The sequence below is a fragment of the Haemorhous mexicanus genome, chromosome 3 (genome assembly GCF_027477595.1).
Source record: "Haemorhous mexicanus isolate bHaeMex1 chromosome 3, bHaeMex1.pri, whole genome shotgun sequence".
Taxonomy (NCBI): domain Eukaryota; kingdom Metazoa; phylum Chordata; class Aves; order Passeriformes; family Fringillidae; genus Haemorhous; species Haemorhous mexicanus.
In genome coordinates this window covers 9,869,769-10,013,947 of record NC_082343.1, presented here as the reverse complement: position 1 = coordinate 10,013,947, position 144,179 = coordinate 9,869,769, and the positions used below count along the sequence as shown (strand labels likewise).

Here is a 144,179-nt window from a genome sequence, read left to right as displayed (position 1 = left end):
CTGAGGGACAGGATTTGGTCAGACTTGCCTGGGTGAAATAAGAAAATGGTCTGCAGCCTCTCAGGTGGCATTGGCTAAAGACACACTTGGTGAGAATTCAGCAGTCTGAGATGGGGACATGGATTATGACACTGAGAAGAAGCAGAATGCAAAGGACAGACCCTCTTGGGGATGCAGGATGCTCCAGCAAAAAGGCAGAGCTGGTTTGGAGCAGTGAAAATGGGAGTGCAGCTTGAAAGACAGTGCTTTTGCTCTGGTCACCTCAGGGATGGGAGGCTCTTGCATCAAGTGTCCTGCCTGATGGTGAAGCTGTGATCCAAGAATGATGCAGGGGCACTGCCAAAATGCCAGTGCAGAGAAAGGAGCAAGAGCAAGACAGAGGGGTCATCTGTGACACAGAGTATGAGAGGAAAGAACTGGTTATCTGAGAAAATAACAGACTGAGCAGAGACTTCCAATTATTTTTGGCAAAAGGTGGTAGTGAAGAGATAAGAGGCTAATTTCTCTCTTTGTTGGGCCTAGGAGAGGTAAAATGGAAAAAAACAGCAGGAGCTCCTAATTTTCATAAGAACTTTCTGTACTTTCATCCTAACCAGCTGACCTTAAAGAGGGGTGCTGATCCCACCAGAGTGGGTTACCTGTATTAATCTGCAGCAATGCAGTTCTGGTTTCTGCCCAGTTCCCATTCCTGTCGGGTTGCTGTTAGAGCTGAGTGTGTTTGAGAGTGCCAGATTGCCTGGAGGTGACAAGTTTGGCCTGGTCTGCCAGGAGTCTCTGCAAAGGTGTGCACCAGCTCTCCCCTGAAGCAGGGAGCTGCTGCCATGTGTGAGGGTGGCAAGGACACCTCAGAGGTCTCAGTCCTTGTGGAATTCCGTGTTTGCTGTTGTAAGAGGTGGTGGAACAGCCTTGGAGAGAGGCTGCCTACACAGCTCCCAGAGTGGGCATTCTTTTCTCAATGCCAGATGCAAATACATCTCACTGTGTAACACTGTGGGGAGCCTTAATTTGAGCTGTGTAGCTCTGGGGAGCCCAAATTTGTCCTTGGTGCTGGAGAAGGGGAATGATGTGAACCGGCACCGTCTTGGTTGGCATTTCTCGGTATGACACCAATTAGTTTTCAATTAGAGGATTTATTCCAACTTCCATGGCATGCTTTGGTGGGAACGGGGCTTTGATTGTCATTTCCTAATGCATCCATGCTAACTCATCTGTGTGGAGCTCAGATCCACCATGATTCAGACAATTCCCCACAGTCAAAGGCAAATTTTCCAAGATACATAATAACTGTGAGAGGTATTTTTAACACGGAACATTGCATCAATTCCAGGTATTCAGAAGCATATCAGATTCTCTTGTCTGACACACTTCCCTTTGAGATGAGCATCTAATGAATTGTCCACAGCTTCAATCTTCCCTCAAATTACCTGCTTTTTTGGAGAGGCATAATGAATACAAATTGCATTATAGCTCTGATGCCTCTGACCAGTCCCTTAACTAACACGTGGTGGCAGTCCAGGTAGAGCCTGCCAGTCCTTCTCCCGCAAGAGCAGATAGAGAAATGGGAAAGTGAGGAAAAAAAAAACCCCAAAAGTGGAAAGAATAAGATAATTCACAGTTGTTGGAAGATTACTTTGAATTACAGCAAGACCACCGGTGCACCAGGACAGTGGAAGAAAGGAGAGTTTCTGGCTTTCAGCTGGAGTTCAACACCATCTTTTTCCACTTCAAAAGATGCTTTTTGGGTGGGGAGACAAAAAAAGGAGGAACACCAAGAAAGCCTACTTCTGCTGCCTTCTCACAGAGCATGTGGCTGCACTGTGGAGCTCCATGCCACTGTCAGCTGTGGGACTGAAAACATCAGGGCATTACAGAGAGAAAGCTCTCAATTAGAAAGCTGACAATTAGAGCATCTGCCTAAAGATTGTAATCCATATTGCCAAAGAAAGGTTGGTGTGCTCACATTAGGCACTGTTTCTTTCCAGCTAAAATTACTGTTTCCCTTCGAGTTAAAACACTTTATTTTCTGCCAGACATAATGTGTGATGTACAGCCCTGTGAATTAATAAAGAACTGCCTCCCTTCAGCTTAGCTTTTCCTGCTGAGTCTGATAATGAAATTTAGTCTTCTTTTATATACTCAATTAAAGTAAGTTAAGAACTGAGAGTGTGACTTCATTTATTCTTTGGACAGCATGGATTTTCTTTGGGCTACATCAGTGGTGAAGTGCATAGCCCTGTTTCACCCTGATCTTTTCAACCTCTCTTATTTTCTGAGAATAGGGAAGGGAAGTGAATTGGCACGAGCCAAAGCTTGCTGGAAACAGCAAGGACCTTCCCATGGGAGCCAATGTGCTTTCACTCCACTCTTTTCATAGCAGATTTTCTGCTAGAGCTGAGTTTCCCTGCAGAGGCCAGAGTTACAAAAGAGCTGAGCAGGTGGGACACCACCTGGGAAAGTCTGCTGGTAAACGTGGAGCAGAGGCAGCAGGAAGCAGAGGTCTCTGGAGGGGCTGAGAGGAGATTTTTCTGAGATCCCCTTTCAGGGATCCCACCTCTTTTCCTGCTGCCAGGTTGCAGTGGCCCCCCTGAGAGATGCCCTGCAGACTGATTTGGAGGAGGAGTCCAGCACAGAATTGTCTAATCTCAGCTCTGCTGAAAGAGTGCAACTTTATTAATTACCTCATCTCTAAACAAAACAAGGTCTACATTTATCTTCTGGCTTTACTTATTGCTCATGCCTAGTCCCAAGTTCAGGGCGGAAGTCCTAAAGTGTTGGATGCTGAGGGTGACTGTCACAGAACTCCTTTTCTGCTCCTCACCACTGCAGTGATGATGTGGTCCTGACCTTCTCCAGGGTGATTTATCCCCAGCTGCAAGTAGGTGCAAGGCCCTGAGACACAGGAGTTAGGGTGCACCTTCCTCCAGGGGAGGGTCAGTTCATCCCCTGCACATCCCAGAGCCATTACAACGCCCTGGTTCACTCCTCACCACAGCTGTACTGAGCAAGGCTGAAAAACTCATCAGCCTGAAGATTTGTTGCTAATTGCCTGCTTGGAGGATATGTATTTCATCATTTGTCCAGGCTCCCCTCCAGGTTTTTTTTCTCTGCCCTTCTCCAGGATCCTTTACTCCTATTCATTTCCACATCTCTCCCTGCTCTCTGATTCCCCTTTTTTCCCCTTTGCCAGCCCCCTCTGAGGGCAGTGACCTTGTGGCTCCTGACCTATACCTGTAGTTTAGGATGTGACCTGTCTCACACAGATCACCAGGTCACCACTTCTTCTCTCCCAGGAGAAGGAAAATCACATTTATCCAGCACTGCCCTGCTTGCAGACACCAAGTTTGGACCCTCCTGTCCCTGCTCTGGGTGCGGCAGCTCTTGGGACCAATTTGTGCAGAACTGCACATGGAAGGGGCTGCTTTCCCTGACTTGTGGGGGCTACTAACCACCTGTCTCTGCGGGAGTCCAGCCCAACAGTGTAATTATCAAAGTTATTAATAATTAGAGAATATCCCAGAGGATGAAAAACCACGCATACTGTTGCGGGAAATTCCCCTTCTGTGGAAAAAGCTGGAATGTTTTGAGGAAGGAGGCAGTTATCTGTTTTTAATCATGGATTTCTTTGTCTGCAGCAGCATCTTGGGTCTCTCCTGGCCCATGAAAATTCCCAAACCAGTTAATTTAAGGAAAAAAAAACTAAAAAAAAACCCAAAACAACCTGAAAACCAACAAGGCTCATAATTGAATGGAAAGAATTAGCAATAATACCAGTGCTGCTGCCAGTGACAGCAGAGTAGGGAAGGTTCAGCAGCTCAGGGCTTGCTCTAGTGCCCTTCACTGGTTTTTCCTGCTGGCTCATTAGGTAGAACTCTCACAAAACAGTCAAAAATGGTTTCTCCCTAGAAAATCCGTTCAGCAAAATTATCCATCCACGAATAAATGTCAAGACAAATCTTTTCACCTTGCCCAGGTCGTTCTGATAATGTCAAGCCAGTGCGTTTCAGTCCTCCCAATGATTTGTTCCAGTGACAAAATATCCAGCTTCACAGCTTTCTCTGTTAAATTCCATTTTGGCTTTACACAAACATATTAACATTCATTTTCATTTAAATGGACCTTGCAATTGGCAGCATTAGTGTTTTGGCTTCAACACTTTTAGAGCCAAATGTGTGCTGCCTACTTTGCTGTGGGTTACTTTGGCATTATTGTTTGCAAACAACCATCAGTATTATCAACAAGTTTGTGAAACGTCTGTGTCCAGCACTGGCCTGTACTGAGAGTTTGTAAAAGAGGGATTTTGCAATAAAATCTCAGCCTTTTTGACTGTTTGTTCCATTTATGAATTACAGAGATCTTGGAAACAACAGAACCTGCAGTGTGAAGGAAGATCCTTCTTTCACATCCCTACAGCTGCAGACACTGACAAGTGGTTTGGCATTCAAAAGTCTTCAACAAATTAGCATACTGGTGTTAATTTAGCAAAGATTTTTAGCATGTCCCAGTTCTGCTGTCCAAGCCTTCCTTTGCTTCCTTCAGCCTGATCCCCTCCTGAGCTCACTGCTGAGGTGAGTACTGCTCCCAGAGCCATGTTTCATTCCTCAGCTCCTTCAGTCTGGTGAAGCCACCTCCCTTCTTCCCAGCTCCCTGGACCCTGCTCTCTTATATCTGTCTCCTGCCCAGCTGCAATGTGGCACATGGAGACACATGGCCCATCTTGCTCCATGACCACAGCATCCAGCTCAGTGAGTCATTTAGGGGAGAGCATTTTCCCTTTCTTCCTTTTCTTCCCTTTGCCAAGCCCTGAGCTGAGTCTCCATCTCCACACTCTCAGAAAGGTCCTCACAACCAAAGCATCAGATGCAAAGCTCTCCTGAAACACCACCCAGGGAGGTGTCACACAGTGGCTACAGAAGGAAATGTGCACAGGAAAGCATCTCTGGTCCTTGTGAACTAGCTGGATGAGAGGATTTCATCCCATGTAGGCATGAGTTAAATGGAAAAATGGTCCTGGAAAAAGACCCCTATCTTCCCTTTCCAACACTCCCATGAAATCTCCACTCTCAGATGGGGAGGGGGGGCATCTGAATGCCTACAAATAGCACCACTAGAGGGGTATTCCTCCAAAAAGGAGATGTACAGAGGCACAGCCCTTCACACTAATAAAGGGCCCTTTCCTCAAAACCAATGCTCTGGGGAAGCAGAGGAAGTTAATGCCTGTGCTTCAGACAGGCTGAGACATCCATTTCTGGTAAGTACATGTGGGAAATATTAGATATCAATGCAAATTCTGTCTAGCAAGCAGCCATGTGGTCTTAATTAGCAAGATTTAACTCTGTAAAAATGAAGAAATTTATCTTCCCTGCTCAGTGCTTACTGCACAGCTGGCTGTGATAAGTTGCCTGCATTTTAAGACCAGCAAATTAACTTTTTTATGCAAGCCCCTCTTGTAAAATGCCTGTGCTGATGGCAGTGAGACACTTATTTCTCATAAAAGCACCTGCTCCACTCCTTTGAAGGGACGGGCGCAGAGATCCAAATAATTAAATTATTTCTTCACTTTTCTGGGGGAAAAAATAAGGGTATTTTTGAACTTGAAGAGGTTCTCAGAAGGCAAAACTATCTTTTGCCAACCCAAACCCCAGAGGCACGTGCTGAAAATGCAACCTGAACTATCTGCACTCTTGGCCAGCCCATTGGATTTGCCTCCTTTCTGGCCAGAGCAGGGACCATTTCTTCTGCTTCTTGGCCAGCTGGCACAGTAATAGGTGGAGATGGAAATATTTTGGCCATCACCCAGGTGCAAGGTGTGGGGTGAGGAGGGGAGCCATGTGAATCACATCCTTCCAGGAGCAGCAAATTTCCTCCTGGCCCCTTAAAAACGAGGGAAAGTAGGGATTTCATTTCCATCAAAATTTATCCCTGTGACTTGCAGCTTGGTGGGGACAGCCTTGGAGGTGAGTCAATCCCTGATTTGCTCCAGGCTATGATGAAAATTGCTTTGCAAGCCCCAGGGCTTGCAGCTATTGCATGTTCCTCCCTGGAGAGAGCTGCTGGGTTTGTCTCTGGAGCACTCAGGGTTTGTCTTACACAAACCTTTCCTGCAGAGGTTAATGCAGAGTGGGGCTGACCTGGTAATGCCACTTCTGATCTGATGCTTTGATAAGGCTTTCCTGAAGGTAAAAGGTTGGGTTAGGGAATGTTTGAATATGCAAGCTGGGAGGTTTTAATTGAGAAACAATTTTCTTCTGCTTTCACTTAAATAAATATGTTTTCCCACATGGGTTCCTATTCATGTACCAACACATTTCCCCCTGGGAAAAGCCAGTGCTGGCTTTATGAGACATGTCCTTTTGCTAAGCCAGCTCATTTCCCTCAATAGTTAACTGGGTGGGCTTTTTAATGCAGATACCCACTTAGAGTTTTCAGCCTGCTCTGTATGTTTGTTTTAAGAAATCTCGAATGAGCGAATTTGTTGTGACATTCCCTACACTCACAATAAGCAGCACACCCACTGAACCAGAACTAAGTGAGCTGGCAGAGGAGCTTTTGTTTTGTTTTCCAAAAAAAACCAGTTTGAACAAAAAAATGGAGTTTTGAGGAGATAAAAAATATCTGCTTATGAATTTACTTCAGCAGAAAATGTGGGAAAATATTTTAAGACGTGAAATCACTTTCATTTCACAGTATCATTTCAGCTGTATCAAATGCTGATCATTTCTGAATTGCAATTGTAGTTTAGAATTGTCTTTGAGGAAGGAAGAAAAAAGAACAGAGGAGAAATGAGCTGGGCTGAAAAGCTGTTAAGTAAGCCCCTCCATCTGAGATCAAGCAAAAAAATTCAAGATAAGCTTAATTATTTTGTGCATCTTTTGTTTCAGCCACTTAGCTGAATGTCTCTTATTCGTACAGGACAGCTTCTTTCTTCAATTAATTGTAAGAAATCGGTCTGTACACAAGTTAGGGAGTTTGTGTTTGCCTTTCACCTGATGCTCCCTGCAGGTGTGTGTTGGACTTGGACAGCAAGAGCGAGACTCAGAGGTACAGGGATCCTAAAAATCAGCTCTGGACATGTGGACAAGTGTCTCCTGTGGCCCTCAGGCAGGATGAGCTCTGTGCTGTGTCCAGCTGGGTACAGAGGCGCTTCAGGCCATCTGCTGATACTGCCCTGCTCTATCTGTGCAGGCATGGTGGAGCTGCTGGTGGAAGCACTCAGCCCCACATCCCAAATCCTCCCCAGACAATCCACGTGTGCCATCCCACATGGGGCTGGCAGTGCCAGAAGCAGGAGGGCTCCAACGGTGTTGTATTGCACTAAATAGTTTATTTAGTTGTTGCCTTGTCCTGGGTTTGGTATTTTGCACTGAATAGTACGTTTGTATCCTCATGGGATTCCCCTCTCTTATCACACGGCCTTCCCCTCTCCCCCAAAGCCCCATGGTGGTGGTCTGTCCCCATGTTATTCCTCCCCTCACTTTTATCCCATTGGCTGTGGCCCCTCTCCTCTGCCCCCCCTTCCCCTGGGCTTAAAATCTCCCCGGAGGAGAACCCCAACCTCTTCTTTGGGAGGAGACCCCTAACCTCTTCTTCTCCTTTCCTCCTGCTCTCTTGGAACACCTGGAGTGGTACCACAATAAAGTGGGATGCCTGTCCCCAGGAGAGGGATGCTTCCAGTCTTTTACTTTTGTCCTTGTAAGATTGAGAAAGGGGCCAGAGGTTCAGAGCAGGCAGGATCAGACCTCAAAGGCCCCAGAGATCAGCCTGGCAGCTGGCGCCCAACGTGAGGCTCCAGCCCACAGCCCGGGGATGAAGAGTCTCGGGCTCTACTGACTGAGCTAGGATGTGTTGGGTGCTCATCTAGGGACATGACACGAAGGGCTCTGACTCCATCAGGCCATCCCTGGAGCCATATCCCAGAAATGCTAAGAGGCTCAGGCAGGGGGGAAAAGCAGCAGGAAGAGGCCACAGGGCGTGTCAAGCCTGCCCTGTGCATTATGGTTCTGGGGGCTTCTGCTGCTCCAGCTCTGGCAGCTCTTGATGAGCTCAGTGGGAATGGGAAGACTGGTGAGGATAGATCCGTGGGATGCAGAATGGCACCCTCAGAAGGTTTTGGACATGCAGGGAGAGCTTAGTGCTGGACCCAGGAGGTGAAGGAAGGGCTGCCACAGTGCTAGGGCTGTCTTACTGCATGGGCACGGAGGTGAGGGAAGATTCACAGTGAAAATTACACAGAGGGATGCAGGGTACAGAGCCCTGTCAAGAGCTGTCCATCTCCTTGTCTCCAGATGTTGCCCCAATTTTTTAACATTTTCTAAGCCTTCTGATGTTTCCATTCTTGCAATGAACTTTCTCACACAATTGATGTAAATAACTTATTGTTTCGCATTCCTTTACAGGGGAAGAGAAATTTAATAGACTGTTGGTTTGTCCAGTGTCATTGGAGAGGTGGCACTGTCACTCTCCAATCCACTGTCACTTTTAGGAATCTATAAATGTTAGAGTCAGAAATTAAAAATTCTCTTTCCACCTTAGAAGAGCTGCGTGTCCACGTTGTGTTATTTCCTGTCCTATAGAGACATCCATATTCACACCTTCCAGAAGAAAGCTTTTCCTGATGGATGCAACCACATTTGGGAATAAACCCTTGGGTCTTCTAGTAAGGTTTCCCAAAGTGAGACCCCCCCTCAGAGCAGGGATTTCCCAGTGCAGGGGTATCCCTCAGATACAATGCCTTTGATCCCACACCTTGTGGCCTCTGCTTTGTCTCTCTGTGATTATTGCTTCCCTCATGTACATATTCCATGTAAGACACATTGGGGGGACAGTGGCAGCAGGATACACAGGGATTTGAAGAATCCATTAACACTGATAACATTAATTACACTGCAAAACAAAGCATCCATGAAAACATATCCCACGGGATCTAAAGCAAAGATTCATTAGTTGAAGCCAAATAACTCTTCTCCAAGCTGCCTGCCAGGGAGAGCACTCTGTGAGTGGCAGCTGAAGAAAAATTAATTTATTCTGGCCATGAGGAGCCTCTGCTCCTCTCAGAGTTTGTCACCAAAGAGGGACAGAGAGACTGGAACTGCTCAAGTCACCAGCAGCACTGAAAGAATTAAGAAACAGAAATGATTTTTGGTATTGTATAAGGTACCTGCTTGATCCAATAGGGCCTTTAGCATAATGCCAAGTGATTAAGCAGCATGAGTCCCCAGGACACAGGTGATTGCAGCTGGAAATCAGTGCAGAGCATGAAATGCTAATGAAAGCAGAATTACTAGACAGGATTGAATAACTGCTCATAACTGTTTTGCTACTGGGAAGGCATAAAACCCCCCTAGGAAACAGCAATCTGTCCAAAACAAATTTATTTCCTAACTTTCACCAACGAGTAGATGCTGCAAGGCTGGGAGCTGTGGATTTCTAACCCTCACAAAGAGTTGTTATCTAAATTTTCTTTGCTGAAAGTCAGCACTTTCTCCTTAGCAATAAAAACAGCTAATGTGGGCTTGTCTCCTAATTACATTCTTGGCATTAACAGTATCTCCAAATGGCCAGTTTCAAAGGCTTTTTTGATGGGGAAGGGAGAGGGATGAGGATAAAATTTCTAGTTTTTGTAAATTTGGGGCTGTTCTGCTTTGTCTTAGTTTGTCCAGTGAGCAAAAAGCTGAAAGTCTGGCAGGAGCTTTTATTAAAAAATCTCCTAGAGCTCCAGAAAAGACCTGGCTCTGAACTCTCCTGGCATTGAAGAGGTGTCTGCAGAAATCCGTCCCACAGGCAGGAGAAGATCTCTGGGTCATACCCCAGTCACACCTGGGTCACAATTCAGCTGTAGGGGGAGCATGCAGGGAAGAGGAAATCCAGGCTGCAGGTGTTTTCTCTGAGAGAAAAGCAAAAATCTCTGTGGCAAAGTCCAGTGACAGCAAAGACAGGGATCAGCCTGGGGTTCGAGCAAACAATTCTGGACATCTTTTTCTACAGTGCTCAGGATTAGGTTGCAGAAGTTAGTTTTCTTTCCATGGCTCTGTGGGTGACAGAACCAATGCAGGAACTCTATTTTTCCAAAGAAAGGAAGAACTTCCTTCTCCCAAAAGAAGCTTGGAATTAGATAACACAGGTTTTCTTTGACCCAGATACAGAAGGGAGCAAAGCTGAAGGTGAAAAATGAAGTAAAGCTTGGGTGGTGTGGAGTGGGCAGGAAGAGCTCTTCCAAGGCTATTTTTACCCTTTTGGCACCCACCTTTTCTTGCTGTGAGTGTGGTTCTCTGTTCTTCTTCCTTAGAGAAGGAAGCAGCATGAGGATGCTGGACATTCACAAAGGTCTTGGAACAGCATCTCACACCAAAAATACCCAGGAAGGGCCAGCTGGACAGCAGCCAGAGTGACAAAATCCTTGGAAAGTGAAGTAATGGGGAGGAAAATTGTTTGGTAATGCTATTTCTTTTTAAACAATTCTATTTTCCAGTCACCTGCTGGGATGGCTGGGGCTGAAGATCCTCAGATATGTGAAAAACAGAACAGAAAGAGGGGGTAAGTGAGCAGGTGGATGGATAGGGGGATGGGCAAAGCCATGCTAGTCTCCAACTAGTGCAGGTGTTTTATCCATGGAAACTTGTCCTCAGAGTGCCCAAAAGCACAGGGTGGGAGTGTTAATGCAAAGTGCATAAATAGACATGAGCCATGGAACAGGGCATGGGCAGATTGGAGACATTTCTTCATCACGTCTGAGTGGGTTTAGTAGAAAAGAAATAACTTTATTCTACAAGCCCAAACAGCAGCAGCAGCAGCAAACCCAGGGTGTGCTGTACCTCTGGCTGGGCAAAGCAGGAGGTCAGAGTTTCCTGTTCTAGCAGGGAGAGGGGTGCCAGGCTGAGGATGAAGAGGATCTGTCAACCCCTGGATTTCATCATGTTGTTGAAATGGATGGCAACTGGCCATCTTCCATCTGGATATCAGTCCAATTCCTTGCTCTGCCACTTGTGCAAAGCAGGCTCAGAAGTCACCTGGCAGCCTGGACATGAAGGGTATAAACCCTGGGCATGAGATGGGCCATGATTAAGGGCTGAAGGGACCAGAAAACCCAAAATCCACCCAAGCCCTTGTGCTTCTCATTACCTTGTGGTGTCCTGGAAATAGCCAGGAGGAAACAAAACACCTGGCATACTGATGGAAATTTGATAGCCTAAGTCTGGGCCATCCATAAGTGTAAGCTGCTTATGCTACTCCTTGAAAGGATTTCTGAGAGGAGATTTATAGGAAGTTGGGAGCTTCTCTGGCACTTGGGGAAGATGTATAAATGCATGAGATTGCCAAAAATAGCCCAGAGGCTTTCCAAAACATAAACAAGCAGACTTCACTCAAGCTCACCAGGAAAACAGAATGGATTTTTCTGCAGATGGGTTTGCAGTTTATGAACTCCTTGGAAAGACAATGACTTCTGGCCCATCCATCCAAGTCAGAGCCCCTCAAGACAGCTGAAAACACACCTAAACTGGCTTATTTCCAGAGGCATTCACAGGGAAAAGAGAGACTGCCTTCTCTCAGACAAGAGTCAATTGCCTTGCAGTTTGGGTCTTAAGACTTGTGGAAATTTGCCAAGATGCTGTAGCATAAGTGCTGATGGGACTGGCAGATGATCTGGGGAAATACTCAGCAAACTGAGCCTCAGTTTCCCCACTCTGAAGAGTTTCAAGCCTCACTGGAGGCACTGTGGAAAGCAAAGTTGCACCTGTCCTTTCTGTCAGCAATTTACCACGTCTGAACAAAGGTGCAGAGAAACTTATCAGTGCAGAAAGCCTGAGCTGCTGTGACAACAACTTACACAAATCAAGTTCTCTGACGCAATTCTGAACAAGCACTTGGGGTAGATTATTCCAGCTTCCCTTACTCTGCAACAATGACTAATGCAAGGTTTAGGTCATCTTTAAAACAAGGCTTTCATACTGCTGTCCGTGGCACTGAAACCACTGAGATTGATTGCAGATGCAGCAAGCAGCCTTGACAAATGAATGTTCCAAGTATAAACATTTGGAAAGTCAACAAAGGTAATAAATCTGTGCAGCGTATGGGGAAAAAATAGCTGAATAAAGGGTTTTTGGGGATGTTTGGCCTGGACACTGCAGAGCTCTGACAGTTCTGGAAACAGCTATCATTATTATACATTGCTTTTGATTGCTTTATTTCATCACACAGACCCACAGGCAAGGCACGATGTGCTGCAGTGGGCATTTAACCAGGAGATGGAAAAAAGTGTGGGATTTTTTTTGCTTTTCTCCTGCCTGGTTTGCCTAGGAGAGCAAGGTTTTTGAAAGGGGATATTAGTGTCCAAGTCTCATTTTTGAACTGATCTATGAACAAAGCTGAAAAGATTTTGCAAATACCTAAAGGTGCATCCTTAGGCTTTTGGGGAGCCCAGAAGGATCAGATGAACCAATTGGCATCTAATCCATGGGTGCTTTTAAGATATCTCAAAAGCTTTCCTGCATCTTACAGCATTCTTAAAGATCCAAACTCCAGCTGACCAGAGCCTTAGCTAATTCCTGAAATAGAAGTTTGGCCATTTTCAGATCTGATGGTAAAGCTGCTCTGCAAACCAGGATTTCTACACAAGATGCAGAGGTTCAAAAATGCATGCTTACAGTTCCAGATCCTTGCATCATTTCTCAGAAGAGCTCAGCCACAAAGATCTCCCCAGCAGAGCCAAGGAAAAGTGAAGTTGCACTTGGTAGCAGACTCCATCCCAGAAATTTAATAACATTTATTCTTCTGGGCATGTCAGAAATTATAGGCTCCAATCTGGTGCTCCTGAAGTCACTGGAGAGAGGACAATTAGCACTAAGCTGTCTCTGTGAGTCCAGTATTGCATTATTAAAATCTTCATTGCCTCTGGATTTAGGGACACTGCCTTGCAGTCATCCCAGCGATACAAAAATCTTCAATGACAAATGTCAACAAACGGCACAGAATTAGAGTACTTTGTTAGCAACTTGTTCTAGTTTTTATTTTGCTTCTCCCCGCTCCTCCCCTGCCGTCCCGCAGCCCCCACCCCCCCGCAGGAGTTTCCATGGAAACAGGATGAACGGGTTCCTCTGCATCCTCTACTGGGATTCAGGCAGCAGCAGCACAGATTCTCAGAGCCTTCGTTGTAAACAAAAAGAACACCTTTGCCAAAATCAGTGTTTCACCTGAGAATAACACGAGCAAGCCGCCACCCTGCCCAGGAAGGAGTTGGTGCTTTCTGCCCCAGCTCCAGAGGTGCTTTCTCCAGCAGGAGCAGGGGATGTGGGCACACACAGCCACTGACCCACAGCCACGCGTGCCAGGATGCACAGAGCAGTGGCAAACTGCTGTGCCTGGCACTGAGCACAGACATGCCCTGCAGAAGCCAGGACAAGACAAACTCTGGCAGGGCTGTCCTGGAAAAACTCAGCAGAGCTGGAGAGGAAGCGGCCCCGTTTCCCTAAAAATCCACGCAGGGACACAAGGGGAGTGGCAGTGCCTTCAAGATTTCACCTCCCATCTGTTCATACAGCTCTTAACTGGCACATTTCTGGGTATTTTGAGACAAAGCCTCGGCTTGTGTTTTTATTAAATCACGATAATTGCATTTGAGCTGGTGTCTTAACCGAGGAACTTGTATTAAGTTTCTGTGTAGCACTTAAAGAAATAATTTAGTTGTAAGATCTATTTTTTATTTATGGATGACTCTTGTCAAGAATAAACTTTACTTTTAATGTCCACATGGTCAAAAATTTGAGGTCAATGGCTACTCTTACTCTTTGCTGCCACTTTTCAAAGCCAACAGCTACAGTGATTTTTAAAAGGTGTCTTGACCAAGTTCAATAAATTCTGCTGGTTTATGATAAGTATCCTAAGTAACTCACACTTCCACTTCTTCCACCTCCACTTCCATTTTCTTTAAATGGAAGTTCCTTCCTTTTAAAAACATCAGTAAAGTGCAGTGCACTATGACATCAGCCTCTGCAGACTTGAAGGCACCAGTTCATACACTGCAATACCTACAAAGCACAAAGGATTCCACTAAACAAAATTAATAGTGACATTCTGCCAATTATGGTCCCTTCAAAGCTAAAAACTCCAGTTTTCTGAGCAATGCCAGGAATGCTTACAGGGATTGGACTCTTCACAACTTATTAGCTGCTACAATTTTCATCTTTTTCAATGGGTGCAGAAGTAAGCCTTGTGTCTTAACAGAAGATTTACATACATGATAAATGGAAAGGAAAGGAGGAAACAAATTAATTCTGATTTGTGACTCTACCTGGAGGTCATGAGCTTGCCCAAGACATCTAACAGCATCACAAAAAATAGCCAACTCTTAAAATGCAGTCTGCCCAGAGTCCTGACCCCACCTTTTGATTTTATTTTCTGAAATCCAATATATCCATTTGCTACTGTCAGTCATTCCCTCAGAGAATGACCCTGTTATTCCAGGGAAGCCCCAGACACAGGAAATTCAAGCAGACAGAGCCCGGTTACCCACTAGAACTCTATGGTTTCTTTGCACAAGGATGAATAGTTTTCTCCCAGAGCTGCATTTCCTACTCTCTCTCTTTGCTGGTACCTCCAGCTGCCTCCAGCTACCTCCAGGTTTCTCCACAGCACCCTGCCCAACCAACTGTAAAAATCTCATGCCACACTGCTGGAATGCTGCACCTGCCTTCAGCCATGGCTCCATGACAGCAGCAGCTCCCTCTGCTCTAAGGGTGGAAACCCAAACCCTCTGGATTACTCGGAATCCAGGCACGGCTGCTGCCCAGAATTTTTTTTCCATTTTCCCCCAGTTCTGTGTCTGGATGCAGACTGCTGCTCCTTCCCTAGACAATCTGCTATGTGGAGATCTCAGTTCTGCCAACCACTTGTGCTGTGTTTGTAAGCTGCAGGTAATTTCTGTTCCTCTCTCTGGGAAGGTTTTAATATTAAGATGCCAACATTTTGGTCTGGAAATGACTGCTAAAAACCATTTTGCTCTGTTTTGCTAAAAAACCATCTGCAGATGAGAGCTCTGTTCTACATTTCCACCTTCTGTGTGCCTGCCAGGTGACCTCTTTTGTTTGACAAATGGTTCATCATGGCTCCAAGACACGCAGAACATCCCTTTTGCTCACAGATCCTGTTCTGTCTGTGAACCTTCAGCCTCTGTGCCTTGCTTCCCACAATTCTTTCTCTCGTTAAGGTTTTATCTCTTGATTATCCAGTCTAATTTCAAACTTAACCTGCTGCAAATTTTCCAGGACAGCTCATCCCCTCATAATGATCTGGTAAAGCTGTGACAGGCATATTTATCCAGAAGAAGCATCTGATTCCCAGGAAAGTTAATGAGCACTTCTGCTTTGCCACAACAGTGTAATGCAAAGTACACATCCCACTGCTAAATGAACTGACATATCACCTTCCTGATAAGAGAACACTACAATGGTGTTCAGCTTCCCTCAGTAATATCACAGCTAATGATCCAGTTCTTTATAAGGCTGCATTGGTATGGGAACATCCAAGACATCACCATTTTTATTTACTGGGACCTGGACTCTCCTCCATCCTCTGCCGAGGGGTTTGCATTTCAGTGACAGCTCTAAGATCAAGCACATCCTTTATTCCCTAAAACTGCCCCTGCTGGCCAGTGAATACCATGATTAAAGACCACCAATCCCTTGCTACAGTGCTTTATAGATGGAAAGCCACAAGCTTTTCTTTCACTGAGAAAACAGAATGCCAAACTTCTTTTCCCAACTAAGTTACCTGCTCTCATTTCCTGTTCAAATGACAAAAACCAGCACAGCCTTTGCAGAGCTCCCAGCTTTCCCTTTTCCTTCTCCATGCTGGAGGGACTGCTGTGATCTTCCCTGCTCATATCCAAGGCCATTTTCACAAATGCCTCCATCACCAGACCTCAGGCACATTCCACACTCTGTTCTCTGTGGTTGCCCCATTCCAGGTGCCTCACATCATTTTCACTGCCTTGGATACCTGTTGGTCCTGGCAGATTTTTAACGTTCCAAGTCATGATTTTGCACCTGTAATTGCACTTTTTGTTCCCATACCATCTCTTCCCCTGGATTTCCTTTAAGGGTGATTGCTCTGCAAGAAAGTTCAGCATCATCATCCAGCCAGCATTTCCTCCCCATACTGAGGTTGTTCTCTATCTCATCAATAACAGACAAAATTTTTCTTTATTTTTTTTTTAGTAAAATCTGTTTATATTGTGGGCAGATTCAGTTGGTTCTGGTTGGGGGGTTTTTTTTTTAGTAGGTACTACTTTTTTTTTAGTAGGTACTACTTTCTGCCCCAAATCAAGAACTTTGGGCAGGAAGCTGCTGCTTGCAGTCCTCTGGAGAATGGATGCCAGAATTTGTCTGTGTGTCCTGTGAAACAAAGACTTCAAGACATACCTTGGCACCAGCAAATCCATATCAATTTTCACACTTTAAGTAATGCCCAAGGCTAAAATACCGTGCTGGACTACAGCTTGCAGAAGGCCTTTGGTTTGAAGCATCCTGTCACACTCACTCACCACTTTTAAAACACTCACCAAACTATTCTGCTTCCTGGGCTAGCACAACAGCCTGCTCACAGCACTTTGGGGTTTAATGTCAATCAAGATCCCTTGAAATTAATTCAAGAAAATTTCATTATTCATGCTGCTCTTCGGGTTGTCACTACTGGTAGTTTATACTGTGTTCATGAGCAATAAAATACAGCTTTCTACTCCAGCAGTTTAGGCAGTCCCCACTCCTATCTATTTACTCTATACCATGATCACCATTTCTTGTCATTTCATTAAAGTACAGGAGGTTTGTAGGGCTGCTTTATTTTCTGTTATGATGCTGTTAAAATTCCAGAAACACAGTGTCAGAAAAGTGTTGGGTTTTTTTTTTTTTTTCTGGTGATTTAGTTGATGGATTTTTTTTTCTTGCTTACTTGTTTTCTCTTTTTTTTTATCCCTTTATCTTTAATCTGCTATAGAAGTTCTCCCAGCTCCAGGTGAAATTTCTTAACTCTCTACCAGCAGTGCTGCTGGCACACAATTAAATCTTCCTTAGCCGATGTACTCCAAGGCTTTTAGAGGTCAGATATAAAAAAGATCTTCTGTCATTCTCTTCTTAACTGATTGCATTTCCTCTCTCAGATAACAGAAAACTTTTTTTTTTTTTTAAACAAAATCCCTCTTTGCTTTCATTGCTTGCTGACAGCTTTCCTGGAACTGTAGTGTCTACTCTAAGTTAATTTCTTGGACAGCTGAAATCACAGAAGTTCACTCCTCTCCCCCACTACTCTTTCACACTGTTGGATCTTTGCTGTGGCCTAACAGCCACAAAAGGCTGGAATAAAAGTGCTGGAATATCTTCCAGGAAGCCCCATTTTCCTGCAGACTTTTTCTCTCTCCTGGGAGGTGAGCCCAGTACCAGCAGAAAACACCCAAAGATTTCATCACATTCCAAACTGCTGTAGTTTTCCTGGGGCTCTGTCTCAGGCCCCCTCAAGCCTGGCTCCTTGCCCATGAATGGTTTCTGCATGTTTACTTACCTTGAAAGGATTTCTCCTCCATCCATTCCCTTCTTCCCTTGAAAACCATCCAAGCCCATGGCTTTCGCAATATCCTGCACCTGGAGCCTCACCAGCCATGCTGGATGGTGTTTATGTCCTGACAGTTTTTACATCCACCTCCTTTTGGTTTCATGTGTTGCTTCTTTTGCAATTTGAAAGTTAAGGGAAATCCAGCCAATCCCTACCCACATTTCCATGACCTGTCAGTCATCTCTCACTCTCTGCCCTCCTCCCCAGCCACCAAATCTCACAGTCTGCTCCCAAACCTCCAGAGCCTGCAGTGTTATTGCTATTTCAGGTGAAAAAGTGGAGGAGCAAGCCCCTGATGCACAGATAAACTCCCCTTCAGTGGATGAGCCAGTGGAAAACCATTAGTGTGTGCCCTGTTTAATAGAGATGGGAGATGCCAAGGCTTGGGGACAGTCCAAAAAGTGAGGTCAGATGTGAATCACAGTGGGTCTGCCCAGTTATGGGGAGAAAGTGATGCCTAGGGGCCAGGGAGAAGGAGGAGGGAACACTGATGAGCAGAAAAAGGTCTGTGATGTGTGGGACAGAGAAAGAGAAGGAACAAACAGCAGACAAAACAGCAAATGGGATGGAAAGCTAGAGAACTGGAGGAAATTCCTGGTGCCAGCACCACTTTCTCTCTTACAAAAGAACCTGAACAAAAGAGAAAAGGAACTTTTACCTTGGACTGACTTCCAGCATTTGTGGCACTTAATAGACTGCAGATGGACTTAGTTTCAATTGTACCAAGTGCCTTCAACTCACAGCCTGCCAACTCTCTCAGCTATCAAGCTGTCCTCTTTAGGATGAATATAAGGGCAGAGATTTCCACTCCTCTGGGAAAAAGCTATTAGATGCTCTTTATTGAGGAGAATTTGACAGCTGGATAAAACCATTTCAGCAATGACCTTTCCCACTTGACTCCTCCTGGGACTTTCTTTGTGAATTCCCACTCACATCAGTAACACACCAGGGTCTCATCCTGCTGAACTTGCCAGAATCCTCAGCAGCTTTCTGACTTTCCATTCGTGGTCCCTCCTGCAGGTTTCCTCAGGACACAAAGACAACCTCTCCATCCAAGCTGTGCAAGCCCAACCCTGCCAGGGAAGGTGGGGTGTCCTCCCTCTGTCCGTGGGAGTGTCCTGTCACCCTCTGCAGCATCACAGAGCCCAGGGGTGTGCAAGGAAGGACGGTGTGACCTGGAAACCTCCTCAGATTGCATTTATCTGCTGACAGGGAACCAGAGTGGTGGCATCATTCACATTGCTGCCATGTCTATTTCTCATTCTGGGAAGCAGAGCAAACAAATTAATCGAATTTCACTGCACCACTGGCATGTAATAAACTCATCTGATTGTTAGTCTCTCTCAAAAAGACCCAGTCCCTAGAGTCAAGATAGGACAGAGCTAAACCTTGGGAATCGGGCAGGAAAAGGAGGTTCCTTGGATGCCACAAATCCAGAAGATACAGAAAAGACCTCACCTTTTCTAGATATTTGTTTTTCAATTCATAACTGGCTAAACCAATACCTTAATTAACAACTGATTTATAAATAACCAGTATATAATAAATAAATAAATAATTTATTATAATAAATTAACCTCTTGAATCAAGACCACCTGAGTCAGGATGTCAGGAAACATCCCAGAAAGTACTGTGTACTTCAACTCTGTCCTACTCATTAGTCTCTCTCCCAAAAGACAGACTGATAAATGTATGCAGGGAATTCCTCTCAGGAAAAGAAAAAAAAAAACAACACCAAAAAAACCCAACCAACCAACAACAACAACCAAAAAAAAAAAGAAAACTAACCAAAAAAAAAAAAAAGGAAGTGTCATAAGGTCAAATTGCAGTGTGTAGTGGTCACCACAGATCCCACAGTCCTAGCACTGGAAAAATAATCTGGATTTTTTTTTTTCTGGAAAATAATAACCCAGAAAAAATAATCTGGATTTTTTTCACTTAATGACATGATTTTCACTAGCTATTTTGAAAGAGAACAGATATTCTTTCAGAAAATGTAAAAGAATAAAAAAAGGGGCAGTAGGAGCAGATTACAGCTCCTGGGAGGCTGTTGGGACCCCCAAGTCATAAACTGTGCTGAGCCAAGCTCTGAGGAACAAGGAGGCAGATTCAGATCTGGGACTTCACATCCAGGACTGTAAAGATGGGCTGAGGCTGGAGCAAGAGTCAGGGATTTCCTCCCCAGCATCAAAGGGAGGAGGGTAGCAAAAACAAAAAAAAAAACAGAAAGAAACCCCAAAATAGCAAACTGAATCTGATGTCTCATATTATTAGCATCACTATATTTGGGTGTTAAATAAAAGAGGGAATTGCTGCAAGAACACAATTTTACTGTTTCTAAGCAGTCTTAACGGAGAGCCAGAAGTAATAGAGGAGATGTGGTTCCATTTTCAACCAGACCCTTCAGAAAATCAGCAGTTCTCAAAATAAAGGAAATCATTCTCAGCATGGCTGATTTACATTAGTACAAGATGGAGCAAAGTTTAGTTTTTAAAATCAAACTTGACAGCTGAAGTTGTAACCCCACTTCAGCAAAGGGAGGGGCTGAAGAACAAGATCTGCTCCCATCCAAAATTTAAGTTTGGAAGGATATGAGAGTTCACAGCAGGACCTGAATTGTCCCTCTGTTTGCTTATCCCCTGGCCTGCTGGAGGGACTGGGCCAGAAAGTGAATCTCTCTGTTTACTCAGGGGTATCAGCAGAGAAACTGAAATTATTTATCTAGCTTATGGAGGTCTGCAGAGATCAGAGCTGAACCTGAAATTGTCTGTCAGCCCATCTGTGCCTCAGCAGCACAAAGGCCCAGAGGGATCAGTACCAGATTCAGAATTATTTGTCTATTCACTTCCCAGCCTGTTTACTTTCCCAGCTCTGAGATGGGAAGCAGACCAGCAGAACCATGAAGTGCATCTCAGGCTGGGTCAGCCTGCTCCTGAGTGCTGCAAAATGCTACCAATTGTCACAGCTGCAGTTGTGGGAGCCTTCAAAATTTACAGTGAAATTGCTAAAATAAGCTCCTTTAATGATGTGCAGGACCACTGCACATTTATAAAGAGGTACCACATGGGCCCATTTGTGCATTTATTCCCAGCCTCTCACTCCACCTGATCCCATCAGCATTTCCTCAAGTGCCTCCCTGCCCCGAGGGAGTGGGGAGGAAAGGCTGTGGGGTCTGGTGGTGATGTTTTTTATTGTGAATAAGAGATCCTCTTTCCCTATGGGATATTTATTAGTGGCCTGTTTCTGGGGCTCCTCAAATAAAACCAACAAGCACCTCATGTTTGGTTTTTTCCGGAAAGGAAAGCAGGAGCGTGGGGCCAAATCCCTGCAAGGGATGCAATGAACCACTGCAAGTCTGTGGGTTTTTTGTCACCTCTTGTGTGAGAGGGGGGCTACAGGTGCTCAGTGTCACAAAATGCCATTTTTGCCTGACAATTGCAACTTGTCTGGCAGGTGAAAAGGATGGATCAGGAGGATTAGAGAGCTGCTCACACAGGACACCCAGCTCTGTCTGTCATTCTGTTACCTCTGTTTCACTGCATTTCTCTCGTGGAGGGACATCTCTCTTTGAGGAGAGCCAAGGCTTATTGTAGCCACCCTCTATCAATCATGTCCAGAAAATAAAGTGGCATTCTTCTTGCCAAGTACTTATCAATGCCCATTTTCAACCACCTCAAGGAAAAGATGCAATTCCTGCTCCTGTAAGTGTTAAAGGAGCAGAAGTACCTGGCAGTAAGCAGGGAATTTGCTCTCCTGCCAAGGTTCCACAGGCACTGAGGGGTGTAAGCAGCTGGTGATGCTCTTTCAGGCCACCCAAAGAGATTTGGCTAGCCAATGCTGAAAACAAAAGCCATAATAATGTTTTTCTTTCCATGACAGTTCTCTGCTCTCTCTCAGCTCTCTGTGACAACAGAGCTCCTCTGGATCCAGTCACTAAAAAAGTAGAATTGTGCACATGCAGGACTATCACTGAGACTGGGGCCAGAAGGGAGTGCTGGACTTAAAGACACTTTTCTGTTTGAAAAAACTCCAGTGGTGAGAAATGGTCAATCATTGAGCAGCTGCTTCAGGGGAAATTCAAATGCTATATAAGGAGAGCAGAAATGGTTCCAAATGGTTCAGCTTTTGTAAGAGTCACAGTGAATCACATCTTTGACAGCAGACAGCTGCAACACCTATTGATCAAAAAAAAAATAGAAAGCCATACCTGTATTGATTGGCCATTTGTTATTTGAGATGTGTTTTAAAGCCAGTGGAGGAGGCAAGCAGAGCTTTAGCATTCCTGCATGAGAGAAGGACTCTTATTTCCCTGGGGAGCCCCAGTGCAGGCCAAACAATGGGAGCACAGCCAGATGTGCCAACAGCTGGGCAGAGCTCTTCCATCTGCATTTCCTGAATTTTGACTCCTTCTGCCATCCCCAAAAAGCTTCCAGAGAACTTCCCTGATCCAGGCACCCCTGCTCCCATCCCAGGTATGTTGATTTTCTGGGACCCCTGTCAAAGGGAGGAATGATGAATCTGACTCCATGTTCTCAGAAGGTTAATTTATTATTTTATGTTACTATATTATATAAAAGAATGCTGTACTAAAGCTACACTAAACCATACCAAAGAACAGAGAAAGGATACGGACAAAAGGCTAAAATGATACCAAAGAAAACTCATGACTCCTTCCAGAGTCCTGACACAGCCTGACCTTGATTGGTCACTAAGTCAAAAACAATTCCCATGAAACCAATGAAACAACCACCTGTTGGTAAACAATGTCCAACCACATTCCAAAGCAGCAAAACACAGGAGAAGCAAATCAGATAATATTGTTTTCCTTTTCCTCTGAGGCTTCTCAGCTTCCCAGGAGAAAACTCCTGGGCAAAGGGATTTTTCAGAAAATGTGACAGTGACACAGGTGTGCTTTGTGAAAAAACAAAGTGTGTGCACATCTCTGTGTGCTGCACATCCCTGAGAGATTCCCTCCTGTCCCTTTGGCACAGGACAGGAGGCTGCAGCAGAGGACCTGTGACCAAGGCAGGGGAAAGAGCAGCACAGGGCACCTTTCCGAGGAGAATCACTTCTGTTATTAACCAAAACATTGCAATTTTCAGCTGAACTGTTACCAGTATTCAAATCTGCACCCTTCATTTCCCTGTCTCTTGTTCCAGACTCCCAGGCAGGCCAACAGCAATGAAACATTTACGAATGAGGGCAAGAGGTGTGGAAAACCACAGGGTGAGGGTGGAAAAGCAGTGCAATCATTTTTGTTTAATATTAATATACTACTGAAAGCTGGCTAGTAGGCATGGGACAGACAAAATGTAAATGACTTTAATGTCATGAAGCAGCTCCCAGCAGGATGCAGAAGCCTTACCCTAGTGGAAGGGAATACATGCATATTCAAAGCCTTTTACCAAAGTGGTGAAGAAAAGAGAAGCAATACTTTCTTTTGACTTGGAATTTCCACTTCTGTTCAGCTGGGAATAGAGGCATAATTAATCAAAGTATTCAAATAAGTATCTTTCTGCCTTACTCAGAGCTGTGCAAAAAATAATTTTTCCAGTTCAGCAGCTAAAACAAAATAACAATAGTAGAAACATTTTTAAGATTTCTGAAATGAAACTTCAGGCTCCCTCAAGTATTTTCAGTGAGCAGAGATATTTGATTTAACTGAAATAAGGTGGTGACTCCTCACGCTAAGTGCTCTTTATTTATTTTAAACACACAGAGCTAAATTTGTCCCCAAAAGGTTCTTCTGAAGGAAAAAAAAAATAAAAATCAAAACAGATCTCCTGAAGGAAGTATCCAAATTAACAGTTCTGGCCTAATGAAGAGAAACAGATCCTTCCAGACAGGGTGGGTCAAACCTGAGCCTCCCTCTGCCATTGCCAGGCTCATCTGTGGAAGAGCCAAGGGATGCTCTGCACTTCATTCACCTGTGCCCAGTGATGAAGCCCCTGAAGAGACAGTGGGGTGGATCCAGTGGGGGGTGTTAAAATTTCTGGTAAAAAGTGACCACGTTTGGAAATGAGACCCTCTGCACATGTTGCTGGCAGTGCAGGATTAACTCACAGCTCCCCCAGGGGCTGATCACCTCACCAAAACTCCACAGACCCAAAAATCATAGAGCAGCTCTGCATGCCAGGAAAAGTTCCAAGTGTGGCTGCCAGTTCTCCATCACCATGGGAATTCTGCCTGCTTTATTTGGGTGGCACAAAGTCAATGTAAGCATAGTACATTTTATTAAAGCAATTGATGTATTCAGTGTGAAACAAGCTGATTTTCAGGCACACACACCTCCCTGTCTTTGGGTCTAGGTTATAAATGCAAGCTGCAGCACTAAGAACAAACTGAGAATAACTGCTCAATTTAATTTTAGGCTTTAATTTGATTCATTAACTTGGTGACACCTTGGGCCAGGAAAGGTATTTGGTACCCAGGAAGTGGAGGAGGAACATTTTTAGCATGAGGAGAAGTAAAAAAGTCATTCAGTCCTCTGGGAAAGAGAGGGAGAGAGAAAATGAGAGCAGCAGGTAATTTATTGCTGGTTTAACAAGAAGCTATAAGCTGAGAGGAGGGGATAAGAATTATAAAGTGCTGTAAAAACAACATCTCTATCGAGGCCCTGATGTTCAGTGTCCAGAGTTATGAGTTGCACTTCCCTGGCTTGTTTCTTGCTGCTCCTATTTCAGACATGAAGAAGGACCTGGGAGCTCTAAAAGCTTGTCCCTTTTACTCACCTCTGCGAATTGCTCCCATAAAAAATATTACCTTTCCTGACAAGTCTTGCCTCCAGAACATCCTCAGAGCCTGGCTACTCCCAGCAGAGCAGAGCAGAGCTCAGGGCTTGGTCCTGGAGCCTGCCACAGGTAGGATCAGGGAGGTGGTGGCTTTGCACATATTTATTTACTTATTTATTTGCACACATATTTAGAAAGGAAGTGGCAAATCCCATGGAGATGCTGCTTTACACTGCACAAAAGTTCATTTTTTCCTGGAAGCTGCAACTTCCCACAGACCTTGTCTTAGGGATCTACTAAAGGCAGATGGGCATGGGGCAGGCATCCTGGAGATCCTGCCTCCTAAAAGTCACTGCCTCCTATTCCCTGAAAGAGCCTTAGAGCTCCAGACACCCCCACTCCTCTTCCCAGTCACCGATTTGAAGTGTTCTGGGGCTCTTTTGTCCAGCTCCAGATCTGACAAGAACACCCCCACACATCCTTAAGAAAATGAAGATGTTAGTGAATTAAATTCTTAGCTCTCACAAATGTCCTCTGATACCTTTGGGGACACAATGGTCCTGATTCTCATTCACACAAGGGGCTGTTTTTGCTTCTGCACTAAAAGAAATTGCTATCTAGGCTTTGCTGTAAATCCAAATTAGGCCCCTAATGCTGCTGCTGGGGAGAGGATTAAATTTATCACAAGCAATTGGTATGTAATATTTTGTATTCCCCAAGCAAATCCTTTCAGAGCAGAATGAAAGCCCATACATTGTGTATGTAATCCAAATGGAAGGACCCTTTTTCTTCATGTTAGACAAAATATTTAAAAAAAAAAAATAAATTGACTCCTTTACAACTTTCCTATATTGATAGATGTTTTATAATTTATTTTCATGCCAAAAAGATGCCAAAAGAAAACAAACAAAACTAGTAAAAATAATTACCAAGGCTTCCCATGGATCCAGAGCCTGATTTATTCATTAGAGTGACAAATAACCCTGAAATTGGCTCAGCTGGTCAGAGCAGGGTGCTAATAATGCCAAGACTGTGGGTTCAATCCCACATGGGCCATTCACTTAGGAGTTGGACTTGAAGATCCTTCTGTGTCCTTTCCAACGTGCTCTTCACCAAGCCCTCAGCCCCTCTGTCCCTGTGCAGAGCTCACAGCCCAGCCTGGCTCCCTCCCTTTTCCTCTCCCTCCTTCTCTCCCTTCTTCTCTCCCTCCTCTTGCATGGAGGCAAGTCAAAATAACTTGTCAGCAGTCCAATTGCATTCCACTGCTTCCTATTTATTCATGCTGACTTCTGAACCAGACACAACAAATACGCCCACCTGAAGCTCTGAATGCCCCCCCCTAGGATGTACAGCACATGGTAATCAATAAATGTGCAGAACCTGCTGCTTCCACTGCCAGAGGCTTGGAAAATCCACATTCACTTCCTCCAATTCCTACTTCAGTCCTACTTTGGTTCATTTCTATTTCATAACATCCAGGCTATTGGGAGGGAGGTATCCTAGAAAGCTCTACTTCCCAAAAGATAGTCTAAATCTTCTTTATCTTGCTTCTGGGTTTGATCCTGAACATACAAAAGTCAAAGCAAAAGCTGCCAGAGGTGGCTGAGAGCAGCTCTGAGGGTCAAGGGTGAAAACCACACTCCAGAACCTAGTCCATGCTTCAGTTTTGGAAAGCCATTTTGACAGCAGTAGTTCAAAGAGTTCCTTAGCTGTCTTAAGAGAAAAAAAAAAAATCAGAAAACAAAGCAAACCCCAAAGAAACAGCAAACAAAACACATAGGCAGAAAAGGAAAAACCCACCAGAAGAATTTCTTCTTTTCAAAAACTGACAGTGCAATCACAGAGGTGTTCCCAACCACGCAGCTGGATTTATGCTCTGGAAATACTGAGCAGCTTTTTGTTTCACCCCCGACCTGAGGGAAAAATCAGATTCAAGTCTAGTACTGGGAGTCCCACAGCTAAAGGCACTGAGAGAACACTGCTAGTTGTCCCTGTAGAATTAGGAGCTGAGAAATTCTCCAACTGTTTCAGGCAGGTTGCACCCAGCCTCCCTCAGAGCTTCAGCAGGTATCAGAGGCACACGCGTGCTAGAAATTAATTTATGTCCTCAAACTAATTTATATCACCAAACTAATTTGTATCATCAAGCTAATTTATATCATCAAGCTAATTTATATCATCAAACTAATTTATATCATCAAACTAATTTATATCATCACTGTAAGAGGCACCAGTGCTTGGACAAACACTTAATCTTCTGTTCTTGCAGAAGCCAGTTTTGGGATGAGGCAAAAGCATTTATATCCAGTCCAAAGGGCTTTTAGGTTTAAAGCTCTGGTCACTGGAGGGATCTAAAGATCTGTGGGGTTTCATTCATTTGTAGTTGCTGTGGTTGCCTCTAAAAGCCAAGGAACAGAGCAAGCTCTGGGTGTGGGAGCTTTCAGAAATGTCAAAGGAGGTTCCATTTTCAGAAAGAATTATCTTTACAAATGCCTAGCAGAGAACAAAGCGAGCAAAACGAGAACCCTGCTTCAAACATGTGAATTACAGATCCCTTGATCATTTTTATCTGCCCATTCATCCATTCCCTCCCCAGGGAGTTTTGTACTGCAATCTGAGCCCTCAGATGTGTCAGGAATACCAGGTGGCAGCATTAATATGCTCCCCTATTACCAAACCAGTTGCAGGTGCTTGGAGGGAGCAAAGATTTCATCCTTTCTGTGTGCAGAACACTGCTCAGCCACAGAGATTCAAACCTGAGGAATACTCAGGCAGACAATCCTGCTCCACTCAGCTTCTTCAGCACAGAGCAACCAGCCCATGCATAATTGTTAATGGTGCTGTTAAAACTTTCATGGTGTTGTTTGCCAGACGAAAACGACTCGTTCATCCCACTGCTCACAGCTTCCACTGCCAACACTGCCGTGGGGCAAGACTGAAAAGAAAATGAAGGGAAGGCACATCCCACCCCCAAAACCTCCCTGATCTCAGGTCTTTGCCAAAGCTGTTTGGTACTTCCAAGTCAGGAGGTGCTTGCTGCAACAAACTTGGAGAGATTGTCTCCAATGCTGAAGTAAAGGCAGCCTGCTGAGCCTCAGCATCTTCATGCTGCTGGCAGCCCCCAGCACTGTGTAAATAAGCAGGGGCCATGCCCAAAGGTAAATGGCATTGCCCTGGCCCCGCTAAATTCTCTTTTCATCCCTCGTGCTGCTGCTGGGGAATATGGGCCATGACAGGGGGAAGTGTTAGTGCTGATATCCAGGGTACGGAGCTTGGGCTTCCCTCCCAGCCTTACTTATTTAGATTTAGCAGGTAACTCCGCCCATCGGGCTGGACTTCCCCTCCCAGCCAGAGGGGAGCCCAGCCACATGTCCATCCTCATAAATTTCCAGCCTGTTACCTTGCTTCTGAACCTGCTGCTGATGGAGGCAGTGTTTGCAAGGTACCAGGTGTGCCCCACACTTGCAGCCCATCTGGTGAGAAGGAACATGGAAACCAGGCTGGCAGGAGGAAGGGGTAGACCTTCTGCTCTTCCTGCTCCTGTTTCTGTTCCTCCTCTTCTTCCTCCAGCCCTGTTCCCCAAATGCCTCCTTTGCCACTGAAACCTTCATGGATGTTCACAAATTTTGTGTGTAAAATTCACATAACATTATGAAAATATGGTAAAATTTATCTGCATAATTTTGGTATTAACTATACAAAATTTATTTAGAGATAATTTTATATAATATTTATATACTTAAAAAAAAAAAAAAAGTGGGAGGCAGGATGGAGAACTTGATGTTTCCTGTTTGCCCTCTACAGCTGGTCACTGTCATGCTCTCTCAAAATCTCTGCTGGTCAGAGTGACTCTGAGATACACACAAGCCTCTTTTCCCAGCCTGGCAGTCAAAGGAGTCAGGATTCTTCTGTTCTGGTTCTCAAGGTTGTTTATTTGCTGTTACCTATAACATTCTTTCTCTGACCCACCAAGGTCTGTCTGGCAGGTCAGGCTGTGGCACACTGGCCATCTCAGAGGTGGTGTTATCTTTTATACTAAAACCCACGTGTACATTATTTACAATAACTTTCCAATACCTATCGTCTATGTTAGACAGTGTGTTCCTACTCTAAACCAATCCAAAAGTGCCACCATCACAGCAGAAGATAGAAGCTAAGAAGAAGAAGAAGAACTGGACACGCCCAGATTCCTCCATCTTGCCTCCTGAACCCCCATTCTAAAAACCCCAAAAATCTATTTTTCACCTTGTGACAAACTAACTATTATTCTACTTAAACTCTCTTGGCTTGTAATTCTTCATATAAAGGTTGATAACTGTTTTTTTCATGGGTTAAAATCAAAGGCAGAGGTGTCTTGGGCTTTGTGCCAAGGTCTCTGACCCCCTTGACAGGGTCTCAAGTCCTCCAGGGCAGCCAGAGGAATTTCCTGGGTTCCAACAGTGCTCCACTGAGGAGCTCCTGGAGGCTGAATTTCCTTACTCAGCTTCATCCCTGCCTCCATGCAACCTCTCTGCTGGGCACACTAATGGGAACCTATGGAAGTGGGCATCCAGCAGCTTGGGGACACAGACCTAAGGACACTTCTTTAACTCCAGGTTTGCTTCAATAAAAAAACAAAGCTGTTTAAGTGCTTTGGTCCAAATTGATAGCATTAAAAAGTGGGGAAAGCTACCTCAGCAAGCCTTTGCCTTTCTTTATGGTTGGGATCCCAGAGCTCTGCTTTGCCATGAAAAGTTTTCTAATTCCCTGCCTCCATCCAGAGCAGGGTCTGTTCCATCCATACCTGCAGTGCTCCTTGAACCAAGAAGCCTTCATCTCATGTGGGGACTGAACTATTAGAGGCTGCCTACAGAGCACCAGAACCTGGCCCCAGTAATGAAATGAAAGTGAAAATGGTAATTAAGCTTTCCTGACGAGAAAAAAGACAGACTCGAAGGAGCTGAACATAAAAAGAAAATAACAAAAGCTCTGTCAAAATGTACTACACTATTTTTAGCTTTTCTTTTTTTTCTGGGGACAATAACTTTGCATTAATGTAGTGTCTTCCATATATTGATCAATTAAGGGTTCCTCTACCAGCCAGAAATATTATTGTCATCCTAAAGATGTGAAGAGTGCTGTCTTGGCCAGACAACACCTCCTGAACCAGGGACAGAGCCCAGTTTTTGAAAATTCCACATCCTGAAGTTCCCTCACCATGGTGTCCCTCCCTTTCTTCCATCCCCATTCAAAGAAATATTAAATTGCAAGACACTAAACTCAAGCAGCCTTAATGCAATAACCTCCCAGAATTATTACCAGGGGAAAGGAGAGACGGGGACCTTCATGGATGTCCATTATCATACAATCACAGAATCATAGAATTGTTTAGGGTGGAAAAGACTCCTAGGACTTCTTTGGCCTGCTCTGTAGGTGGGTGATGTGTTGCAGAAGGAGGATGAAGCAGGGATGTGGGGAGGGATGGAGGGAGCAAATCCCTGCTGTCCAGGACCCTGAGATCCTGCTCTGGTGTCTGCAGCTCTGAGAGTCAGGGAGGTCTCACCTCTACATCTGTCCTTCAGCTCCCACACTGAGAAATCATAGAACCACTCTAAAAAATGGGCTGGGCTGGAAGGGACCATAAAAAGCATCTGGTTCCACCCCCCTGCCATGCTCCCTCCTATTTAATGATTTATTACTGGTCCTGTAGGTCTGTCCTGGGTGCCAGCCCAATGCTGCACTCCCGACCAAGGCCCCAAATCTTGCTCCTCTGTGCCACAGTGGTCAATCCAAACCTCTGCAGAATGGCTCAATATGGACAATCCCCCAAATGGATTAAGGAGACAGAGAAAGAGTGCAAGGGAAGAGTTGTGGGGATTCACCTGCTGTGGCTCCAATGCCTTTACTAAAAGTAGCTGGAATTGAGGTGTTGAGGAAGGAATAGTACACAACAGTCAGCTCTGTGGGCTGGTTTAAAACCCAGCTGAGATATGAAACCCACTCAAGGCTGCTCCCCTTCCCCCCCTCCACCTCTTCTGATAATGGAGGAACACTGGCAGAAATTATAGATCAGAACCCAAATTTACTGAAAAATCACAATAACCACGAGAATATTCTTAAAAGAATGCAGAAAAGAGAGATTTTTACCCACAAAAGGTGGGTATTCACCACCAAACAAAAACACTTCCTGAAGAGAGTGTGGGGTGTAGAATAGACAGGGCTAAAAAAACAGGACACTGTAAAAAACCCCAGAAGGATAACACATTGCATTTAATAGTAGCTTTCCAATGAGTAGAAATTAATATTTTAAAGGGAGAGTGGGGATACTCACAGGAATGATTTCACTATTATTTTGAACAACACTGGAGCTTTCTGTTTTTGTCAGGGATTGTCTGTTATTTGCACAGTGCCTAAAGCTGCTTCTCTCCCCTGGCCAGAGCCATTATGGAAATAATGAGAAGAACAACAGCGGCCACCGTGCTCTGTATGCTAATGGCCCTGAGCCGAGGTGAGGGAGGGTTACAGAGTGCTGGCAAAGATGAAGGGAGAAGAACAACAAGGTTTGGAGATGACAGGAACGTTTCATGATAACTGCATAAACAGTGGGGAGCTGACAGGCCAAAACTTTGGTGGAGAAGCAAAATCCTGCTGCAGGGATACATTAGAGAGACAACGAATGCGGCACACAGTGGTGGAACTGCTGGAAAAAGAGAATGTCATAAGGAGAATTTGTATTTTTCCACATTTGTCTTTCTTTTTCCCCCCCTTTAATCCTTAAGAAGAAGGTGGAAAACAAAACATCCTTTCTCTGAGAAAGGAAGAAGAGGGTTTTTTATTGGTGCCACAAGAAACAGGCTGTGAATGTGAAATTCTTCAGGACAAAGATGATCAGCAGACTGTGGGGTTGTGTGAGCTGATAAAACTGATGCATTCAGGACACACTGCACTGGAAATAAAAGAGAAGCATTTAGTAGGATCACAAGTAAATTAAATGAAAATTAAAGCCAACCCGTAAGATGTGATGTTTCATTCTGCACTGTTCAGGAGGGGTATACCAGAATCCCACACAAAAGAAAGGTTTTACCAAAAGGCAGGATGCTGCTTAGCCCTGCTCTTTCCTTTGCCTTTTGAAGAACCTGTCCCATGGGGCACCCAGGATTGTAAGAAAAAATGGGCAAATCTGAGCAATTTTAGCAGATGCAAAGATGTTCATAAAGGCAAGAGAACAATAACTGAGCAGGGGCCATGCCCAGAGGGGAAATGGCACTGCCCTGGCCCCACTAAATTCTCTTTTCATCCCTCATGCTGTTGCTTGGGAATGTGTCAAAGCCATGATAAGGGGAGGTGTCTGGAATTTTGTGCCGGGGAGTCAAAATGTTTTTTGATTTTATGAGGGATCTTTGTAGAGGGACCTTGTTCAATATATTTCCAAGAAACATAAACAAAGTAAAACTCCCTGTTACCCAGAATCCTCCCAAGAACACTAATTTATGATGTTCTGTTGATTTTTCTCTGAAATTTCCCACTTGTGTTTACTGCTTCCACCCCACAATACAGCAAACCTCTGTTGCCCCTTGCATTCCTCTGGGATGAGTCCAGTTCATGCAATCAGGCTGCTTTTCCTGGCATATCTATTGCTTAAAGTATTTAAAAAAAAAAAAAAAAGTAAGTTGCTTCTTCATACTCAATTGAAATAGCTAATCTATTTGATTACTAATCAAATAGGATATTAATAAAATTTGAATATTTATCTATTTGACCCCTCTGTGAGGTGACTCTCATCAGCCCCACCCAGCAGCTCTGCAGTCTCAGCACCCCTCCAGCTCTCCTGTCAGTCAGCAGCTCTTGCTCCAGGCATCCACCTGGGGCAGATGCTGCTGGAGGCAATGCCAGACAGGTCCTGCAGCTAAGCACAAGCCCTGCTGTCTTAGTGGAAAGCATGCAAAATGCATTCTTTGGAGATGGTTTTATTCCAGATTTTTTTTTTTTTTTTTTGTGTGTGTGAATAGCTTTTCAAACCCCCTTAATACAAAAATCCAACAGTGTATGTCTAAAAAAAAATGAGTGTGAAGGCAACAGTTCTATGAAGCTAATAGCTTTCCCTCATTTCTCCTCCAAGTCACTCCAGATTGGTAGGAGGACCAGGAGTTGGAAAAGAGCTGGAAGAACCTTCCTAGGCTGGTCCTGAGGCACCCAAGCCAAACCCACCTTGGTGCACCTGGAAGATAATTTGGAGCAGGTTTTGGGCTGGCAGCAGTTGCCATCTGTCCTAGGTTGACTATATGATGCTTTTATCCCCAGTCATCTCATTCCGTTTATGCTGAATAGTAAGTTTTGCACCTTTAAGATTTGCTTCAAAGATTGAGGGGGGGAGAGGAGGCACGCAGTTTGTTTTCAGACACTGAACTCACTCCTACACATTCCTGCTCCTGGACTGCGTGGTTCTGCGGATGAACAGACGGTGGGACAGGGCTCTCTTTTTTTTTTTTTTCTTGCTTTCTAGTTAGTTTAGCTAGCTGAGGCAAAGAAGTTTCCTGGACTGTGCTTTTTATTTCCTTTTTCCCCTTTCTCTGGACCTGTTCACACCTGCTCTGGACTGAACAACCATAAGAGCACCAGCAGCTCTCATCGGTGGGCCGGGCCTGGGCCACGGCATTTCCAGTGCCAGAGGGACTGATAAGAGACTGAGTGAGCTGAACTGGAATCTGGGGAGGGGACTTCCTGGGTTTGTCATCTCCTTTGGAGCAGCAAGGGGTTTTATTGTTTAAGTTTTCTTGTTTAATAAACAGGTTTTTTTCCACTTTTCTCCGAGGAAGTATTTTCTCCTGGACCAGTTGGGGGAGGGGTGGTAGAATCCGATTTCCTAGGGGGGCCCTTTGGGGGTTCTCTCCCAAATTTGCCCTGAACCAGGACACCATCCTTGTGCCTGCAGGGCCCAAGGAGACACCTTGGGCTCTGTTCACTGCACCACCACGCAGAGATGGATGGACATGGCCAGGTCTCTAATGTGGCCCCTGGGGAGCAGAAAGCATCACCTGATCTTCCAGTCGGTACAACTCAGAGGTTTAAATATTAATTATTTTTATTCTGGGATCTCTCTTACTTTTAAACAATGCTTTTTTTTTTTTTTTTTAAATTATTTATTTTTTTAATTGCATGGGTTTAATCACTTCACAGAGAAGTGCTGAAGACTCTGCTGTCCCTTGACCCTCAGCCACGAGCTGGGGACCAAGAGAGCTGAAAGACTGAGCCCCCTAAAGAGCAAATGTTAGAAAGAACTGATTTGGAAATAAATTGACTGAAAAATCTTTATTGCTAAACACAGCACATGAAGTAAAAGTAAAAGAAGAACACAAATGGGGTGGGAAAATTTTCGAGCCCTCAGAAAATTACTTTTCTGCCTACTGAAATGTTTCAACAGATACATTTAACCCAGCCTTTCTTTGCATACTGAGACAACTCAGAAAATACTTCCTGACATGGATAAGACTTCCCCCTAATGCTCCTTATTTAGTATCTTCTTTATAACCAGATTTATAGCAGCAGTCCCATGAAGATAACCCTTAATGTGATGATTAGGGCAGATTTATTATTCAAGCCTAGCCCATCTTCTCCCCTTTTGCCAGTAATTTGGTGGCATACAGAGCTGAGATTGATGCTCTGCTTAAGCATGCAGCTAGTACAAGTCTCAATTACTGAAATGAGCTATTGAGAAAAGTTTAGGAAGCTTCCCCATGCTCCTCATCATCTTCTAAAGAGTCAAAGCTCTCATCAAGAGAAAGGGTCGGCTCTTCCTCATCTCCCTTTAGGTCGTGCCATCAGATTGCAGCTGCCCAGTCAGGTTCCCCTTAGAGAGAACAGCCCATTCCAAATTTACAGTGTGCCAGGGAGCTGCCAGCTCCAGCGTGGCACAAATTAACAGCATCTCACACCACCAGCAGGAAACAAGGCTATTCTTTGGAGCTCTTCTTGCTGGGGTATGAGCAGACCAGCAATGACAAAAGGCAGATGGGCAGGTCAGGAGCCAAACTTCCACTGCCCAGAGGCAGCTCCAGGCTTCTCCATAGCTCTGGTGGGACTGTGAAACCTCTAAGGAATGCACAGAGGGTTCTGTAAGCTGCTGCAGGGGCTGGGGAAGCTCTGTTGTTTCCTCCTTGCAGCTGTGCAAAGGGCTGAGGGCTGCCAACATCTCTGTCTGGCCAGGGCACTTCTCCTGGCAGAATTCTGGGAAGAGCAAGCACCTGCACCCCGAGGAGTGATTGACAAACTCTGTCATCCACTGCAGCTGAGATGCTGGCCCATGCTGCTGGCTGTAAGGTTTGGTCTTTCACCTTTTGAATGGACTGTGAAAAAGTGCAATAAAAAGTACAACAAAAGAATTGTTTTCCCCTCAAAAAAGAAGTTTTCCCTGTCTCATGCATCAAAGCTGCTGTTTTGCAACTCTGCCATGTTTGCTGTGCCATCCTTTCTCTTTTCTGAGACTCCTCAGAGGCTTGTTCTGAAAATCTGGCAAGACAACAACTGATCTCACCAGGGTTGCATAGTTTGTCTCTCTCCTCCTGTGTTATTGTAGATAATTAGGCAAAACTTAAAACAGTGAGGTTGTGTGGTATTGACAAGGGATCTTTGAAGGTTTTTTTCTCCACCTGGCTTTTTTTTTTTCTCCAACTGAACATCATTTTGAGTACAAACAAGCTTGAAACACTCCTCATCGCATGTGAAGGCGATTTTAAAGATTCCTGCAACAGCAGGTCTCTGCAATCCCACGAGGAATCCTGCAATGCTTTTCCTCACCCAGTCCTGGTGGAGTGGAGTACCTGTTCACTTGAAAACCAAGTGAGCACTATTGGAATAAAATCACAGTATTGCTGGGTGGAACGTGCCTGGGCTCGTCCGGCCCTTGCTCTGGACCAAAGGCGGCAGCTGTGGTGTTTCACCTCAGAGACACCTTTGGTGGCTGGAAGTTGCAGTTAGGCACTCGGAATGAGTCCAGGCATGGTAGAAACTCAGTTTACCTCTAGTGGAAAAGGTTCAGGCGACGGTGAAGAGGAAAGGGAGCGGATTCCGCAGGAGGGTTAAATCCAGAATTTATTCCAGGATCACAGAGCTCTGAATCTTGGTAACAACTCCAACAGAATACCAACCGCATGGTCTCCGTGACTTTTAAGCTCACAGGGAGGGGGGAGGGAAAGGATAGGTGAGCCACTAACCAGGTGGGAGGGGGAGAGTCTCAGGGGACAATGACACCTGGACAGGCCAAGGACCCCAGGTCTGAGAAGCATCTTTTGAACTTCTGCCAATCACACGACGCCCTTGCTGGTATGCGGGGCTTGACGGACATCACTTCGGAAAGGGGGCAAGGGGGAGGGGAAGGAAGAGGTTGGCACACCTGAGAAGGAACTGGGACAGGATATTGCTTCACACCGCAACAGAGCACCAGCTCCCTGAGGTGGGGAAACACCCAAGAAGACATTGAGAGGCCACAAACACAGGTATGGACACACAGATGTCCCTTGCTTGATCCAGCCTTGGAGGGGAAGGACGGCAGCTGAGCAGTTGTGACTTGGCCACTGCTCACCACGGTGCCACTGCTGGGCACAGTGACACTGCTGTCCCCCCAGGGGCTCTGGGGGTGCAGGGCAGGGCTGGCAGTGTCAGCAGGGCTGCAGCTCCAGTTCTAATGCGGGCTCTTGAGCTGCAGCACACGAGGGGTTTGCAAGCAGCAAACAAACACGTCCAGTCTTACGTCACCGGTGCTGGGGGGTGCTGCCAAGCAGGCACAGCTTAAAATCAGTCAGGCAGCAGCATGAAATACTCAGTGCTTCCACTTGCCCCTGCTCAGCATCCATGCTGGGACAGACACAGGACGTGTGGGAAGGGTGAGGGAGACAAAGGAACTGCTCTGGCACAGCCTCCCATGCTTGGCCAGGGCTGTCCTGACTCCAGGGAACAGCTGGATCCTCAGCCTCGGCTTTTAGCTCAACCTCACCCAGCACTGGGGACAAGTCTGCAGCTCTGACAAACTGCTGTGCCTGTGGTTACAGAAGCTGCTGAGGCCCTGCATTTCTTTCTGGGCCCAAATATAGGGTCAGCTGGGAGCTACAGCTCTGTGTTCCAGTAGAAACCATATCCCAGCCTGGAGCGGGTTGGTAGCAGCATCCCACAGTCTGCTCAGGGGCCAGATTCATTCCTGGAGCAATGCCTTTACCTCTGGTGTCCATGGGCAGCATCTCAGCTGGACCTGAGGCTCCTCTGAACCCTCTCCATATCAAGCCTGTGCTGTTACTGAGGTGATTTTTATTCTCTCTTAGGAAATACCAAGCTCTGAAGAAATCTGCCCTAAAAGAAGAGAGATTCTGATTAGGTATAAGGAAGAAATTTTTGATGGTGAAAGTATTGAACCACTGGAACAGGTTGCTCAGAGAGGTGATAAATGCCCTATCCCTGGAAATTTTTGAGGTCAGGTTGGATGGGGCTTTGAGAAACCTGGTCTAGTGGAAGATGTCTCTGCTTACTGCAGGGGGTTGGACTAGATGGCCTTTATGGGTCCCTTCAGAGACCAGCTATTCTGTGATTCTATGATTCTTTGGAATTCTGACTTCAGCCAAGAGTTGGAAATACTGAAACATGCAGTTAAAAATTAACTTCCCTCGGTGAAGTTTGCTTTGAGACTGAAATGCCAGAGGACCAGCTGGGATAGGCTGGAGATGAAGCCAATAGTTTTCCCCAACGACTGCATTTGGAGCAAAACTCTGCTCAAGGGTCCTTGTGGAGCAAACTGCAGATCCCCAAGTCCAAGGGAATTGGAGAATTTCATGATCCTTCAATGGGGGAAGTATTGTGTCCTAGCCAGGACGGGAGTGTTAGGAGTGATTTTAGCAGAATACTCTGGGTGATGCTTGAGACACTTGGAAAATCTGTGTTTGAAAAAGCCAAGGCACCACATTGTCTAGCAGCAAAGCAGGGGTGGGAGGAGAAAGGCCAAGGCACACACTGCATCAAAGCACCTCAGCAGTCTTTGAATTTGCTGTGCAGTGAAACTTTTCCTTGAAGGTTCAGATTTACAGGGATCAAAGACAACAATCTACTCAGGATTTTTCCAAGATGCTTGAATACTTTCTCATCCCTGTTAAACACCTGTTTAACTGGCCCTTAAAAGGAGACATTAAGGTTTAAGTGCGTGCCAGAGAATTATTCCAGTGAAACTCCTTAGCTTCATCCACAAAAATAGGAAGCAATGATAATGATGAGAGAAGATGTGTTCAGACAGAGAAGAAAGATGGACCAAACCCAAAGCCTTACTAAACCACCTGAAATCACAGCCTCTGCAGCCTGCATCTTCTGGCATAGGAAGAACTGAGATTATAGGCAGACTTCTGTTTCTATTAAGTGTAGATCCAACTGTTCATGTGTTTTATACTTTTGAAAAAGCAGACTTAGGATAGGGTCATGGGCCATAGGATCCTTAGGGTTTTACCTAATGAATTTCAGTCTAATCACATCAGCCATGCCAATTCACCCCAGATGAAGCTGTTTTACACAAAATACAAACATCTCCTTCCTTGCCTTCTCTGTAGCCATGTTGTAGCTGGAAATTCCAATGGTTTGGGGTTGACAAAGCTTTGACTGACCACTCAGAGGTTAGAACTGTGCTGAACATGGCAATTCAGGTCCAGTAGCTCTGCCTTGTCAACTATCTTGAGCAGCCTGGACTGATTTCTGCATTTTATATGCTCAGCATCATTTGCTGTAAGTTTTCCTCTTGGTGATCAGTAGACAATTCCCCAATGGGACACTGCTCTCTATTTCCTTGGAGAAAATGAAATTTTTGGACTGAAAAAGGAGGGAAAAGCCACTTTTTCAATATTATTATCTGTCATTAACTATGAAGCACAGTGGCTGTTGTAAATCCCAAGTCTTAGATTCTCTCTGCCTCCCTTGTAAGTGCTACACAGAAATGTAAGAAAGAGGAGGGTTCCTGTCCCAGTGATTCCAGTAATTTATAGAACAGGTAGAATACAAGAGGTGGGTAAAGCTGGCAGACTTAATTGCTTGCAAGTTAGAGGCATTTAAAATGGAGACAAGCTATTGTGAAAGAGAGAATCTGTACTAATCAAGCAAAGAAAAATTTCCAAGACACCCATAAAAACTGGTGCAACAGAGTGATATTTTGTCAGTAGAAGGAGAAAAATACTGGCAATGATCTAGCACCAAAAATACAGATATCTGGACTTCAAAAGTATTGGGTTATTCATCCAAAGTATCTTTACTTGGATATCCCCCTGTGGAATGTGGAAAGAGCTGTGAAATACAGAGAGGTTCTTAACCAGTAGTTGTGATATTTCTTCCAAAAATATGCCCCAAAACAAAACACGCCCTTAAACACTGCAGTTTTCTATAAATGAAAAAATGAGGACTTGTAACATCTAAACATTGTGGAGAAAAGTTAAATTTTCATTTTGGAAGCTGCCTAAGTTCCCAATGAGAACAAACACCTGCTGAAAAGAAAGAGAGAACAAAACCAAAAAACCCCCCAAAACCTCAAAGAATTTCTGCTGAAAAGTAATTTTAATGGAAAAAATCACGGCCAGAAGGTGCCTGTAAAACTCAGCCTTGACTAAAGAAGAGTGTAAACCTCTATCTTAGAAATGAAAAAAAAGGGAAAAAAAGGAAAAAAAAAAAAAGAAACCCCAAAAAATGCCAAAGAAGTTCATCTGGAAGAGGTGGCTGTTGACCATGTCCACATTTTGTGCAACCATACAATAAAATGATGTATGTCTGCTACCTCTGGCAGTTTGGGATGCCACAGGAGCTCAAGAATTTGGGTCACACTGAAGGAATGTCTCCAAATGTGGCCAGGAAAGCAGGCAGAAAACTAGAGGGCTTGAAAGGGGAGGACAGGTTGATGAACTCCAAACCAGCTTTTTTCCTGCCCACATAATACAGCATTTCTGCCATAAGAGATCTGTGAGTATTTCTGGTAGATTTGGGTATAAAAGGAAAAGGATACAGGGTGTGCCAATTTGGAAGAAACCACTAGCATGTTATTAAATATTTAACCTTCCAAATTTAATTTGTTAAATCCACTGGGAGCCGTTTCCAGATTGTTTGCAGTGTGCTCTGGGATCCATTCCAGGTGAGCAGTGACTTTAGCCCTGCTTGCTTACCCTCCCTCGGGGCAGAAGGGACAGCATGGAGTGATGAAGGGTTTGAGCTCCTTTTCAGCTCTCCCTTTGTAGGATAAATGGCTCTGTTTCCCAGCTGGTTGTAAAACCAAGTCACTGCAGTGTGGCTGCTCTGATTTACACCAGCTGAAGGCCTGGCCTCCAGTTTGGAGCAAATGGGCTCCCAGTTTAATTACTTCATCCCTGCTATGGTATTCATAATCTGGGAATAAATTTTATGGTGCTAAGTAACAGCAACACTGAAGATTTTGTCACATGCATGACAATTAATGTATGGTGCATGGTATTTCTGCTCCCCCTGCGTTCCCTTTTAAATGATGCCCCTTGTGATTTGAATTTCAAGGAGTATTTCTCCTAGTATTTCTCATTATTGATGGTGACTGCTCTCAGGAGCAGCTCAGTGCTGCTTTGTTGGCTCATCAGTTTTGATTCCATGCCCAGATGCTAAGGACAGAAGCATGCAATTAATTTGGAAGCACAACCCTTGACTGACTTCAGTTGGGAGATTTTTCTTGAACACCAGAGCCCTGACATGTCCCTGAGCACCTTTAGTATTGTCTCTACATGGAAAATGTCTCCCTTTTCCACTACAGATCTCTTTCCTGAGAAGAGACCTCAAAATTCTGCTATATATGCAAATATATATTGTAATATACAAAGAGACCAGCAGAGAATCACAAGTTGTAGGTGATCCCTTCGTTGTAGGGAAAAAGAGATCTCAATTTTTGGGACTGATGAGTAAGGTGAAAAGGAGTTTGGGATCCAGACCTCTTCCCATGAAGGACAAGAGACAAAAAGCTGCCTTTTTTCCAAGATCATGCTTAAAAAAAAAAAAAAAAAAATTTCCTGGAATGGTAAGGGTCTTTGAGGCTCCAGACTTGCTGAGGAACTTCCCTGTACTCATCCCAACCCATGCCCTGGTGCTCTGAGCCAGAAAGTTCTGGCTAGACTAGGACAAGAGGAGCATGCCTGCCTCAAAACTCTCCATAGTCAGAGCAGGATGCCATGCTGGGAGCTAAGGCACTAGGAACACAAGCTCCTAGGCTTTCTGCATCACACAGGACATGCAGAGAATCTCCAGAGTACCTCTGGGGTATTTGTTAGGACATTTGCTTCGGGAAAAACCTGTCCTCTCTCTTAAGAAGTTACTCCATGTGAAAAAAAACCCACTCATCATATAAAAAGACAGGTAAGCACAGGGAAATTAATAAGAAAAATAAATTTATGTTCCCCTCTGCAATTCAGTCAGTTAATTCAATGAGCATTCCTGGCAGCTAGGTATTTTTCAGCCAGATGGATTCATTCTTTCAGTGGACCTAGTGAAATGTTGTGGGGCCACTGAAGAGTATTCAAGCCATTTCTCCTAGGCTACACTGTTTACAAGCCATGGTGCCCTATTCTTCTAGCCTGTCTCCTCCTTTGCCCTTCCACATGTTTTTGTACCAGTATCTTTCCCCTCTCCACCTGGGAAATCTGACTGGTTCTCATGGAGCTGTCTGGAACTTTCCTCAGTTTCTGGCTCTTGTTCTCTCTCAGGTTCAGGACCCTCTCTTGCTGTGCCCAGTGGTTTTTCCATGTTCTGTCCAGGTAGACAACGCCGAGGCCAGGCCCTAAAACTGCCTCCATGCCTTAACAGGTCTGCAGGCTCTTGTCAGGCATCCTGAGGAGCAGTGGGAATGTGTCCTTACTGGGGGAGATGCAGCAGGAGACTGGAAGCGGAAATCTGAACTCCTCTTCATTTTGGCAGCCTGTTAGTGCAGGAAGAAATAGGAATTTTCTTTTGGTTTTGCCAACACCAAAGCATTTTTCTAATGTTACAGGACAGGCACTGTCTAGTTTGAATCTGAAGGATGATGGAGAATTTGGAACCCATCATGTCCTTTGTGCACAGCTGCTGTTGAGGCTTCTAAGCTGTGGGGCTTCACCCACACTGTGTAGGCTGCAGGCAGCAAGAAAAGAGCCTGGCATTCTCCTGAAATCATAATTGCCAAGGTGGGAATCACACACAGAAGACTCAGCTCGGCATCCTCCTGCTTCCAGCTGCTGCCCCAGGGTGTTGCATCTCCCACAGATGACTTGTGCTGAGTCCCTTGGCACTGCCTGGATGATCCAGGGCTTCTCCACTAATGCCCGATAATCTTTCTTTAAGGGGGTAAACCAACTCAGTGTGACAATCTGAAATCCATTTAATTTAACTTTACCCATCAGCAATTAATTTAACCCATCAGCATGCCCAGATATAAATCCAGGTCTGAGATCCCCTACAGGACTGGGTGCCTCCAACTCCTGCTTTTACTGTCCTGGCTACAAAAAGTATCAGGTTTTTGGGGAAAGTACTCTCTTACCATGTTTATACACAGGTTCCTCCATACTGGGTGCCTGTGCAATCCATAATGGGTCAAATTTCATGGCACTCAGCTCCAAAAAAGTGCCTGATTTCAACAAAGCAGTTTCACCATGGATGAAAAGGCATTAAAGGTGAGATGGTAGATAACTCAGGAGAGCCTTACTTGTGGCATTCACATTCTTTGAACAAGATTCCTTCACTCAGGGGTTTTCTCCTGGGAAGCTGAAAGGCAGCAAGAGGCCTCAGAGGAAAGGAAAACAATTTTATCTCATTTGCTTCTCCTGTGTTGTGCTCACATGTGGAATGTGTTTGGAGATTGCTTACCCACAGGTAATTGTTCCATTGGATTCTGGTGTGAGTTGTTTTCACTCTTTGGCCAATTGGGGCCAAGCTGTGTTGGGACTCTGGAAAGAGTCCCCAGTTTTCATTATTATCTTTTTAGCATTCAGTAAGTATCCTTTGTGCATTCTTTAGTATAGTATAGTATTCTTTAATATAATATAGTATCATAAAGTAATAAATTAGCCTTCTGATAAGATGGAGTCCTCCTCGTCATTCTCTCCCCTCATTGGGGTTGCCTGAATTTACAGTACTAAATCACATCCAAGAGGAAATTTATCATCTCAGATATTTGGCTGACTCGGTTTGAGGTCTGCAGCACCTAAATATTTCACCAGTGGCTGGTTCCTTCCTTTATAAAAAAGTCACAAGGTGGCCTTGGCATGTTTTCTGTCTGACAGATGGCCACATCTCAATTAGCACTCAGCTGTGCCTTTCCTCTCTACCTCCAAAGGCCAGTGCAAGGCAGCACAAAAATGACACAGTTCCCTCTCCCTTGGAGGTGCCCATACTGGTGAAGGAGCCACCTTTTGGACAGGAAAGCACTGGTGCCAGAACTTGCTGTAAGGCTTCCTGGAAGAATCCCAAAAAGTTCAAACCCGAGGGCTACATGCAGTGAGGCAAGGCACAGATGGCAAAAGAAAGGCAGTGCAGGTTTTTTTTCTGAGCCTGTGTCTCTCAGCTCCTGGACAAATGAGAAACTGGGCTGCTTTGGCTGAATTAAAGCAACTTGTCTGAGGCAAAGGAGATACAGGCAACCCTTCCTAGAGACTGGAATATATAAAAGGGTCATGCTGCCCCACTTTTCCTAACAGGTCCCTCCAAATTAATTTAGCACCAGATGCAAAGACCTCCTTCATCCTCCTGGCAGATGATATCTAGCAGCCACTTCTGGTTTAATTAGGCAGACAGTGATTGTGTTTAGATTTTTCCTCTGTTGCAAGTAAGTATGCATATCCAGTTTATAAAGAAGAGTTCAAAGCAATGAAACATTTGATCTTGAGCTAGGCTACATCATTCACTCAGCCAAAAAATAGTATCTTTTGCTTGTCGATTTGCTGTGAATACAGAATAAGAAAAAAACGTGCTCAGCTTGGCTTAATCCAAACTCTCATTTTTATTCTGGTTTCAGAACTACCAGCAAACAAATCAACATGAACCTCAGCACCCACACAGCTCAGCCATTCCAGCTAACCAATTTTTCTTTCTCAGAAAGTTAAAAGCACTCCTGGCTACGCCTTTGGGGTTGTATCCAATTACATAGATTGGATTCTTTTTGCCTTTGGCAAGAAGGAATTACAGATTTTGGGCTACTTCCTGATTGTTCTGTTCCATCACTCTGAATTACAATCAAGCTACATATGGTTGAGACCATACCAATAATTCTGGTGGATTTTTGACTGACAGAACCCACGAGACAAAAGCCCTGCACAACTTGGAGCACGGGGTCCTGGGGCCTAGTTGTGCCCTCTAAGTGATGAGCAGTACTTTGGGTATTGTAGACCTAAAGGTTATTATTTTTATTCTGTAAATTCCAGCTCTCAGCCTTTCTCCAAAACCTTCACCTTTCCATCCCCTCCATCTCTTTCTGCTAGCTGTGCCCCACAGGAAGATTTAGCAGGAGTGCAGTGAAAGATTTAAGCTGGGTTTTCCTGCCAGAAGGAGGAAGTTTCTCTGCGGTGATCTAGAAAATCTGGGCTCCAGTCTGCTACTGAGAACAGGCAGGAGGAGCAGCACCCGGTGTGTCCTCCCTCCATCCCTCTCCGGTGATAGGTGGTGCTGCTGCTCTTCCTACAGACCACCAGCGCTCTTGCAACGCTCTGCCCTTCCACTTTCTCACTCGTGGCATCCTGAGCACGCATCATATTATCCCTGATTCTGGCTTTGGGCAGCTGAGGACCACAGTGAAACGTGACTCTCCCACGAGCGTTTTAGCACATCAGTGGGTGCAGCAGTTAATGGTTCTCCTGAAACCCTGGAATGCTGGCTAGCACAGAGCTGTTCCTGCAGCACTGGGTGTGTGGCTCCCAGACCAGGACTCTCTCCTGCTCTCACTCTGTGCTGGTTCCCATGTGGTTTGGCCCTGGGGCTTTCCGAGCAGCTCTGTCTCCAAGGACTCTCCCAGGCTGTGGTGCAGGGCACCCAGGGGACCGAAGATCAGGACTGTGTGACTCCCCAGCCAGGTGCTGTTCCGTAGGGAGCTTTCACTGAAGGCAGGGGCCACTTGTTGGGTCAGCACTAGCCCTCTAACAGCCCTGCTCAGTGACCTGTGGTGATGTCATTTCCCTGGAGCTGTAGTGATATATGCCTGCAAAGTCTCATCCCTTCTTTGCCTCCTACAAACCTCCATTTGGTAAGAAAAGCTGTTTGTACATCTCTGGTCATTTCTGCTTCCAGGTAGCATTTCCTTTTTGACATCCTGCCTTGATGGCTCCCAAATCCCTAGCTCCTCTCAGGCAGAAACTGAAGGACCATGGAGGCTCACAAGCCATCATGGGCTGCCCTGCTCCAACAGCCATCAGACCCAGGGAGGTGCACTTCCTTCCTCCCCACCTTTGCCCCTTTCAGATATCTCTTTGTGTTGATGCCTGTCAGTGCAGCACTTTGTGCTTCTGTCTGCACAGCAGCTTTCCTGCTGAGGTGCATCTCCATCAGCTGTGGAGGAAAGCCCCTTTAGAAACAAAAAGAAAGGGTTAGTTACCACTGCTAGACACATGAATCCCCCAGTTTCTTGCCACGAGAAGCTGTGAAATGTGCTGGCACAATGAATTAAGGATGCATTGCACAACCTGGTATTGAGGAGGACTCTCAGTGATACTGCTGCACCTGAAGAGAAACCACCAAATCACAAACAAGCCTGCTGCAGTTCACCTGCCCCACCACAAGCCCCTTACTGTTGCTGTTTGAAGAACTTTCTCCAAAAATCAGCAGGGTACCAGTGAGCTGCAAATACCAAAATCAAATCAGGCACAGTCATCAGCTTTCCAGCAAAAGGAACAGGACAATTTATGGCAAATGTAGTGCCATAGGAGAGTGGCATCATTAACACTAGTTAATTATGAGTTAATTAGTGTATTGGTAAATTCTTAGATTGTTTTGGGCTAGAGAAGAGGCTGCCTTAAAAAAAAGGGAGAAGTATGCCCTGGTCTGTAGCAATGGCTGCAACCCCTGTCATTGTTGGATTGTGATTGCTCCTCTACTTAGATTTTCTTGGTTCTGCTGAAAAATTCAAGTAAACCAAATGAGACCAGATTTCCTCATGGACACAAAGTCCCATGGTCTTCTCAGACTGAAGGAAGAATGTGCTTAGTTTGGTTCAGGGAGAATGGCAAACGCAGAGGAACAGTGTTAGAGGAAATTATTACTTCCCTGACGTCACTGAATCTCACTTTGATAACGTTATGGAAAAAACCCATATTTTGGAAGTGTCAGAAGGGAACAAACTGCCTGGCAGCAAGAAAATTTGACTTGATGATCCAGAAATCCCTTCCCCAGTCCATTCTGCATAAATGAATTTCTTTTTCTTTAAAAATAAATCCCAGCAAATCTGTTTGGATTCCCCCCTATTTCACAAATACATTTGGTCACTGAAAAATGAATTTCAGCAGGAATTCACCATCCATCCAAACAAGCTGGTATCTCCAATCAGTTGCAGTGATGACTGATGAATTTGCACTGTAGGAGCTGAAATACCTTTGGCTGCAAGCCAACCCCTCTTAAAGTTATGTCCCTGTACAAGCAGGATGGAAAGGCCTAAAAGTGTTACTTGGTAAAGACATAATGATGGTAATTTAGAGACTTCTATCCACAAGCAAGTAAAGGTGAAAAACACTCTGGAGAATCAGGGTGATCATAATTTGGGGCTATTTCTTTCTGCTGATTATGTACGAATTGCCTCCCAGTGCCTATTACATTAGGGAAGAAACTGTTTTCTCTAAGATGCAAAACCTCCCTGCACTCCAGATCAACTCAGGAATGAACAAGGGACCAGATATTTAGAAGGAGAGAAAAATCTTCTGTGAATACCACTAATATATACTAAACACGAAGTGAGTTTGGAGCACCAATAAAATTTTGTTGAAGAGAAGAAAGCTGAAGGGCTGGAGAAAAACCCTAAGATGGGATCAAGTTAGTTAACGTGTTTTGAATCTTGAACATTCTCCTTCAGCAAAGATTTGGCATGCCTGCTTTTGGGACTATGAATAAGAAATGATAAGCAAGCAGTGAGAGGCAGAAGCCATAACCCTGAGAGGTGGAGGCAACAAAAATGCACCAGGGCTTTCCATCCTCGTGTCTCTGTCCCTGTAGAGGCAAAGGGAAGCAGTGATCTAAACGGAACATGTGATTTCCCAGCAGCATTTTGAGCCGTGGATGTTGAAGCATCTAGAAAGAAGTGGTGACAGAGAAGCTTTTAGGCAAATGACTTGGCTAGCAGGCCTGTTGGGAATGGAAAGAGGAGTGGATGAGCACGGCATACCCCTGTTACGCAGGATTGTTAGGAGAGCGGGGAACACCCCTCAATGCCGTGGGATGCAGCCCAGTGCGCTCGTCATTACCCTAAGAAATAAAACACAAACATTTAAAGTTCTCCAGACCTGCTGGAGCTTCCCCATGGTCCTGGGGAGCTGTCCCGGGGTGCTGGCAGTGCCCTGGTGGCTGGCGGAGCAGTGCCGGAGTCCCTCGGCGGCAGGGCAAGCTGTGGGGCAGCCGGGCTGGGGCGAGGGGAGCGGTGCCCGCCAGGGCTCGCTGAGCCGCGGTGTGCGGGGAACAGAGGAAGCCTGGCTGGGAAGAAGGCCTGGAGAGGATGAGGAGAGGGAAGAGAGGGGGGTCGGAGAGGGGAGGGCTTTGCCATACTCACCCGGGGCGGGGGTTACACACCGAGGGATGGGAGGCTGTTCCTGCTGCGCTGCAGAAGGAAAGTTGGCCGCGCTGCCGCGCAGGGCTCCTTCTCCTGCCTCTCTCCCTCCGCCTGCATCTCTCTCTCTCTCCCTCCCTCCCTCCCCCTTTTCCTCCTCCTCCTCCCGAGCCCACAGTGCCGCCGAGGCGGTGCAGGCGGCGCAGCCCCTTCTCCGCCGGCGCTGTGCAGCCCCCGGGCCCGGTCCCCGCCGCCACCCCCGCCGCGGGGATGCTGCCGGGCGGAGCGCCCGGGCGCTGAGCCGCCCCTCGGCCGCACCAGCGGGAGCACCGCGCCGCGGGTCACCTTGCAGGGAGGTGAGTGACCCCCCAGCCCACCCCGTCCGATCCCCTCCGGGCAGCGATGCACCAAATGCCCGCTCCGCCGCATCCCCCGGAGCATCCTCCGGAGCGCGGAGCGGAGGCGGGGGCACCGCGGCTCCCGCAGCCGCCGCGGCCGAGGGACTCCGGGGGGAGCGCAGGGAAGCGCGGGGGCTGAGCGGGGCCGCCCGCAGAGGTGCTTCCCTGATGCCCTGCGGAAAGCCCAAATTACCATGCCCCGTCCTGCCCGGCGGGGTCTGGGGGGAGAAGAGGCTTTTCCAGTGCGCGGCGAGATCGGGAACGTTGGAAGGGAAAGTGCGCGCGGGGTTCTCCTTTTCCCTTCCCTCCTCTTCCCCGGGAGGAATCCCATCTAGCGCACTGTGGCAGCTTTTCCTCCCAGCTCCCGTCCGCCCTGCCAGCCCAGGGAAGGGAGAGAGGGGTTGTGCAGAGGTCTGCGGGGGCAGAGCCCCAGCCGGGGGCAGGCAGCGGAGATGCTGAGCTCCTGGCAGCCGCAGCTGCCCGCTCCCCTCGCTATCCTGCTCCGGAGAGGCGCCGGACTGAATTTCTTTTCCTTCCCATCGTCTAGTTTGGGAGCAGTGACAGCTAAGTTGGGAAAAAGGATGGTTGAGGCTCGGAGGCAGCAGTGGTCCCTGCTACCGGTGGCAGTGGGGTGACATTGGGGAAGTCCCCCGTACCTGCCTCGTCCTTCAGAATGGGGTACCCGGGTACCACTAAAGCATCCCGCAAGGGCTCAGTTCTTCAGTAGGAAGAGGCTGGCAGTGCACTGAGACCTTTCTGGAACTGACACTCCAGGAGTACAATCCTTCCTGGAGCAGGATCGGTAGCACTCCCCAGCCAGGAGTGTGCTGCAGGGGGAGAAGTGCAAAGGTCTGTGTGGGACTGGCTGTGGTGGTGGGGTATAACCAACCCCCCACCCTGGGCAGAACATGGAGCAGGAGTGGCAGGAGTTGCTCCAGAGAGCAATCTGTTGAGCTGTGCCTTCAAAATCACTGGAGGGAAGCTTTAGTCTCTGATAGGAAAAAAAATTCTAAACTTTCCAGATAGATTAAATATTCAAATTACAATTAATTAGATATTAATCTGGTGTAAACAGAGCATTAGCAACAATTAAAAGATGCTTTGATGGTCTTAAACTCAAGATGATGCATTTACTGGCAGATTGAGGGGGATATTTGTGTATTCTAAAAAGCAGTCAGAACAGAGAATACACTTTCCTACATTCATGTATTTAAATTACTTAGTTTTAATTATAGTTAATTAACTGTCATCTTTTAAGTAGGGGCAAGTTGATGGTCTGTATTAATTTCAAATTGCCTCGCTCTAAGACAAAGACTGATTTTACTGGACAAGGTGACATTTTATTGGCAGTTTTGGTAACTACAGATCATGCCAGGGTGTGTGTAGGATAAACTCATTTGTAGGAATTAAATGAAGTCTCCTCTCATTAGCTGGGCAGGCAGATGTCTCACACCAGTGGTGCCACACACTCTGGAATAACTCTCACACACATAGCAGGGCTCTTCCTTATACAAATGCAGATGTAATGCAGTACTGGTGTACACAGGCACCACCACAACACAGTGAACTTGAGGAAGGATGCTCTCAGGGTTTAAAATGCTTTTTCTTCTGAGGACAGTATTAGAGAAAATGTGCAATCTGTTTGGATAAGGTTTTTTTTTTTTTTTTGGTCTTTCTTTCTCTCTACAGCAAATTCATATCTGCAGACAGCTGTAAAATTATTCCAGTGGAGTTATTTAATACTGTCCATGTGGCTATTAAGATTGCAGATTACATGTGTGGTTATTAAGAGTCCAAATTTTGTCATCTTCACTTTGGAGACTCGAATTTTTACAGGTTATGGAAATTGGGGAAAAAAAAAGGAAAATAACTGCAGAGGTGCAGACAGGAGAAAAATACTCAGCATGTTCATTGGCTTTGCTTTGACAAACATGAAGAGTGGCTGTGTGTAAGTGTCTGAATACACATCCTCCAGCTATCTTGTCAGCTGTTTCTGAGTACCCTTTCTTTGGCAAAAAGAGCTGGAGACTACTTTGAGTAATAGGGTCACAGGAAAATGTTCCTCTTCAGATGTAGATGCCTGTGACCCTGAGGATTCACATGGAGCTGCTCTAACCTGTAGCACCTGAGAATCAAAAGATTCTGTGATTTCAATTTGGAGCTGTAAAATCAGAAGAGTGACAAACTGGTTGTTTTCACTGCACAAGCAAAGGCTGCATTTTGAAGCAGTGGTGCAGTGCATGAGTGGTGTGAGTCCATGCATGCCTTTAGCAATGCCAGTTTTGTACCTGGCATCCCTATGGATGTGTATTTGTATGTGTGTCCCTACAAAACCTGATGGTGCAAAGCTCCCTCATTTACCAATAACTGCATTTCTGTCCTTACACTTTGAGGCTTCACAGAGGCACGGGAAGAATGAACTGAGTGTTCACACCAAGTTGGCACAATTCTGGCTGAATTCTGATGGGGTTTGTGTGCTTTGATTGACTGCTCAGATACCTTAAAAATCCCCAGGGAGAACAAAGAACTCTGAAATGGCATTTGCTAAAGGACAGAATCATAAAATGGTTTTGGTTGCAAGGGATATTAAGATCATGTAGTTCCAAACCCCCTGCCATGGACAGGGATGCATTCCACTAGCTCAGGTTGCTCAGAGCCCATCCAACCAGAAAACTTCCAGGGATGGGACATAATCAAACAGTTCAGCTTCTAGAGAAGGGATGTAGGAAAGGCATCCAGCCTGGTGTCAGGTCCTGCAGGACAGCTGTGCTCAGCCTGCTGCTTCAGGACATCTCCCACAGCAGCTGCCCCCTGCGTGCAATGACTTATCCAGTCCTCTCCCAGTGGGTGGTGTCCCCATGTCACCCACCCAGCTTCCAGCTCCTGTCCTTGTGCTCTTTGCAGCAGAACAATCTCCCCACTTCCAGCTGCGTGTGGCTCACAAGATCATGGAGGCAAGCTTGTGATGTGGATATGCTGCCAGCCCAGAGCCTGAGCCTCCCATACAGAAGTCCCTGAGGTCCTATATCCCTTCTCCTCCCAGAGAACAAAGAGCACAGGACTTTTCCTCATGTTCAGACAATGCCCTGACTCTAATAGGCATCAGCATTACTCATTTCTGGTTTTGTTTCTGCAGGGAAGGGTGAGTGTAGGGTTAAGAAAGGTCTGTAAAGGTCAAACTATGCCCCACTGATGCAGCTGTTTCATTTTCCCCTGCCTGCCCTGTCTGCCTGCAGCTACCACTCTCACCATGGCTAAATCACTTACTCTGTAAGGCTTTTGTCCCATGGTATAGTCCCAGCTCTGCAATTTTTCTGTCTTATGGAGCACAGCTGATTTTATGGCCCTAGAAGCATCTGTTTACTCTAATCATCCTTGCCCAGATGAACTGACTGTAGTAATTTTGCAGTGTTTTTCTAGCAAAGTGACTTACAGCCCTGGGGTGCTTTTCTTGGGGCAGGAGGGACAGAAACTTCCATTTTGCACCCAGTCTGCACCAGCACACTGTCTTCCTGTTCTCTCAGCTCTTTATTTTCCATCTGTGCTTCAGGAATACCTCAAGCCCAGCCTGGAGCACAGCACTGGGGGTTTACATGCAGAGCAAGTGTGAGGCAGTGCCTTGCCCTGCTTTGCTCCCTGCCTGCAGTGTGGGAAAGCAAGCAGAGCCAGAAGAGCAGGGTCTGTGCAAGAACTGGGCTCTGGGGGCTTGGCTGCCCACCAGGAATGAGGCTGGAGTGAGTTAGCAGGGCCAGTCCTGCATCCATGTCTGGGTGTTCCTGTCTGTGTCACAAGTCAAACAGGGATTTTAGGTCCAAGGGGAGGCACAGGGTTCAGCCAGCAGGCAAACCAAGAGGGCCAGGGGATGCTGTGATGTTGGTATTCATGGGAGAGACTTCCAGCTTCTCTTTTGGAAGCTCTTAAAGTAAGAATTGCTCCTCATGGCTCAATGTCCCCAGTTTGAGATGGGGAGTTTGAATATGATGCTCCTGCTCTGCGGTATTGGGGAGCCTCTTGAAAACACAGCAGGGAAACACAGCCAGACTTTCTGACTACTTTCACTCTGCAGAGTAATTGCCAGAAGTGGTGCAGGTGTCAAGGCATTTTTACACCAGTGCCTTCCACAACAGCCAGGGTTATTGACACCAGAGCAAGATGCTCTCAGTCAGGCCACTTATTTATTATCTAGAAAGTGCAGTGAATGAAAAAAGTTGTGAGTTCAGACTGAACACCACTAAGAATTAAGGCTGAAAAATTTGAGTTGCGAAGAATTGCTAGAAAAGTCTGAATGTGTCTTTTTCTTTTTTTTTTTTTTTTTAGTTGGAGGCAACTTGAGGCATAGTGAATTAAAAGCCAGCTTGTTCAATTAAAAATAAATAAATGAAACATTGCATTTAATTTTAGCTCAGGCAAAATACTTCCATCTGCTCAAAAGGAAATACTTTGTTGCAGGAATAACATTATTATATATTAGGTCAATGCAAGGTAATTCCTCCTTTCTTCCCCACTCCATTCTTTAGTTCAGATACTGAATTAAGCAATCAATTATTCAGGCAGATATGCAGATGGCAATTGTTTTAACATATATCTCTGTACAAGCAATCAAGAGACCTGGATTTTATTTCCAGCTCTGTCTTGACATGACCTTGGGCATTTCACCATTCTCCAAGTTCCTGGTTTTTAGGAGGACAGATCACATCTCACAGCAGATTTGCTGCACATTGGTAATACTAAAATAGCACGGAGGTCTTTTTAATTCCACTGTTAGCAATGAAACATTTAGCTATCACTAATGCATGCATTCCTAATTCTCCCAGTGTGAGTAAGTTGCACTGCCTTACGAAACTCCCTGTAGTTTACTTAATAGAGTAAAAGGAATTCCAGCTGCTGAAATACAGCATTCCCTTGAAACAAAACCTACTTTAATAAGCCCAGCTAAATCAAAGAAGAAAAATACAAGCGGGAAAGGGTTTTGTTCCTTCACTTTGTTAAGTATTTCACTTTGTGGTCAGCACTCCAGATCCATACATTGCCTGTGATTTCTCTCATGCATGATGCCTGTATTTGTTGTTGCAGTTTCTAAATGTCTGGAATGCCTCAAACCATGCTGAAGCTTATTGCACTGTGCTTTAGAAACTCGCTCTTACCTGAGAGCTCCTGCCAGGGAATCTGCAGCTCATGTGGGGTTGACTGCTCTTCAAGAGAGCTTTCTCCCCTCTGCTTTCTCTGCACTGGCAGAGGAGGAGAAACCAGCTTCAAACCCAGGGGCATTTTGTTGAATCTGATCATCCTGGGGCTGAATCACCTTCTGCTGCTGGCACAAAGGGTCACTATTGCCACTTCTTGCCATTTTGGTGATTTAGCATCACTGAGGGATTTGGGAGCAGTACTTTTGGGGAGCATGGGAAACAGGTGGGAATCTGTAAGGATCAGAGGGATTCAAATCATGGCATGATCAAGTTGAAGGACTCTCAGGTGGTCTGCAGTTCTGTTTCATGCTCAGAGAGGTCAGCTCTGGGATCACACCACAATCCTCAGAGCTTCATTGAGTTGAGTCTTCAAAACCTGCTAGGATGGAAACTGCAAATCCTCATTGGGTAGCTTTTTCCTGTGCTTGACTGTCTTCATGGAGAAAAGGTTTCTGCTGATATCCAGCAGCCCCATGCAGAAGCACATGAGTTTTTGATGCTTTTTTCCTGGCTGATGACCTGCCAGATCTGCAGGGAATGGCAGAGGGTACAGCCTCAGGCTTTGACAGCAGATGGGGACTCTGCCTTCAGCCTCACTTGCCTTTGTCTTCCAGTTTTCTTGCCAACAAGCCAGTCTGCTGGGCTGGTGGTGCTTGGTCTGTGTGGATGAATGTCCTTCTGGTGTGCTGTGAGGAGGTGGCTGGGGCTGCTCAGCCATAGCCCAACGTTTCAACTCTATGGCTTGCTCAGAATTCAGGGGTTTGTATCCAGAGTTTCCCAACTGCTTATTCACACAGGACATTGGGTGCCTGGCAAGGGTCTCCAGAAGGCTTAAGAGCCCTTAAGCTGTGCAAAGTCCTGTGCAGAGAGGAGGAAAACAGCATCCTGCCAGGTCCCAAGAGAGCAAAGGGGTTTTGGGATGGTGGGCAGTAACAGAGCTGGCTTCTGCCCCTTGTCTGTGAGAGCCTGGGGCACAGCATTTAGCTGTTCCCTCCCTGCCCTCCTTACAGCTGGCATTTCTCTGTCTCACACCCTGTGCTTAATTAGTTTGTCAGGCACTGTCATCGTAGCAGGAGGCTGCAGAACACCCAGCAGAGCGTGGCTCTCCGTGCAGCTCCTCATTGTAGCTGGGCTCTGCTGTAACACCAGTGATAGCTTAATAAACCACAGCATTGCAGACTAGAGATCTTGGCACTGCTTGCAGCTTCTTATTAAGATAAGAAAGGAGGAAGGGGGAATCCAAGAAATCGGAAAGAGCGAAGGTTAAAGTCATTAATGGACTCACTTTTTATAGTAGACTGGGGTAAAAATGTCTAACCCCAAGGTAAACATTAGATTGAAGGTTGATATATTGATTATGCATCTATCTGTTAATAACTTGAACTTGGCTTTTCCTTCTGGTTCCAGTCTCAAGTATGAAAATGCAGAATTATTTCTGGTTGGCCTCAGCGCCAGTGAGTGATGTGTGGGACAATTAAAACCATGCAAAGACAGAAGAAACCTGAATCCAACCAATTAAAATTAACTCTGCATCTTGGAGCAGACTGAAAAGCTTTCTTATTTCAAGAGCTCCAATGAATTTCATTTTCCTGTCAACACCACTCTGAAACCTCACTGTGGTCATAGGTAATGAGAGCTTTTTTCTGCTTTGAATGTTGGCTTCCTGCAGAGATGGCACCCTCCCATTTCCTCAGGTGGTCTGTCAGAGGGTAACTGCTCTGGCACTGCCATCCAGGGATTCTGGGCTGCAGGGAACCTGGAAACTGGGGCAATCTTAATTTTAGGATGTACCTGTGAGTCACAGGCTTGTGAGCCTGGCCCAGGCCATGTCCATGAAAGCCCCTGGTGAAAGTGGAATGTCTGGATCCATGCCCAAGGGGTCTCTGCAGGCAGGACAAAGGCTCTGAGCCACTGCAGAGGCACAGGTGCCTTTTGCCCCTAAGCATCACCCTAAGTGACCATGTGCCACTCTCTGTCACACCCCCATCTCAACCTGGGGGATCCCATTTCAGCAGTAATACTGATATAATTATTTCTTTCTCTTTTTTCCCCCCTCTTAATGTATTATCCCTGAAAAGGCCTGAGTCTCATCAGCCCCTTCCCATCAGGCAATACTCTTGCAGGGCCAAGAACATTGGGTCAGGCTCTGGTAGGGCAGGCAGCCAGCTACAGATTAAAAAGCACCTGGGGTTAAAGCATTTACCTTGATTGCATGCTGCCACTCACATCTCCCTGCTGACCTTCCCTGAGGCACCCTGCCTGCCCTGCTATGTGGGACTCCAGGGATGTCCTGAGCAATGGACTATCCCTGTTGTCAGAAGAGATATGTGAGGGAAGGGTGCTCCCTGCCTTGTCCTAATCTCACTTTGGATTTTTTTTACCACTTTTTACCCATTACCAAGGGGAAAGTGTCACTCAGAATCTGCAATATTGGTTTACAAGACTGGTTTAAATGCACAGAAGGTGAGGACCTGCCATATAGATGCTTAGATCCATGGTAGGGCTAAGAAACAATGCAGCTCCCAGGCTCTTGGGACTTCTGCTGGTCAGAGTGGCTCTGAGATGCCTTAGAAAGTCTCTTTTCCTAGCCTGGCAGTCAAAGGAGTCAGAACTCCTCTTCAACTCTTCTCTTCTCTTCTCTTCTCTTCTCTTCTCTTCTCTTCTCTTCTCTTCTCTTCTCTTCTCTTCTCTTCTCTTCTCTTCTCTTCTCTTCTCGTTCTCAAGGTTGTTTATTGTTTCTTGTCTATATAATTCTTTCTCTGGCCTGCTGGGGTCCGTGCAGCAGGTCAGACAGAGGCACACTGCCTGCCCCTGGGTGGTGTTATCTTTTTATACCAAAAACTACATGTACTACATTATTTACCATAACTTCTCCATACTGATCACCTATGTTAGACAGTGTGCTTCTACTCTAAACTAATCTAAAAGTGCCAGCATCACAGCAGAAGATGGAGGCCAAGAAGAAGAAGGAGAAAGACTGGACATGCCCAGATTCCTCTATCTCGCTTCTTGAACTTCCATTCTTAAAACTTTAAAAAAATCCATTTTTCACCTTGTGACAAACTAACTGTTATTCTACTTAGACTTTCTTGGCTTGCAGATCCTCATATAAGGTTGGTAATTTTTTTCTATGGGTCAAAATCACAGGTGTCTTGGGTTCTGTGCCAGGATCTCTGAGCCCCCTGGCTGAGGTTCGGGCAATCCAGGACAGCCAGAGGGATGTCCTGAATTCCAACACAAGGCATGCAATAAAACTGCCCTAAAATGGCATTTTCCTGAGTGCTCTTTAAGCCAGACTTTGCTGAAATGATGTGACCACAGGCAGGTGCAAGGCCTGACCCAAGTTTTCCAGCCATTGATGCAGTGACAAAGTGCTGACCTCTTCATCCATTTCTCTAGCAGGGCATCTGTTTGATTTGTGAGTCTTCCTCCAATTTCTGCTACATCTGTGGCATATTCCTCCTGGCCACTTCACTTTGCCTGCCAGGTAGCAGGGGTAAGAATGTTTGCAAGAGGGTTTGCAGTTTTTGGGTGAAGTCCCTCTGGCTTCAGTGGGATTGATGGTTGATGTTACATATCGGGGGGGCTCTCACTTTTTCCAAGCCAGCTCGGGAGAAACTGAGCAAAGTCTGAGAATTTACTCTTTAGTTGAAGAGTGTTTCTCATCTTCTGCCCGTGGGGATGCACTTTCATACAGTTTCTTTGGGGGAGGTGGGAGGAGGAGGAAGTGGAAGGTTTGTGCTCAACCAGCTGGAGGCCCAGCAGGATGCTCCTGCTGCCTGGATTGCACATGGAACTTCCATGGGATCCCACCATGGTGGATGTTCTCTTCTGCAGCTTTCCTGCTGGTTCACTTAAGAGAAGCACTGGACTACTTAACAGCACAATAAAAATGGGGCTGCTGCATGTTAAACCAAGTGCTGTGAATGTAAACATGTCAGCACTCTGGGTCAAGCTCTCATGTATGTTAAACAAGTTTCTTGCTTAACTGGTGGTGTTAGAACAGCTCTTAGCAGTGGTTTAAATACCTCGCATGCAAAAGAGAGACTGAAGGTGTTTGGAGTCTGGAGTTAAGAGGAAATAATACTGGGCTTTTGCTAGACATTGCTCTGTTAGAGGTTGTGTGACATAAAAGGGAAATAGAGAGAAAGAATTGAGTAAAAAAATGACATGTATTTATGTGTTTGTGTATTTCATTCTCAGTTTCCTCCAGACAGCACAATGGGGACAGGTAATCCTGCATTAATAACTTGGTCTTAGAGGATCTAATATGAAGAACTTTGAAGCCAGTAGCATGTCTGTAATTTTTATGCTCATGCCCAGAAACAAACCCCTGAATTTACAGTTCCTGTGGCCAATACAGAAATATTTCAAAGGTATTTGCCTTTGGCTACACCTGAGAAAAACTAGCAGCCTGGTGAGAAAATGTTTGAGCTGGAAAAAATGGGTTTTCAAAGGGTAGTAAAGCACTTGCCAAGGGCAAAGGGTGGCTGCAGACACCGACAGGTGAACATAGCACCTGCCCATCTTTTGCAGTTGCAGATTTCTGAGAACTGAAAATGGTTCTTTTAGGAGATTTTTTGTTGTTGTTGTTTTGATATTTTTTGGGTTTTTTATAAAACAAAATATTTTCTTATACAAAATGTTTAGAGGAAAGGGATGTTGTTCTGAGGATGGCAGCTGCGTACCTACGGGAGGCTGGAGCAGGCACCAAAGCCATTCTTTGATGGGATCCATCACTACTAAGACATTTCACCTCATCTGCTTCCCTGCATCCCACAGATGTGGGGCGGGTGTTCTTTGCCTCCCTGAGTGGGGCTACATTTGGAGAACTTAGTCAGGTTGTGCACATAGATGAGGCTCTGTTTTCTCTTGAGACTGTATGGAAGACAAGCTGACTTGAGTCCTTCAATTCATTGCCTTTGACCTCACTGTTGTCGTCTTATTGCAGGGGTTCCATGCTGTTGTCTCCTTATCACAAAAGTTTCACACCTTCTTGGTGTTTCTTGTGGGCAGCTCCTCAGAGCACTCACTCTTTCTTCTCACAAAGCAGCCAACCAACTCCAGTTCCCTTCTCAACCAGCCAACCATTCTTTTATAGCACTCTTCTTCTCCTTGGTTACAGCTGTGGCCTGTTAAAGTCAGGCCTGCTCCTAGTCTTTGATAATTGGCCAAGCTGCAACTCCTTGGGGGTAAGGTTACTTTCTACACTATCTTTATTTTCTTATATTCTATCCCCCTACACCTCACCTTTGTTTCTGTTCCCTTTCTTCATCAGGAAAATGGGAGCCACTCACCCGGCGTGAGCTCCAAGGCGCTGCAAAAGAAAGGTCCCACTGCCTCGGACACCTGCCAGTATGGATGGCTTGGTGGAGCAGAACAGCGTGCTGATGCACAGTAAGATCACCGAGGCTGGGAAAAGGAATGGTTTAATCAACACAAGGAACTTGGTGGCAGAGAGCCGAGATGGCCTGGTCTCTGTGTACCCCACCCCTCAGTACCAGAGCCACCGAGCGGGCAGCCTGTCCTCGCCGCGGCGCCCGGAGAACGGCAGGAGCGACCCCGTGCAGCAGCTGCTGGACCCCAGCATGCTGCAGCAGACAGTGGAGTCTCACTACAGGCCCAATATCATCCTCTACTCCGAGAACGTGCTGCGCTCGTGGGGCGAGAGCCTGGGCTCGGAGTGCTGTGAGACCACCTTCATCGAGGAGCGCTCGCCCGCCAAGGACAGCCTGGAGTACCCCGACAGCAAATTCATCGACCTCTCCGCGGACGACATCAAGATCCACACCCTCTCCTATGAGGTGGAGGAAGAGGAGGATTTCCAGGAATTAGAGGTCAGATGTCACTTGGGGTACGTGGGGAAGGCTGGGAGGAGGAGGAGGGAATGTTTGAAATTAAGTGTACAACCCCCTAGAGCTGGACAGCAGGGGATCAGCTGCTTTTTGGGTCAGCTGTATCGCTTTCTCCTCCAACTAGGACAATGAATTTGCTCATCTTTATTTGTTGGGTAAGGTCCCAGATCTGTGAATACCGATGGCAAAATTCCCCCTGGGCCTAATGGAGATCAGTGTTTCCCTTCTGCCTCTGGAGGGGTTGGTCAGAAACAGACCCACGTGCTTAAATGCTGTGTAAGGCTGGAGCTGGGGGCATCTGCCTGTCTGCATGGAGCCCATCTTACTCAGCAGGCCAACATCATCTCTTGCCTTCACCTGACTTGAGCAGAATGTTTTAAATTATTGGCTCAGACACAACACATTTCTGTCTTGGAATGAATGCAGAAACAGAAGTCTTTGGGTTTTAAGCTGCAGTGGATTCATATCCACTGAAACAAATGATATTTTTCTGATGGAGCTAAACACTTTTTAGATCCAAATACAATGTTTTCTTCTGGAGTCCCATGCCTCATTGATTGCATACTGTAAAGTAACAGGGAAGACTATGGAAACAGCTTCATTCTTTCTTGAATGATGCTTTTTAAAAATTATTGGTTTTATTTCAACAAGAGGCCCAAGTGTGGCAGGTATTTGTGTTTGCCAATGTTTGTGAGAATGGAGGGTGAACATAATGCTGGTGATCTGAAAACTTCCTCCACCATTGGTCAGACTCCTAACCTAGCAAAGATCCTCTGGCTGTCTAGAGCAAAGCTATGCCTTCAAACAGGAATGCCACAGCTGAAATAGGGACACTGGTCGTGTTTCTCTGTCGCTGTGATTTTCAGTTAGGACCGAGATCCAACAAGCCCGAAAATTTCTATTTTCACCTCCTGTAATACCAGTGTCTCACCCTGTGATCAGCACAGGGGAAATCCAGCAAGAGCCTGCCTTCCCTTTTATTCTCCTTTCTCTCTGTATTGATAAGGTGGGAAGAGGGAAGTGTTTTTCGCAGTGCGTGCCATTAATGCCGTATTCAATGCCTCCACAGGGAGACAGAAAGCTTCTCTCTGAAGGATGTGAGAATATTAGCTCAAATCACACCCTTCCACAGAATTTCAGAATTGACTGTGGGAAGTATAATTTCCTTAATCAAAACAAAATTCCTGGTTGCTGTCTTTTTGCCCCAGTTTCTCTCGTGCAGCAGTGACACAAGTGACTGCAGCACACATGGTGTTATTGACACATCTGGCCTGACATTCAGGCAGCAAAAAAAAAAATCTCCCTCTCGTCAATTCAAGTCAAGAAGACATTCTTGAGTCAACTTTTGGAGAATGAGATAAAAAAAGGCTTGGAAAATGAGCAGCATAAGGAAAAAACCTCTTCAAAGTGGTACTAGAGGAACTTGATCAGCTTTTCACAGAGAACATTTGTGTTTTAGAAACCAGCTGTAGAACTTCATCCTCCCCTGATCTTAAGGGGAGAAATGAGACAGTAAATTTTGGTAACATGCTCTGACAGTGTGTGCATCCTTTTCCCTGGCTCCTTCTTCTTTCTGACCTGTTTCTCTGGAAACAGACCTCCTGAGATGAAATGTGTCAGTTCTTGAGTGAGTATAGAGCATCTGGAATCACAGATTCCCTGCCTCATTTGATCCTTTGGGGTGAGACTGTGCTAACAAACACAGGTGTGTGCACAACCATCTTGACTTCTGTGTCAAGGGGCTGACAAAGTGCTCAGAGTAAGACATTCACAAAGTACACACCACCCTTTCCTCTGATGGCTTGTCCTCTCCATCAAAATTTCTCCTCCACTAGGAACAGGGGAGGAGAAATCCAGGCATGGTTTGGATAAAGACCTGGTTAGCTGGAAACTCTTGCTTTGCTAGAAGCCTCTGCTTTGACACCAGGGTCTGTCTCCATTGCTGCACTGAGATTTTCACACTCTTACATGAACTTTTCCCTGATCCCTAAGGACCAACCTGCTGAGCAGCTGTTTGCAGCAGAAGTAGCTCAGCATGGCAAGTAGCTTCCATACCAGGAAGGTCCAAATTCCGCAGATGCAGCTGGTCATGCAGGAGAGGAGAGAGGAATTTGATGGCACCAGACCAGAAAAAAACGTGTCCGCTGTGTTGTGCCCTTCTGGTTCACAGAGGCTGGTGGAGAGAGGCTGTGTCTGTGTGGCCAGATGTGTGAGGGCCTCCTGGGCTTGGCCAGGGCACAGCTTCATTAGAGACCTAAATTCATGTGTGGAGACTCTGGGAATGGAAGAGCACTATTTAAGGACAAGCAGTCACTGTGTAAAGTGATGAACCATGCCAGATTGTCAGCTACACAAAACCAGCACCTGAATCACACAGCATAAGTGTGTCACACTAGAAAGAAGTTTTTTTCCCTGCCAGTCACTGACAAGGAGCAAATTCTTTTTTAGATTACTAATAATGGGAAAGATGGGAAAGAGTGAGTGCCAGGACTGGGAGCAGAAGTTGGAAGGAAGAGGGTGACACAACAGAGATGCAAGTTTTGGTTCTCCTCTGTGAGAGTGCTAAAGGGTTTGAGTCTGCCACTGAGAGTGGCACAGGACATTGCTGTGTATCTTGTCACGTTGGTTGTCAAGCCACAGCTCATCAAGGCATGGAAGCTGCAGAGTGTCAGAGCAGACCAGGGCTCATGTCTGCTTTGGCACTTCTTTCTGACAAAGGAGAAAACTCCATAAACTAGCCCCTTTTTGGAAATGTTGGCAAAGAGGGCAGCTTTGTGCAGAAGAGCTCTTTTCTCTTGAAAACTGAGGGCTACCTCCTGTTCTCCACATGTCAGGGGAGTCCCAGCTTAAGCATCTCTGCAAAATGCCCTCTGGAAGACACACCAGCCAAAGGGTTGAGTCACTGCTCTTTCTCCATGTCTCCCTGGCACTGTCTGCCTTATACTAGAATTCCTACCTAGGGTTTTTGAGGATGGATATTTAATTTCATAGAAATGCCAAAAAATCGATCTCCTCCTTTTGTAGCATCCCCCCCACCTCAAGGCAAGACTCTCAGGAGGGACATATGCAGAAAATAATTTTTTTGCAGGTCAGACTGCTTCTAACATGATTGCCTTTTTGAAAATAGTTGGGCTCTTGATAACCAGAAAGGTTGCTGTTCTCTGGCAGAAAACTTTGCAGTAGAGAAAGGTTCTGGACGAAACAAAGCCATTTTGATAAATTTGGTGTTGGTTTGAAGAATTGACCAAGCCAAGCTGTAGGGTTTGTTTCTCTGTTAGCTGTCAGCCTCCTCAGGATGGGTCTATCCAGCTCAACATGTCTTGGACAAGTTGCTTGGAAGGAGACACCTTCTTGCCTTCCCAAGCCTGGGGACTCTGAAGAACACGAGAGGTGTGACAGAGGAGCAGGAGACATCCTGATCATGGGTTGTGCCCTGCAGCAACATTTCCCCAACTTATTTGTAGGGATTTTTTACTAGCAGTGCTCCTCAGGTCCTGATGGAGTATTGTTCAGTCTGCCTAAGAAAATCATAATTGTCTGGAGGGAAAAACATCTCAGAAACAGCTCTCATTAGCATATAGAGCCCCGCTTTGCTCCAGCAATTTCCAGGCATGAAAACAGAAGGATGCACATTCTGTCAGGGATTTAAACTTCTCACTTCCATGCCCATCCCTGAAATCAAATGATTCCCTATTTAGGTATCTGTGTAAAATTTATAAATATCTTATGAGTTCTTCACGCCACAACTAATAGACAACTTGTCAAATGTGGCAGCAGTGAAATATGAAATGAGTTACAAGATGAAATACCCTCCTGTTAGAGTTCATGTGCCATCTTTTATCTAAAAATAGCATTTGTCATATTATACTCCTGCTAGTTTCCCTCCTAGCCACTAGGTAGATTGCTTATTTAGAGAAACCCAAGCTATTCATGGCAGCAAATTAAATTATTCATTTACGTCGCATAAAAGAATACCTTGGAGCTGTCTCTTAAAACCCTCTTACTTTTTCCCAGCACCCAGCAATGTCTGAAACAATCTCTAAAAGCAAAATAAGTAGAATGTTCTGGGAGTGAAAGAAGAAAAGAAATGTAGTACTTTCAAGGTATACATTTCCTCTTTTTTTTTTTCCACTAGAAGTTGCTGGATTCTGGGGTGAAAACTCATCCTTTGGACCCGAGAATGAAATTGTAGAGGTAGAATTTGAATCCTGTTCCATCCAACCACTCTTCCCGAGGTTCCCAAGCACCTCCTGACACGTTTTTTCTGCAACATGAAGACCCTGAGGAGATTTATGGCCATCAAGCCCCACAAAATCACACACGCTTTCTGTCAATGCTTCCAGCCTGTGGTCCCGCAGTGGGCTCTGCCCTCAGCCTCCCCTGGCTGTAGGCATCCAGAAGGCATGTTTGAGCACTCCTTGGGGGCTGTGTATGGCAGAGTTCCCTTTTCAGAGAGCTCTGCAACCCAAAGACAGGCTCTTGCAGCCTGGTTTTGCTGATGAGCTCACTGGCTGTCACAGCTCTCCTCTGAATTGAGTGTACAGCATTTTTCTTGTTCTGCACCTGGGCAGTGGAGGAAAACAGCACCATAAATAGCTTGCCCAAGCTCATCTAGGGCTGTGTTGAGAATATGAGAATGTAATTCTCTGTGCTTTTGTCCCATGGCATATGCTCAGAAGAGCACAGGAGTGCTGTCAGAGGTGTGGTGCCCAGGCATGAGCTCCTAAGAGGAGTGGCACTCAGGTATGCAGTCACAGCACTGACTCACCCTACCCACAGGACACACTTTAAATCTCTGAGCTCCTTCAAAGGCTCATTGTTAGCAGGTTACAAGAGTGATTACACTTTGCATTTGACTTATTTTTCTCCTTTGAAGGAGAAGCCACTCAAGTCTGGAGATACTGAGCCCTGCCAAGGGATATTAACCTCAATTAACCAGCTCCAGATGAAGGGAGCATGGCTGGGAAGTCACCTTCAGCAGTGTCCAAGTGCCCTCCTATGAATCTTGTTAATAGTAGCAATTCTCATCATCACTTCCCTGAGTTTTCAGGCTGAAGCTCTGCAGGGAAGTCTCTGGGATGCAGCCTGTGAGGGGCAGGAGCCCTGGATGAGCTGTTGCTGTCACTTGTAGAGGGTGGACATTTGGCACACGTCTTTGAGGACTGCTGTGTCAGCTGAGAAGCAAAAAGGGGACAATCATGAAGGGTCACAGCACTTGCCCCAGCTTGTTTTAGTGCAGATCCATTCATTGCTGTCTGCAGTCATCCCCTTCCAGTGGCAATGTGCTGGAGGCCAGTTCCTGAGCAGCAGCCTGGCTGTGGGGGTCGAGGAAACATCACAAGGGAGGTGATCAAAGTCCAGGGACCAAGGAGGAATAGGCCTGGGCAACTGCAGCCAGGGGGTTTTGCCTGTGGCATTCTGGTGTTGCCAAGTTACATGTGAAAAGTTTTCCAAGCGATGAGAGACCTCTTTGAGCCCGTCCTGCAAGGCTGGCTGCCTGACTGACAGGGCAGTTTTTAGACTGGGAGCTGGGGAAACAAGAGGAGCTGCAGCAGGTCAGTGTTAGGGGATTGTGGCTCCTTTAAATGCCTTTAAAACTGAAAGGCAATCAACTGCAAAACTCAAAGTTGTATAAAGAAAGAAAGAAATAGGCAGGCAAAATTAAATAAATAGCAGGGTTTAGAGACATCACCTCTTAAGAAGTTATCAGCAAGATAATTGTTGTAATAAATAATCATCCCCCTGCTGCTCAGGGACAAGTGTGTGTTTTGGAGGCAGAGCAGTGATAAACTACAACCTTTGGCAGAAGAGTCTCCATCCAGCTGCTGCCTTCAGCATCTGCTGCATGGAGGTGAGCTCAAAACACTTGCAGGAGAGCAGAAGGATGCAGAGTGCTGGTCAGAACAGGTCATCCTGTTTAACTGCATTACTGGAACAGGCATTGTGTGGAGGGAAACAGAGCACATATTAACTTGGAGCAGCATTGTGTTGGTCTTCGTCAAACCAGACCACTGGACCATCTGGATTTGAAGGCAGATCCCACAGGGCCACATAAGGAATTAGTTTTGTATGCAGTGTGTGCATGTTGCTGAATTGGTTGCTTTGAAGGAAAAAAGTGAAAGGGCTGCTTCCCAAATATCCATCAGAGGCTGCTGGCAGCTGTAGGTCAGAGCAGACCCTGTTGTCTGACATCTCCAGTGTGCTTGGCAGGCTGTCTGCAGAGCAATTGTAATGTCTCAGCTGAGGTAAAGCTCATAGCTTTTAGGGGTAGCCTTGATTTAAGAAAAGGCTTTAAAAAAAAAAAAAAATAGAAAATCCATTACAACTGCAGAAAAGGGTTCATCACCATCTCTGTTAAAAAATCTGCACCTTGTGTCTGCTCTTCCTCTATTCTTCTTTCAGTCACTTCAGCTTTTCTGCAGAAGGAAAGAGCTGCCTCTGATCAGAAATTATCTGCTCAGGCACTTACAGGCTGTGTGTGATGAAACTCATCTTAAATGCACCTTACAAATGGAATTGGCTTCCCCTCTTTCTTCCTTCCTGTGTAGATGTTTTTTTGTGGCTTTCTCTCTTCCAATGCCTGATTTCTCCAACAAACTTGGGAAATGGTGGAAGGGAAGGGAAGGGAAGGGAAGGGAAGGGAAGGGAAGGGAAGGGAAGGGAAGGGAAGGGAAGGGAAGGGAAGGGAAGGGAAGGGAAGGGAAGGGAAGGGAAGGGAAGGGAAGGGAAGGGAAGGGAAGGGAAGGGAAGGGAAGGGAAGGGAAGGGAAGGGAAGGGAAGGGAAGGGAAGGGAAGGGAAGGGAAGGGAAGGGAAGGGAAGGGAAGGGAAGGGAAGGGAAGGGAAGGGAAGGGAAGGGAAGGGAAGGGAAGGGAAGGGAAGGGAAGGGAAGGGAAGGGAAGGGAAGGGAAGGGAAGGGAAGGGAAGGGAAGGGAAGGGAAGGGAAGCCTAAGCGACAAATATAATTCTGACTTCTCAACAAGACTAATATCCAGCTTCTTCAGTGTCAGGGTGCAGCCCTTGCAGATCCAGGAGTAAGAGAAGACAGAGAGCTAGGTTGCCAAATTATCAATAATCCCCATGTCAGGGGGGGTTTTGAATGGAGAAGATTTCTTGGTAAGCTCAGGATGAGGTGTCCTGTTGTAAGAGAGAATGTTGGGAAGGAAGGATGTTTTTTGGGAAAGGAGTGTTTAACTGGAAGGATTGAGGTACCTTTTGCTGTTGGATTTCTTTCTGGGATTTTTAAACTTTTTTTCACCCTTCTGGTTCATAGTTGGTCTACATGGTCAGGACTTTATGATTAGAATTATTCTCTCACCCTTGGTAACTCATAGGTGGGTCGATTTGGCCTTTGGGAAGCAGCATAACTGATAATTTTGTGATTCAGCACAGGGCCAAAGTTACCTGAGAAATCTTTTCCCCATTTCATCTTTATGTGAAAGAAAAGGCAATTTGAAATCTCAGAAAAGTGGTCTCCACAGATACTATGCCAGCACACAAAGACCTGAAAATCAAAAACCTGAAAAATCAAAAGCATTTTTTGGTTTTGTATCTCACCTGTTCAGGTGAGTGCACAATTTCAAGGGATGATTTCAGCAATACTGTGGATTTTTTCCCTCTCCTTCTTCTCCTTTATTTTTGAAAGGAAATATTCACTCTGGTTCATCTGACTGGAGTTCCCCTTCCTTTAATGGTCTTCCCTGCAGGGGTATCTTTGCATTTGTCTTTTCTTGCTTTCGAGCTCATGCAGCAGTGATGGAGTCTGTGACACAGTGGGTGGGGAAGAGGAGAGCTGCTGGTCACTGCTGTGGTGGAGTAGGAGAAATGGGCAGATGATGAGGGACTGGCTGATGGCAGAGGAAGAGCAATAATGTCATTAACCAGCACATCTATGTTTCTCTCTTTTGCCGCTCCAGAGCGATTACTCGAGTGACACCGAGAGTGAAGACAACTTCCTGATGATGCCACCAAGGGATCATCTTGGCCTCACTGTGTTCTCCATGCTCTGCTGCTTCTGGCCACTGGGAATTGCTGCCTTTTACCTGTCCCATGAGGTAAAGTTAAAACATCTCCTGCCAGACACTCTCAAGGGCAGTGGAAGGCGGTTCAAGGGGTGGCATCTTCCCCACCTGGACATGTCTCTGTGGTAGTGCTGGCTGCCTTTTGAGATACTTGGCTGAGGGAGGTGGCTACAAATTATTTTAGCTTTTAGTTGGCAATGGTCAGGTTCCATGTCAGGTTATATGTCCAGCTAAGGATCCTCTGTGGACATAGCTTTTGAATAGAAAACACCCCTGATAGCTCAAACGCTTGGCTTTCCCATTGGGAAAACAGATCTACTTGTCCCAAGCTGATAAGCTAGAATATCCTTCCAGGAGTATAAAAATAATTTCTGTTCTGCAGATGTGAATTTGCTTTCCAGAAACCATTTCCTTTCCCACAGAAAAAAAAATTGCTCAGTCAGTTCTTCCTTTCAAATTTTAATATGCAAATCTATTTTTTTTACCAAAGAAGTGACTGTGTTTTGGTTTGTTTTCTTCACGAGGCAGTCTTAACATTGCTTAACTCGCAATCACCTCGTGCCCATCATTTGTTTCGACAAGGATGTCTCCATAAGAGTCTGCAATGTAATTACTGAGTTTCCCAGCATGGCAGATAACGTGAGGTGGCAGAGAAGGAGTCACACTGGCAGCCTCATCAGCCACTGCGAGGAAACATTTGATTATATTTCTCTCTAGTGCCTATTGCAAACTACAGTCTCTGCTCCACAGCGCCCTTCACATTCACCCTCTCAGCTGCCTTTCTAATCTGCCTGCACTAAACATCTACCAGCCCTGCTGATTTGTCAAACCAGAGCAGGCTCTTCAGATCTGAAGAATCCTACCCTTCAAAATCAAAAAAAACCCTCAAAAAAAAAAAAAGGCAGAGAACTACTTAACTACTTTTTTTTTTTTTTTTAAAGCTTCAAATGAGCAGTCTGTCTTTGCTCTGGGAAGCCTCTGAGACAATTAGTGTTTGTCCTGTGGAAAATAACAAGTTCTGATTGTTGGAGTTTTGATTGTTTGTGCGATAGTTTTATCTGAGCAAAGAAAGCACAGCATGGTCCAATAAATACAAAACCCCCCAATGTAATTAATGCTAAAAAGCAATATGGCTGAGAAGCTAAATGTGCTGAGAACCAGTGTGCAGAGGCCAGAGAATCCAGCTGTGGATGGATCCCAGGAGCCAGCATGAGTCTGTAGGAACCTCTGTCTTCCATGGGAGAATACAGAAGGTGGAAAAAGCATGAATACAGGGAAAATTGTTGGTACTAGGCTGAAGGATTTGGGCATTTGAAAACCAAAACTTGGGTGTTTTTTGGTTTAGTATAATGATGAAGAATAGCTGAATGTGGCTGCCTAAACTCAATTTTCAAATCTCTTGTAGAAAGATGGTCCAGCTTATTCCAGTCCAGCAGAGACACATCTCTCTGTCCTCTCCCCAAGCTCCCAGGGAGCGCCTTTCTCTCCCTGCCTTCCCATTCAGCAGGTCCATCATAGCTCTGAGGATACATGTGGAAAAAGTGATTCTTCTGCAAAACCCTACATCCCACAAACTGTCATTTTCCAGGGGAAAAATTAATCCAACATTAAGGCCAAACCTCCTGTGGCTGAGAGCTTGCTGAGATAGTCCAAACCACCAAAACCCTGCACTTTGCTGAGCTAATACTGACAGTGATATCAACTCATACTTGGATACATAAACCATACATGTGGTTTCTATTTATATAGATCATTCAACTTAAACCCCTGCATAACATTTGAGATCACTTGTTAATTCAAAAGAATAGTCCAGCTTTCCCCCTTCTGTATCAAAAGCCTGAGGTATAGCTAAAGATCAACTCTTGCTACTCATGATCAAACCTCTTTTTCTGCAGTTGCTTGAGCTCTTGAAAATTTTGTGTTTTCCAAAGTTTCCTGAGCAGTTGTACCAAAAAGGCCATCTGGGAATAAATCACAACACGTGGGAAACTCAGAGATGGGGGCTGGGTTCTTTGATGCAGTACACAGCCCTGGCAGTGAATTCTGTTTTAAAAATCTGGTCATTTGAAGATGAAGCCTTTGTTTGCAGCAGATGTATCTGCAGCACAGCTCACTCCACAGGCATGGGTGCTCTGTTTATTCCTGCCTCACCTGCCAGCACATTTATGACGCGTACGCCTGTGTCACCTGCAAAACAATTACACAAGGTTGGAGGCTATAAGACAGCAGAGGTGCTCCTTCCCAACAGAATCATTGAATTTTGGGGGGTTTGTGCTCCAGGAAAGCCAAGTTTCTCCTGCAGGTGCTGTTTCTGCTCTGTGTGGCACTTGCTGTCTCCACCAAGGCTCTTGCCAACGTGCTGCTGATCTGGGGCTCTTGCAGAGCCTCTGTATTGAGGGGAGCAGCTGTGCAGGGTCTGCCTCTGTGGTGGCAATGAAGATGTGCATCCACAGGTGAGCCAGCAGGGAGGAGCAGTGGATTCAGAAGTGTGCTTTAAGAAAGCTCAACATGTTTCTTTTTTTCCCGTTGGGATATCCAGTTTTCCAAGCAGGATGTCACCTGGTGATCTTATCCCAAGCAAAGCTGAGACTTGCTGCTTTCCATCTTCCCTCAGAAAAACACAGAGCTTTGAGGCCACCCCTGTGCTGTCCACTTGTTCGGTGATTTCCTTCTGGTTTTGCTTGTGTTTTCCTTCCCACAAGAGTCTTGTCCCCACTTCCTGTAGCTGCCCAGTCCTGTGCCCTTCTCAGCTCCACTCTCAGGATGGGGCTCTGTGTCCTGTCTTCTCCCACATTTCCTTCTCCAGAATGAGGCATGTGAGTTTTTAGGCTTGCCATTGTTTAGATTGTCTCATTTGTCAACAGCTGAAGAGCTCAGTCAAAGGAGTTTTTTGTGCATTTTGCAAGAAAACTTTTGGAAAGAGGAAAGTAAATTATATCTTTCCCCACAAGCAGTGTGTGATCAAAACCCCACCTCATTATGTTTATTTTTTCATAAATCTCCACCCTCTGGAGTCTTGCGGGTTCCTCAGTTTTTATTGCCAAAGATATTTTTAGCATTGTAGATTGTAGGCAAGTGTGAAGCCTCATAAATCAAAGAAAGAGCTTTAAAAATATATCTTTTTTGTCTTGTCAAATTTACCATTGAACTTGTCAGATGACTTGTCAGACTTTCTGCTTGGGCTGGTGGGGTGGTGGTAACAATCTTGAAAGGTCTTTTTGCATGAATCCTCTTTTTCTCCCTGCTTTTATTTTTAGGAACGAGAGCAATACCATGTCACACATTTCCCTCCCTCCCTGTAAACAGAGATTCATTATGAGAGAGCTGAGCCTTTGATGCTATGAATGAGCTTCACTTCTTGCCTGCTCCCTCACAGGCAGAAACAAGAGCGTGCACAACACCTTCACCAACTCTGACCTGGGCACACACCTGGAAAAACCCCTCTGCACACTTCTCCACCTGCTCAGGTTCTCCAATAGCCTCCCCAGCCTCCCTCCTCCCTGGCAGCAGGTGAGACCTGCCAGGCAGCAGAGTGCCCTGGGAGCACAGGGCAGCAATCCCAGCCCGTCTGCTGTGCTGGCTCCCTGCTGTAATTACCTCCCTGGCAGGGGCATGGAGGGATGTAAAGCTTTGTGATTATTTGCTCGTATTGTCTCACTGGGTAAAGGATTTTCTACAGTTATCACACAGAAACAAGGCCTATGTGAGCAGGAAAAAAAAGAGTAGCTTGTCTTTCCTTGTGATAACTTCTGAAATATTTGGTTACTTTTCATCCAGTTTTCAGAGACAGGGCTTTAGGAAAATATCTGTATTTTGACATATTTCAGTAGTCGCTGTGCAGAAGGAAAGAATGTTCATGTTCCCACTGGAAGGTACAAAATAATATGAATTCTAGCTTTTTTCAGAGTTTCAGTGCTCAGCATACATGGATTTCACTGTCCTTGCTTTTCTGGCATAAGGTTTTGACATCCAACTTCAAAAGAAGAGGGCAGAGAGATAACAGCCAGGTGCTATCTGTGGTTTGTTCCTTAGAAAGGTGGCTCATAGTCCTCGTATCTACAGGGAAAACAATGAGACAGAGCAGCAGTATGATGTGCCACACTCCACCAGACTGACTGGTGATGCTCTGCTCTTATCCATCCCCCCTGCTTTTTTTCTTATCTGTCCCACTTTACTCCATAAAAAAAAATGAATATGGTTATTATAAAGAGCTTGACACACAGCCAGGAGTGTGTGTTTGTACAGGGGATGCAGCAACCTCTTATATCAAAGAAGGAAAGGCAAAAGAAGAACAAAAAATGTGGTATTTTTCTTTACTTGTCAGTGACAGGCCAAGATCTATACTTGCAGGATATGCTGGTCAGCATTGCTGAAGCAATGCTAGCAAAGCAGACAGGAGGCTTTTGCATTTCCAAGAGATTTTTCCACACTGAATTACTTCTTGGTCCAAGTAATGCTTAAACAAAAGAACTGTCTAAAGAAGATGAGCTTTAATGGAAATAAAAGGCCTTTGTTTTGCTGTCTTGGACCAGGTACCAAGTCACACAATTCCTTTGCTTAAGCAGGGCTGTTGCTTTAAGTCACAGAGATTGGGTGAAGGGTGCTGGGTGTGCTCTGGGGCTGCCCAGCCCAGTCTCTGCTGGCTGTCACACAAAGGTTTGAGCTCTCTGTGCTGCTCACTCTGAAAGCAAATCCCTGAGTTCTTTCTCCATCTCTCTACATGTGAGTACAGGCACACCCAGGTGCCCTCTTACCCTTCTGAACTGCTGCAGTTTTTCTGCTGCAAAAGGTGATGTGTACAACAAATAAACCCAGTTGTGCTAGGAATGAGTGAAAATAGTTTAAAATTAATTCCTCCTCACGAGGAGCTGCCAAGGTCTTTTGTGGCAGAAGTTTTCCCAGAGGAGCTCAGGGCTGCTGTCTTGCTGAGGTGGCACAGTGCTGATGGTGTGGCCACTGCCCTCACATGAGAGCCCTGGTCCTGGGAGGCCACCAGGCCATGGGCTTCTTGCAGAAGGTCCCAGCTGGCTGCTGGCCCACATTCCTCCCCTTGCTCCCATCAGACAGGTGACAGAGGGGAATAAAATAGCAAGGCTTCTCTTCCCAGCCACGACACAGAGAGAAAATGCCTGCTGAAGGAGCCAGGTACACATGTCACCATCAGAGAGTGCTGGCTTTCCTGTGCTTGGAAAAGCAGCTCAGAAATAGATGACCCTGGCCCCTGCTTAGGGGCATTTGGGTGACATCCTTTGCCTCTGCAAAAAGCTTGTGGTGGGGTTGAATACATTCAAGAAGTTTGCAACTTCTGGTCCTTTGGGAGAAGAGAGGAAAGCTTCACCCTGGAGTGGGTAGAAGAGGATCTCTTCCCCCCTTCCCCCAGGCAGTTCTGCAGACAAAGATAGCTGCTCTGAAGTGGGGCTGATGAATTCCCAGCATCTCCAGGTCTCATCTGTCCAAGTGGGAGCTGGCTGCCAGCCAGTGCTTTGCGTGTGCATGGGCATTGCTCCTGCCAACTTTTCCCTTTGGGAAGATGTCTCCAGAGAAGTGTTTGTCTGCACAAGAAAATGGCCATTTAGAGTGTGTTGTGTACCAGCAGAGACTATGCATCCTGGCTGAGGTCATGGGCCAGGGAACTTTATAAGTGTCTTGTTTAATTTCCTCTTCATTCCTCTTTGTCCTTTTGATCTTGTAGTTTTATTTCCAAGTCACGAAGTACGGCTACAAAAAGGAATTAAATTAATGAATGACCTGATTGCTTTAGCCCTTAAGCTAATTTTAAATAATTGAAAAAGTAGCTGGCAAATAGCATTCCCTGGAGAGTTTAATTCATTATGCAGGTGTTTAATTACAAGGAAGTTTTGAGATAGGAGAGAGACCAACTTGAATCATTCGAGGAGATGAGGGATCTTTTTTTTTAGTTTCAAGAGCATCCTGCACGATAGCAAGTATTGTACATGAGTTTTTCTTTGCCAGTTATTTATGCCTCACACATTTTGCTAAGCCAGATACAGCCCCAGAGACTTGTCCATATAGTCCTAGTGCAAGGGTATAAAATATCCTGATGCCAGCAGGGCACCCCCTTCACACTGCTGTTACTTTTTGTTGCTTTGCAATTGATTTGTTATGTCACAGTTTTATGAGAGGGTGAGGATTGTTTCAGTCCACAGCTGCCACTAAGCTGGAAGTGCCTGTAGTATTCACAAATTCAGTCAGAGGCCTCTCTGGTGGCATCATCAGAAGAGCAGGGCAAGCAATATTCCACAGGAGTTGATCAGGGGTTCAGTTTCCCTGACTTTTAGGCAATTCTGACTAAGTTTAAGGAACTTTTTAGTCTTAGGCAGTGGGGTTTTAGTGTTTTGCTTTTTTTTAATTTAGAGAGCAGAAATGCTGTTAGCAGGATTATGGAAATGGACTTGGGGCTTTTGTTAGTAATCCTCACTTAACTCAGCTAAATACTTCCATTTTTTTTTCCTTCTGCAAAGGTAGATTTTCCAGGAAGAATTATATTTCAGGTGAGGAAACAGAAGGAGCATGTTCACAGTCTGAGGGCAGAAACAGGGCCCATTATTTTGCACCTCCCAATGTCTGCCCTGCTGAAAGAGGTTTGAGAAAAAAAAGAAGAGACCTTTTTGCAGGTCTGGGAATGGAACGTGGTCCCTTCCTTCTGGCCATCCCAACGTCTGTTTCCATTGTCAAGGAAGGCCAAAATGCTTTGTGATGTGCTGAAAGTCTTCACATGCAGGGTGGTGAATGATCTGCTTTGAAATCTGCTGTGGCAAGGAGAACAGCACCTTCATCTAGAGCAGTGCTTTGGGTGCTGTTCATAGAACAGACCTTTCCTTCATCTCATGCTGTGGCAGCATTTAAAAAACAGGACCAGTGAAAGGAGGCCCCTCTCACTTGAAGTTCAATGTAGGCAGCAGTAAATGGATGAGGGTGTTTTTGAGGCTTAAGGTTAATATTTTATCTGTCTGCAACATACACAGAGTTTTTTAATATTCTTATCAAAGATTAACATCATGTACCAGAGACTCAGGGCTATATTCTAATCTTGAATATACAGCTTGCTATCTCTCAGCATCTCTTTTGGTGAGGGCTTCTGAATTACTACTTTGTTTGAATGCACAGCAGAGGAAATTGATCACTTCTGATTTCAATCTACACATCTCTTTCAAACAGGCTGCAGAGTATCTCTCTGAAGATTTGAATCTAGTGAGCTAGGCACCCAAAGATGCCTCCCAGACAATGCTAATTCTGCATTGAATTGACTGACTTCCCAGCAGTAGGAAAGAGATCAAGTTTTTTATATATTTATTTTGGGACAAGCTACAGGAACGAGCTAAAAAGAAATGGACTGGGATCTACCTGCACCTGTGCAAATATACCTATCAAGACTTTTTTTGTCATGTTGGCAACAAAACTGTTACTCTTGGTAATAAAACCAGTTTGCAATTTTATCTGCTTGGGGTGAAAAAAAGATCAGCTTTTTCATGTTGGGAAAATCTTCCCCCATGCCAATTTGGTATGAAATACACTCATTATGGGTTGTGATGAACAAGAAGTTATCAATGGCATTTCCACATGTTGCATTATTGCCATTTCTTGCATTATTTCTGAGTGGGGTGGAGGAGTCAGGGGTGCTCCTGCCAGCCCACACGTGTCTGCAGGAGGACTCAGCTTCCTCCAAGAGGATGGGCAAGACCAGGGGCAAAAGAAGAGGTCTTACAGCATCCTCTGGCAAAGATGGGCTTGGCAGTCTCTGCTTGATCCCTTTGTTCATCCTGCTGCCATCATGAAATCCAGGAGAAAGGGTGCAATTCCAGCCAGACATTACCTGGAATTCCCATTCCCAGTGGTGGTCAGGGAATGCTTCTGTCTGTCCCAGAATTATGAGGTGTATCACCACGAGGGATCTTTACTTACTACTATTGTCTCTACCAGGAGGGGTAGAAATGTAGTGGTGGGAACAAGAAAGGCAATTTTTCTTCCCAGTTCTGTTCAGAGGGCCTTGTCTGGCTTGCATTTGGACTTTTTGTGGCTTGTTCACTTGATGAGGAATCTGTAGAAGGAATTGTGGAGAATTCATTTCCCACAGGTCCAAACCAAGTAGCTTCTCCCAGCATTTCCCTTTGCTCTGACAAGGATGTGCTGCAGAAGCTGGCAGTGGTCCTCGGGCTGATAATGGCAGAGAGCACACTCCAAATCCTCCCAGGTGTGATAACCCAGGAAGTGGGATTTGCTCCAGAGACATGTGGGACTTTGTACTAATTTAAATAGTAACTGTCCCAGCCTGAGATTTTAATTCAAGACACCACACTCAGTCATTGCTCCAAAAGTGTCCTCATTCCTTGACCTTGTTGCACAGATGGCATTGTTCTGAGCAGGTTTCTACAGGCTGTAACTAATTAAGCAGTTAATTAGGAGCCCTGGTTTACACAGAGGCCATTGTAAAGCAAGAACTCCTGTGACCTCATGGGATCTTGTTGAAGTGCTGGTCCCAAGACTGTCCAAATTATCTGTGCTAAAGATTCAGTGTGTTCGCCCAGTCTCAGTTTGACTGACCTGAGCATCACCTGGGCCTTTCCTGGTGCGTCCTCAGGATGTCACACACATTTGAAAGATTCACTTTGTTAAGTGTGGTGCAGACCACGCTGTCCTGTGACATTCAGTGGCTCTCTCTAGTGTGCTCTCTAGTTGAGAGCATAAATTTCTTGTTTCCAGCTCATTCAGTACTCCCCACAGTCAAAATCCATATTTAAATCCCAAGGGTATTGTCTCTTATTTTTACCATATCTTTGTTCTGTCAAAACTTGAGCAATTTTTCCTCAATCAACCTTGTTCCAAAGCTTCAGATATTGTGATTCTAATTGTGTCAGGTAAGATCATTCTTCCTAGCAAGTTGCAGCCTGGGGATCAATGGTAAAATATAGAAATATCACCACTTGTAAACTCTGGCAAGGTGGCTTTCTATTTATTTTTTTCACCACATGCATAGCAGCATCATGGAGTCTGTTTTAGGAGAAAAGAGAGGAGAAAAATCAAAAGTGGAAAAAGGAGAGGCCTGCAGGGAGGGGTCTTGAACCTTGTCCATGTAACCCTCCCAAATCATAGGGAGTCCTTTAATCAGCTCAAGGCCCCTTTGGTGAATCCTGTAAAATTGTGTCACTGTGAGTTTTGATGTCTCAAGGAAAATCCTGACTTTAAAACCAGCCAGACACAGCTCTGAAAGTCATAAACAGCTGTGCTCAGGGAATCTCACCGGGGCATTCCAGCCAGCCCAGATGGAAGGGATGCTCAGCTAAGCAGCCAGAACAAGAACTGCTGCTAAAGGCTGCAGTTAAGCATTTTAGCTGGTGTTTGGATGTAGCTGTGGTGGAGCTATTGGTGATTTGTTTTTGATGATGGAAGTTCTGTAAGTGCTTCAAAGACCACATTGTTCTGCTTTGCACATGCAGGAGAAAGCCTCTCACTTTTACTGGTGAATTGATTTAAGAGAGAGGGGACATGTATTTATTGGAAAGCAAATTAAAAGGGTTTTTTGTTAATGATAAATGGCTGAGGTTAATTTAATTTACTACTAATTCCAAAGAGAGCAAGGAGAACCATGATGTCATGTCTTTTTAGCTCCATTCAAATGTTCCATTACCTCTTTTTCTGACTGAAATGACTCATGAAATCACAGACACTGCACATGGCAAGGACTTTTAAGCTCATCTTGTCCATCTGTCTGTCACCACTGTGTTCTTATTCAGAATGGTAAATGGGGAAACTATGTTAGAGACAGACACAATGTCCTCTTAGAGAGTGGGGGATACTGAAGGATTCTTTACTCACTTTTGTGCATCACCTGGGTGTGAAAGCAGAGCCCTTGAAGTCGATGTGAATTAATTCAGTGCCACATAGCACCAAGCAAAGCTTACATCACTCCTCACAACTGCTTTGTCATGTGTTGCTTTGCTGATTTCCTTCTACATTTAGTGGGCTACTTTTCAGAGCTAATGGCTTTCATGACTCACTGTGAACAATAAAGCCCTAGAGCATCCCTGATGGGTGACATCTGTGACTGGGGGCATCAGGTGACAAATACAGCTGCTGGAAATAGAGGTGACATGCTGGAAATTCAGAGCATGAAAGGCAGGCCTTAGAACAAAAGCTGGTGGAAGAGAAAGGGTCTGTTATCACATGCTTTTACAGAACCTGGCATCCTCTGACCCCGAAACTGCTAAGAAAAGGCTGAGGGACACACACCAGTGACTTCTCAGGAGCTGCAGTCACACACAAGCCAGCCATGCCTCTCCTTGCACATTCATTGCTGCTGCTGTGACGTCTCTGCTGACTGGAAAGCCTGTGTGTTCTGTCAGAGCTGGCAGTGCAGCCCTGCTTGAGCAAACACCGTCACCCACGCTGCTGGACAGCTCCTTTTTCAACTTGTTTTATGGTGCCTGTGTTCTCTAACGCGGTGAGAACCCACAGGAAGTCCTTGTCCTCAGGGCAGCACGTGAAAACCCAATCCATCTCCATGGCATCTGCCTGCTCAGCTCCCAGGAATGCTTTCACCGTGGCCTCAGCAGCTTGTGGGCATGGGCTAATCCTTCCCTCTGGGGCAGGAGGGTCTGGGACAGCTGCTCCCCCTCCACATGGATCCCCTGACTTCCCTGATTAGCTGTCTGTGGCAGGGACCTCTGGGAGAGCTGGCTGCCTCTGAGCCCCAGCAAGGAGGGATCATGAGCCTGCAGCCTGTGTGCCTGTGGAAAATATCTGTATAGCTACCAGCAAAGGATGACCACATCAACACTCAGCTGGACTCCCTTCATGTGGCTGTCAGGAGGCAAATGTCTCTTGACATGAAATTATGTGCCACTGATCATTTCAGCTGCCAGGGCTGCTCATTAGCTCACAAAACAGATTGGTTTTTTGGTTTTTGTTTTTTGGTTTGTTTTTTTTTTCCCTAGTGAAACACCTTCAAACAGCATCTTTCACAGCCATTGCATCTGCTTCCTTGAGTGTAAGGATGTATGTGGAAAGGGCATTTTTGTACAGTTAGGAGCAGGGATCTCATTTCTGGTGCAAAATCCCAGGTAGGAGTAAAGGTCTTGAGGTCTTCAACACATTTTGTCACAGCCTTATAAAATTTCTTGAGTAAGTCTCCTTGTATTTGGGATATATTTGCCTTGTATTGGGAATCCCCAGTACCCTTGGCCCCTTCCAGTAGCTGTGCCCCCTCTGCATTCTTCTCTTATCTCTGCAAGCAGAGACCTGCCACCAAGAGCAATAATGGGCTCCCCTGGCTTTGGCAGGGCTGAGGGTGCTGGATCACCATGAGGGAATATTACATGGCTTTATATTTGTGATTTATACAGACTGCACTGTAGGGGTTTACAGCCTATCTGTGCACTCACTGCTCTGCTGGGAGCTGTAAAGAAGAAAATCATATAATAAAAACCCTTCTGGTCCTGACGTAAAATTCAGCACAATGCATCTCTGCCTGTGCCAACTCTTCCTTCTTTCTTTTGCCTGCACTTCTATTGTGTGGCACAATTACCAGGATCATTAAATTCAATGTCTGAAGGGCAGCTAAGGCTCCTCCATGCTGCAGAGCAGGGAAAAAGGCTGGAGAAGAGCTGAACAGGGAGAAAATCAGGAATGCTCTCCAAGCATGGGAAAGGCAGGAAGTATTTATATTCTTCTCCATACACTCTTCAGGATGACTAAAACACTCTCAGTCCGGTGAGATGGGTTTGATTTTAGAAAAAGCTTTCTGGAGGTAAAGAGGGTAAAGTGCAGTATCACTTCACCTGGGCAGAGATGGGCAAAAGTTTTAGATGAGCAGCCAGAAATGGCTTTGCAGCTTTTATAGACACAGATGAAGATCTCTACAAGCTTTTAATTACTTTTCCTTATGCCTGTTTGCTGCGCACCAGAACTGATTTATTAACATGCCTCTCCTCTGTGACTAATTTCAGTGGGAAAAAAAAGCATAGTAATTTTTAATTTCACACAGCAGCAATCAATCTCCTTCTTAAATTAGTTTACTGGCTACTTTGATATCTGGTGCATTTGCAGTCTTTTCCCAATGATCTTATTTACAGACCTTGGGGTTGGTGAGTAGTCTTGTCTGTGTCTCCTAGCCAACTTCATTAGAAAAGGAAAATTCTTTTAAGGCATAGAGGCAGGTGAGTAGGCCTGACTTTGAGCTGCTTTGAAAGGTAGCTCATTTCTTCAAAGAGCAGAAAAGTGTTGGCAGCAAATGCCTGGAGCCTCTTTTTTCCCACCAGTCATTTCTCCTGCAACAGGAGAAAAAAAAAAAACCAAACCAAAACCCACTAACTTTTCAACCTAAGAGGTCTTTCCAGACTTCAAAAATCTTCCTTAGGATCAAATTCCAGTTCTGACATTTCTAGGCTTTTTTATGAAGAAATGGGAGGGAGGTGGGACTGATGATTAGAAATCACTTTGCAGCTCTGGAAAACCTGCATCATGAGATAAGAGGTCTCCATTTCCCATAAATGGGTGCATTTAAGGCTCTAGGATTTAATTTGCTACTTAAGGTCTATACTTTGTTTCTGAGTAATGGGACAGATCAGGACTCCAGGCTGCTTCTTTCTGAATTATTCTTTATATCCATGAAACATTGCATGCTTCCTTTGCTTTCAGATATAATGTTCATTTTGTATAATTTCTCACTTCTTCACACAACTTTTGTGTCCTTCAGCTGGTGAAGTCACATGAGATCTCTGTCACAACAATTTGTCTTGTGTTTGTGTTCACTTGGTCTGAAGTCATGTTTATAATATATTGGTGAGTTTCCCAGATGGTGACCCCACTGCTTTTAAGGATTGCTCAGATCAAGTCTGCATATTTTTAGACTAAAATTGAGTTATTTTCTGCTTTATTTTGTTAACTCCCCTACACTCTGAAAATAGTCAGTAGTCTCCTCCAGCAGGAAGATTTTCAGGGGTTTCTTAATACTCAGTAAACCTAAAGTGAATATCTAAGAATAGTTACGTTTTTATATAGTTACATTTATCTAAGAATAGTTACAAATTCAGTCGAAGAGGCTGTGCTGATACATTTCTGGCCATCAAAAAGGGGTTGACAGCTGGTCCAAAAGCGGAATGTTTCCTTTTATTTCCCCTCCCTGCTGAAAAAAACAACTTAAACCCAACATACAGAATTGTTACCCTGGTTTCTATTTGTGTTCTTTAGTGGTGGTAGGAGTTCCTGCAGGAACATCCTGGAGCATCCTGGCCATCCTTCCTGGAGCATCCTGGTGGAGCTGCCTTTGAGCCACAGTAGAGAATTGGAACCAAAATATTTCCCTTTTCTCAGAACAGTTTTACGTTTCCCCAAGAAAATTTTCCCAGAGAGCTGTCCCATTCTGTCAAATATCATCATACAGGCAAACAAAGATAAAACACATGGAGAAAAAATTCCCAGCCAGGCCCTGCTGGTTGTTTCTGTAAACCTCAGGTTCTGCCTTGCGGGTTTACTGGTGAAGAAAGGGCTGTGAAAAATTCCCCCTGGGTTCAGTATTCCTGGGATGCTGGGGCTCAATGTCCATGTCAGCTGACAGCTATTTCCTCCATTGAAACTTACCCACTTAGAACAGGAGCACTTTTAGTCCGTGCTCTGCCAGCAGTCACAGCTATTTTAATCAGCCTCTTTTGCCAATTCTGGATCCTGCACATCGTTTTGACATCCTCTTCAACCAGATCATGCAAGCAAACAGCTGCTTTCAGAGCACCCCTCTCTGGAAGGCTGCTCCAAGCTGCAGAAGGCAGATCTGTTTGTTAATATTTAAGATCTGCCACTGACTGTGTCAGCCAGCCCACTGGTTCTGCTGGGATCTTCACTGCACAAAGAATTGAACAAAGTAACAAAACAAACAAAAGGGATCTCAGATCTCTAAATTGTTCTTTTTCTATGGCAACCTTCCTTGAAGACCAGAAGGCTGTTTAGGGGAAATAGCTGAGTGTACTTTCCCAGCCTTTTTACACTTCCCAGGGTATGTTTCCCACTGTCCCTTCAAGTGTCCATTCTTTGATGTTGTGCAAGCTCAGCTGCATTTGTGCAGCCTCAGACTTGATGAAGAACAGCAGATCTTCAGCCTTTTTGGATCCCAAAGAGTGGTCTCTCCTCCCAGCCTGGCAGCATTAGAGATGAGATTTCCAAGGAATCATAGCAAGACATCTGTCATGAGACTACTCTAGTCAGTCCTCACTTCAGTACCAACAAAGTAGCCTGAGCACTGGATTTTTTTCATAGAACAGAACCACAGAAACAAACTTGTCTGGAGGTGTTCTGCCCTTGGACCACCCCAGGTCTGTCCCACTGAGGTCTGTAACATCTGCTGCCAATGCAAAGTCTGCCTTCCCATCCTCTTCCTCAAACTTCTTGCTATTTTTTTGTTGTTGTTGTTGTTGCCCCACAAGAATATCTCACTTCTGCTGTCTCTCAGAAGGGTCTGCAATGGGGAATTCTGTGGGGTTTTTGATCCACGATTATCCAGACCTCTGAAAGGAGTTGGTGCACATTGGTCCTGTCTCTCCCTTTGTCTGCTGTGGGAGGATGTCCTCACCTCTGTGTTCATGGGAGGAACTTGAGAAACCCTCTCCATGCCACTGCACACTAAGGACATGGACAAACCCCAGTGCAGCTTGGGCTGGTGCTTTACCACATCTGCATCCTCTCCCAGCTGCAGTTGTCCCTCATCACCAAGTGTCCTTGTTCTGAAGAGCTTCATTTCCACCCATTTATGGTGGAATACCAGCCACGGGAAGAGCAGGTCACCCAGGCTCGCCTCTGGGGCTGGGGGCACTCAAAGCTGTCCTTGGCCCTGCAGTGTAATCTGACATCTTGCCTTGCCCCTGAGCTTGCACTCTGAGATGATGGATGCCAAGGGCTGATCGTGTCCTTTGAATCAAGACCCCTGACAAGGCATGGAAGTGTTCCTGCAGTCGTGGAGTGGAAGGTGGGGAGGAGAGGAGGTGCAGGCACTGGGAGGTGCCTGGGATCTGGCTGCTGTTGCTACCTGTGTGTCTTTCTAGCAGGGAAATGTTGCTAAGTTCCCCGTGCAGCCCTGGGAGCGTGTCATTCTCTGCGTGGGTGGGTGTAAAAAAGCTGTTGCAGAAAGTTTCAAAAGAAGCTTAGCAGTGAGAAGAGCTGCAGCTCGGGCCCATTTGCAAAACACGAATGCCACCTCCGCTCCGCACGGGGATCAGCTGACACTGGCAGGAACAGTGCCACTTCTTCTACTGCTCTTGCCATTTTTTCAGTTCTTCACTGAAATTATTTGGTTCAAAACACAGGTCAGTTAACCAGCATCAAGGCAAGGGCAGGATAACACACTTACCACTGGTCCCTGGTGCTGCAGAGAAAGGCTCAGTGCTGGCATTCTCATGGGGAGGCTGCTGTAGAACAGGGCACAAGTCAGATCTGACCAAGTTTTCAAAGTTTTTCTGAATCAAAGCACCCTTGCCAGCCCTCTGTGCTGTGCTGTGAAGACCTTCACGTTCTGTTGAATTTGCCAAGAGGAAATTTTTGAATACAACATACAAATGTCAACAAATTTCAAATTTCACAGAAGTTAAAGGCCACTAAAGATTGCTGCTTGAGTCCTCCAGCTATTTATTCTTGACTCTTCAGTGCAGCAGGGTCTCTTACCTTTCTCCTTATCATCCCCTTTCCCCTTCCCAGTGCTCTTTGGCATGTTGCCTAACACTGAGCTGGAGAAGGAAATTTCAGCCTGCAGTCCTGCCCAAGAGGGGAGATGGCACAGAGAAGAGATGGAGCACCACATCCCGCCCACTCTGGAGTCCCACACAGAACTTCAGGGCACACCACTCCCAATCTGCCCTGCTGCCCAGGGCTGCCAAAATCACCTCCCTGGGGTGTCGGAGGCCGTCTGGCTTCAAAACTTCCTCTTTCCTAGAACTCCCCTCCTTCCCCATCATCCCAGATGTCTCTGGACATTTGAAGACCCTCTTTCTGGCTGCTGCTCGCCTGTGGGACATATTTGCTGACATTCCCTGAAAGGGTATCAGCAAGTGGATACTTTTCTTCAGCCCCCAGCACGCAGACACCACGGAGCACATCTTGAATCTGTCTCAGCAGCAGGTTGGAAATGTCACTGAGACATTTGCTGAGGGGGTCAGGGACAGAGTCCTGCAGTACTGCTGCCATCAGGAGTGGCGGAGCTGTGCCCTGGGACAGTGATTTCCTGTCTCTGCACGTTGCACTTATGATGCTGCTGTTGGCAGAACAAACCAAGAAATCATTCTGAATGAGCAGGAATAACTATTCTGTAACAAGGAAATATCTCCTCCAGCAGCAGACAGCTCTTCTGCAGAGGGAGATAGAAATGTGATTACAAGTGCAATATATCTTTACCTTTGAGTGTTCTTGGAGGAACACTTGGCATCCTTGCCACTGTGAGAGCTGCCACTCCTCTCTGAACTGAAGGGCAACCGAGGGCCTCAAAGGGCCACACTGTAATAACATTTGTGTCCTGTTCCAAGAAGTGTGGGGGCCTTCTGCTATTTTCCAGTGGAAGAGAGAAGTGTGGACAGTTGTCTCCGTGTCACTAAGATGCTCTTGATTACATCTGTGTCTCTTTTACTGCCACCAGCACTTGTCCAGGAAAAGGGTCCTTATTTTCTTAGGAGTTCTACAAATCAAACACCTTGGAAATATTAAGAAAAATGCTTCAGCCCATCCTTGAGGACTTACAGTTTAAAAAAAGTGAGACACAGAGAGGGAGAAGAGGGTGACAATGGAAAAGTGCTGGTCACCGAGGCAGAGAGTAGTTTTAGGCCTCTGTCAGAGTAGCTGCCATGCAGTCATTAAGCAGTGAGCAAATTAAAATTGTTGTTCATGAATATTTCAGTGGAATATTTTCAGAGAGGATGTATTTCAGTCATGAAACATGTATTAGCCCAGTGAGGTGGAGACATGACAGAGAAAGACAGAGGGAAGGGGAAGGAGAAGCAAACAAGCAAACTCTGAAATAATTAATCATCAAATCCTTTTCCACTTGCATGACTTCCTGCTGAAATCCTCTGATGGACGAATGCAACAGTTACATCAGACCAGGATAGGTTTGGGGCCTCACTGAGCAGCTCTCCTTTTGTAGCTCCACACCTGCACTGCGAAGGTCAAGCATCCACACTGCTGATATCTTTGCACCCAGACTCTCACCTTGCTCAGCTGGATGCCACCTGTGGATGGGGCCCACCATATTCCACAGCCTTTTGTGTGAAACTGCAGCTGTGTGAATCAGACAGGTCTGTTTATCTCCACAAGAGGTGAGAATTACTCTGAACAGCTTCTGTCACAGAGGCAGAGCAGATCTTCCTTCAGTACTCTGCTCTTACTTAGGAACCCACACAGGAGTCAGATTTTAAAAGCAGCTTGGCACTGACTGCCCCTTCCATCTGTTCCCAGCTGGCTGAGATCTTGGGAAAACCCTGGCACAAGCAAATCCAAGGTATGGATCCTGTGAGCTGTCAGATCCTAAGGCACAGTGGTCCCCAGCCTTCCCCAGGCAGAGGTGAAGCCCACGCCTCTTGCACTGTCAGTGTCTCAGCTGACAGATAGACATTTCTGCTGTGGCAGTGTGGCATGTGACCACTGCCAGGAAAAGTGACATCCAGTATTTAACAAGGAAGGAGAGCCTTCAGCTGGGTTTTGCAGGAAAAGCAAACTTGAAGCATTCCTCTTCCTGCCTGTACGTGATGGAGTGATCTTGGACATGAGACAGCCCAAATAAAGGCACTTCCATGTGGAAGGATATTTCCTTCCTAGATGCTGCCATCCTGCCAGGTGCCCAGGGTAGTACACCCTGCTCCCCACACCTTAAAAGAAAGGGATGGGATAACAAGAAGCAAAACCCTTTCACCATGAGGATGAGCCTGCACTGATTGCTGAGCTTTGCACCTGCCAGGATGAGCCCTCTGCTCAGCCAGGGTGTCCTGCCCAGGCTTTCATCCCTCCTCACACAGCACACCATATGGATGGGCTGCTCCTGCAGGGAATGTGTTTGTGCATTCCTGCCTCTCCCCAGCCATCCCCTCCGTGCAGGATGTGCAGGCAGGGACACAGACAGACAGCCCTGCACACAGGGAGCTGCAGCAGCTGCTGCTCAGGCTTGACCCACCTGCTGCTAGACGAGCCAAGAGGCTGGAGAGCAGAGCTCTTGATTCCTGTTATTCATTTCTTTTGGCAAAAACAGTCAGGCCAATTAAATCACAGATGAGGAGACACTTCCTATATGTATGCAAAAGAATGAGAGGGAAGGAGAAAATAAGCAGACTTCATGGTTTTGTTTGTATACACTGGAATAATTTTATATTAAAAAATTTGAACAGGTTGTTGATGACTACTGAGAGGCACGAAGAAAAATCCTTGTTAGCAATCTCTGCCCTCCCTGTTGGGCAATGAGGACTTATGTTTGTCTGCTAATGGGTTTCCACTGAGGAAAAACCCTGCTCCTGTGGAGCAGTTTGTTAAAGGGAGAAGAGACCCCTGGGGTGGCTTCTCTCTTCCACCAGCAATGATCAAAGCAGCAAATATTCTGACTTGGGGCCCTGGAAAACAAAAATGAAGTGGTCCCAGAGTGCCAACGTAGGAAGTGCTGCAGAACTACTTCATCCTGCTCCTTTCTCTAAGTACAGCAACAGGAGATTCAGGGAGCAAGGCTGCATGGAGAAAACAATATCATGAGGGGGTTACAGCAGGCATTGCTGAGGTGCTGGACAAAAAGAGCACCGGAGTTAGAGGATCCTTGGAGATCCATTCCTCAAGGCAGTTTGCTTTCTTCCTGAGGTCAAGAATAGAAGCTGACTGAGGCACAATGGAGGCACATTAGAAAGATGTTCATGAAATCATGGAACTTAAACCAGCAGCTCTGTGCTACAAGACCTGCAGGGTTCCCTCATTTACTCTTTTTCTTATTGCCCTGCACTTGAGGGGGGGGTCTCTCTGCTCTCCCTGTGCTGCAGGCAGACAAACTGTTGGGAGAAGCTGTTCTTTGTGCTTGGGCAGGTGACTCACTCTTCAGCAGCCTCGTTTCTGGAGAACTGCCCTGATTTATCACCAGCTTTCTGCCCTGCTCCCTGTGCAGTGGAAGGATGAGCAAAGCCTTCCTGGCTGGCTCTGGTGCTACTGGGCTCCTTGCAGCTGCACACCTGGCTGTCTTCTGCACACCTACAACTCAGCCCTTTTGTGGGGGAAGAGATAAATCTTGAATGACCCCCACACTGGTGCAAACCCTGCCCATTGAGACCCAGCAGAGCCTCTGAGTGCTGCAGTTGTAGGAGGGAGGGCTTTTGTTTACAAGGGATTAGGGGCTGGTATCTGCTGGCATGACAACTCTGGGATGTGTTTCTGCTGGAGAACATGGAGTTCTTGTCTTGCAGTTGCTGAGTCACAGAAAAGGCAGAGCAGTAATTTCAGGGTGCTGACAGCTTCACTCAAGGTTAGACCTTCCATTTCCATGCCAACGGCGGTGGTGACGCATGGCAGGGAATTGCTCCAGGTCAGCTGGTGAAGTTTTCCCATTGTGAGAAATGGGATCTTGTTGAGTCTTCCTGTGCTGAGTACAGAGCTGAGCCCAGGGATTCCAGAACACGTGCTCCAGTTTCTGCAGCCAGCACTGCTGGCACTGGAAGGTGCTGATGGGTGTCTGGGTATGGCGCCGCTTTTACAGAACATTTTTTTTCTCCTAATTCTTTCTTTCCTCATCCAAGGATTGTTGTGGAGGCTAGGCAGGAAGAATGCCAGGTATTTTCTTTGTGCTGCAGTGATCACACTAAGTAGTGCAATTACCAGGTCTCCCCCACAGAATGAGCATCCTGGACAGGAGTAATTTCTTTAGTGTCTCCCTTCTCAGCTCTGTGTTTTCCAAAGTACATCCTCAAGTCTGCAGTCAGCAGCAGAGACAAAATATCCCCTAGCTCCAGAACATCTCTTCCCAGGAGTTTATTCACTTAAACCTCCCAGCCTTAACAAGAGGAGTTGATTCCTCAGAAGGATCACATTTATGCAGAAAAAACAATGTGTTGACTACTGAAAAGCAATTAAAAATGGAATGCTTAAACACCCAAATAGGAATTTATGCACCAAAAACTTGTTGATTTGTTAAGACTTTGTGTGCATATATATATATATATATATATATATAGCATTTCAGAAAAGAGTTTCTTTGAGAAATTTATTGTATCAGAAGGTGTCCTAAAATGTTTTTTTAAAATGATCATACCTTATCAATACATTTTCAAGCAGAACGAAAGGAATGCTTTTTTCCAACTGGAAAGAAACTTTTCATCTACAAGGTTTAGTTAATGTGTGTGTATATATATATATATATATATATATATATATAAATAAACACACAGAAAAGCTCAGTAGCAGCAAAAAATAGTTCAAAATTATGTATAGAAACTCCTAAACTTAATTTCCATAATTATAAAAGAATCCTGATGACATACATTTGTGTTCAACATATTTTTTTACAGTGTTTTCTGCTTTTGGTCAGAAAGAAATGAAAATTTTCATCTCAGCTCCTTGCCTTTATCTCTGATTAATCTTCAATAGGGTTAGACATTAAAAAAATTATTATAAGATCTTCCTCTTCTTCTTTTCTTCTCCTCTAGAACTTTTAAAACTTTTCTTCTGTGTTTTTTTCTTCTGGAATGTCACAGTTTTTTTAATGCAATTAAATTAATTGACAAAATCCAGACATTTTGTTTTATATGGGAAGGAAACGTTAATAATTTCAATCAGAAGAGAAAGATAACACATTAAATTTTTGAAATAATAAAAAACTCAACCACCTAAGTGTCTGCAAGAAAGAGACAGTTTTGTCCAGGGCTGTTTTCTGTCGCTGCTCAGGAGGAATCCCAGAGCATGGAGACACCTGGAACCCGGATTTCCAGACACTCAGCTGTGTTTGCTGCTGCTGTCTGGCCGGGAGCCAAAGTCAGGAGGCAGGAAAATGCTGACTGTGAGAGCAGGCAGGTGCTGCTCTGCTAGGGAATGGCTGTGGATATGAACAGAAGGAACTGAAGCTCCTGGGATCCTACTTTTTTTGTGGACTGGGCTTTGTGGTGCCAAGCTTGGCACTTCCTGCTTGCCCTGGGGACTTCAGACCACCAGGAGTTTTCTGAGGTTGAATTTAGGGCTTCCTGCTACTTATCTGTCTCCTCCTTATCACCATCTATCTTCAGTGTTTCCTGCTATGTCAATTGCATCCTTCCAACACCAGATCCAGATTCACTGAGTCACTTTCTTCTTGACACACATTAGTAAAGCTCCTTGCATCTTTTCAAAACCAAAGTCTTTCTCTGCAAGGAAAAAGAGCCTTGTTCATACCCTGCAGAGTGATGTATGGCAGAGCTGGCTGACACCAAGAGCTCAGTGCAAACTGATTTGCATCTTAAAGCCATACAATTAAACCAGCAAATATTCTGTGTAGATAGTTTCTGTATCCTAGTGACCCTGTGAATTAGTTAGATTTCCCTCTAATTGATGTTAAAATAGAAGTTTAGTGGAATCCACATATGTTGGAGAAGCCTGAGTTTGCTGAAGGCTCCACCTTTCCTTGCAGGATTTTTCCAGCAGAAGTGGGTAAAAGACACAGATCTATCTCTAAAGGATCTTGCAGGCTCAGAAACAATGTGATTTTGAGCCCCATTTTGTAGCCACTTTGAAAAAACATTAACTCTTCCATGGTATCCAAAGGATAATTTGGTCTCAGACCTTTGGAGAAAGTTTCCAGCTTTTCCAAGTGTTATGATCCAGTGGGTGAGAGATGCCCCTGCTTGAGTTAATGTGCAGATAATGCCACATGCCAAAGTCAACAAAACAGATTTTAATTAATAGTAAATGTGAGGCAGAGAGATAGAAAGAAATAGAAAAGATGATGGGGTGAGAGAGATCAAGCAAAAAGTAATCATCACCTGTGGATCCAGAAGCTTCCTGTTGGTCCTTCTTCAGCCTTCTTGGCAGTGGGGGAGGCCCCAGAGAGTTTTTTTGGGGATTCCACCTTTGTGCAGCCCAAGTTCTGTGTATCCACAGAGCACAGATGCCATTCCCATCCTTCAGGGTGATGTGTGCACCAGCAGTTTCTTCCTTGCTGACATCATGCCACAAAGGGAAGTTTTGTCCTAATCAGACACACCCTCAGGCCTGGACTTAGCACCTTTCTGTGACAAATTTCTGCCACCTGTGCTTATTTCAAGTTGCCACCGTGGTGACTTATCTTAGGGCAAGTTCCTTCTGTGGCCTTGACAGTGCTGGGAGACAGGGAACTGTGTTCTGTCCTTACACCTGGCCACAGGGAGGTTGAATGCAGCCTGCTAAAGTTAATTCAGACAGGAGCCTAGGTGGGATGTGTCCCTGCTGAAGTTGTTTGCCTGAAAAGAGTGCTGCAGGATCATCAGGCTCCTAATTAGCTGGTGCTCTCTCCAGTTATAAAGCAAATTGACTAAACATTCTGGCCTAGTGAAGAGATGGTTAAAACACTCACAGCCTGCGGCTCTCCTTACCCTTAGAATTATTTTTTCTGATGGATTAACAGTGCTGGGAACACAAGAACCAACTTTTTCTCAATATTTTATTGTCAGGCATTTTTCCTCATATCCCACTCAACACAATCCATGGAGTATGGTTCTTGTTCCCTGTTAATCACCCCTCTGGTCATGAAGCTCCTTGTGCCTGCCTGCTAAAGCCAGTTGCATCACTTGTGCTGTGTCTCCAGGAGAAAAGGAGAAAAGAGGATTAAGTTTTAAAGAAAACAAAAATGTAATGCAAGAAAATTTAAAAAAAATTGGGGTTTTTTTCCCCTATTGTTAGGGTTTCTTGAGAACTTTGAGAAAGTAGAGGAATGGAAAGGGAAACAAAGCTTTCCTATGAAAGAGATAATCTTCATCATTCAATCTTTGGTGACTCTTTTGAAAAGCTGAGTTCACACAAGGTAAACAGAAGGGAAGATGGATAAGTTACCTCCCATTCACTGTCAGGTGCTGCAGAGTCCCCAGTGCCTGATAACTTCTTACCCTTTCAGTTAAGATATTGAATTACAAAATGTTTCCCAGGAGATAGCTCGGGGGGGATCTCCTTCCCAGAAAAATGAAACCACATCGGTGAGGACCACTGGAACCACAGCCTTTGCAGGCTGCTCTGGCAGGACCTCCCAGGAACAGCCCTCCAGGGACAATCCCATATCACTGGTGGGGTTAAAAAACAAAAACCAAACTCTCCCAAGGAAACCAGGTTCTGCCAATAACAGTGCAGAAAGTGCTGCTCTGAAAGTGCTCAACGCATGAAACTGGGAGCAGATAAACAGAGTGACACAGAATACCCACAGGGAAGTCATGGGTGGTTGCAACACCAAAAAAAGTAGCTGGGAAAGCTTCTGTGGTCAACAAATGAGTGAATCTTACCTCCAGAGTTCTTAGTCTTATCTCAAAAGCCATTAATATGCCAGGGGACTTTATAATTCCCAGAGATTTAGTTTCAGCTCTGGAGGGACACCTGTGGCTGAGGAAATTGATGAACTAATTCTCTGATCAAATCTCTTCATCTCAGGAGGAGAAACTGCCCCAGAGACAGTTTTAAAACTTTGCCTGTTGTCTTTCCCTTGTTCCCCCCCAAAATGCGGCTCAGGGTGCCCAAGGCAGAAACTCCCATCATTCTTGCCTGTTCCAAGGGTGGGAGGTGAGGATTGAGGACTGAGATCTTCTCTGGCAGCACTGAGCAGCATCCCCCACCCTTTCCCGTGCTGTGTGACTCATGCTGGGGGAAAGAGACATTGTTATGAATGTGAAGCACACACTGACATCACAAATGAGGAAGAGGACCAGAGACAGAGAGAAGGAACCACAGGAAAAAGAAAAAAAAAAGAAAACAAAAAACAAAAAAACAAACAAACCACCAAAAAACCCCACAAAACCAAAAACTTAACAAACAAACAAAACCAACCAAACAAACAAAAAACCCCACACAGGGCAGGTTCCCTCTCCTTTGGTACTGTGGACATACTGCAGGGAGGAGCAGCAGGTTTGGATCAGGACAAAGAGAATGTGTTCTCTACACCAACCTTACATAACAAATTAGAGGTACAAAGAGATGAATGCAGCTTTTCCCTGAACCTCCCTCTAGCAGGGCTCTCAGCAGGGCCCTAACAAAGTCATCACAGGGTTCTAAAAGCCCTGCCTTTCCCTGTGAAATGGAGAGGAGACTTTCTCCAGGTACATTTGTGTATCAGCAGATTGTGAATAACACCTTGCAAAACTTTGTTCAACAGCAAGGACTTGTAAGTTGTTGAATTTTTATGGATAAACTGGGCTTCCCACCTGTCATCTTTTGCAAATTTTCTTCTCCTTCATCACAAAACATCTGTTTGAGGGCTAGAAGCAAAGTGGAAGGGCAAAATCATCTTCTTTGCCATAAACATCTAAATTCCTGTGTATGCCAGGAAAAAGAGAACTGCCTTTGTGTCTCAGGCTGAGGTCTCATTCTCTCCAGTGCAATCAAATGAACAGCTGCTGCTGTGGAGCTTGTCTAAAAACATCTCTCTGCATTCTGCTCATTCAGGTCTTTTATTCCTGCTGTTCCCAACATTTGTAGTTTTATCTCTACTCAGAGACACAATCAAATGCCACAGGCAACACCAGCCAGGGGCTGAATCGTGTCTTTGCCTGTGCCATATTTTCAAACTCCAGCAGAATTCTTTGATACCAAAATGGTGCAATGGCTGAAACACAGATTTTATGAAAGCTGAACATGAAAAAGAGACAGTCTCATGCTGGTCTTCATTTAGACCCTCATCCCCCCACTCCCATTCTAGTCTCTTGAACTTTTCATGGATTTCCTGAGATAAATATTGCTCCCAGTGTATCTCCTTCTACCAACTCAGCATCATTTAATTTGGTGGCAGTAGGAGTACCATTTCTCAGGCCAGTGCTTTTCACCTGCCACATCACTGTTCAGGAGCTTGGCAGGAAATTGTAAAGGCTGGAAGTTAACATGGCATTGCAGGGGAAAGAAGGAGGTGCTCACAATGCAGGAAATGCCACTTTAAAGGCTGGATGAAGAAAGGTCAGATTCAACTACAGAGGGACTTAAACTGTTTGGAGCTGTTTGGAACTACCTGCACTTCAGGTGACACCCACTGTCCATTGTTTCCTTAGTAAGTTCCAGATGGAGAAGGTCTGTTTGAGACTCATGTCCATTCCCTGAGCCATCCTTCCAGCTGAAATTACAGAAACTTCTGGAAGAGCTCTTCGCCCCCCCAGCTGAACTTTCCATTATACCGTGGGCATAATGGAATTTCCAAGTACCTGGCAGAGCAAAGAACAATTTGTCGTTTATTTCGTTCATAATTTCTGCCTGTGGAGCTGTTTGGTTGGACTGCACAGACCCTTTGATGCTCTCCTCAGGACTGAAACCCATCCTGCCATGTCCCAGTCCCTGTGCTGAGTGTCTGTCAGCCCCATGCTTTCCCCAGCTGACTGGCACCTCCCTGCTGGCATTGTCAAGGTCCAGAGCCAGATCCTGACTTCACCCTTTACCCATCCATGTCTTTAGCAAAGACATTGAAGTTTTTTTTTCACCATCAGTGGAAATAAGTGGTGTAAGCCTGAAGGTGGAATTACTGTCCAAAAACTGGAGATCAGCAGAAGTACAAGTTTAGGCAAGTTAAAAAGAGGAGACAGAGTGTTTGACTAGAAGAAAGATAGAGGATACAGAAGCAGAAGCATCATCTGTGTGAGCTACTCCTCATTCTGTGCCTTTTTTTTTTTTTTTTTGTTTTTTTTTTTTTTTTGTTTTGTATGCCACTTGAAGAAGTAAAACTCAGAATCTGGCTAGTGGCTGCATGGAGCCTGTGCATCCTTGACCTTTCTGGCTCTTTGTTCCCATGAAGTGAAAAGAAAAGAAATCCTTTCACCATCTGACCAAAGGGGTCAGGATAATCTCTTCTGCTCCTGCATGGAGCCAATCCTGCTGTCCAGCCTCGGGGAGAAGAGGCAGGATTAATGATTGTGATCAGTGTGTTTCTTGTTTGCAGATACTGCGTACCAGGAGGTATTTTGAGAGCATGATATATGAGTCACTGTGGGATGCAGCAGAATGTTTTAGCCTTGCAGCTTGGAGGTACATTATTCATCTTCTCTAGGCCTGTAAAACCTGCAGCCCAGAGACACCCTGAATCTCCTCTGCAGAAGCTCAACTTGAACCTCCAGGGAAGTTCCTTGAAAGTGTTTCTTAAAAAGACATTCATTATTTTAGTTTAAAAAAAGAAGATAATACTTTTAGATCTCCTTACCCCTTCTTCCCCCACCCCTCCTTACTTTTCTGGCTTACTTTCTAAGCCTCTAAAGAGGAGATTGATTGGTGGCTGGTATTTGCAACAATCCTTGTTTTCAGCCTTGTGGCACCCAACCTTCATCACAGCCTGTGCCCCCTGCTCCTATCCAAAAGCTTCTTTAAATTGTTATATCCATCATCTGTCTGCCAGCCACAGCCTTGCCAGGGAAGGGAAGAAGTGAGTGGACAGAAGTACTGTAAAACTCCACAGATAACACAATTTTGTTCAGGGAGAACAATAAGTTTTGCAGCAACTTTCAAATGCATTAGAAAAGGTTGAGACACCTGGTGTAGCTTGATGAGTCTGTAGTGAATTAAACTCTTGTTGGTGGAGCATTTGGTGCATTCTTGCACCAGTCCTGGCTACACTGTTCTCTGAAACAGATGTTGCTGGAAAAACAATGGAAAAGCTGGGTGTGATTTGGCTCTCTGATCTACACAAGACACTTCTTGACCTCATGGATTTTGCTGAAACACAGACATCTCTCATGGAAAACTCAGCAGGATGTAATTGCTCTGTGTCAGGTATGAAAAGGGATGGTTGGATTCATCCCAAATCCAAGGGACTTTCTCAAAGTGATCAAAACCACCAAAAAGCTGATCCCTGTTTAAAAGGAAAAAAAAAAAAAAAGGAAAATCAAGAAAAACTGTTCATTATTTGCTAGACACTAAACTATCACTTTTGGCCTTAGTTGCATTTTGTTTGGTAAGTATTTTAGTATTTTCAGATCCTTTTGGCTTAAACCTGCGGAAATGCTGTCATTTTCATATAAAGTAGTAGTGTGAGGGTTTTGCTAATTAGGAAACAGCATCAAAGAATTTTCTTATTACTAAGCAAATTCCTTCAGATTACTCTTTCACAGACAAAAGCAGGTTTCTGTGTGGTTGGTTTCTTCATCTCAATGTAAATATTTTTTACCGGAATAAAGGAGAACTATAAGATTGTCCTTCCCACATGCCCTTACCAATGGAGTCTACAGCTAAAATTCCATATAGGAGGGAATTTAATTCTCCTAAATTACAAAATATACATTCAGTTAAGAGGAAAAAAATGCACTCAGATTAGGTAATTTGTTGGAAACTAGAATTTCTGTGAAGGCGCGGGCGTGTTCTCCAAGCAAAATCACTTTTTTATCATAATGTCTGGAGCTGCATAATTCAAAAACTTCATGGCAGCACATGACTAATACAAGATATCTGGTTTTGGCTGGGTGAACATTTTAACAAAAAAATGGTTTTTCACCATAGATCCAATCCTTTCACAAAGGTCAGGGCTGTCCTCAAAGGGTTCATCAAGGGAAAAAACCTTGTTCTTTTTCAGCAGGGTTGTTGCTACACTGAAGATCCTATCAAGAAACGGCTACTAGTATTTGAAAAATCAACCTTCTGAATCTTTTTAGGTCTTTCAACTATTTTTTTTTTTTTTTTGGTAAATCCAACCTCTTCTATTGAAGCAATCAAGATATACTGTCAAGTTTTCAGATTATTTGACATTTTGACTAATGGTTTCTTTTCGCTTTGACTTCCCATCTATTTTTAGGTGAAGAAATGCTGGTTTAAAAATTTACAAAGTTTCATTTAAAAGAGGTCAACCCAAATGTTGCAGATTTTTACGTTACAGAAAGTGACATTTCAGAAATGCCAATTTGAAAATGTTCTGTCATTTTTTAATTTTCCCTTCATTTTGGGAGGTCGAACCTCGGTTTATCCAAAAGTTCTGTTATGTTCATTGCTGGGCATTTATCTCAATCCAGCCCCAGTAAACAGGAACCTTCCAGATCCAGACTGGTTCTGTGGTGGGCAGCAGGTGCATGAGGAAAGTCTCTGAGGAGAGCTGAAGGACCAGTTCTTTCTAAAGCTTTCTCTGCTTTCCTTGCCAACACTTTTAAGAAACCCTAACATGATCCCAAAAGGTCCTGGCATTTTTAAAAAAATAATCTTCTTTTGAGTCTTTGGTGGTTCCAGACAAGAAGATCATGAAATCTTTGGTTACCTACCCTGCTGAGAGGCATTGCAGAGTGAGTAGGATGCCTTTCCCACCTAAACCAAAAGGCATGACAGCAGGTGTGTAAACCTGTGTTATTTCTATCTTGCTGCTTTGAAACAGCTCCCTCCAGCCTGCAGCCTCGCCTGTATTGTTTGATATTGTTTCTGCCTGAAATATTCATAAAGCATTATGCTTAAAAAATTAGGTTGATGAATGAGAAGGGACAGTTCTCCTAATAAAGTCATTGACAGAAGGGCCAAAGAGTTTTTTGGGTTTTTTTTTTTTTAATGTGTGGAAGCTTGTCATTTGGCTGCTGCAGATTGGTCTGAGGAGTGAAAACATAAAATAAAAAAACACCAAACAAACAAACAAACAAAAAACAAACCCAAAAACCCCCCAAAAAACCCCAAAAAACAAAGACAAAAATAGAGTAGTAGATGACTCTGAAGAAGAAAGTGTCCCAGCAGATGGATCATTTGTGGGGACATGCAATTAAAGCATTGGGGATTCCTCACTCGTTGTAATGAGGGAGCAAAGACTCTCTTGAAACTTAAAGAGCTCATTTGCTTATACAAGACCTGTCTTGTAGCTGACAGATCTCTTACTGGTGTCCCTGCTTGATACCACACCAGGGTCTGTAAAAATGACACTCTCCTTTGAGATGCTGCTGGTTACCCAGCACCCATCATCGTCTCAATTGTGCAAATGACCTCATTTGACTAAAAAATGTCTGACTGCCCACCAGTTTAACCTGTCACATCCCAGGATCCTGTTTCAGCCAAGAAATTGGAGTTACACCTTTATTTCACCAGGTAAAACAAACAAATAAATATCTGGTGGTGTTGTTGTTGCATCTCTTGCAGACAAACAAAGCAGTGGCCAAGGGGGATTTCCACCACGCAAGCTCCAGCTCCCGGCGAGCTCTCTTCCTGGCTGTCCTGTCCATCACAATCGGAACTGGCATCTACGTCGGGGTAGCTGTGGCTCTTATTGCCTACCTGTCAAAAAACAACCATCTATGAGCCTCAGGAAAGGGGGAAGAGCCAGCCAAGCCAGCTCCTGCACTGCAGGAGTCCCCAGCACATCAGACTGAGCGGTTTTCCAAAAACAGACAAACACTTTCTGGGGGCAGGTACTGGATGAGGTGGGCTTGTGCATTGTTGTAGGGTGGGAAGCTGGAGGGGCTGGGGGGAGTTCCACCATTTGTGATGCACAAGTCTTGCTTATCTTCATCAACCCCTGTACAAAAAAGGGAAAGAAAGAGCAAAAGAGATACAAAGAATGAAAAGAAGAAAAAAATAAAAGGAAGGAAAACGGGGGAAGTGTGGAGAAGGGTGTTTTGCCTTTGCCTTCTTTTCAATATGGTGTTTACAAGCATCTGGCAAACTGAGCTGTTCTCTTATTACCCTCTTGGTCACCTGAACTTTGCAGCCAGCATGAGCTTGTGCTTAATTTGCTCGTTAAGCACGGCACTGAGATCTGGGAAAGCACGGACAGCGACTGGTTCTCTGAAAGAGCAATATAAAAACAAGAGGAAGAACATGGCTTGTTCTGTCTTTTGAATGCAGGACTCATTTGCCTAAGAGTGAATCAGACACCTCCAGGTAGAGTGGTATTGCCTACTCTTCTTGTTTGGGGTAGGTTTCCATGGAAGGAGAAAAGGAAATTAAAAACATTTTTACTTCCTTTCCTTGATTTCAGATTAAGGTGTGCCCCACAGGCCCACTCAGTGAGGAAGAGCTGAGGTTACAACTGCATGACTCGGCTCTGCAGACAGAGTACAATTCTGAAGTAACGTGAGACCCGTTGTAAAATTAATTCCTCCATCCTGTCACATTGTGATAACAGCACTTTACTGTGGCATTATTGCTCATCTGGGCTGCTCCACCTTGCTGTGGAGATCTGCACAGCAGTCAGTGCAAGAAACCTGGGGAAAAAAGCAAACTGAAATACTAATAAGTTTTTAATTAAAAAAAAAAATCATGGTAAAGCATGGGAATTAACCAGAGAAAGGAATGCTTCATACATTTCTGGGGTCCTGCTCATACACAGACCAGTGAATACCACTCAGATCAGAAGCTCACAGCTCAGCTGTGCATCAGGGACACGGCATAGCCATGGAGAGACAAGTCTGTTCCCCGATAAGCAGAGCAGTGGTAAATTGTAGGGGAATTGAACCTTGTCTTTCCTTCACTGACTGAAATGATACATTTATTTTCTTCTTTATTGCTCCCCACACTCAACTGGTTTTTTGTCTTACAGATTTCCCTGCATTCAACTATTTTTTTTGTCTAACCATTTTGTCCCATCCCAGGGTGTAACAGCATAGGCATATATATGTAGCTACATATACATATATATATATATATATATATACACACACAGAGGGGAAAACCAATCAAATCAATGATCATTTTATTATTCAACTGCCTCGTGTTTTACAGACATGGTTTCTTTGAACAAGGATGTCATCAAAGATGTTTTCCTCCTACTCTGTATTGTGTGTGTCATCTTTGCTCTGGGACAGTTTTTTCCTCTTGTTTTAGGTTTCCATTATTTTGGTTTGAGTTTGACTTCTTTTGTTTTGGGTGGGGAGAACAAACACATGCAATCCTATTTTTCTGGTAGCTATACAGTTTATTAAAACACATGGTATACAGCTACTGGTGCTTTGTGTGACACTTTTTTTTGGGGTGGATGTGAAGCTTCAGACTGAGTGAAACTTGGCCCAGGGCACCCAGTCCAGCTACCTTGAGAGGTGCTTGTATGCACCATCTCATGCTGACCCTGGACTCAAAAGCCTGTTGTAGTCACTGACAGGTTTTTTGGCATTGAATTCACAGAAATACAGAATTATTTCAGTGGGATGGGAGCTCATAAATTGTTTAGACTTAACCCCCCTGCCACAGAGAGGGATTCCATCCACATTAGATGGCAAATTGTTGGGCTACAAGCTAAGCCTGGAGACTGGCAATGTACTCCCAGTCCATTCTGCATATGCATTATGCATGATTTGTGGGAAATTTTTCAGTTTTTCTCATAAAGCCTGAGCTTTGGAGTACGTGGTATTGAATAAAAAAACACTGATTATTCCCTTAAAGGAGAAGGAACTAGTATTTCCTAGCCTTGATTTGAAGTATACATGGAGTTAAAAAAAATTAGAAAGCAAATACAGGTACTGTAAGGTCATTACGCAAGCCTAACAACAACAATAGTAATGTAATTTTAAAACCAATCTTATGGTTGAGGACTGTGCCTTATCATCTTTGGTGATTGTGCTGGCTGAATATTAACCTGAGAGGCAAAAGCCAGTTCCAGAGCTAGGAAAAATTCTTCCACAAGGGCAGCCCTAAAAATACCACAGGGGCCCTTGCCCCCAGCTTTAAAAATAGCATTCCAAACACAGGGATTCAGCTTTCCATGTCCCCAGGACCCCCCAGTGAACAGCAAGCAGGAACAGCAGCACTGTGTGAAAGATCTGCATAGCAGGAGCACTCCTGGAAACATCACCTGGCTGAAAGTTGATGTTCTTGTGCTCCACATCCTGAAGCAACCCACGGTGTGACATGGAGCTGGCACTTGGAATGGCAGCCCAGGGTGATGAGCAAGGAAGCTAAAGGGGGTTTGCATGCTGGGGAGGTGGACCTGGGCCTCACAGCAGATGGGAGTGGGGACAAAGCTCCCAGTGATTGCTTTTGTGCCTTAGTAGGGGTGCAGTTTGCTGATTGTCTGAGCTGGGGGTCACTGAGGAGCTGAACAGGCACCTGTGTCTTCTTAAGTGATGTTGTCATGGCCTGCTGCAACATCTCTGGTTGGCAGAGCAGATACAATCATCTAAACATCTAAAATCCTCTAAGTCTATGGCATGAAGACCAGAAAGTGCCACCAACACCTGCTCTCTCTGAGACAGCACCAGTGGTCATTCTCTGATCCTTGGGGAAGAACAGGAATGGTCCATATGCAATGAGCTCCTATGTTTGGATACAGGGACATCTTCTTTAGTTTACAATAGATCTCTTCCACCCCAGAGAGGGAGGAGAGAAACCTTTCTGATGTGAGAGCTTTTTGCCATATTGGTTAATGAGGAGAAAGAAATGGCACTGGTGTCTTTAACCTTTGACAAGCTGTTGTGATACCTAAGATCAGCTGCAAGGAAAAATCCCAGACTGTAAAGTCCGTGTCAGAAAGCTCCAACTTAATTGTATAATGTAGGATGTCATTGTAGATTAACCTCAAAAGATACATGAGGAGTGCTGGAGATTCACTGAGAGGGAAGAAAAAAAAAAATCCTTCTTTCTGAAAGTCTCACAGTTGAAGGGAACAGAGACACTCAGCAAATAATTTGCTGGGTCAGAGACTAATATTGCAACTGTCATCTGACAGGATTTCATAACTCCCTGCTACCTCCATCGATTTTTTTTTTTTTTTTGCCTTCATTTGGGAATCTCCTAGCCTTGAGCATTTTTATAGCTCAGTCTGAAATTAATTTCTCCCATCATGCAGGCAATTCCCACCACAGAGCCAGCTTGCAAGAGCTCCCTGCTGAGGAAACAAGAGGGCATAGCTTGGGAACATCACTGTACACCAAGGGGAGAACAGCAGAGGAAGCGACAGCCACCTTCTCTGGGCTGGCTGCCACGCATCTCTCACAATTTGGGAAATGCCACCTGCTGACTTGCAAAGGAAATTCAAAGGCAGCCAAAAATGTAATGCAATTAAGTGCCTGTGAACTTTACTGTAAGGAGGATATGAGAAAGGGCACAAAGAGAGAGTAGCCTGTGTTTTAGACATCAGAGAACACTGCTGAAAGCCCCAGCCAGGGCTGGAACCTCAGTCAGAGGGCACAATAAGCCACGTCTGGCTCCAATCTCAGAGATCATTACACTTGTCTGACTAAGGCAAGACCACAGGATGAGAATCTGCAGAAGGGCTGCACCTGAGAGATTTCTTCAGGGCAAGATGCAATCTAAATATATGTCCTTGGCTTAGAGAGCTTCAAATCCAAGCTAGGAGGCAGAGATGGAGATGAGTGACAAGAACAGTGTCAGTTTTTTCAATTAAACTAATCCAGCCCGTTTCAGCACCCTGCACCAGCATCTGTCAGTGTCAGCCAGCACAAAGGATGCTCTTTGCTGGCTTCATGCCTTTGCTCACAGATGCTGCTGTAGTGACACCCTCAACAAAGCATGGTCAGGCAGTCAAGTCACCAGAGCACACGGTCCTGCTCCCCTTGTGAGCAAAAGAGCAGTGGGCTTTGCTCCAGACATGGTGGCATGACTCAGTGCTGCAGACATCGGGATCACAGCAGTGCCAAAGGAAGGAGAGCAGGAGCTGCCAGCACTGTTACAAGCTGAAGGTTGTGTGGTGAGCACAACATATGTCAGCTGTTTACTAATCATGAGGCAGCTCTGGGGAACCTGCTCCAAGCAACTGTCAGAAGGTGGGTGGTGCTCCTGTGTGCCATCACATTTCTCTCCTTGGACATGTCCAAGTGCACTTATAACCAGGTGATCTACACTTCAGGATCTGCAGGAGGAGGCAGAGGGGAGGAAAAGCCCCCCATGAGTGAGGTGTTGTGAGGTGGGAGGTAGGAGAGAATGTCTAATTTGCTACATCCAATTTATGAATGCATACAGCCAGAGTGCCATGTGGCTGGGAAGAAAGCCACCTTCTCTTGGCTGATAGCTCAGTGTTGCTTTGGTCAAGACCCTCTCTCTGAAGAATTTCCTTGCAAGCAACAGACTGAGCTTGAGCAGAGGAAAAGCATCTGAAATGATGCACCAGATGGATTACGGCAGCCCTGCCTCCCCAAAACAAGGTCAGGTGTTTGCATACACATTCAGTTTGTCCTCCCAGAACACTCAGTGGTGTTTCAGACTCCTCTTTCAGACTCCTGCTTTCTTGGTGCTCTACAGGTGCAGATACACATCCATACATTTATATACATATATACTGGTACCTCTACACATGAGATACCCATACTCACATACAGGCATATGAGAAATGCTGAGAGAGAAAAGGAAGTCAATTTTGTTCTCAATCAAGGAGCAGGCTGCAACTTCAGCAATAAAAATAACTGCAAAGTTGCTCAATAATCACCTGCAGAGGGGACAGCAGGCTGTGAGAGCTGGAATTTCCCTGCTATATTTTTGAGTCAGCTGTTTGCTGCTTCTTTTCTCCCTTCTACCTTTTCCCAGTGCATCTTTTGCTGCCACTTAGTGGGGTCAAACTGGTGGCTGTGCATGGGAGTGGTAGTAGCACATCCTCAGCAGCATCCCCTCATTGTTTTACAATGGAAAGGACACAGCCTTAGGGAGTCAGCCCTTGATCCAGCTTAGCCATGGATTTAATCTCTGCCTTTTGCTAAGCCTTCAGAGCTCATCTAAGTTATCTGCCACCTCTCTGGAGTCATCCTGCCATCTAGAAACTCCAGGATTAAAGACGGTGTTCTGTGTGTAGGACCTTAGAGTACCTGGGCCTACATTTCATTGTTCCATCCAAGAACTGGCTTCTCCATCACGTTTTTAGAAGACCTGCCATAGTCCTGGTATATTAATTTTTTTCTACTCATTTGAGACATACTCAAGCAGCAAGAGTGATCACCACAAATAAATAAATGCTCAAAGGAGCCAATATAGGCTAGCTAATATAGATTTTCTTTCAAAAACAGCTTAGTGAACCAACAGCTTGTATTATTACTAAATTGTTGGTAACCAGTGGCAACCCACAAAACTGAATCGTGAGTAAGTAACCCAAAACATCTCATTGAAGGCTGAACATGCAAGAGGAAGACTTTCAAGATAACACCTAACAGTGGCACTTCTGAAAACAGTGTGAAATGTGAACTCCCACCAGTAACTTTCAAGCAGCCAGTGGCTTCTTGAAGCACCAAATGGAAAAAAAAGAAATAAAAGCCCAAGCAACCACCTGTTGAGTCAATAATACAGAAACTAGGGATAAAATAAACCTTCTTGGTGGCATTCAGGGCTCTGAGGGGCTGGGTGCAGACGGACCTTATTTCCATTTATTACCAATTCAGCACTATGAGTTTGTTCGTGTTCAACAAGAACTTTCATGATGACAGATTCATGAATAGTGTGATTTAATGATACCATAGGTCTGGCTGAATTCAGTAAGAACATCCAGAACCCTGATTCACAAATAGTTTGGTTTATTGAAGCAAAGGAAAGCAGTCTGAGGTTGCTGGTGATAAATGCACAAACTACAGAGTGTGTCTGGACAGAAGGTATAGTAACAGAGATTTATAAGACATATACATTAAAATATGTCTGGGTCTGTTCCAATGCAGTTGGAGGCAGAAATCTCACCTGAAAGTATCCCTTTGTGAGAGGAAAAGTCCATCAACCAATCCTGAGTAAGTAGAGGTGTTTTCCTCCTGTTTTACTCTTCTTTTTTTCTCTTCTCTTTGTCTTTTCTGTGAAACTCCTTCTTTTTTATACAAAAATTATTAGTCCTTCCCAAAGAGAATGACAACTGTATGTCATAGGGTGGGTGTTGGTGACAGAGGGTCATACATGTAAGGCATATCATCTTTGCTCTTCATGTGCATTCCAAGGGGTGAGAGTGCAAATAACACTCAATGAGGGTCTTGGTTACTTCTGGTCAGCATTAATGGTTGATACAAAAGGTTAAACAATCACTTTGGTTCACCACAGACATCATTTTGTTGTTAACCCTTGCTCAAGACGGGTGCAGGATCAGCAGGAAGCCCTGTTCAGGCTTTTCTTGATCATTAATTCATCACTGACTTCAACCAACTCTGTAGCAAGTGTGACAATTTACCACACCTCTATTTTCCTGCTGCCCTCAAAGAGAGGAACCTGTTGGCATTAACTTGGCACACAGCAGCAATTGTTTTGTGTTTGCTAAGAATATTTTTCATCACAAAATATCATTTAAACACAGAGAAGTCTGGCTGCAGGAAAGTGTTCATTTCAAGGACAACTTACAATTGAGAAAATAAAAAGAAAACCCTTTCACAATCACAAAATATTTCACACTGATGTTTTGGAGATGCAATGCCAGGTACTTTCTTTAGAAATTATTTGTCTGAAATATTTGGTACTGGTCCAAGTACAGTTCGGCCAGCAAGAGCACATCTTGAATTTTCTAACTGACTTTGTTTGACAGATCCAGACTAAAATTGTTTTAAACACTTTGTTTTTTTTGTTTTGTTTTTTTTTTTTTGCGAGAACAGGGAAAGCACAATATTTTTCTGGTTTGAGCCAAGAAAAACTGTTCAGATTGCAATATTAACCTCTCAGCTAGGAAGTCCCATTCACAGATTTTCATATTTCATTTTTCTGTAGAGAAATTCCCCATGGCCCGGGGTCAGTTGTCCCAAGCCCCCTTGCAGCTGCCTGGAGATAGTGGGAGCAGCTCAGCAGGAACCCATTCCTAAATTCCCAGGCCAAGGTGCCACAGGCATTTTGAGGAAGACACTGATGTGCCCTCATCACTTGTCATGTCCAAGGAGCTGTCAGCTGAGGAATGTCCTGTTGGCTGAAGGTGCCCTGTGCCTGCTTCTGGACTGGCCCTTCTTTCAGTCCAGCACCAAAACATCCTAAGAGGCATTTGGAAGGGACTCAGGGCAGGGTGTGGGAGGTCAGAGTGCAATGCCTTCTAGCAGCTGAGCTGCAGGCTCATGGCCATGGCCCAGAGCATCTTTAAAGGCTGCATTCTTGCTTTCTTTGGCAGGGGAGTTCTCTTGAAAATGGATTTCCTGTTATTTTCACTTCCTCCCTTATCCATCAACACAAATTATCTTTTCTTCCTTCTTTCTTGGCTTTCCTCACCACAGACACTGCTGGTCAGCTTATTCATCTGGAATCTGGCATTTGCTAACTGATCTGATTAGAGCTAATTACTAATTATTTGTATTACTACAACCCTGATGTTATACGCACCATGGGAATATAATTTAATTACAGAATAATATCAATCAGATGCATAAATTAGCATGTTCACATATTAATATGAACCAATTTTCTACTTTCAGCTGTATGATCTGCCAGTCTTGGAGGAGAAAAAAAGCTCTTTCTCCAGCTTTTGGAAAATGGGGAATTCTCCAAAATCAGGGAGAGGGGCTCACAGTTGAATGAATGGGACTCACAGTTCCCAGGTGTGTAAGAAGAACTCTTTCTGGAAGGATTTTTAACAGGAAAAGCTGTGACTGAACACCATTTTAAGCTCTACAGCTCTCTCCATGAAGATGATTCTGGGCAGGATGAGGTGCAGGATTTACTCCCACTTCCCAGCCTTGCACAGATAGCTGGCACAAAGCTGCCTGTCCCCTCAGTGATATCTGGGGCAGATGTGGGCCTGGGTGCTGGGTCAGGGGTGAGGCAATTGTAAGGAGAAAAACACCCTGGAGAAACACCCTGCAGAAACTCAGAGCAGGTGCTCCCAGGCTCTCCTGGCCTGGTTACTCCTGCTGCTCTTGGCTTGGGAAAAACCCAAATGTGCCTCCAAGGGTTTGTCTGCCTCAGCCCGGTCACCAGCCCACCAGGAGTTACCCTGTGTGACCTTCTGCCATTCACTCAGACTGGAGCTGTGGCCACACAGCACCCTTAAAACACCTGAAAACAGCCACCCTACAAATCATGCACACACCTTCCAACCAAAACTGGCCAGGGGCAGAAGTCTTCTCCCAGAGTTCCTCCCCTGTGACTCAGGAGCTCACTGTTTTGGTGCTTACACAGAAGACATCTCTTTGTAAAAGTTTTTTATTATCAAACTCCAGGCAGGCACTGTGCTTTATAAGTTCTGTATCTTCCCTGGCAATCATTTTTCTTTGAGGTCCCACACTTGAGTTCTCCCAAGGTTTAGGTGTCCTTTCCCAGGGTAATCCAGGTGTGTACAGCCATCACCCACAGGTGGATGGGACAGTTCAGTGCCTCCCTTCTAGCCAGAGTTTTTTGGACAAAGCAATAGCTACAGCATATTTCCAGCTTCTCCTGGGAGTGGGAGAGCCTTTGCCACACCCTGGCCCCATCTGCACCCAGTCTGCTGAGAAATGGTGAAACTCACCCTTTCCAAAGGACTTCCAGCAAATAATGAGGGACTTATCAACTCTGCATAACCATATGGATGCCAATTTACTGTTATTGTACAATGTCTATTGATGAAAGCAGCTGTGGAACAATACCAGGTAATGAATATACTGGAGGGAGCAGGAGATACATCTTGAATGTGTAACTAGATCCTGCTTTGACTTCAATTTCTCTGCTTAATCGTGGGTGTGCTGTATGCATTCACCACACACAATAGAGCTAAACCCAGGAACTGTTTGCAACACTTGTTACCTCTGGAGAATTCAAAAATTGAGTGAAAGGAAATGTACTTCTGTTTTCTGGAATGTCAGATGAGTGCTTATGAATTTCAAACGCTCTGCTACAGGCAGGAACAGAAATACCAGCATCTCCTGCTCCTTTCTACACTTCTTCAGAATTCTCTTTTTTTTCTTTCTTCCTCTGTTCCTTTGTTTTTCTCCACTGTTGCTGATGTGGCTTGCATCAACAAAAAAAGCCTTGAATGCCACCAGCATAAGAAAGCTTTGAATACATCAGCCTGGAGCTTGGATAGCCAAACACTCAAGCCATGAAACAAGGATACAAGTGCCTGGTGAGAAAAAGTTTGAACCATGATGCCTTTTGTCCTTTGGTTTTCACTTTTTGTGTTTGTTTGGCTTTTGGGTTGTTGTGGGAACCCAGGGCACAGGGAACATTTCTCTGTCTGCTCTGAGGGGTTCTGACCCCCAGAGAAACACTGCCTTTAACCTTTGCCCATGGAGAAGACTTCCAAGACTTCGGGATAGACTGGAATCTACCGAAGTGTGAAACAGATAATAGAGAGTAGTATAGTATGTCACTTGGGTGAGAAATTCAGGTTTTGGGATTTTTAGCATGGTGTGGATAGGAGGCAAGATGGAGGAATTTGGGTGTAGCCCCTGTCTTCTTCTTCTTCTTCATCATCATCTACTCCATTTTCTGCAGTGTTGGTGGCACAGGGTGGTTGGTGAAGGAAAGCACAGTGCAGAGGTTACATGGACAGTCAAGGGATGAGTTATTGGTAGATAAATAGAAATAATATATGTGTTAAGAGTTAATTGGATGAGAAAACTTTAAAAGACCTTGAAACTCTACATCTTGTGGCCATTTTGTGGTGCTTTTCCAGTGTGCTGAGCCTGGTGTGAACAGCGTGCAAAACTTTAGGTAAGATAGCAATAAACAAGAAGCTGAAGACTGGAAAAGTCCCATGTGTCTCCTTTTTCCTGGCACAGAACTGCTACAGGAGGGTTTCCTCCATACAGGGAGCCCCCAGAAGGGCCCAACATAAAACAAACATCAATAGGTTGGGTTTTTTTTAATAAGGTTTTAGTCCTTTTGAAAAAGAAAATTGGTCCCTCTGCACTGAAAACAGAATATTCCATGAGCAGTTCCCACTTAGACACTGAGCAGTGTCTGTCCTGCTCATCCAGAGAGCAGGTCTCAGGTTTTTCCTGCTCTCTTTGGGTTCCATGAGCCACTCAGCCACAGCAGAACAGAAAAGGAGCCACTGTCACTGGCTCTCATTGACCTTTGGGCAGAGGACAGGCAGGCTCTGCTTGCTGAGCCTTCCCTCCTGTGGCAAAGACGTGGGGAGAACTGATTTGTGTGAGCAACACTCACCAATCTGAGAGAAACAAGAAACATCAGTTGGTCTATAGGCTTGGGTCTCTTCAGCCATTAGTTCTGTGTGGAAAACTGCAGGGAGTTTCTGAGCATCCTTTTATGCTGTGAATTCCAAAATTAAAATGTTTCACACTTGCAGACAACTTTGAAATATGTATTTGCATCCACTTGTGTGAACTGTTCTTACTCTTTAAGACAGTGGCTAGTTATTCCAACATTATTTTCAATAAAATTGAAAATAGTTTTAATAAAAACCATTCACAGGAGTCAATCTTTTCATCTCCTAAGACACATAAGTTGTATTGGAATATAAGGCTACAGAGAAATTAACTTATCTTCTTCAAGTAGTCATACTTTCTATGTATCTGTGTACATATATATGCATGTATTTTTAGCAAATGAAGCAATAAGTATAATTTAAAACTTCAGCTAACAGAATTATATGGTTTTATAGAGAATCAGATTTTTACAGCTCCTGCTAATTAGTACATGATGGAGCAGCTGAAAAGCTAGACCAAAAAAGTTGCATTTAATTTTCTGACTTAATTTTAAACTACAAATTGGACTCCCTTAGTTAGTTCTTAATTTTATGTTTAAATGCTAAAGGAATATTAAGGACTCATGATTTCCAAAATTTGTGGTTGCAAAAGTTACCAAGACAAGGACGTTTCATTTCATTTTGACTCTGTAATGCTTTGGTTCTCAAAAGTAAAAAAAAAAAAAAAAGAAAGAAAAAAAGACACAGGGAAATGAAGTTTTTGAGGATAAAACTTGAAGTGAAGATGAATGGATAGCAGATGCCAAATAAAATAAGCAGAAAATGACAAAGGAGTGGTGAAGTTACCTTCTGCAGACCATTGAAATATAAAAAAAAGAGAAGTTGTTTTGTCCATATCTATTTCTTCTCACACCACACACAATTACACCTCTGTCACAACTCCTGTGATGAAGAACAACCAGGTCTGATAGCTGTGGGGATTTACTGTTGCAGTTCCCTTCCCAGCAGTTTTTTTTTAGCAGTGAGTGTCATAAGAAGCCTTTCAAGAGCCTGCTTGGATGAGGTGCTTAGTTGGGCTGCAAACCTTCTTGCAGGCACTTCCAGAAGTTTGCAATGACCCCCTCTGACACGTAGACATGCTGAGGTTGCACTCTTCAGTCTGAGAAACCTGAAAAATGCAGACTCCAGAGCCACTCAGACTGTGCTGTGAAACCTTTCAATGTTTTCCTCCTCTGCTTTACTACTCCTATGCAACACCAAAGCAAACATGCCGTGAAAATTTCCAGTCAAACACATTCCACTGGAAAAAACCCCACAATAAAACATATTTAACATCAGAGCCTCTCCATCCACCATGTTCCCACCTCTGTATCTTGGCTGGATCTCAGCATCCAGGTCTGACCCAGCCCAGGCAATCAAGGCACACATGAACTTGAACAGCAAAAGCATTTTAGCCCTGCATGAACAGCAGTCCCAGCCTCAGCCTCCAGCACTGCTGAAAGACATTCCCCTTTAATGTCCCTTCTACTCTGAGCCTTTCTCCCTCCCTAGGCTGTGGAAATTCTGGGAGCCCACCTGTGGAAACCCAGGGCACATGGAATATTTCTCTGTCTGCTCTGAGGGGTCCTGACCCCTAGGGAGACACTGACTTTGACCCTCACTCGTGGAGAAAGTTTCCTAGACTCCAAGATAGACTAGAATCCACAAAAGTGTGAAATTGATTATAGAGAGTAGTGTAGGTATATCACTTGGGTGAGAAATTTAAGTTTTGGGATTTTTAGTATGTTGTAGATGAGAACAAAATGGAGGGCACAGGGTGTTGCCTCAAGCTCTTTCTTCAGGCTTCTTCTTTTTTCTTCATGGGTTTGGGTGATGTTTTGTAATTGGACAGAAAAGTCTGCATTGTGGGCCTCCAGGGATCAGTTATTGGGTTAAAAGGGAAAATAATCAAGTGTCATTTCATAGTTGGGTATTTTAATCTTAAAAGACCTTGTAACAAGAGATTTTTAGCCATTTTTCCAGTGCTTTTCCCAGGGTGCCGAGTCTGGTGAGGACAGTGTGCAAAACTTTTGATAAGATAATAATAAACAAGAAGCTGAAGACAAAAAAGTCCTGTGTCTCTCCTTTTCCTGACACAGAACCACTCTAAGAGGGTTTCCTCCCAACAGGGGAACCCCTAGGGAGGGGCCCAGCTTGAGGCCCAGAAATCGAGAAATCAATAGCTGGTGCCCTGTGTCAAAAAGAGTGTTTTTAATTCAAAGAGAAAGGGGAGATCCACCAGCAAAGAGAAGGAGTTATAACACACAAGACCATTCTGGTAATTAAGCTGGGTAAAAACTGACTTCTTTTTGGGAAAAAAAAAAAAGGCAAACTGAAGTGACACGGAGTATGAAGTTGTATTTAAAGCCTTGGTTCCCATCTAAGTGAGCACCTTCATCTGGATTTTTCTGGCTTGCCCAGTTCAGGAGACTGAGGACAGCTATAAACTCCCTCATTAAGAGATGAAGAGAAAGAGCATTCCCTGGTCTGCTTCCTGATTCCTTGTGTCTTGGTTGGAGGTGTCCTGTGGGTCACCAACATCAGGATGGCTCATCCTTGCTCCTGGAGGACGCTGTCCTTCACAACCCATCAGCTTTACCTAAGCCACTTTGCCCTTCAAGCTGCTTCCCATGGGATCCCCTGCTCTGAGGCACAGCTGGGACTCTGGTTTCCAAGAAATTCCTGCTTCTGTCTTCCCTCAGCAGTAGAGCCCAGCACAGCACAGTATGGTACAGGCTAGCAACAGTTTGACAAAACTGTAAAACCACAAGCAGAGTGAAAGGGATAAATAACATCAATCCAGGACAGCACTGTAGAAATCTCCCTACAGGATCTATTCTCTGAGGAATTAAAGGGAATACAAGGCAAATCAATTGGTTTTCATGGAAAATAGGCCTTGTCAAGCAAACCTGATTTCACTCTGTGATGAGATTACAAATTTTGTTGATAAAGGGAACTGTCCAGATGTAATAGGCTTAGATCGTCAGAGCGCTTTTGACTCAGTATGAAATGATATTTGGGTTTAAAATGTTGTGCTATGTAGCATCAATAAAGCATGAAATAAACAGGTTAAGAGCTGCCTACCTGACAAATATCAAGAAGAAAGCAGTCAGGGGAAGCCAGAGCAGCCCTGGTGAGGTGACATGAAGAGCAGGACTGTGCCCAGAACTCTTTGCTGCCGTGCTCTGGGAGATGATGCAGATAAAACTGGAAAATGAAGCAAAATCCAGCAAGTCTGCAGAGACTGATAAGATGAGGCTCTGATACCCAGATATCTGGGGCACTGAGGGTGGGGGGTCAGAGCTAGCTTGAATATACACAGTCATGTGTCTAGAAAGGAGAAACTTCTAGAAGAGGGGCTGCAACCCAAAACAGGTGTTGCAATGGCTGTAGGGCTGAACGTGGCCTTACAGAACAAGGATTGGCAGAAAGACAAAAAATCTTTGTCTACCAATCAATGCCATGTGGCTGACTTTTCATGCTGTGATGCGGACATCAGTTCTGGGATAAAATGAAATCTGCTGCAAGCTGGAGATCAAGAAATCATGGAAATGTCAAAGACAGAGAGGAAAAACCCTACATAAACTATCCAGACCAGACCCAGCCTCTCACACACAGCTCCTTGCTGCAGGTAGGGGAGATTGGAAAGGATAATCAAGCCTTAGCAGTGCACTCTGACACACAAATAGGCCTGGGAATAATGGGCTGTGCTACCTCTAATTTACAGCTTCCTAGCCACTGTAATTTGCAATTTTTCCCAAATGAGACATTTGAATGTTAATTGTCTGCTACCAATTGCAAGATGGGCAGTACATGTCCTGAAAAATAGCACTAGCCCCTTCTGGGAACATTAAAAAACAGCATTGCAATCTCACCTGGGCATTTTAGGGGCTTAACCAACCAAAAATTGCAGTTCTTCTTTCTTTTCTTTTTTTTTTTTTTTTTTTTCTTTTTTAAGAACAGCAGCAAGAAGCTGCCAAAAGTGTCTTTTAACCATGTGGAGCTTGCCAAGGTGAGTTCAGCAGAGCTATCTTGAGACAGCTAGACAGCATTATTTTGAAGATTTTGTTGTTTCTTTGCTTTTGGTTTTGTTTGGTTTTGTTTGTTTGCTTTGGGTTTTTTTTAAGGAAAAGGAAAAAAAAGGAAAAAAGAAGAAATACAGTAAGGAAAGAGAAGGATAATGGCAACCTGTAGCCTTTCACTAGGAGAGCTGGATCTCCATGATAAAAAATGCAGGCAGGAGCTTTCTGGAGGGTACACGACAGCTCACTGCAGACAAGTCCTAGAATCCATGTCATTCCTCCAGGCCAGCTGGCCCCCCAAGAACATGCAGGCCACCGTGGCAATAACACTGCAGTTCTTCTTTCAGCAACAAATGCAACACAGGCGCAGCAAACAGAGCTGAGTGAGCTCTCCAGCAGCACCAGCAACTACTGCTGCCAGCTGCCCCCAAGTCCCCAAAGGACTTGGAGCAGCCCAGAGGAGGCTGGAATAAAACCAGTGCAGATGGAAAGAAAAATAGGCACTGTACAGGCAAGCAGCTTCTTCTTCAAATATTTGAGCATTAACCTTCTTGGCTGTCCTGGTTTGAGAGGAAGTGAGTTTTTGGGGTGCTGTGGTCAAACCAAAAGGTGCTCAGGTTTGAATATTGGCACCCGGCGCGGCCACTGAGGACATGGATACGCCTCTGAGAGCACAGGGGGGTTAAAAGCTGAGAACTCCCAGGGGGAAACTCTCTTGGGTTCCGTCCGTGAAGGAGAGATCAGAGTCAGAGCTCCCCGGCCTGGCTCCGAGCTGGGCGCGGGAGGGGAGGCCACGAGGCCTGAGTGAGGTAGGCCGGGCCTGGGACAGGGAAGGGAGGGGAAGGCCCCTGCAGGATGGAAGGGTGGAGGAACCCTGAGCAGCCTCCCCCAGAGAGAGAGAGGGGGAGAGAGAGAGAAGGAGCCTGTGTCTGTGCCAGAGCCACCTTGAAATTTGATGGCACGGCCTGGCCGAGAAGGAGAAAGGGAGGGTGCGGTGAGAAGGTGCCCGGCAAGGCTAGCATGGGAGTTCTGGACAGGCAGAGCCTGAGATTTTAACCCTTTTCTTGGATGGTGGAAACCTTACAAATGCTGATCCTCCTGGAGCTGAATGAGGAGAGAGATTGAGATGGAATAGCAGGAAATGGGCAAGTGTGATGCAAGTTGGTGCGAGTGAAAGATGTCCGAGAGAAGATGAGAAGAATCCTAGGTGGGAGGAGATGATGGAGTGGCCTTTGGCTGGACTTTTTTTGTATAGCCATGGACAGAACCATTTTTCCTGTGAAACAGAGACTGCATTTGGGGGGAGGCAATGGCTCGGAGCCAGGAGAGTGCAGTGATGTGATGTGAAGGAGTGCGTGAACAGAGACGATGGGTGAGGAGGGTGGTGGTGGTGCCCTCCGTCTTCAGGGAAAAAGAAGAAGATCTCTGTTCTTGAGACCCCTCAGCCCCAGGGGGTGAATTTTGGGGGGTACAGGTGTCCCAAAAGTAAAAGACCATGCTCTTTTTGGAACTGGGTGAAGCACCCTTAAAAGGAAAACCCTAGAAGCAGCTCTGGTCCATGTGCAGTGGTGAGAGCACTGGGCATGGAAGGAAGATGTCACGATGGCAAAATGATCTCCAGGCAGTGCCACGTATGACATGGAAGCACAAGAGGTCTCAGCTGTGTTTCCTGGGGAAGCCCATGGTGCAAGAGGCACTCCTCTCTTCTTGATGAACTGAGAATTGATAATCTGAAGGGTGGTGATGGACTGAGAGTTAGTGATCTGAGGGGTGGTAACTGACTTGAGAATCCAAGGTTTTGTCTTACTGTGATGTGTTAGAAATTTGGTGGGGGGAGGAGGAATGTTTGGAAGGTTTTCATCCTGAGTTCTGTGTGTTTCTCTTATATATTGTAGGTTAATAAAGTTTTTTTTCCTTTTATTCCTAAGCTGGAGCCTGCTTTGCTCTATTCCTGGTCACATCTCACAGCAGACACTAGGGGGAATGTATTTTCATGGGGGCACTGACATTGCGCCAGGGTCAAACTGTGACATTGGCATAGAGCTGGACAAGACAAGTGGTGAAAGAGCAGAAGGAATTTAGTAGTGAGAGGACCATGCCTGGTTTGTGTCAGCTCATTTGGCATCCCAACCAGGGCCAAGGGAGATTTCTTGTTTGGCCTTTTCTCATGAGCTGCCTGTTTCAAGCATCAGGCTGTCTCCTATCAAGCTTTGTCTCCTTTCCCTCTCCAGCATCCACAATGCAGCCAACATAACTTCATGCACGCCATGTTTTCCTGCAGACACCAACAGGAGTTTCTGTCTCAGGGAAGTCTAAATTGCAGTGGGATGTGCAGAAACAAACAGGTTCCTGCCCCACAGTCAGTATCCAGCATCACCTCTTCATTACAATCATTTCTGGTGAGCACCCACACCTCACCACCACTGAGGGCACGTGTAGGAAAGCTCTCCCTGTTACGTGGGAGATGAAGTAAGAGGTTTTATTAAAAAAATGTTGAAAGGGCCCTAAAGGTCTTATACCACTAATATGTCTCACAGACTGGCATGAAACTCTTTTGTCTTCCCAAAGATAGCAAAACCTGTCCCTCAACCCAAGGGCTGGAAGATTCAGGAGAGAATTTCATCAGGACTGGGAAGGTAAGAGGGCTGTTCATCAGGTGGATGGGATGTACCAGAAAATGAATCCTAAGTCACAGGGTGGGGAAAAGCTGTCCAGGATGTTTTTCCTGTATATGGGCTAGCAGGGTTGAAATGGCAGCTGAATAGTGGGATTTCACAAGCTAGACCTGCATGCTTTTATCCTGAAGCATCCCTGGGCTGAAAGCTTATTTTTCTGTCCACGCACTTGCCATGAGAACAAAGAGCTGCCCTACAGCCAACCCCTTGCAGTTCTAAAACACATGGCACACATCTTCCCTCAGAAACCTAAAATGTACTGCTCACAACACTAAAGCTGGATGTTGTCCTCTGCTCTCAAAATGCTGATTAAAAATTCACCACAATGTTTACAGTAGAAATTTTGAGCATAATTATCACTGTAACCCAGGTCTCTTCTTATTTTAATCATTTCTTGCTCAGTTTAAACACCTAAAAGGTTTGCTATACTTAAAAGGTAGCAACAATAGACTCTCATGCAGGCTGGGATCATTTTTCAGCTTTCAGAAAAAGAAAAGCCAAACCTAAAACCATGATAAATACCTCTGAGCTCCAATAGCTTTTAAATGTAAATTTCTCTTGCAAGCAGATTGCATTTATGAAACATGAAAAAATGCACACATCAAAAAAAAAAAAAATGCACCCTTCAGTTATAGAGATTGAGCCTGATGACTTGTGAAAAGTCAAATCTCGAATCTTCCCTGGGTGTTTGTCACTCTGCTGGCCTGTGAGCCGGGCCAAATTTCAGTTTGGAATTGGTTTATAGGATTCTCACAGAAACTCAAAGAAAGTAGAGTGCTAATTAAGTGTTTTTATCCCTCTGAACATCAGGTAGGACTCGAAGCAGCTGCACTGCAGCGTTTTCCCTGCAATGGCCCACTTACACCTCCTGAAGGCTCCAGACTGAGCCAGGCTGGAAAATAGATTTCTGCCTTTTGTGTTCTTAGCTGGCTGAGGGGGCAGGGACTGTGCAGAGCTGTGGAGTGCATAAAACTGACTGATGCTCACCTGCAGCACAAAGAGCTGCAATTGCTCCTAGGCCATCGCAGACAGATTTCCCCTGCCAGAATAAAGCAGGATCCCCATAGGTCAGAGCTGTTATTAATAATGTGGAGAAGTCTCATTGCACACCATAAGTGCTCATTTGACCATGATAAAGACAGTGATGAGAGGAAGCACAGAGGCTTCTTAGCTCAGTGTGAATGCTGCACCTTAAATCACAGAACAAATTAAATTCTAAGAGAAAAATGCTATAAGGCACTTGGCCAGGGTGCCCAAGCTGGAGAGTTATTTACAGTTTCTGTCTTTCAACAGCAAGTTTTCTGAGTGGAGCTAAAGCAAATATTCACTGGGGAATCTAATTTGTAATAGACATTGAATGTTAAAAAAAATTGAAGGCAGAAAGAGAAGATCAGACATGCTAGAAAGAGATAGCTTCACTCACATTTAAATTATTGACCCACAGACTTCTAAATAAACTCTCAAGAAAAATGTAGAACAGTTCAAAGTAAGAAATTTGGACATGCAGGATGCATTCCCCCTTGTAATATTCTATCCCCAGCCAACATTGCATTAGTGCACAAGAACTGAAGATTAAATCCTTCAAAACTGTTATCTCCTTGTTAAAACTCAGGATAAGCCCAGAAGAATTTGAATTTTACCATCAAAGCAAAATTGAGTCAGAATGCCATAAATTACTCTCCACAAACAATCTGCAATCTCATGACCAAATCTATACTTACCTGGCTTTTCTTTTTTGAAGTCCCCTGATTTGAAGTGCACTAACTCCAAGATAACAATTCTCTGAACTTCTAGGTAAGCACCTCACTTCCATTGCGAACATGAAATATGAATAGTTTGACCTGGACGATTAAAAAATAAATTAGAAATGCAAATATTTATGTATGGAAACTGTTCAAGCTGAGGGGAAATTTGGGCCTGCTGCTGAATGGGGTGGGGAGCCTGGTGACACAGGGCACAGAAAAAAGTGAGGTGTTGAATAAACACCTTCTTCACTTCAGCTTTTATTAGTAAGATCGATTTCAAAAATTTGATATTTTTAATTTTTTTTGAAATTTAATTTTGAAAGTTTTGAAAATTTGAAATTTTGATTTTTTTTTTTTGTTTTCTCCACACCCTGGATCCCAACAGGAAAGTCTGGAGCAAGATGGAAGAGAATCAGGTCAGAAAATGCCAAAACAAACTGGACACACATAAGACCATGGTGGGATGCACTTGACAGTGCAAAGGAGAGGTGGCTAATATATCCCAGCCTACATCCCAAAGGTTCCCTCTGTTCCAGTGTTGGAGACAGCTTTGGTTCGGGGCACAGAGCACTGAGCACCTTGGCAGTTTTATCAGCAATGCCCTGCTATGTATTTTACCTGTTTGTTTGTTCAGCTGGTCCTTATTGGTTTGCTTTGGCACTTTGACAAAAAGAAATTAAAATTCTTAAAAATGTCGATGTGGTTGCTTAAGTGAATCCAGCAAATGCAAGTGCCAGTCTCAGAAGGAAAACATACAAGCATGTTAAAATAGCAACACAGCCTCAGATGAGTCATATTCATTGAATTTTAGAACAATTTTTATTGGAGTGGACCTCCAGAGGTCAGTTAGCCCATCCATCTGCTCAAAACATGTCTAATCAGATCAAGGGATGCTTGTCAACTCCTCATGCATTACAGTCTCTGTTTTCTAAATCCCTTTCCATCCCTCTCTGTGCATTACCAAGGAGAAGACAGCTACTATTCCTATTATTTACAAGAAGGAGCTGGAAGAAACAGTTTGTCTGATCAGAGCTGTAAAAGAAACACGAACTCTCCCTGTGGTTTTTGAATCATTTTAATGCTCTGGATCAGCCTTCCAGAGAGAACACAGGAGGGAGTTCAGCATGGAGCAGGTACAGTGGCACTGGAGATGCTCTCCAGCCCTACATCCACTTGCTTACCATCAGGGCACAACACAGCCTCCAGCACAGGGCCAGAGACTCCTGGTGGCCAGGGAAGACAATCTCTGAAAGGAAACCCTGACCTTCATCTGATCAGAGCATCTCTCTTCAGTGCTGTTCTACACTAAGTGGGATCCCAGGGCATAGAGGAATGAAGAACAGCTAACACTGGGATCACACACAGCAATTCAATCTCCATCTGCTCCAGAAAAACCCAGGGCCATTATCCTGTGCTGTCAAAGCTGTTAATGAGATATTTGGCTTCACTGGTAATGTGCCAGCCTGCCTCCAAGAGAGATAGCAAAATGAATGGATCAGGACAGGGGAAACAATGACCCAGATGTCTAACAGTGTCTTGCAAAACATGACAAAAAAAGATAGAGAAGAGCAAAGAGCTCATAAAGAATATTTCTGATTCACAGAACTCAGCAAAAAATTTGGCCGCCATCATTTGAATTGTCGACTACAGAAGAGATGTGGCATTCACATTTTCTGGAAAAATGCCTTCACCCAGGATTTTTCTCCTGGGAAGCTGAGAAGCCTCAGAGGAAAAGGAAAACAATTTTATCTCATTTGCTTCTCCTGTGTTGTGCTCACTGGAATGTGTTTGGAGATTGTTTACCCACAGGTGATTGTTCCATTGGATTCTGCTGTGAGTTGTTTTGACTCTTTGGCCAATCAGGACCAAGCTATGTCTGGGCTCTGGAAAGAGCCACGAGTTTTCATTATTATCTTTTAAGCATTCTGTAAGTATCCTTTCAGTATTCTTTTGTATACTTTAGTATAGTATTCTTCAATATAATATAGTATAATAAAGTAATAAATTATCCTTCTGAGAGCATGGAGTCAGAGTCATCATTCCTCCCCTGCCACGAGGGTCCCTGAAAATACAATAAATAAATAAATAAATTTAAATTTAAAAAATAAATTTTTAAAAATCCTGTTCTTGATTGTGACATAGGGACCACCAGATAGGACAAAGGAGTGCTTTTAGACTTCATCTGTGTTTAAAGATAGAGTAGAAAGAGGGGTTCTGAAAAGAGAGAAAAATCCTTTAGCGTTCTGGAACAGATGCCTTATAGAGTAAAATGTATTCCAGAGCTCTTCCCTTATTTAAGTGTAGGTTATCAAAGTTATTGAGAAGTGTGAATTCTTCCATCTCAAAAATAAAAAAAACCAAAAAAACAAAATACAGTTCAGAACTGAAATCTGAACATATCTAAAAGCAATACAAATATACAAACCAATCACTCAGGAACTTTCCTCAGGACACAGCAGAATCACTGCCACTGTAAGTCTGCAGCAAGCTGCGTAAAGGATCCATCCTAACTAAATCAGGATCTGGGGGCCAGATAGAGAAACCACTGGGTAAAGTTTCAAGGCTTGAATTTATTATAGGAGGGGATGATACAGAGCCATAAGGAGCTGATCCAGCTTTAAGATCTATGAAGGATGGAGTCCTGCTTTTGTTTTGGCAGCAGACAATGTCTTGGATGCAAGTCCTCAGAACTCCACTGCATGCACGATATCTGAGCTGAGTAAGTGGGAACACCAGCTGAGGATACAGCTTATGGGATGGAAATTTACAGAAATGAAACTAATTAGTAGCTTCCCAAGCTCAGCAGTATTCATCTGACTCTGCTGCACTGAGTATGCTGAGAAGGCTTTGGCTATAATTATGCAGCCCTGCTCATTGCTCCACTGTCCAGACCAAGGTTTATGGAGTGACAGGAAATTTTTGGTTGTTAACCCTGGCAGTTAGTTACTGCTTTCACTTCATCTTTTCCCAGTCACAACCGATGTTTATGTTTCCTACATGCTTTATGAGGGTTTCACAGTAGCTTTTTAGGCATGGTTTCCATCTGGCAGCATTGCAAGAAAGCCATTGTCCTTCTTGCTTGGTAGGATTCTTCATCTCAAAGGCAGATTCAGAACTGCAAGCTGGGGAGGTCAGCTCAGATTTCCCCTTCCTCATGCAAGCCTTGCTGGGCAAGCCAAGGCAGTTCAGTTTCTTCCACATATTCCAGTGTGACTGACACTTCTCTTGGATCCAGGCACCTTTTTCCTTTCACCCAGCAGTTTTACAAGGTGATCTTCAAGGCATCCAGAACTGCTTCATCACTGCTTTGTAAAAGGACACTTATCTTTTATTATCATGTGCTGATTGTATTGCAAACACGCATTACCCTCACATTATCAGCTGCCTCTGATTTATCACCAGATTTATTATAGTTCCATAATGGGGTCAGATTTATGCTTTCATTTACTTTTATGTCTTAAAGAGACCAGCACTGGTTACATTTATATCCTTTTCCTGATATTTTACTGAAAGCCACTTCTTTGCTGCTTTCTAACCAGAGTTCTCTTTCACACAATCAAAATCTTCTTGCCACACAGAGAGAAACATGGCAACTGACACTTTAAAACAAAATTTTGACTTCACTCACTTCAGTATATGCCACAGAAATGGTGCTTTCTACACTGAGCAAGTACATCTGCCAAGAGACAAAAAGAGGAAAAAAAGAGTGAAATAAGGAAATCTTCCAGTCACTACCACCCTACAGCCTTCTTAATTAAGCAGACTCTTAATATCATGAATACCTCTAAATCAGCAGCTATTTTTTTTCACACAGCAATCCTTGCACCTCTAAATGTAACAAGTGAAACCCGGCATTGATCCAGGTGGGGTTTTCACAGCACATCTTAATTTATCATCTCTTGTAGCTCCTGGGCATGAAGTGCACCAAGAACCTCTGCCTACTCTGCTATCCACAGAGTATCAGCTGGAACCTGTTGTCAGCTAGGAATGGAAATGGAAGCACAAAGCAGCAGAGACAGAAGCCTCTTCCTGGATGAAGCAGAGCTCTGTCAGAAAAGAATATCTGAGTGCTGTATCTAAGAATTCTGTGCAATATCAGGTCAGGTATAGGCAGCAAAGTTATCCATCTCACTGCCCTTGGTAACCTAGGCTATTGCAAATAGACTCCTTTTCATTAAAATATTGGAAATTCATCCACATCACACTTCCAAAATGGAGAATGCCTTGATTTAAGCTTTTCTCTGGCTACAAACATCTCAGCATATATTTTCAAGTAGTTTTCTCCCCATTTCCCTAGAGACTTCTCACTTGAGAAACATTAAATGCCTCCTCATTCTGCTTCCCATGTCATCCAAATCTTTTTTATATTACCATGGTTTCAAACTGAGAGGATAGAATTAGAGTAAGTATAAGAAAGTTTTATACAATGATGGTGGTTAAACTCTGGAACATCAGTGAAGTGTAAATGCCCAGAGATCACTGGAAATATTAATGGTCATGTTGGACAGGGCTCTGAGTGACTTGGTCTGCCTGGAGATGTCCTTGCTCACTGCCAGGCAGTTGGATTGATGACATTTAAAAGGTTCAGTGCACCTCAAACTGCTCTACAATTCTGTGATCCAACATTTCTCCCATTTTCTAGATGGGTTCAGAGTCAATAGGAGTCAAAAGGCTCACAGCCTGCTAGAGAATGGAGCACATTTGAGTTTTTTGAGAAGCACCAGGGCAGCAGCACTGGGGCCCTAATTTATCCCAGGATCCTGCTTGTCCTGGCTGCTATACACACTGCCCACATGCATGTTATGGTCCAAGGATAAGAGATGCCTCTCATTGTATTTGTGTTCTCCTTAGATGAAGGCAGGAAGGAATGGTGAATCTGACTCCATGTTCTCAGAAGGCTAATTTATTATTTTATGATACTTTATTATATTAAAGAGTGCTATACTAAACTATACTAAAGAACACAGAAAAGATACTTACAGAAGGCTAAAAAGATAATAATGAAAACTCGTGACTCTGGAGAGAGTCCTGACACAGCTTGGCCCCAATTGGCCAAAGAGTCCAAACAACTCACAGCAGAATCCAATGGAACAATCACCTGTGGGTAAGCAATCTCCAAACACATTCCAATGAGCAAAACACAGGAGAAGCAAATGAGATAAAATTGTTTTCCTTTTTCTCTGAGGCTTCTCAGCTTCCCAGGAGAAAAATCCTGGGTGAAGGCATTTTTCCAGAAAATGTGAATGCCACACCTCTGCCCAAATTAAGCTGCAAAAGAGACCACATGCCAAAGTGAATAGTATGGATTTCATTTAACAGTAAATGTGAGGTGGGGAGGTGGAAGGATCTAGGACGAAGGGGGTGGGGGGGGGAAGAGAAAGAGAGAGACAGAGAAAGATTAAGTAGAAAGATATCACCATCACGTGGATCCCTGCAGAGTCCTGCTGGTCCTTCTTCACCCTGTTCTTTGGTAGTGGGGGTTCCTGAACTGTTCCTTTGGGGGTATCCCTTTTATCCACTCCAAGTCCTGGCTTTCCACAGAGCATAGATGCCATTCCCATAACTTGGGCTGGCATTTGTGTCACTTCCCACAGCTTGCCACCATGTGAATGTTAGGCCTGGAATTAATGCCTTCCTGTTTTGCCATCTGTGCTTACCTCAAGTTCCTGTGGTGGTGGCTTATCTTATGGGAACTTCCTTCTTTAGCAGTGCTCTGAGGTGTGCAACTGCATCCTTCAAATCCTCACACTGCACTGATGGATGGGGACACTGGACACCTCCATCGAGCTCCCCAGTCTGTGTAGATTTGTGTGCACCCATGGAGAGAAGGCAGCAATGGGTTTGGCTCTGTCCTGGGCACCAGAAAAATGAAGCAGCAAGAGACACCTTGATTTATGCCAGGCAATTCCTGACCACAAAGATTGCTTTTAGCACAGAAAGCACCTTAGAATTCAATGCTGTTTTTGCTTGGCAGTGCTCCAGGCCCCAGGATCACTGTGATGAAATCCAGCATCCTCTAGCACAACAAGGCTCACATCTGCTGCAGGCTCACTGCTGACACCCAGGCCTGAAAGGGAGTTTGGAAAACCCATTTACACAGGCTCCAGACTGACCACAAACCTCACCTCTGTGGCAGGGCAGGTTTTTAGCAGAACAGACACGTTCTGAACACACAAAGCTCCTTGCCACTGGAGGGGCTGCTAGACCACTGTCCCAGTGTAGTTCATACCACCCACACCACACAGCTGGGACAATCCACCCCAGGTGGACACTCCAGCCAGAGCAATCAGGACAACCTTTCTGGAGCAGCTGGCAGTGGCCCACACCATTTACAACTCCATGGCAAAACTCCACATTTAACATTTCAGTCAGTATAGAGACACTTCACATATTTTTACAAAATCTTTTCTCACTTTGTTTTATTTCCTCCTGCTAAACGGAGCTTGGATTACTTAAAATCAATATCACCAAAAAAAAAAAAAAAAAGTAAATATTGCACCTTTCACCAGCTGGACTGAGCAATCCTTTGCCCTATTTCAAGGTGACAGGGAATCCCAAATTTGCCTCTCTGAAGTGCTCAGGTACCCAACAGTGTTTACTCTGCCTTTCTTTGTTGTCTGTATGAACAGCCTGTGACAGTGTTTACCTAACTTGGTTTTTTATAAATTTTTGAGTGGAATACTGCAACAGACATGGGCAAGCTGTGTTTTATCAGGAAAGCATGAAGCATCCAGTGTTCCTTCAACTCTCTTTTTAAGCTCTCTGCTGCACAAAGCACAGTGTGGAGGCATAGCACCCATGCAGGGCTCACTATCTTCACTCAAAGCAGCTCTGGATTTGGTCCACTGATCTCTTCTAGTGTCAATTTATGGTGTAATGACAGTCTCTGTGCAATATCCTGCTCTACAGCCTAGGAAATTCAATCTGTCTCTCAACACTCCTGTATTTTCAATCTTCTCTGTCCTAAAGAGATGTGCACTTGCACATCTGAGTGTACAAGCTGTCATCTCTCACTTGCCTTTCTTCTTGAAAAATCAGCAGCTCGGTCCTTCCTCATTTCTGTTTTGGGCTGGCTGGCAGGGGATTTTTGCTCCATTTTTTTTTTTTTTCTTCCTTTCTGTGTTTCATTTGTTTGTTTGCTGCAATGTGTTTTGCATGAGCAAGCCCAGGTTAAGCATTGTGAGAAGTCATGGCACAGCTGGAAAAGAACTGCCCATGGGAGAGGAACACTCTCAGAAGTAAGGATATTACAATGACTGCTGGTGCTGGTGAGCTCAGTTTGGGACAGCAGAATGCTTCCCTGGCTTATTCAGAAAAATTTGGAGTTGCTGAGTTTGCTAATACAGGTTAATAGGAAGATGGGTTTTGGTGAGACAACATCTTTCCATGAAATAAAAAGGGGATGATACAATACAACCCTGCTTCCAGAAACCAGGCAAAACCCAGAGCAAGACAGAAGCCAAGAAGCAGGGAGGCATTGCTGGCAAGAATAAAACCCAGTCCTGCACTTCTCAGTGTGCAGGAGCTCAATGCTTTTGGTAGTCCAGAAATGGGAAGGGACCAGGACATGGCAGTTTCCCAGCGCTCCCATTAAATCAGGCTGTTCCTCAGAACCTGCCAGCTGCAGGAGTGAGCACAAATGAGCAAGGCAGACACAGGATTGTGTGGGGTTTTACAGCTCTTTTGCCTTTCACTGACAGTCCTGCAGCCTGTCTCTCTCCCAGACCTGCAACATCTCTCCAGAAGTCCCACAGCAGGGTTGTCCAAAGCCTCAGGGGCTCAGAGGATTTTCCACCTCAGTTTTCTATGCTGGTGTTCCTAATGCCTTTGAATATCCTAATGTTATGGGAAGTTCCAGAACTACCTTCCTTTGATTTACCCCTTATTTTGTAGCTCTTGGTTTACTTTAACACAAAAGTAAGACTTTGTGAATAATAGTCACAGTAAATTTAAACTATTTCTGCCCTTAGCATTTCCTGCAGGGTTAGCCATGCCCACCCCAGTCTCCTGCTGCACACACTAAAGCCAACAGAGTCAGCACCCAAAGGCAGAGGAAGGACACCAAGACAGCTTTCATCCCAGGGCTGGGAGAAAAAGATGGAGCACAATCAGATTTGGGAGACTGGGATGCATGGCTGGGCAGTTTTTGCTAAAACACTCAGTCAAGCACTTGGGCAGCAGGGAAGTGTCAATGCCAGTGACTTTCACTGGCTAATTCCCTGCCACCAGCCAACAAGAGGATTAAAATTCAACAGCAGACCTCAGCTCTGCCTTCCTTTGTTGTCTGTACGAACAGCCACTGACAGAGGCTGAGACAGGCTCACTGTGGTCCAAGGGGCAGCACGGAGGCAACAGGAGGAAATCAGAGGAAGAAAAAAAAGGCAAATAAATTATCAAGGAGAGCAGGAGCTGGAGAGGAGCTGTTTGTGCGCCTGAGCATCATCTTGCCTGACATCCAGACTGTGTTGTGTCAAACTCGATGGGAAAAGGGAGTCTGAAGCCCAGACTGACAGAGAGAAGTGGGACACTGATCTCCAGCTCACCCCAGGCCTAACAGAGCCCCCTGCTTTCCCCAGACCACTCCTGTGAGGAGCCCTTGTCTCTGAATGCCTTAGAAACTCCAGGAACTACCGATAGGGAGGAGAATGGTACAAAATCCAAGGCACTGCAGGATCATTAATGAAGCACAGCTGATGGGAAAGAGCAGGAGAGCCCAGCAGGCCAAAGGGAAACACTGCTGGGCTTTGGAGAGGGCTGGAAGTCTATTTGCCCCCATCTGGAAGAGGGTGAAGGATTTCCATTTTCTCCTTCCTTTCCTACCTACAAAATCTTGCCCTGGGTAATGGCTGATAAGACACTGCCAACTGCATTATTTAAGACACTGTTGCTGTGATACAAAGAGAACTTCTTTCAGAGCCAATATCTGACAAAAACAAGCACCCAGAGACACTTAGAGCTCTTGGAGAAGGAATTTAAATTGGTCAGGAAGAGCCTCTGAAAACCAAAAAATCAATGACAATGTCCATTTCAAGAAGCAACCCCATGGAGAACTATGTTTTTCCTCACATGACCAGCTCCATTGACCTAAAAAACACTGAATTATGTTTTGTTTTTAGTAAGGAAAGCTAACTCAGCAAAGGCCCTTTGGTTATTATTTGTGTTTTCTATATCTATCTTGAAATATTGGAGGATACCCAAAAGTGGGACATACCTATATAAATATAGATATAAATAAATAGAAATAATTTTATATATATATTTTTATATATTTATATATTTATATTTATATATATATAAAAAAATATAAAATTTGTTGTTTATGATGTCTGCTTCAGACAGCACTGTGCTAGTAGCTTGTGAAAAATTGACATAAAAATCTTTTATGTACCAGATGCTTCAAGGTGAACCAACTAAAGAAGCTGCAAAGATTGCTGAAGGATTTATGATCCAAAATCCTTGTGGCCATTGCCACAGGTCTGAAGAACAAATTCTTCCTCGATGTTAGGACAGGTTTATTTAGTTCTGTGTGACCAGCTCTCCTTTCCTTCACCACAAGTTAAGAAAACACACAAGACTATTTAAACCACAAGTTTTCTTTGGGTAGTGACTGTCCCATCTTGAGTATGCACAACACTTATGACCAAGCTGCTAAATGCTAGTTTTGATTTGGGTCCAGTAGAGAGGGTTTGGGGGAAAAAAATGAATATTAAGGGCACAGTCACAATAAATTAGCTAGGCTAGACTCTGAGAAGGGCCTGCAGCTCTCTCTCCATGGGTAATCTTTCTAACCAGAGCTGTCTCCCCTGTCTCTTCTCTCTTTAACAGTTTTGATTTTTGGAGTTCCAAGGTATTTTTTGTCTGCTGAGTGCTGGGTTAACAAATACAGGAAGCATATATTAGCAGAATTCTTTGGAGACCACCTACAGCAGCGAGATGAACAATGGGCCCTGAACCATGACTAATTTGTAGCCCAGAAGTACGTTGTGTTTTTTAAATGCAAAGCTGTTACTCACACTTAATAGTTTATTTGAACTAAAACCATATTATTATCCCCTCATTATTTTACCTGGTATATTTTAGACAACTTATCTCAGGGTTGCCATAGCTACCTGCTGAGTGCCTTTGACTGGAGTGTTTGCAGTAATCAAAATTAAAGGCTTCTTACAAAAAGAAATATGCTCTGACTAAAGAGGAACCTGGGCAAAATTGCCCATAATTGTATTCTTTTGCTCAGGGCTGCTGCTGTTGGGTGAGCTTGTGTGGTGGTTTGAAGCACAGCTGGAAAATTAAACCCACTCAAGCTGCTCCCTTTCCCCTGCCTCTTCCAATAATGGGGGAACACTAGAAGATTGAGAGTTGGAATAACAATTTACTGAAAATGGCAATAGCCACAATAGTATTAATAACAAAGAGTGTACAAAAGAGAGAAAGGGTTTTACCTACAGAAGGGTGCTCACCACTGAACAAACAAAACCAAACACATTTCAGTGTTAACTACAATCCTTAGTCTCCTCCACAAAAATCACATGAAAATAAAAGTTTGGAGAGGACTCTGGAAGTCTGTGGTCTAACTTGCAGCTCAGAGGGGGTCCAGCCAGGATTAGGACCTTGTCCAAGCAGATGTCAGAGATATCCAAGGACAGAGGAGGTGTAAAGAAACCAGCACCTGGCACTTCTCAGTGGCATCCAGTGTAAGGACAAGAGGCAGTGCTCACAAACTGAAACACAGGAAATTGTGTTTGAACACAGCAAGCACTTAGGAGTGACCAAGCCTTGGAAGAGGCCGTGGAGTCTCCAGCCTTGGCAGCTGTGCAACCAGGTCTAGGTGACCCTACATGAGCGAGGGGTTTGCATGGCTCCAGAGGTCCCATCTAACCCCAACCCCTGTGAAATTCACCATCAGGGATGCAATCCCACAAACCCTTGAAAGGCAGGCAGGACAGACCCAGTGAGACCTTCAGCTGAAAGGATAAATGCCATCAAAAGCAGGGGGAGTCCCCACTGACCTTCTTATCAGCACCTCCAAAACTGAATGCCTCCATCATGCCTAAGCTGGTCTAAGCCACGATGCCAAATCCCCAGGAAGCACAGGATGCATCCAAGCTCTGCCATTGCAGCTCTGGGTGGCACAAGGTAGTTCCTGGCCCTTCCCTGTTCCTCTATTCCCCCTTTGGGTAGCAGACTGGACACATCCCTGAGCTCTGATCAGGTGGCAAGGACTTGTGGGGACAGGCAGAACTGCCCCAAGTCCCCCAAAGCAGGGACACATGAAGTGTCATCTCTCCACAGCAACACTTCAGGATACCTCAGTATGCCTCTAAATGCTTTACTTTTGGAAAGAAGTGAGAGCAAGTAACTTAATACTTTTGTAAAGAAACCATTTTCAATTAAATGGTTTAAATTCAGGGCATTTCATGCCCTACTGGAACCATCCAAATGAACTGCAAGCAGTTAGACAATTAAAATGAAGGTCACTACAAGTCCATACTAAACAACAAACCTGACAAAGCATTTAAGTACAGAAGTGCTGGATGGTGCAATTAAAACAGTTTGCACAAGCACAGCTCTGCTGGGTTAGGGACAGACTTTTGGAGACAAATCAGCAAGGCAACAGGTTGCATTCAGGGGACACTCTGGTTTTCCACTGTGGCTAAAAGCAGCTCTAGGATTAGGTGGATATGAATGTTTTCAGCTCATCCCCCCCTCTGCACCACTTGTTGACAAGCATCCTTGTCTAGGGCTCACCTTAGCGAGCTGTGGCCCCTACAGAGGAGAAAGCAGGCTCCAGAAACCTACTGTAATCCAGAGCAGGAGATGTGAAAACTTCCCTTTATTTTAGCAGATAAAACATCCCTGCAAACAGCAACAGCAGCCAGCTGGCAATGTAGGCACGCAGGGAAAAGTGAGTGAGGAGCTTGAAATACTCCACAGGTCCCTTGGCAGAGAGCTGGAGCCAGGAGTACACAGCCTCCCTCTGCCTCTTGCTGGAAGGTGTGTAGAAAGGAGCCATTTGTCCTTTACCTCCATTCATTCAGCTTTCTGGAAATGAGAAACAAGCAAACAATCAAAAAAACCCACAAACCCAAACCTCTGTAGATTGTGCTGTAATGGGGCCTGACACACATTAATAAGGCAGGAAAACAATTTCAGCTCTAAAAATATGGAGTTGATTTGCCTCACACCCACATAACAACCCATGTGCCTGAAGCAAACTAGCTTCAAAAAGTCATTTTTCCTTTGCAGAGTTTAGCACCCTGAGTCACCTCTCCAGAACTGCAATCCCCTGATGTCCTGGTCTCCAGACTGCCTAAATTTCCAGTCCTCAGGCTTCTTAGATTACTTGCTCTAAAATTAATCTGAAGTAAATTACTCCTTGAAATGAACTTTTTTGGGAAAGTTAAATGTCAGCCTTTCCTAGTGCCCACTTCAGCACAGATTTCAGGAGGAATTATTGGCTCCCAGTGCTGGTGTAAAAAGGCAATAATGCTCATTAGGTTATCCACTGTCACAGCTGAGGGATTGTCCCAGTGAGAAAACCCTGGCACGTTGCCCAGGTGTTGTAGAGGTCCATGTCCAAGGTACATTTTGATCCTAATGGCTGGACAAAAGCCATCCCCCTGGCTCCCATTCAAGCACAAACCAAGTATGAAACCCAAGGCAGTGCCCTCACCCTCTCCTTGGGCTGGGTGACCACTGCACAAGGCTTAACCCTGCACACTCACAGCCTCACTGAGAGACTCACAGACCTATTTCATTATTTTGCAGCTTTTTTTTTTGCAAAAAGATGGTTACCCCTTGCATAAAGAATTAGAAGAAACATTGGTGGCTCTTTCTGCTCCCTATTTGCTCAGAAAGCCCAGAGCCACACACACATGAATTTGTGCTCTGCAGAGGCACGTCTGGAATTACAAACCAGCTCTACTTTGTCTGTGACACACCAAGTTCAGTGGTGCCCAGCTCGACAGAAAGCTCAACTCATGCCCTCTAAAACACAGGAAATTTTACCCTCTGACCAAGCCCTACCCTGAATGGGGACAGATAGAAACTCCCACTGAGCCTCCCAACACTGCTGCCATTAACCATCCCTCTCTGGATCACAGCAGTGATTCCATGCTCAGCAAAGAAACCTGGGAAGAGCACAGCCCACTTGCCCAAAGATGTCCAAAGACTGACAAAGCTGCAGGAGATGGACTTTCAGCACAAGCTCAGAGATACAATTTGTCCTGTCATGACAAGAAGCTGCACTGCCCCAGCTCTCACCCCCACCACTGACACCAGGGAAAATCCCATCAGCCTGGGCAGGGAGTTGACTGCAACAGGCACTTAGAGGGATTCATCTTCAGAAGGGGATGAGTGGAGGAGAAGTCCTGAGAACTCATTTGGCAGCTGAAAGGTGCCTAATGTGTGTCAGGTGCCAACATGAGGAAGAGAGGTTGGACTGTGCTCCAGGTTAATGGCTCATTCAGCTGCTGAACCAAAGTTCACTCCATGCAGGAGCTGCAGTGGCTCCCAGCAGCTGCAGGGTACTGGGTACTGCAGGATAGACTGGGTAGATGGGTAGAAAAAAATCCCATTTCTATGCCATGCCTACACCTCCCTGGACTACTGGAGCCACTGCTGAGGGACCAGGAAAGCAACATCTCACAGACACTGCAGTCTGTCACTGGTAGGGAGAATGTAATTCCACAGCTCCCAGCAACTCCTTCACCCTGTGCTGGACTTGCACAAATGGCCAGAAAAATTGGGTGTTAATCTTCCCCATCACATGAATAGAAGGTAAAGGAGATAACTCTCAGACCCAAAAGCAATAGAGGCAACCAAATGTGCAACAAGTCCGGAGGGAGAAGAGAGAGCAATGCTAGATGATTGCTGAAAGAGCAGAGTTAGCAAAGCACTGAAGGTCTTAAATCCAGAGGCTTGAAAGGGAGAACAGCTCAGCACAACCCCTATGAGCCTCCCTTGGCAGCAATAGACTGATGGGGAGTGATTTTGGGAGGTTTTGTCCATGGCTTTTCTGGAACCAGTCTTCCCTCATGCTGACACCTTTGCTTTAAGGGCTGAAGTTCTGCCCTTTCACCTGGGTGTATATCCCACTCCCAGCTAAGCCTCCAGGAGATGGGCTGCTTACCTTTGCTTGCTGTGTCTCACATTTACAGCTGCTGACCTCTCCAGCATCTCTTCACACACCAAACCTTCACATTCTGCTCCAGACCCACAAAAGCGTCTCAACAGACAAATTCAGCACTGGCAGCCTGTTCTCCAGCTCCCCTATGCTGCTCTGCACCTCTCCTTAGAAGGATTTTTTTACTGTACAAGTGAAGCTTGAAGAAAGGAGCTTTCCTAACAGAACCTTTTCATGCAAGTTTTCTCAGTGAAACACAAAGCATAGCTCGTGTTCCTGTGTGTGAGCATGAAAATTACTGCAGTAGGTTTTAAATCTTTTCATCAAAGCAGTTTTTCCAGCATGGACTGTATAATGAACATTAGTATAAAAGCAGGTCTGTTAAAAAGTTTTCTTCAATGTCATAGTGTCAAAAAAAAAAAAAAAAATCTGCACTTTTTCTACCTTTCCCATCCTATGTTTGTTTTCAGGCACCTTCTAAATTTGCTTTTTTTTGGCATAGGTTTTCAGGTCCATGTCACTGGAAGAAAGGACAGTGTAAGGAGATTTTCTTACAGCTTTGATAACACACTATGCAGCCAAATACTGAGCTGCAGAAGAGAATAACTAACTATTTATTTATTATTTTATGATCTAATTTATTATTTTATGATTTATATTATACTAAAGAATGCTATACTAAACTACACTAAAGAATAGAGAAAGGATGCTGACAGAAGGTTAACAGAGACTGAAAATCAATGCATTAATTAAGCCTCAGGTAAAATTCAGTCTTACAGTGTTCTGTACAGGGGTACTTCATAAAAGTAAATTAAACAGGACTCAGTGGGAAAAAACAGGTTTGTTCATCTCACAAAAATATACAACTTAGATTCACAAAGAAAAGTTCTCTTCACAGTTCAGAAATCCCCCAGGTTAGCCCCGAGCACTGAGAGCACAAATCAAGTTCTCTCTGCTCCCAGGGCACACACTTTTGAAACAGTTCTATCTAGAGGTTAACACACAAAGCAACCTTGCACATTTCTCTTAGGGCACCATCACAAGTATGGAAAAAAATGCTTTGGAGCGAAGCAGACTGCAACTAAAATAAGGAAAGAACCAACTTTGGTAAGCTGCCAAGTGACATCCCTGTCACAGTGATCTAGAGTACATTTGTTTTCCAGCAATACCACCAATGTAACCCCATCATCTGTCATTCCAACCCTTGGCTTTCAAGGACAGCCACACATCAGAGCAACCAACAGACGCCGTGGTGGAGGAAGAAATATTGAGCTATAAAGAGATGGTAGACAAGCACGTTTTCCTGGGATATTTTTCTGGGAGCTGAGGCTGCTCAGCTCAATGCAATTTGACCCAGTAAGACCATGATCTGCAGTTCATAAACCAGGTAAATGAGTTTCACAGCCTTGCTCATCCATTCCAAATCTGCCCCTTGAGCCACAGGGGCTCCCAGTCTGTCCTTGTCCCTCTGACCTCTCACAAACACAGCTGGGTGTCAGACACCATGGGCCCCTTCTTACCCCCAGCCCAGCAAAGCAGCCCCTCCCTGGGCTCCATGGGCAGCCAAAGCTTCAAACTCTTTATTGTAAATAAACTATTCTGTACCTGTCACAGGTGAAGAGGAGAACAGAGGTTCAGGGGGGAAAAACAAATTAGTCTTTAGTGAGCAGCAATTTGAATTAGCTAAATATTGTGACAGACAATTTGCATATACACAAAGTGGGTTTTGTGTATTCAAACATCAGCTGCTGGAAAACAACAAAGTTTTATTTTCTACACAGGAGGAAGAATAGATAGACTTCTGCATTCTGTTAAGTACCTCCATTATAGCATGAAAATAGCACAGCAAGAGTGAGTGTTTGAAACAGCTTTACTGCAACTGAACACCCAAATCTTCTTAGTTGATAATGGAAATGGTTTGGGTATGATTATCCATTTCAAACATATTTATGTCATACTTCAGAGAAAGGCAAAACTAATGTTAGAGCAAAAGAATACTTCAATGTACAATTATCTTGACTCTTGGAGCAAAGAATATTCCTATTAAGTCTACCACCTGGGGTTTAAATTTCACATTTGCTTTACAATTTTATTTTTTAAACAGGCTGCCTCACAGGTATTGGGGGGTTGCATCAAAGAGATTTTATAACTCCTAGGTGTAATGCTCAGTAGCTGTTTTTCTTCCATTAATTCACCAAGCCTGATTCTCTGGGGGTTCCCAAGTGATGTCTTCAAGGACCATATGGAAGTTTGGGTGTGGTATTTTCGGTGTCCCCCGTCATTGGGAGGAAATAATGAATCTGACTCCATGTTCTTAGAAGGCTGATTTATTATTTTATGATCTATATTATATTAAAGAATACTAAACTATACTAAAGAATAGAGAAAGGATACAGACAGAAGGCTAAAAGATACTAATGAAAGCTCGTGACTCCTTCCAGAGTCCCAATACAGCCTGACTGTGATTGGCCATTAAGTCAAAACAATTCACATGAAACAATTCACATGTTGGGTAAAAAATCTCCAACCACATTCCAAAGCAGCAAAACACAGGAGAAGCAAATCAGATAATCATTGTTTTCATTTTTCTCTGAGGCTTCTCAGCTTCCCAGGAGAAGAATTCTGGGCAAAGGGATTTTTCAGAAAATATGATGGTAACAGTTTGGAAGGTTTTTGTCCTGCTAGTTGCACTGCCATATTTTTCTCAGTTTAACTCATGTCTCTCCTCTTGCTAACACTTCTCAGTGGTCAGTGGGAAGGAAGCAGAATTTGAAAAACCAAGTGACAAATCTCCCAACAGCAACTGCCACACAGAAAAGTCGTAATTTTCCTGCACTCTGGAGCCTCCTCCTTTCCCCTCCTCCTTTTCACAAACTTCCCTTGACATCTTTACAGAGATTCAATGCTCTCCATGAGCAGATGGCATCAAGCTTGGGAATCTCACACATGCACTGTAGCATCAAGCCCTGTCTGACCCAAAGCTGTTCCCAGCACTATCATTGGCTTTCTTGGAATAAGCAGCAAACCCATCTTCAGAGATTTTAGGCTCTTGTGTAGCCTGTGGCGTTGTTTAGGCAAGAAGAAGAAAATGCATGAGCCAGATTTTCTGGGATTTTGTTGACAGGGCGCATCTCAACATCTTACTTTATTCAAAGTTTTAGAGAGAAAGCAGTTTATCTGCAAATTCCAAGCCTGCTGTTCCATTCAGTCCCCTGCCCTGAGAGTACAAGTTGGCTTTGTCCTCTCATTATTGCCAGAGGGATACATTTTTCCTGTCCTCTACTTGCTTCCCAAGTTCTGTGCTCTCTCCCTCCTCTCTCCAAAACGCAGAAAACATCATGATCTGCTCCATCCTTAGGTCCCACACTTTCCTCTGGCCTGGCCCTTGGATAGCACCTTTCACACAACCAGCCATCAGGGTACAGGAAAGAATTTCATGGCTCCTTCAGCTGCTGTGGGTGAAAGGTACCCACAGGAGACAGCAGCAGCAGCAAGGTCCGTGTTTGTACATGGAAGAAAACTGTTCTGTTCATGACCCAGCGCAGCAGAGATGTCTCTAAAACAGGCTCAGCTGGAAGCTGAATTAGCTCAGCACACCCCAGCCAGGAATGAACCTGTAGATATCAGGGAAGCCCCTCCTTTGTTACCACAGCTTTGGATGGGGCTGTAACTTTCCCCATCAAACACCAGCTCAGGCTGTGCATTTGCCCTCATTTCTGCACAGAAGTCACCAAATGGAGTGACTTTTAGTCCAGGCAGAAGAAAACTACCTCAGTCCATTGCCTCACTGCAGTTCATGCCTTACCAGTGAAGCAGCCAGAGGCACACTTGGTTTGACCTGACGAGCTCTGACTAAAGCTTTGCATGCCAGATAAATGTCTGGGCCTGGTGCACTGAAATGGAAGGGATGAGACAGGGGTGAAGCTCCATGCAGAGGGCCCTGCACAGTCAGGAGGGGGTTAGAGGAGGAAGAACCTCTGCTTTGCAGGGGTGCCCTTTGAGTCTTCCTTTCTGTGCCCCTGAACTCCTAAGTGAGGGAAGTTTTCTGTCTCTGCCACCTAAGTTTGCACTTTGTGACACAGAATCAAAAATTGGGCTGCACCACAGTGGCAGAAGGTGCAAACTGATGCAGCATTTTGCAAAGAAGAGCAGATAGAAGGAATCCAGAAATTCTGCTGGGGACAGTGTGTGTGTGCTTAGCACTGGTGGTGATGCAGCACAGTCCAGCAGCAGCTGCCCCAACACAGGCTTAACTCCTCTGGGAGGCTGGAGCTGGGGAAGGAGTCTTCCTGCCTGAAGGAATTCCTTGGAGAAGTTCAGGTGGAGATGGGAAGTCTGCACAGCATGAGATGTTATAGGAAAGAGAACAGAATCTTCTCCAAGACTCTGAACACCCACCAACACAGCAGGAAGAAAATTCAGAGCCTGTACTCAGTGGGTTGTGGACAAAAAAAAACAACTCCTGTGGTGCAAAAGGCTGTAAGCTGGTGACTTCAGGCACCAGGAGGAAGGTTGCTGCTCCACTTTCAGGTCAGCAATTACAGAATAGATTTAGTGCCATGATGCTGACATCATGAGGGGCTGGGAGTTGTTTTCTGAGCAGTGTTGGAGGCAGCTGAGCCTAAATCATACGGTGGCACCAGAAGAGAGAGTGAAGTGAGTGCTGAGTAACAGCAATGGGTGTCTCCCTGCTGGGGAAAAAGCACTCACACATTCTTCTTTTAAATGGACGTGTCTCTGAAGTGCTTGAGCACTAATCCATGCAGCATGGGGAACAAAAAGGAGGGATGAGGAGCCTGAGTGCCTTCCAGGGTGATGAACTCATTTGGATCACTGTCACACTTTGCCTACAGGCTCATGTGCCTGGAGGGCTTTGATGGATGGATACGGTTCTTCAGGCAGAGCTGGATGGCCAGAAGAGCAAGGATGGTTAACAGCTGGGTACAGTGATCCTAAAGGTCTTTTCCAACCTAAGCAATTCTATAATTCCACAATAGGGAGATTCCTTTAAAGTGAGAAAGAAGAGGAATGTGTGAAGGTTTATTTTCAGGTGGAGAGCTAGGGGGTCATGCCCTGAGCACCCTGTTCTGGTTTACACTGCTTTGGGACTTGGCATAGTTTTCAGAGATGTACATTTGTCAGGGACAAAGTCCCCAGGCAGAAATCAAAGCTTCACCCCAAACACAGTAAATGTGAATTTTAACCTCCTTTTTTCCCTTGTCCATAGGATTTTTCACTTATTTGACTCCTCTCTGCTCAGAAAGGGAGAAAATTAAAGCTGAAAGCAAGGACTCCAGGGGACTCATTAACTATCCAAGCCTAGGCACAGAGTTCTGCAAATGATGGACAATAGATGGAAATTAATCTCAGCATGTTCCTACACAATACCAAGGTGAGGCTGAGCATGACATCCTTCACAACCATGCCATGTTCAAACAATACTGTCCATTAATTACACAAATCACACACAGGCCCACAATTTTCCAAAGGCTTTCAGAAGTCATTTTTTGGGGAATTTCCTGAGTGCCTCCTTTACCTGCCAGGTGTCATCATGTGGTTAATGGGCCAGAAGAGTTATTGAAAGGTTGTTCTTTGCTGCTTCAGGCTTGTCCTTTACATGTGTAGTGTGTACATTTTGCAGGAAGCACATTACAGTAAAGGTAGCTCTCCTCACCTAGAATGAAGCAGAGGACAAACCCAGATGATGTTCAAGTACAAACAAACAAATCCAGGGGTGTTCAAGTAAATATCTTTAACTAATGTCCTTTGGACAAAATAGACCAAATGTCCCAATACAGACAAGTTATATAAATTTCACATACTTTGGCAGGGAACCTGCCCTTGAAAAAATGAATCAGGATGGACAGATGGCCTTTGAATCCATGAGAGGCAGGGAAGGGGAGCTAATCGAGTTATTTGGCACACAAATGTCTACAACATTCACTACCCTGAGAAAAGACAGGCTTGCACATCTGTACCTTCAGGTTCAACAGGCCCTACCTAAAGTGCCAGAGGCTGGGAAGGACTTTCAAAGAGAAATAACTTTTTGTGCACCTCCTTTCTTCTGAGCCCTATCAGAAAGACAAGACCTGGTCCACAAGAGCTCCCTTTTTGCTTTTTAACAAAGACAGTCCAACAGAACCTGAATGAGAAGGGCAGAGCACATCCAGAGACAGCAACCACAGACAGCAGTCATCACTGAACACTTCTGTGCTGATGAGAAACGTTCAAGGTCAAGCAGGGAAATGAGGTCAGTGTCAGCAGGTACAGGACCAGGCACAGGCCTAACAAAGCACAGCTCAAGAAAAGACCAAGAGAAAGAGTCTGAACTTAGGGCACCTTTAAGACAAAGTTTTTTCCCAATACCATGATTCCAGGTTCCATCTGCACTGTCCTGAGAACAGCCATAGTCCCAGGAAGGGGGCAGAGTGTGCAGAGCCCATTTTGTTTGCTCAGGTCCCAGCAGCACCAGAGGAAAAAGAAAGTAATGACACAGATTCTTTTAACTGTTGAACAGATAGGAGTCAGGATGACTTAGCAGAGCTGAAGAGTGAGCCCAGATCTCCTGAATCCTTATTCTGTGTCTGGCCCAGGAACTCTGCCACAACACTCAGTCACCTTATACACCTTAGGGGAAAAAAAAAAATTGTTGTTCTTAAGAGAAATTCAGGGAAAAGATTCATTTGTTTTGTCCCACCTCTTTCCAGATGGATGAAGTTATCCTTCTTCAAATAGGGAAAACGAGACTTTGAGAGTGCTTTGGTGTTCCTTTTATTAATAACGGAGCAGAAAAAAGAAAAAGATGTGTGAGAACAGCAGAGAGAGAAGTCTGCAGGGCTGAGAGGACTAATTGGAGACAGATGGTCAGATACAGGCTCTTAGAAGCATGAAGATCAGCTAAGAACATCTGAAAATCTCTTGAAATTCTGAAAGAGGAAAATCACAGATTTCAGTTCCGTGAATCCAGCTGCAGTCTCCAGTAATAAAACCCAACACAGCTCAGGAAACATGAACATGGTCACAACTGACACAAGACTTCATGCTGACACATCTTTGGATGCTCTCAGCAAGAAACCTGTGAGAGATTCAGCTCCTCTTGCTATTCACTCCTTCACCCCACCATTGCCATCCTTGACTGCATGTTTATAACCTCTGCCTAATCTGCCTTCACTTTCTCCTCTCAGGAACTCTGTCATCCCTCCCTGTGACCACCACCCCCACTGCCTGATTCAAAGGGTCTGCCTGACATTTACTGCTCATTGCAGAAGGAGTGACAACAGGCCAGTGTTGACTCCCCATCCCACAAGTATGTGAAGCATTCCCCAAGTGGATTAAGACTTGACTTCCTGAGCAGTGTGTGTGTAGGCTTTGACAGACCCAGTCAGTGACCCCATATCCTCCCTGTCACCCTTTTGATCTCAAGAACAAGCAGAAGTGCTGGACTGAGGCAACCCCGTGGTCTGGGACAGAAGACATGGATGGCACAGATGACTCATGGCTCCAGAGGAAGGTCTGATCTGCCTTCTCATCACTCAGCCACGCTGCTGCTCCACACAGACAGCACCCCTGTGGGAATGGCATGGAACAGCTTCCTGCAAGGGACCCCGAAACGAGCGATCCTCACTCGCACTCGGTCTCTGAGCCAGTGCAGGGAAGGGCTGCAAGTGTTCCAGCAGGCAGTGTGGGAGGTGTGGGGATGCCCATGTCCCCAGTGGGATGCCCAGATACAGGGGAGCAGCCTCTCCACCAGCTCTGCCTCCCTGGCAATTGCCTGGCATCCCCCTGTCAGCAGGAGCCCCGGGGAGCTCAGAGCTTCACTGCTGCAGGCAGCACTGATCTTTCATGCTGCAAATGGGACCATCAATCTCTGGCTAATGCAGCTTGTTAAAACAGCAGCCATCACTTTGATGAAGCAGCACAGTGAGAATGTCGTTTCCTAGCTGCCACTTTTAGGGAGATAAGCCCAGAGATCTCAGATAACAAAGATGTTACAGGAAACTTAAAACACAGTGGACAAACCTCACCTCACTATCTCTGTCCACTCTCAGGGCTTTTTTCCCCTCTTCCTTATATTCCTTTGGATGTTCTCTACACATGCTATAGTCACTCCTTCTTTCTCCCATGTTTAGTAGAGGGAACTTTTACTCCATCTACTCAGAAACAGAATCTGTTATGTTCCCAAGTCAAATACATCCCAGTGGAATTGTAACTCTTTGTGGCTCATAAAACACACTGTGTGAAGTCCCAAATATGAGAAAGATTGCTTCAAGGAAATAGTACCACAGCACAGATGAGGGTAAGTCAGAGCAGAAGATATCTGGACACAGAGATGGAGTTGATCTTTCTTTATAGGGACATTGTGCCTGCCTGTTCAATGCTAATGCCTCTCTCATCCAACATTTCTCTCCCTTATCTCTCCATCTTCAATGTTTCCCTTTTGTTTGAGGCTCCCTGCCATCAGGCTTCCAATACTGTGAATTTCTTCCCAAACACTGGTTATTTTTGAAGCTGCTGATGTGACACAGCTCTAAACTTTTTGCTTTTGGGGTGGGGGTTAATCATTGAAATTCAGATCTTTGCTATTAAAATCCATCAGACAACAAATGAATCAAGGTAATGAGACAAGACTGTCACTTTGTGGGAAATCAATGTCATGGTGTTTTAGAAGCAGATTCCACTTTACAGTCACATTAAAAGAACAAATCTATCGAGGCCTCTCATTTCAGTGTTGATTCTGAGACATGCACCATCAAACACCAGCTATGCAGCCTGTGCAGAATATGAATACAAGCACACATCTTATATTTGGAAGAGATGGTGCTAGGCTGCACTTCCCAAGACTTTTGGATGAAGGCTTCTTCTTTTTTTGTAGCTTTCAAAGTTTTCAGTATAAAGAATTGGTCAGTGTTCAATGTGGTTAACCAGGTCAGTACTGTTGTCTTGTCCCATAACTACAGCAGGATGCTGAGTCCCTGTTGGAAACAGGGATTCACCTGTCCTGCAGAAACCTGCAGTTCTTGTAAGAAATCCCCCAGGAAAGCCATTATGATACCCTAAAACAGAGTCCTGGTGAGGAACAGCATTTTCTAAAGCTCATTCTAGGAGGTATCCTGTGAGCAGAAGTGTGATCCCACAGGCTTGAAGACCCAAGGGGTTTTTCCTCACCAGCCTCTTTGCCAGGTTTCCACCTCCTGGGTGCCTCCACACAGCAAAGCCTGTATCCTAAAGATACAGATGCTCACAAAACACAGAACAACATGAAGAACAGTGCCTTTACTGGCCCCCACACCACCAGCAGCACTCACATGAGCAAAATCAGAGCCCCACCTAATTGCAGTCTACCTTGGTAGCACAGTTCCTTCCTCCTCTGCTACAGAATCAAGCACAAATATCCTTTAGAAGTCCAGAACAGAGGGGCAGGTCTTCTTTTGGGTTTCTTGTGGTTGCTGTAGCTGCTTTGCTTTGTTTTGTTTTGTTTTTCCAAGCCAAATATTCAATAGGAGATCTTCTCCTTTGTCACAGGGTGTGGTTTTTGCAAGTCACCTTTGAAGTGAAGACTTTAGTGGTGGGTGTCTGCTCTCTACCCACCTGGAAACCTGCAGCCAGGCCCATCAGATGGGCTGCAAAAAAACCCCAAGAGCTGTGGTGCTTATTAGCCATGGGGACTCCTGTTATGGGGGTCAGGAATGGCAGCAGCACCAGGCATGAAGGTGCCCATTCCCTGCAGGGAATGTCCAGCAGGGGAATCTGGGTCTCCAGGCTCTCACACAGATTAAATACCTGTTAAAGAAGCTTTGCTTTAGCAGCTTTTGGAAAAGACCCTGCTGATTTGTTGGCTGTGAGCTACAGTCATCAGCCCAAAGTTGATAAAACATTCAGAAGGACTGGAGGGCAGTTCTTTCTTGTGCAACACCAGCTGATTGATTTAGTGTAAACACTGAGAAATGCAGCTACCCCTCTGCAGTGGGATTTTGGACCCATGCTTTGAATTAATCTCTTTGGAGAACGTGCAGAATCGTTTTAAAAACAGACCCAAACACCAAGGCAAGAGTTCAGTATCATTGCAGGAAAACCTCAAGGAAACTTTTTCCCTGGCAAGACCTCCTGAGTGCTCTGTGCTTAGGCACAGAAAGCAGTTAAACACATGTCATCAAAGTGGGTGTGTGCCTTAGGACTGAACTCCAGGTGGAGTCCTGAAACTGTAAAATGCATCATATAAGAAGGCTGCTGTCCCTGCCCAGAGCCCATTGCAGGATCAGGACCTCTTTGCACAGCAAGATGAAGTATTTCAGGGAGCAGACCCAGAGCAGGGGTGACTATCTGTGTCACAGTTGGAGGACCCAGAGACAGAGCATCCTCTCTGCTCCAGCAAATTGCTCTCAATGCCAACAGTCTGAGGTCCAGCCCAACCCCACGCACCTTCTTAACTCTAAATGATGCTGGTTATTTTCCTAGCAAGCATTCACAGCCTTCACACTTCCTTCATGTGAAAAATACGTATTTTATGATTGGCTTTTGGCAAATATTGAAATGAATATTATATGTGTTATGTTAGAAAGTTATGCTGTATTAATTCTCTTAAGTAGTGTGTTAAATAGTTTTAGGTTATAACAAAATGTTAAAATAGAAACTATGCTATGTAAGATACTTTTTTTAAAGAAAGGACTCACAGCAAGATAACAGCCACAGGACACCTACATCTTTCAGAGAAAGAGAATTTATTGCCCCATTATCAGGAGAAACGAACTTCTTCCTGCCTCGCTCAGTCCTGAAGACGCCCTCAGGATTCAGAGGAAGAAGCTGACACTGCCCAGATAGAATCCTGTGTTTGAATGGAATTTATGCATCATGGATGAGGTGTATGAATATGCAACAGGCTGTTGCTTTTAAGGGTTAATCTTCTGTTAACATGAGTCCTTTTTCGGGCTTATTTTGCCCAGAAAGTGGTACCCAGACTGTCCATAACTCTTTGTTTCTATTGTCTCATATTGTCCTAATTAAAATTGTCCAAATTGTTATTACTCTAATTGTATTACTATTGTTATAACCATTTTATTACTATTAAACTTTTAAAATTTTAAAAACAACTCATTGGCGTTTTTCACACTTCACGAGGGGCTTTGCCCTGCAGATGAGTTTAAATCAGCCTGCCGTGGCCAATGGGTCACACAAAACACTGCTGTCCCCCCGGGTTCCCTGCTGCCAGCCCGCTGGCTAAAGTGGGAGTCTCTTTGGGCCAGATGCTGATGTTTTTATTCACAGCCATTTCCTCCTTTCTTGCAGACTCAGAACTGAAACCTTGCTGCAGGGAAGTCCCCAGAAATCCAGGTAAAACTGTGGATGCCATGGGACAGAGAGTGAGAAACTGCAAGCGTTTCTCACAGCGGCTCGTGAGAATTTTCAGGGAGTTGTAAGGTTGCGATAACTTTTTAAGTACAAACAATCTGCAGGTGGTGTTTTTCTACTTCGTCTTTCTATTCTTCTCGAGCGTATGAGGAAGGTGCTTTTGTTAGTTAGCCAATCAAGCAGAATTTATCCTATCACTCTATAAAATCGCGCCGTTCTCTTTGCTCCTCCTACAATCCTGCCTCCCGCCCGTTCCTGTGTCATCCTCAGCACAGAAGTGACATGAAGTCCCACAGGGGCTCATGAAGCAGAGCATCATTGCTGCCGGGTGAACAGAGCAGGACTGTGCCCGCTGTGTGCAGCAGTGTCCCCATCCGTGCTGGCTCTGCCCGGGTGGCACCTCGCGGCGCTGGGTCCGTGTGCCCTCTGTCGCCGGGAGCTGCGCGTTCGTCACCTGCCCACGCAGAGCCGCTGCGTGGTGGCAGCAATTCCCGCTTTCCTGATGCTGCTGGCAGCCCAATGCTTTGGCCAAGCAGTGCTCCTCTCCTGGCTGCCCAAACAGAGCGGCACCCGCAGAGGAACCCCCAGGAGTTTCCCTAAATTTGATTTGTGGAGAGCGGTGACCCAGAGCTGCTTGCTGAGCTGAAGGTCTCCATCCATCTCTGTTGCTGACATATTTTATGAAAAATCCTTTTGTTAGGATCTTTTCTCCTGAGAAGCTGAGAGGCCTCAGAAACAAAATGTAAGCAATAATTATCTGCTGCTGTGGAATGCAACGGGTGCATCTTTGATTGGTCTCATGGGGTTGTTTTTAGTTGATGGTCAATCACAGTGCAGCTGTCTTGGGCTCTTTGGTCAGTCACAAGATTTTGCTTTCATTCCATTCCTTTCTATTCCTTGCTAGCCTTCTGATTAAATCATTTCTTCTATTCTTTTAGTATAGTTTTAATATAACGTATATCAAAAAATAATAAATCAGCCTTCTGAAACATGGAGTCAAGATTCTCATCTCTTCCCTCGTCCTGGGACCCTGCAAACACCACAACACATCTCCCTCACTCTGCAGAGTCTCCATGCTCAGCTCTGCTCTGGAAAACTCCTGTCCATCCTCTTCCATGCTCCTCTGAGGTGTGGTCTGCATGCAGCTCAGCACGTGTTTTACTTCAGAAAAGTTTGAATTAATAACTCTGTGTCACTCACACCTCACCAGCCTGACTCCCAAACTCCAAGTGAAAGCTGCAGGTGCTTAAGGCATGAGTCAGGATGCTGTTTTCCTCTCCCATGCTCTTTCCAGGAAGAGAAAGGCAGGTGCCTTTCAAGAACAAGCCACAGGGAAGGTATGACCAAGGAGGAACCTCCACTTTCCCTTCCATCAGGCTCAGAGCAAGGCTTTACAAATAAGCACTAGAACAAGTCTGGGTTTGGCATTTTAGCACCAGGAACATGCCTGGGGTTGTGGCCCCATTCTGCTCCAGGAACTAAGTCTATTTTCAGACCTACTATACTAATGAGATAGAGTTGTCTAAGAACCACCATTATACCCATTCTTTCAGCCAGTGGAAACAGCACTTTGCCCTGGTTATAAAGCTCATTTATGGCCCAAGTGAGCTGGAAGAGAATTTAAATTCTCCTCTGTCACCAAAGGGGTCACCAGTTATCACTGAAGGGGTACTGGGGACAGACAAAGGTGATACAGAGACTCCATCATCAGAAGACATGAAAAAGCACTTTATTATTAGAAATCCACAGTTCTTATAGAAACAATGGTGGACCTAAGACCTGATTGGCCTTTAGGAATCCTCTCTCGCCTATTGGTCAAGAAGGGACAACCCCTTCTTGTAAACATCTTTGGCAAACAGAGATTGCCTGCCAGGTGCAGGGCTTGAGATAGTAATTGTGTTAATTCCTTCTCTGAGCTTTCTCACAGCTCCCCAGGAAAATCCTGGAGAGCTATGTCTCTCTTGTTCAGAGGATCTGTGATTGCCACCCTCCTCCCCTTGATGAAGCGCTGTTCTTGAAAAGCTGGGATCACTGTTAGTGGGCAGCACAGGACTCAAACAGGACTGCCTTGCATTTCACACCTCCTGGCTTCCTGAACCCTACAGGAACCTTCCTTGTCTGCAGCAGACAGCACACACAGGACATGGTGCATGGACAGACACACACAGTCCCACAGGTAGGGCTGTCCCCGTGGTTTGGCACGGGACAAGTGACAGTCCCAGGCAGCCTGACATGTGGGACTTGCAAGATCCTGTGTGTCCCTCCACGGGAGCCCCTGCAGGGGAGCAGAGGGATGGGTTACATGATTTACAAATAAACACCTCTCTGAATTTCAGTGACCCCAGTTTGTACCTAACCACTGGCGTTTTAATGGGCACTGTGTAATTAGTGAGTAAAAATAACTTTAGGGCTATTACCATGAAAATGGGAAGGGACTTTACTGTCTGGTAATTAAAATCTTGTCCCTTTTGGTAGCACACAGAATCAAGGAAGAGGCATTTTTGCTTAGGGTATAGAACCAAATTGCACAAGCAGTAACTGTGCTTTATTTCTTTGTAAAGCACAATAAAAGATTCAGATCTAACTTTATAAAAGGCAGCAGTAATCAAAAGCCAGCACACTCTTATCAAACATTTCAAATAAGCTCATATTTATTGAACTTTTTTGTGTGTCTCTCTTTTTTTCTTTTTTTCTGAGATATTTTACTTATTTTAATGGTCTGATGGTAAAATGGAGTGACAATGTAAACAAAAATTACCCAGAGTTTCTCTTGAAGTTTGCTCAATGTGACTGCCAAAAAGATCTGCGTGTACCATGTGCTCATGGGTCAGAGTGAGTTTTGAGGGTTCATTATTCCCAGTGCAGATAGATCAAAATATGCAAAAGAAAAGTGCAAAAGAGAAGGTAAAATTACAACAAGAGTGTTCCCAGAGCTGTGCTCGTTTTGAATCAGGAAACCACACCAGTAATATCCCATTCCAAAGGCCCCAATGCTGTGCAAGAGCTCCTGCAGCGCTGGATGAGGAGAGGGAGGTCTGGCTGGGTTGGACCCACTGTCCATCAACAAGGCTGAAACAGCCCCTGCACATGGCCTTCCAGGACCCAAGTGTCATTCCATCTGTGCTTCTCAAGGCATGGAGTGCTGCCAGTCTGAGACCAGCAGCATAGCAAGGACATGAATCTGTTGGAGGAGGTCTGGAGGAGGCCAAGATGCTCAGAGGACTGGAACACCTCTCTTGTGAAGACAGACTGAGGGGGCTGGCATTGCTCAGCCCAGAGAAGAGAAGGATCCAGGAAGATTTTCTAGCAGCCTTCCAGTACTGAAAGAGAGCCTGCAAGAGATCTGAAGGACTTCTGACAAGGGACATGTAGTGACAAGACCAGGAAGAATAGCTTTAAATGGGAAGAAAGTAGGTTTAGATAAAATGTTGGGAAGAAATACTTCCCAGGGAGGATGGTGAGACACTGGCACAGGTTGCCCAGAGCAGCTGGGATGCTCCATCCCTGGAAGTGTCAAGGCCAGGCTGGATGGGGCTTTAAGCAGCCTGGACTGGTGGAATGTGTCCCTGCCCACGCCAGAGGGGTTAGAACTAGCTGATCTTGAATGTCCCTTCAGACCCAAACCATTCCATGATTCCATGATAACAACATTTCTTTGAAACCACCTCATTTAAACCTTCTCAAATGCAATTTTGC

General features: G+C 45.0%; 1 protein-coding gene across 1 annotated transcript; it reads left to right on the top strand.

The window, feature by feature from the left end:
• Window positions 1–47,296: 47,296 nt before the first annotated feature.
• Window positions 47,297–97,506, top strand: SYNDIG1 (synapse differentiation inducing 1). Its single transcript, XM_059840789.1, has 4 exons — window positions 47,297–47,387; window positions 57,894–58,452; window positions 66,385–66,522; window positions 95,707–97,506. The coding sequence occupies exons 2-4, from the start codon at window positions 57,973–57,975 to the stop codon at window positions 95,863–95,865; spliced, it is 777 nt and encodes a 258-aa protein (XP_059696772.1). The 5' UTR covers window positions 47,297–47,387; window positions 57,894–57,972; the 3' UTR covers window positions 95,866–97,506.
• Window positions 97,507–144,179: the final 46,673 nt, after the last annotated feature.

Excerpts from the sequence above, each read along its gene's own strand:
- SYNDIG1 (XM_059840789.1), top strand. The coding sequence starts at position 57,973 with ATGGATGGCTTGGTGGAGCAGAACAGCGTGCTGATGCACAGTAAGATC. Across the intron at positions 58,453-66,384 it reads AGGATTTCCAGGAATTAGAG|AGCGATTACTCGAGTGACAC; the intron begins GTCAGATGTCAC and ends TTGCCGCTCCAG. Across the intron at positions 66,523-95,706 it reads CCTTTTACCTGTCCCATGAG|ACAAACAAAGCAGTGGCCAA; the intron begins GTAAAGTTAAAA and ends CATCTCTTGCAG.